Source organism: Eleutherodactylus coqui, chromosome 4 (genome assembly GCF_035609145.1).
Source record: "Eleutherodactylus coqui strain aEleCoq1 chromosome 4, aEleCoq1.hap1, whole genome shotgun sequence".
NCBI lineage: Eukaryota > Metazoa > Chordata > Amphibia > Anura > Eleutherodactylidae > Eleutherodactylus > Eleutherodactylus coqui.
In genome coordinates, this window is record NC_089840.1 from 74,158,600 (window position 1) to 74,284,432 (window position 125,833).

A 125,833-nucleotide genomic window follows, 5' to 3' on the forward strand; every position below is an offset into this window, starting at 1 on the left:
ACAATAAATTTATGGGGGGTGCAGACCTGTCTGACCAGGAGCTTCGGCCATACCTGGTTAAGTAAAACACCAGGGCCTGGTACAAAAAGGTAGCAATCAACTTTATTTAGATCACTGCCTATACTATCTAAGTAGTATACAAAAAGTTGAAGGGAACACTCACTTTCCTGCAGTTCCAGAAGCAAGTTGTTGAGCGCCTTCCATGTGAGACCATCCATGGTCCATTGTTGACACTGACACTTAACGTCATCTGACTACAGGGGGGTGTATTTTTAGATTCTTCCTAAAACACCCCCTTCAAAAGTAAGTGTTTTTTTTGTGGTGAACCTTATCTTACATCGGTATTTATTTACTTGGATGTCTCCAGGACAGAGTGTCTCCCATATTACTCCTCGTTGTGTTGCTAGCCTGGACCCAAGGCGTGGCAGCCAACCCATTTCTAGGTTGAGCCGCACATGCCAGGTGAGTCATTCCTTATTTGCATTTATCTAATAAGAGATCTCATATCAACTTTCGAGGTGTACACTGTACCAGAACTGTACCAGGTGATCACCAGCTTCATTTCTTTCACCAAGCCCAAATCTTCCTGTGATGGTTGCTTCTGGCTGGCTGACGACTTTGGAATGAAGTCGCCCATAATGTAAATAATGTCCTTCTTTGGCACTCCGTTTGGAGTTTTCTGGACATTGGAATGAAAATCTTCAATGGTAACATCGGCATCTGTCGTTGGGACATAGACCTGTAAGATTGAGATGTTCGCTGGCTTACCACGTATCCGGATAGCAATGATACGGTCACTGATAGTTCTAAAACGTTCTACTGCCTTTGAAGTCTGCATGTTTGTAATAAAGGCTACTCCATTCCTCTTGATCTCCTAAAGCGCTGTGCTCCTTTGGCTATTTTCTCTGCCTGCCGGCTCCTCTCGGCAGCTGAAGATGGATGATTGATACTCCAGCTTCCAAAAAAACTGCGCACTGTTTTGCTGCATTAGTGTATGAACACTCACAGCGCGCATGCACAGTCTCGGCAATAGCTCAGCACTCCCTGCTAGGTAGTGAGTGCTACATCACCAGTGACGTAACCTACACTGACCTGCAGAGAATGGACACTACATAACAGAAAGAAGAGGATCCGGATGGCATGATGTGAGGTGAAACGGGGACTGGAGGAGCCAGGAGAAGATCGGCGAGGGAAAGATGCGGTAAGCAGACTGACGGGGAAGGAATAGTTAAGCATTGATTTTTTTTTCTAATCACAGAACCCCTTTAATTGTAAAGAGGAGAAAAGGATGGACTGCGGGCGCAACCCTTGTATTGTGAAGTGCATAATAACATACATAGTAACATAGTATGTTAGGCTTAATGAAGACAGTGTCCATCTAGTTCAGCCTGTTTCAACCCCTAGTTGATCCAGAGGAAGGCAAAAACCCCAAGAGGCAGAAGTCAATTGGCCCATTTGGGGGAAAATTCCTTCCCGACTCCGTAATGGCAATCAGAATAATCCCTGGATCAACCTCTGATAGTTCCTACCTAAATATAAGACCCGAAACTACAAACCCGCTGGTCACCTAATGTCTATATCCTGTAATATCGTAGCGCTCTAGAAAGACATCTGGTCCCCTCTTAAACTCCTCTATGGATTTTGCCATCACCACGTCCTCAGGCAGAGAGTCCCACAGTCTCACTGCTCTTACAGTAAAGAACCCCCTCTGTGTTGGTGCTGAAACCCGCTTTCTTCTAGACGTAGCGGATGCCTTCTTGTTACCGACGCAGTCCTTGGTATCAACAGATCATGGGAGAGATCCTTGTATTGTCCGCTTATGTATTTATACATAGTCATTTGGTCGCCCCTTAGTCATCTTTTTTCCAGGGTGAATAATCCTAATTTTGATAGCCTCTCTGGGTATTCCAGTCCCCTCATTCCATTTATTAATTTAGTTGCCCTTCTTTGAACTCTCTTTGCATAAAAGCAAAGGGATTAACCCAATTTCTTCTTTATTAATTAATTAATAGCCAGCATAAATAATGCATTTTGGGGACGCAGCCCCTTCTTCAGAAATGCCCAGAAAGAATACAGGGATGTTACTGTATATTCACGTCCTGTACTCCCAGCAAAGAAGGAATGGCGGCACTGCCATCCCCAAAATGCATTATTTGTGCTGGCTATCATTTATAGCCATTTATTAATAAAGAAGAAATTAATCCCTTTGCTTTTATGCACTTTACATTACAAGGGTTGCGCCCCTCAGCTCATCATTTTTTCAATTAAGCATTTCTAAGCCCCGTTACCTATGGCAACGGTAACTGGACTGGCAGCGCCCTAGTAACTACTCTACAAAAACCTATTCTGGATTTGAGGATCACACAAGTAATAGGAGTCGCCCCCCCCCCCTCCCCTTCTCACTTTTCCAGCATCCTCCCTACTTTTTCCACACTTCTACATCTCCCAAATGCGCAACGCCCCTGATGCGTCCGCCACTGAAGCGTCCACCCCTGATTTGTCTGTCCTGATGCATCCGTCCCTGAAGCGTTGGCCCCTGAAGCGTTCGCCTCGATTTGTCTGTCCTGATGCATCCGTCCCTGAAGCGTCCGCCCCGATTTGTCTGTCCTGATGCATCTGTTCCTGAAGCGTTGGCCCCTGATCGTCCGCCCCTGAAGCATCCGTCTCTGATTTGTCCGCCCCTGAAGCATCCGTCCCTGAAGCATCCGCCTCTGATGCGTCTGTCCCGATGCGTCCTCCCCTGAAGCGTCCGCCCCTGGTTTGCCTGTCCCGATGTGCCCGCCCCTGGTTTGCCTGTCCCGATGCGCCCGCCCCTAATGCATCCGCCCCTGGTTTGCCTGTCCCGATGTGCCCGCCCCTGATGCCTCCGCCCCTGGTCTGCCTGTCCCGATGCGTCCTCCCCTGAAGCGTCCGCCCCTGGTTTGCCTGTCCTGATGTGCCTGCCCCTGAAGCATCGGCCCCTGATGAATCCTCCCCTGATGCATCCGACCCTGGTTTGCCTGTCCCGATGTGCCCGTCCCTGGTTTGCCTGTCCCGATGCGCCCGCCCCTGATGCATCCGACCCTGGTTTGCCTGTCCCGATGCGCCCGCCCCTGATGCATCCGCCCCTGGTTTGCCTGTCCCGATGCGCCCGCCCCTGATGCATCCGACCCTGGTTTGCCTGTCCCGATGCGCCCGCCCCTGATGCATCCGCCCCTGGTTTGCCTGTCCCGATGCGCCCGCCCCTGATGCATCCGACCCTGGTTTGCCTGTCCCGATGCGCCCGCCCCTGATGCATCCGCCCCTGGTTTGCCTGTCCCGATGCGCCCGCCCCTGATGCATCTGACCCTGGTTTGCCTGTCCCGATGCGCCCGCCCCTGATGCATCCGCCCCTGGTTTGCCTGTCCCGATGCGCCCGCCCCTGGTTTCCATTGACTGCAATATTTAAAAAAGAACATGTTTCTTTAGGCCATCGGCACACAACAGGATTTGGATAGTGGAATCTGCAATCATCACCCGCATGGAAGATACGCGGCATCCCACATCCATTAGCAAAAATAGAGCATTCGCATGTCCGCGATGATTCTGATTTCCACTCGCGGCCTGCAGCCCTTTACATTGCGGAATCCGCGTCATCACCTAGCGACGGCACAGGAAAAATAAGCATTTTTTTAAAACTCTGTAGTGCGCATGACCGTGGGCGGCTCGACGCAGCCATCCGCAGTACAAAGAAGAAAAGTGCCGGGTGCGCTGCGTTCTCCGGCCCGTTCGTGTGCAGCGGCCTTACTACTTGCGTGGGACAGAAAATCCCACCAATAAAAAAACGTACCGAAATGTATTCTTGATACATGTAGACGAATGTGCGCATCATTTCACTGCGTTTAACCCCTTATAGCCTATGGGGCCGTTAAACACTATATTCACATCCATTTTTTTGGTGGGAGAGTAAAAACGTTTGTGCTTCACATTTGACCCCATGGCAGTGTGTTGGGTCATTCTATGTAATAATACTATTATTATGCTGTTGTCCTGCACTGGTGCCCGTATAACCAGGCCATAGTGTGTGACTACAGCACAGCCATCGCACGTCCCCTCCCGCCCTATCATCCTCTCAGTTTCTCCTCATCCCTCAGCAACCAGCTAGAAGCTCCTGGCCCCGCCCCCTCTGCTTCCCTTATAAGGGCGGCCACAGTCTAACCACGCCCCAGTCTTGGCTGACGCAGGAAGCTGCCGACCACGCCCTCTCCTGCCGCGCCTGCTGCTGTTGCTAGGGAGCCGTTGCTATAGTGTTGAGCGATTGTCCGCGTGCGCAGGCGGAAGTTCCCGGATCAAGGAGCCGCCATCTTTCCCGGGCTCAGCTAGAGAGAGACAGAAGCGCTGGGAGACGGAGAGAGATACAATCGGCTTCCATCCGCCCAGTAGAGCACCTGTAACCCCCGCTAGCTACAGCCATGGAAGAGCGAGAGGATCTAGTGTACCAGGCTAAGCTGGCCGAGCAGGCTGAACGATATGACGGTAAGCGGAATGTGCGGCTCTTCTTTTCCTCCCTCATAGGTCGGCGGGCGGAGAGAATGGAGGCGAGACAAAATGGCGGCTGGGCTGGAGAAGGGAGGATGGGACAAAGGAGCAGCGCCGGGAGGTCGGGGAGCGGCGCGGGGACGGCGGCGGCTCGGCTGGCTGAGGGTAGTAGGGGGGAGGCCGGCCGGGCGGGTGAGGTAGGCGACGGGAGGGCGGCGGGCAGGAAGAGAGACGGCTGCAAAATGGCGTCCGCCGAGCAGGGCGAGCCCCGGGGTGACACCGGCTATGGGCGGCGGCGGGACCCTCCCCTCATTCATTGCCGGCCGGGCCCGCACGTCTCACTGCGCCAGTGCCGCTGCCGGCAGGCTCGGCCCCCATGGCGGCTGCAGGGCGCGGCGTCCTTTGTTGGGTGGAGGCGCCGCTCACACCGGAGCCCCTCCATGATGGGGGCGCTGCTGGATGCCCCGAGGAGGAGGCAACATGGCGCCCTTAAAGGGGCCGCATCCTTCTCGTCCACTGGCATCTATTGTTCCCTGTTATCAGCCATTTCTGACCAGGGAGAGGTCAGTGACAGGAAGTGGGAGTGCACCCCGCCTGATGGCTGCTGGCCGTGCCTGCCGATGCTCCTACAGGGGTGGTTTACACGGATGGGGTCGGGGCGCAGTTTCTGAGCATTCAGTTAAAAAAATCTGACCGGCTTCATTTACACGAACACATTTTTCGCTTGCGGCGTCTTATTTACGGGCGACTGTTCAGCCATCGGCCATGGTAGCCAAAAAAATAATTAACGCTTTACTTGTACATAAACAAACAGGATTTCTGCGCGCTGCGGTTTCGCTCCGGGAGCGCGGTGCCGTCTGATCACAATGAATGGCGGTTGCTGGGGGGGGGGGGCGACAATCTTTGAGGAATTACAAAAGATAAAAAGCAGCAATTTTTTTTATTTTCTGGCTTGGGGTCTGAGGTGTCGCTGGTGTGAATCGCCCCCTTAGATCGGGTTCTTCTCCCGTGAGTTCTGTCCATCTCGCAGTTACAGCTCGTACAGGAGGATGGCCTGTGTGCACGGATCCTTAAAGGGATTGTCCAGACGGATACTATCGCTGCGCTACAGGATCCCCCGCTGATCCAGTATCTGCTGACCATGACGCTATAGAGCACAGAGAGGAAGCAAATAGCGCTGACCATTGTGTAGTGGCCAGGAGTGGTAACTGCAGGCACGCCTGTATTACCCTGCAGGCTCCTGATTGCTACATCCCAGCCGATCAACTATTCTATGCCCAGGGTGGGGTCTGCCCACTGGGACCCCCATAAAGCACTGCCCTGGGATGAATGGAGCAGCGGTTACATACGTGATCGCTCCGTTGGCGGCAGACTGCTGCCATCTCTGGCACTGAAACCAATGTGGCTGCTGTCCTGATCCTTTCTGTGGGCACGGACCCTGTTCTTGTGGGGGGTCCCAGCTTATTGCTTAGCCTGAGTATGTGGGGTTCATGGGATAACAAAGGGATTGCCGCAGCATGAAGCACACTATCTGGGTGTATCGCCCCTCACAGGGATGGCAAAGCACCGCAGTCTGGTCAGTGCCCTGAGAGGAGTGGGGCAGTAGTGCACGAGGGCGGCTGTGGGACCCATTCATCTTGGCCCATGTGATAATGGCTCTGCCCTACATCACAGGGGTGCCCCACCTCTGGGGATGGCCGTCCATGTACTAGGGATCAGCTGCTCCCTGACCATCCAGAGGAACAAGCGGGGTGATGGCTGTCCAGCTCTTGGGGCTCCCCTCAGGCCTAGTTATACAGGGGGCTTACAGCTGGTTAGTACACGGCACGCCCAGCATTCAGGAGCCGGACCCTCGTGGGGGTTGTGCTGTGTAGCTTCTGGACTTTTCTTTAGGGCGGCTTCAGGCTTTACTACAAAAAAAATCTTTTTTTTCTTTCTTCTAAAACCAGAATTGGGTTCAAAAGGCACGGGGCTGTTAGGGGGAGGCTTCTGGATTGGGCCTTCTACTACGGCCTGAACAGTGGGCCTCCACTTATTACATGTAGTGATTATAACGAACCCTATTACGGCTCCCTTCACACAGCGCAGGTCGTCATGAGAATTGCAGCAATTATCACACATTATTTTCTTCTGAAAATGCTCCAATCGCGGTCGCCTGTGACCTCACACAATGAACAGGTGTTGCTGATGTTAATGCACTAGATCGCAAGTTCATATGTTGTGATGCAATAAATCAGAGGCTCCATAGGGAAAGAGGGCAGATCTGGCAACATGGCAGGTGGGGTTAAAGCCGTCTGTCTGCAGACTCCCATCGTTCTAAAATCGCCCCATTTTCTCGCCCGTGTCAAGAACTTGCTGTCTTTAAAAATCTATAGTTAAACAAAGAAATCTTAACATCCTGCAGTTTTCCCACTGACCACTAAGCCGGATAGTCTGAAGGCCCTCTTACACGGGCCAACAGGCATTTAAACAACTGCAGGAGTGCTGACGTCACTGCTAAGGTCATCAGCGTGTGTGCAGGGCATTACGGAACGACAAGCCCGCGAGCCAGCGCTTATGCTGACAAAGCGATAACAAGTAAACGAATAGTCCCCCCCGTCCCCCTCCCCCCTGCATTTATAATGAGCGATTATCACTCATATCCCTCGACGAATTTTGAGCATTAATCATTACATGTAAATGGGCCTTAACTTCCTCTTCTGTAGATACGTTTTCTGCAGTCCTTATCACAGGTATGATTACATAAAGGCGACACCCAAATAGGCGCTGTCCCTGCAGCCCAGGCCCAGCCAGGTGACTGTTGTGCTGCAGCCCAGGCCCAGCCAGGTGAATGTTGTGCTGCAGTTCACCTCACAGGCTGTGGGCATCACTGTGCAGGGGATACTGTCTGCCCAACTCATTCATTCTCAGAATTGGTGGGATTCCAAGAAATCCTTCCCCTCCCTCATGGTCATAGGGTGAGGCCATATTCCAGCAATTTGCAACCAATATAATGTGGGCATACTTTTTTTTTTGCAAATAAAGACCCCTAATGAAAATACTTTAAATGCCGCTTGCTCCAACCAATTGCTTAAAGGAGATGTCCCGCGCCGAAACGGTTTTTTTTTTTTTTTAACCCCCCCCCCCCCCCCGTTCGGCGCGAGACAACCCCGATGCAGGGGTTAAAAAAACCACCCGCACAGCGCTTACCTGAATCCCGGCGGTCCGGCGTCTTCATACTCACCTGCTGAAGATGGCCGCCGGGATCTTCTACCTTCGTGGACCGCAGCTCTTCTGTGCGGTCCACTGCCGATTCCAGCCTCCTGATTGGCTGGAATCGGCACGTGACGGGGCGGAGCTACACGGAGCCGCTCTCTGGCACGAGCGGCTCCATAGAAGACTGCTGAAGACCCGGACTGCGCAAGCGCGGCTAATTTGGCCATCGGAGGCCAAAAATTAGTCGGCTCCATGGAGACGAGGACGCCAGCAACGGAGCAGGTAAGTATAAAACTTTTTATAACTTCTGTATGGCTCATAATTAATGCACAATGTACATTACAAAGTGCATTATTATGGCCATGCAGAAGTGTATAGACCCACTTGCTGCCTCGGGACAACCCCTTTAACTTGCCTCTGTTCATAGCCCAAGTGTTGGAACTATCATGGATCAGCCCACTGTTATATACATCTAGCACATTTTTAGGTGTTGGCCACCTAGCTGCAGGGGCTTGGCTAGTTAGATGCAGCCTAAGGCCTCATGTCCATGGGGAAAATCAGGCCCGCTACGGATTCTACATGGAGAATCTGCAGCGGGTCCCTCCTGCCCCGCGGACATGAGCGCTGAAAATAGGAATTTAAAAGAATTTACTCATCCGGAGCGGGCGGGGAAAGTCTTCTCTTCCTCACGGCCGGATCTTCTTTTTCGGCTGGCAGATGAACTCGTCACGCCGGCAGCACGTCGCCGACGTGCCGCGCGCATGCGCCGGGCACATCTGCCGAGCCGAAGCAAGAAAGATCCGGCCGTGAGGAAGAGAAGACCTTCCCCGCCCGCTCCGGATGAGTAAATTCTTTTAAATTCCTATTTTAGGTCTCCCGCGGATCCGGACGGCTTCAATAGAAGCCCGCGGGAGCCGTCCCCGCGGGAGACCCGCACGAAAATGGAGCATGGTCCAGATTTTTTCATGCTCCATTTTTTTTAAAATCACTTTTATTGACCATCCGCGGGTATTTTTCTACCCGCGGGTGGTCAATGCATCCCTATGGGGTGCGGATCCGCGCGCGGGAGAAGAGTTAAAATCCGCTGCGGATTTTAATTCTTCTTTTGCCCGTGGACATGAGCCCTTAAGCTTTGTGACGGCTCCATTCACCTGCATAGACCAAACTCCATCTTCATTACACTTGGCCGTAGCCAGACCCGGGAATTGTTGCAGCCCTAAGGATGTTCATGTAGACAGCAGATCCTGCTACATTGCTGGTTCAGATCTTGGTGATGATCAGTAAGTGTATATGGGCCTCCAAGTCGTCTCGTCTAGAAACGGACTGATGAGCTGTCGAATCTGCAGTACTTCTGGCTTTGTGTTAAATACTGGTATTACAGATGTAGGGATGTCAGCTGGCGGCCAGTTGAGCCCCCATCTACACGCAAAGATGATCACTCAAAATTAATTCAAGACATAAACTACTAATGGGCACTAATGCCCATTAGCTTAATTTGCATGCAAATTAGGCTCCCTTCGCTGTATGCAGATAACAGCAGGTGGTCTGTTATGTGCATACAGCTCCACTGTTCTCCCACGGGACAGCAGCTGAAAACAATGTTATCAGCGCTCCCACGGAGAAACCCAGTGTGCACTCCCTGCTATTAGATAACCAGCTGAATGATGGATTCTGTTAAACTAAAAAAATCATTGTTCGAAAAGCAAACCATGGTAGCATTTACATGCAAATACTGTCAATCAAGATCTGGTTTGAATGAATTTTGAGCAATAATTGTTGCGTGTAAGTAGGCCTTAAGAGGCACATATATCACAATTTACATTAAAGATTCCTTTTGTTTTCTAGTCAGTGCTAATGAACACTTGTCCATCATTCCATGTGATGTGTGAGTTACATGCAGAGCCTGACGGCACCTGTGATGTCAGCTATTGGCTCCACCCCATATTGCATGACGGTGACATAATCACAGGTCCTTTATCCTCGTGCAGCAAATGGGGGATTATGGGTGGACTACTTCGCCCTACAAACCCCTGTGGCCTCAGTTGCTATAGATAGAGCAGTACTCAGTCTAGAAGCTTTTAGCTGGTTGTGAGACAGCTGGACACCTGGGTGGAAACTCCAATAAATGTCCACATACATGGCTCGTGTGCTGACAGGACCTGCAATGCCACCATCAGGTGATCAGTCACATGGTCTCTGATCTGAATGAGGGATTATGGGCAGACTACAAACGCCTGTGGCCTCAGTTGCCATGGATACAGCAGTACTCGGTCTGGAAGCTTGCAGCTGGTTGAGACTGCTGCACACCTGTGTGAAGACTCCAATAAATGACACCACAAATGTCCACATACATAGCTGGCAGTGCATATTGACCAACAGTGAAGCATAGTCCTTCACCACTATCTTCACATCTCCTGAACGTGATATCATGTCATCTCCAGTGCTAATGCCGCCAACACCAGTCCAGCCTTCATCTAATCGGCAATCGTTGTCCAGTGTTGAAACAAGCTGTCATGCAAACATGTCACCAGAGGGGGCGCCGCCATGCAGCGTGCATGATACAGCAACAAGCCACGATTTCACCTCAGCCCCAGCTGAAGGCTGTACATCTCATGCAGCTCATATGTTGGCTCGTACCTTTTGCATGTCTCCTCAGCAAGCTGCTGAAGTTCATAAGTCACATGCAGCTTATATGTGAAAGCAACGTAGCAGAGCAGTGCATTGCACCACCAGACATGTTGGTACGATTATTTCCTAATTACTAGTATCTTCTAATGAGCGCAATGTTTGCAAACACTTCAGATCTTGTTGGTTCCACAAAAGGCTGATGGTCACTCCTGACTGAAATACTAAACAGCTGATATCCAGTGTAAGCTTCCCATAGCACCATTCTGTGTGCTCAATCGGACGTGGAAATACACATATGATGGGAGAGAAAAATCTGGTAATTCCTGGGACCCGCATGATGATCGGAGGGAGAAATCACCTACATGGCTGTATCAAGCTGAAGCCGCTGTAATAGTGGGGGACCCAATGCATATGTCCTGGTCATAGGGTCAGCTGTGTATACGAGCCCTTGTACAGGTAACTCTTGTAGAGAACACCAGTGTCTGAGGCGCTGCCAACCATTATCACTTGTGCAATACTATGGAAATCTGCCCTGTTTGGGGGTCATGAGGACTGGACTTTAGGGGAAACCCTGGTTTAGATGGCTGACACCCCCTCCCCATCCCATCCATCACATAATAAAGTGACCCTGGACGTTCACCTGTGGTTTGTCGCTGTGGATGAGGTCACAGATGCTGTTCTTACATGCAGCCTCCTGGAGCCTGGGTCGTCTTATAAATGGCTTTCCAGTTATTCCAGTAACTGAACTCAACAACTGGGAAAAAGGAACAGAAATCTACCGTCAGCTGGCATCTGAACTGGCCCTCGCAGCCTTCTGTAGACACTGAAGTTGGTAACAGCAGTGATTCTAGAGGGAGACTTTCAGTGTGTAGCATTCATTCCTCTGCAGTAAAGGTGTTTCCCATGAAGTTATTCCCTGTCCACAGAGGAAAGGATCTGCGGTCCCGTTGCTGGAATCCCTGCTGATCGTGTGAAGGCCTCAAAGGTCCCCGACTGAATGGGGGCAATGGTTGTAAATGCGCACAGTTGATCCATTCATTTCAATGGCACTGTTGGGGACGGCCTAGTTCAAGCATTTGGCCATCTCCGACAGTCCTGTTGGAACAGTGATGTGCATACATCATCACTGCATTAATTCAGGGACCCTTTAGACTCAAGTTCTTGTGTTTAGGGGAGGACACTAATGCTAGTAAAACACAGCCTTACATTCGTGCAGAGATGGAGCCTGACAGTTATTTTAGGGCTATGGAATATGGCTCCTTGGTAAGCAGATCAACACCCCCTCCCTCTTCCCCACCAGACTAAGTAATAAAATTAAGGCCCTGTTCAAATGTGCATCGAGATTCCCATTAATGACCAAAGCCATGGTGCTGTCAATACTAACTGGACTGCCTTTTTTTTTTTCCCTACATGGCACAGCATGCTGCGCTACTCTTGCCGGCAAATGGGACAATGGTTTGTGGCTCAGTTTACACAGGGCATAGATCTCGCGGAATGTCCGCAGCAGGACTGCATGGAAGATCCACGAGATTTCCGCAGCTGAAGTCCTGTAGGTTTAGAAAGTGGCTTGTTCCGCTGCGCCAATCTCTCCCCCTTAGGGAGGAAAGCCAGCAGCAGAAAGGGCGACAAAATTGACATGCTGCGCTCTTGAAATTTTGTGCGGCATGTCTGTTTCAATGCGGCCTGGCCGCAGCAGACTGTCTGCAGCGTGTGGACGAGATTTTTGCAAATCTCCTCCACTTTGCTGCTTAAACTCAGGCGTAAGATTGCAGGCAACACTTCTGTGCAGAGAGCCTGCACGGCAATTCCGCCCCGTGCGAACACAGCCTAAGGCTTCCAATAGCCTAGTTTGAGAGAGATTATGTTCACGCTGCCTTTGGGGCTCCATATAGCCTACTGCAGCTCCATCACTTCTCAGCAAAAAGCAGTACAGCGCTGTTCTTGGCATCACAATAACTGAGGGACAGCAGGACTCGGCATTGTGTTGGGGCGTTGGTTACGAGCACAGTCCACAACAAGGATGTGAATGGTCTTGAGTATGCAATGACTGAGGTGCAGTGCTACACCCAACTTTTGGGAAGGGCTATGTTCAGTGATGGTGCTCAGATTGTACAGTCATTATGCCGGGCCCTACAACAAATTTAATGTGTCAAAATGCACAATAGTCTTGTGCAGGCTAAAGGGGTTGTCTGGTTACTGCACAAACCCTTTTCATTAGGACCCCCTGGGGTAAAATAAGATACTTGCCCCCTTGTGGGTGACTGCAGCAAACTCCGCCCATAGCGTGGAATGCAAAAGGGATTCTTCATGCGCACGAATAGAAACTAATTGCAGTTTCTGCTCGTGGATGAAACATCGCAGCATGCTCCATTTTCCTGTGGATACAGCATGGACTGCCTCTATTGAAGTCAATGGAAGCCATCTGACCTGCAGCAATTGCATGCAGGATGTGGATTCCGCAGGGAAAGCAGGAGCTTGGAAAAAACCCAACTGTACTGCGCATGTCTGACGGCGAGCAGAAAGAAGTGAGAGCAGATAGGCGCGGGCACCGCTGCTGCCAGGGAATCCGACCTGCCCGTGTGCATGCGGCCAGATTGTAGGGAGTTGCAGCACTAGATCCCAGCGGCTGCAGAGTGGTAAGCATGTCTATTTTGCGCCCAGGGGGTCTGACTGAAAAGGGGTTGTCCTGTAATTGTATAACCCCTTTTAAGGAAGGGTAAAGGGATGGGATAACTGGTGATGTGAAGCAAGTGGTTTCCTGGTCTGATCGTATCTCAGGGTCTGTCACATCAATAGTTTAGCAAAAATGTATGCGTAAAAACCTAGACCACCATTAATGGCCAGTTTTGTGTCTAAATAGTCATTTTTGTGACTGGGGTTTATTAATGTTAAAGTGACCATGAATAAAAACCAGAAACTTTCCCTCTTTTTATTTTTTATTTTTTTTTTAACCTAATCGGATTGTAGAATAAAAAAATAAAATAAAAAATTCTGTCTATACATGACTATGGGGGCTGCCATCTTGACTGAGCTGCATTTTAGGAGGTTTTGCAGTAGCCTCATGGGCCAGTCACACAATGGACAAGATGGAGACTGTTGGCATGTTCTGTGACCTGTGCAGGGAGCGGAGGCAGAGTCACCACAGCTTATTACCTATAGGAGAACCTGTTCTCTATAGATGGGTGAGGCTCACTCACATGGGTGTATGGGGGATTCATATTAAAGGCATATTTCTCATGCATTTAATATGTAGTTCTTAAAGCAGATTGATCTGCATTGGGCTATTCAGGCATGTGGTTTTGTTTTTTATATTTTTTGTCATGGGAAAAAGGCTATAGGGGTTTAAAATACACGTATTTAACGGTGTACTGCCTTTTTGATGCATGTGAAGAGAACCGTTTGCACCGGAGTGAGCCCTTACCTTTCAGTGCTGTGATGGTGAGATGACTCCTGCAAAGACTTCTCTACAGATCAGGAAGTATCTGCCTATTGGGCTCTGAAAATGGAAGATTTGTGGACTTTTAAGAATGTAGATTGATCAACTGGAAAAAAAAATCACCAAGAATTCCTAAATGTTTAACACACAAATGTGACTTATGGGTAATCTGCTGACACTCCTCTAAACTATGTTCCTACTGCTGCTTCTTTGCATCACCGTGCAGGGCGAGCTGCAGAATGCTGTTCAGTCAGATCCATCAGGCTTTCTCCTGAAAGATCTTCGCCAATTTAGGATCAGGTCAAAGTTCTGTCTTCGGCCAAAACTGATGCATTTTGGTGTTAAAAATGCCCCCAAAGGTGTTTATAGACTTTAAAAGAAGTTTAGGCAAAGCTTTCTTTTTTTTGAGGGGAATTTCTAAGTAAAGATTCAGTCTAATAACAGCTATTCTTGCTTTTCACTTGGCACATCCAAGACGTGAAGCTTCTGTAAGGCTGATGGCAAGGTCATTCTGCATGTTTGTCTGTTCAGTTATTGCAGTACAGTAAATTGGCTTTTCACATCCTGTTGCAGCACATGGTGGCTCGGCCTGGCTTTTGATAACTGGAAGTATTCATGTGCAGGAAGCACTGAAGAAACCTGTTCATCCTGAGTATTGGTAGGAGTGTAGGCCGTTGTACCCCACTATCAGTGGGATGACTTGTCCTTGGGTCAAGTATCCCATCACAGCCGGAGTAGATGATTCAGTGTTGTAAATGAATACTTGGCTTGCTTGAGGGGGGGGGAGTTTGCTGTTGGGGCTGAGACCTGTGCATTAATCAATAATAAAGCAGAAATATTGGCTACATCTCAAACACCCTGCAAAAGGAAAATCTAAATTTTTAGATGTTCTCAAGATCCTTGTTCTTACTAAGTAAACTCTTCACTACACAGAAAAGATGTCCGTTGTGTTAGGAATGTAAGTTACTCATCTACCCAGGGAATGCTATAGCTATGAGCTAATGATTGACAGCAGCCCAGTCTGTCGGCCAGTGGCTGCAGAAATGTGGCTGCTTGCTGCATTTTTCAGTTGAGACGACTCTCCAATATATCCTATAGTGTACTTGTAATGCGACTGAATAGAGGCTTCCAAACTGTATTCTCTTGAGCTATGCCAAAGTTCTAGTGTAAAAGGAATCTGTTATGACCCTTCAATCCCATAAACTGTTATGGGGCTCAAAGGTGAGTGAAAGGAAGTCTGGAGCGGTCTCATACTTACTGGGCACCCCCTTTCCAGCACCTCACACAGATGGTGCATGCACACCGTGATTATCATAGATGGGGAGATGCACATGCAGTAAGGGTCACTCTGCATGTGTCAACTTTGGCCCTGAAATTTTGAGAAAATACTTACTCTTCTCCCTACTTAGAATTGTAGATGGCTGAAATCTCATTCAGCTGATGGGATGCTCACTGTCTAATGTTTGGTCAGTGCTAAAGAATAAAATTCTTGTGGGACCTTTGCGCGGTACCTGGTAGTTTGAGGGTGAAGCTGCATACAGCTCCTAAGCTGCGTTACGGGCACAGAATGGTTTGGTGTTGGCACCACCTGCTGTTCACGAGGTTCCAAGTGTGTGGGGTCTACAAGGGTAGCTGGTGTCTGAAAATCACATGAGGTAATAGAACTGCTGCCATCATAGACTAATTGTTTGCCTCTCGATGCACTTTTCACAGAACGATTATTAAAAAAATTGGATTGAATGATAATTTGTTTATCCATTTTATGCAAGCATAAAACATTGGTTTGCTCGCCAATCATTTGGTTTAAAAGCTGATCATTCAGTCATTCTTTCACTGATATAATCTGAATGATCCGGCTTTCAAAAAAAAAACTGTTTAAACTGGCCCCCTAAAGCAAACTGTCATTATTGCTTGCCTGCTGCATATAAAACCCTTTAAAGGCTTTACACGCAAAGACAGTCTTTTGAAAGATTGACAGTTTTGATGATGATTTTGCATAGTGTTAATGAACACTAATATCCATTAACACTATTAGCTTCGTTTGTAAAAGGGCCTCTGGGAGCGGTTTGCAGAGCACGGCAGATGGTCTGGGATCTGCACACAGCTCCTAGTCTCACATGGACTGTCAGCAGACTACAATGTAATCTGATTCCCGTGCAGAACACAGCATGCGGTCCCCGTTATCTTCTCACTGGCTGAACGATTCACTTTAAGCTCACTTTGAAATCCTCATTCAGCCGAAAAGTAAACGATGGCGATTGTTTACACGCAACAATCGCTAATATGCCGTTGTTTGAATGACTTTTGAGCGAATGTGTGTAAATGGGTTTATATCGGTGATTCCAGGACTTCTGATTCTTCATAGCTTTTTCTGCTGCTGACCATCTCTACCTTGTATTATGCCCGGCAGTTCTAAGGCCTCATGTCCACGGGGAAAATCAGATCCGCTGCAGATTCTCCATGTAGAATCTGCAGCGGGTCCCTCCTGCCCCGTGGACATGAGCGCTGAAAATAACAATAAATCAGAATAAACTCACCTCCCATCCGCTCCGTTTCTTCTCTGCGTTGCGGCCGGATCTTCTTTCTTCGGCCGGCGGATGAATTCGTCACGCCGGCGGCACGTCGCCGGCGTGCCGCGCGCATGCGCCGGGCACATCCGCCGAGCTGAAGCAAGGGAGATGCGGCCGTAAGGAAGAGAAGACCTTCCCGGCCCGCTGCGGGTGAGTAAATGCTTTTAAATTCCTATTTTAGGTCTCCCGCGGATTCGGACGGCTTCCATAGGCTTCAATAGAAGCCCGCGGGAGCCGTCCGCGCGGGAGCCCCGCATGAAAATGGAGCATGGTCCAGATTTTTTCATGCTCCCTTTTTTTTTTTAAATCACTTTTATTGACGATCCGCGGGTATTTATCTACCCGCGGGTGGTCAATGCATCCCTATGGGGTGCGGATCCGCGCGCGGGAGAAGAGTTAAAATCCGCTGCGGATTTTAATTCTTATTTTCCCCGTGGACATGAGGCCTTAGGATATACAGTGAACTTGGAAAGTCCTCAGACCCTGTTTGGGTGGGTTTGTTTTGTTGTTCAAAAGTATTCAAACACCGCTAACGCCCACAGCCGGATTTCTGCGACGTTACACAGCAGCTATTAGGTCCTTTTGAACCTAATGACTCAATGTTCACGCTTCAGAATTCTGCAGCGTGAAATAAGCCGCTGCATGTTCTACTTGCTGCGGGAATACGTGTGGCTGGTTGCCATTGTAGTCAATGGAAGCCGGCCGTCTCGCTATACGTCATGACACTGACTGTGCGTCATGCGCTGTACTGCGCATGTGCGCTGGAGCTTCATGTGGGACTTGCACAGCAGATCCGAAGGGGAGTATGGGGTCTTTGGGGGGGGTGGGCACCGTGACTGATTCCGCTTGCGGGGCCAGTCACAGCCGTGGGCATGAGTCCTTAGTTAAAGCATTTTTGGAGTCTCCAGTCTACTTGCGTGTGAAGGTTCACACACCTGGATTTGGGGATTTTCTTCCATTCTCTGCAGATCCCCTTGAGCTCTCAGGTTGAATGTGGGCCATCTGTGGACAGCCATCTTCAGGTCTCTCCATAGATGTTCAGTTGGAGACCAGCTGAGGCACTGAAGGACATTGAGTGATCCCTCAGCTACTCCTGTCTTGTCATACCTGTGTGCTTGAGGGTGATTTTCTTGTTGGAAGGTATATATTCTGCCCAGCCTTGATCTCTGGGTCACGTTTTCATTAAAAATCTTTGCCTCATTCAGCTTTCCATTAACCCTGACCAGTCTTCCTGTCATTGCTGCTGAACACCCCCCAGTGTGATGCTGCCACCACCATGCTTCACTGTAGGCATAGATCGAGCAGTGCTTGGGTTTCCCCCAGACATAACTCTTAGGCCTCCTGCACACTGGCAAGAGCGGGCCGTGATCGACTGCCCGATGCCACTCTCGCAATCCTTCTGAAAAGCCCTGGATGCAAAGCAATTTCACAGGGAAACAGCCTCGCATGCTTCAGGGTACAAATCTTGCCACCATGTGCTAAGAAGTCTTAAATTAGTCCTTTTTTATAAAGTTTTAGTCCATTATGGAATTCCATGTGCTCGCTGTCCTAACAATTTTCTATGTATTAAAAGGCATCGTTGCTGGCATGTAATGTCAATGTATGCATTTGTAAGAGAATTGAGATAAAAGGTGTCCTTATTGCCCCTACTAATTGGTCACTACACACATTTGGGGTACGTCCACACTGGGTGGGTTTGTCTTAGGAATTCCAACCAGATCTTCTGGAAGTATCACAGCTGCAAATCTGTACTGCAGATTAGAATTAGAAAGTATACTTGTTCTCCCTGGCCTCCCACCGCTCTCTTCTGGTCGCCTCCTGTGATGTCCCAACCAATGTCACTACTGTTGTGTCTACACAAGACATAATTGCTGGAGGTCTGGATTAGACTGGCGGAACACCAGGCAGATTCGGCATGTCAGCACAGAGGTGAGGAACTTTCTGCTGTAAAGGCTCATTTAGACACAATTATCGCTCAAAAGATGTCTTTGAGCAATAATTGTTGTCATTTACATCGCAGGATGAGCACTCAAACAATCACCTTGCGCTCCGGAGGATGCAGAAGACAAGTGGGGGGTGCTTGTTCTCTGCATCCAGCTGTTCCCTGCTGTGAGCGCCCGGCTGTCAGCCAAGTGCTCCAAGCGGAGGATTTAGAAGACAAGCGGGGTGTCCCCGCTTGTCTTCTGCATCCAGCTGTTCTCTGCACGGAGTGCCCGGCTGTTATACAGCCGAGCGCTCCGAGTGGGTTATAGAGAACAGAGCTGGATTGCTGTTCTTCATACCCAGCCTGTCATCAGGCAGCTAGATACAGCTGAAACAATATATCAGCTGTATCCCACTGTGAATCCCTGATAATGCTCATCATTGTCTTTCAGCACGCTGAAAGACAGCAGTGAGCGACGGGGTAACGAAAACTGCACAATGTCAGTGTAGTTACGATTATCGCTTAAAAGACGGCACAGAGTGAATTTTGTGTCTAGATGGGCCTTATCTTACTGCAGATCTGTGGGTAATCGGCTGCAACATTTGTAGCAAGTGGAATTTAATGTGGATTTTGTTTCTCTAACCCTTCTTCCCCTGGGAAGTTCACAACATTAGGACCCTCTTCCATAATTCTGTCTCACACTATCGGTGCAAGAGGAAAAATGCCTGTGTAAACTAACCCACTGCAAACACTTGGTTAATGCACTGCATGCATTCTGTGCATAGCAAAAACTCCACTTGGGTATTTATCAGGTGTGTAAATATGGCCTCACTGTAATATGCTACATATTCTCTGCATGTAAACCTGTGGCAAGAAATACATGTCTTGTGAACATGCCCTGAATCTATCATTTGCCTTTCACAAAATGTAAGCCAAGAGCCCTGTCTACCTTTTTGAACTCATTTTACTATGTAAATATAATTCATTACTAGTCTTGAGCCAGGCTATGCAAATTAGTGGAATAATCCTCAATGGCATCATCATAGGGTGGATATTTGGCTCATAGGGTAGCTAACAGGCCGTACAACACGACTTAGGAACGTGAGCCATAGTACCTGTGTACATACAGCTGGTTTGGGGTTCTTGACCCTCATCCGTGCACAGTAGGGTTCTGGTTGGGCTCCTTTAAACTCCTAGTTAAGACTTGTATCTGCAGTTTTGCTGGCTGCTTATGAAAAGCTTTTCTGTTTCCATCAGAATGTCGGCCATAGAGGCCTTTACCCAGCTTGTCACAATCTGCATTGTAATGGGACTTGCATGGTCAATCACAGGCCTCCTGCTCTGGCTGTATCGCATGGGGAGCCCTAGAATAGCTGCTTTGCACAAGTGTTGGATAGCGAGGCACTAATTCTATTTTTCTTGCCATCACACGGTTTGGCCAGCGACCTAGTGCATGGCAGCCATACCAGTGACTTTACTGAAGAGTTTGGGGGTCTCTTGTTTATACACTAAATGTTCAGGGTCTGTAGTCAGTAAACGGCAGCAATCGCAGTATGTGTGCTTGACAAGACGTCACCACTGCCTGCACTAATGGACTTGTAGAGAGCTGGGACTTGCATACCTCCTGTCCTGTAACCCAGGGGATTAAGATGTAGTTTGTGGAATTAATTGAGCTAAATATGCATGTTTCCAGCACCATATGCAAGCTGTAATGTAGGCATAACTAGGGATTAAAATGATCATGACATTAGATTGTCTTGGAATAGGCTGAACTGATGTAGGTAGTGATCATAGGGAGGGTGTATACATAACCTGGGATGGTGGTGTACATAATATGTAAATTCAATGTCAGTATTGATGACAGGCATGCACATCTTTGTAGTCGTACCCCACCTCGACCACCAAACTAATACGGGTTTTCAATGCTGGCTAATGTTCCTGCAGTTCCTCAGCAGGCGTACTGTTGGCCATCCTTCATATAGTGTGCTGTTGATCAGCGTCCGCAGCAGGCCTGAATGTGTGCTAGTGTAATCTGTATATATCGGCAAGTGCTTGTTACCTTTATTTAATCAGTTTCAGCTGTGATGCGTGCTGCTCGGTGCTTCCAGCTTGCTTTTTTTTTTTTTTTTTTTTTTTGTGCGTGTGAATGATTCAATGTTTACTCTGGCAAGAATTCTAAAGCCAGACATTCAGCATTTGTACTACATGTGTAGTAGCTTCATTTCTAGATAAACTGCTTCCAAATGGGAAAGGGAAAACTTAAAGGAGTCATCTGTCCATTTTCATCTTTTGCTTCTCCCCCACCCACTCTGGATAGATCAATAGTTGGACATGGGTCTGCTGCTCAGGACCCCCATCCATCAGCTGATCATCTGGCCTACAGTTCAATATAGCCAGATAGACCTTTTCATAAGTGGACAGGGTGAAACGCATCTAGTCTTCCTGGTCAAGAGCCATAGCAGTGCAGCTGTCCTATTGATTTCAATAGGAGTGAAGCCGACACTTCTACACTTGTGACAATGTCCGTCCTGCTGCACTGGACAGTGGGCTGGGCAATCGGTTGATGGACATGGGTCCTGAGTGGTAAACCCCAGCTAACTACTGATGATCTAACCAGAGGATGGGTCATCAGTAAAGAAATGGGCAGACAATGCCTTAAAGTGACTGTCCAGTTAGAAGCTAAAAAAACAGAAGTACTTATAGGGGATGATTACCTGCTATCTATTTCCCTGTTAGGGTGAGGTCACAAAAAACAAAAACCCATGTGACTGGGACTTCACCCTAGCCACAGCAGCCAATAGAAACCTAATCTTGCCAATGATGGTTGGCAAGATTGTGCTGTTCTTGCCACAGTTTTTGTATGAATGCACCTTTTATTGCTGAATTTTATCTATGGTCTATTGGGACTGAACTGTGATTTGTGAATACTGGTTGTTTATAGTGTCATAGTCTGATTCAGACCTTGTCTCCTCATTGGTTCAGGCTGCTGCTCTCTGCCTCTGATTGGCTGCTGCTCTGTGCTCTTCACCTTTCTCCTATCTCCTAGTCTATCATGTGACCACCAGGAAGTCTCTGTGTATGGCAAACTATAATTCTACCTTTGCAGTATTAGAAATCAAAAGTACAGGTTGCTAAAGATGATTGTTGGATAATTTCTGGACATGGACAGAGAATGAGGCTTTGTAATGGGAGCTTGGAGTGTTTGCAGATGGCTAGCTGAGTTGTCCATGTAAGGCCATGTGCTGCTGGTTTTAATGAAATGTTTAACACATGTCTTTCGTGCTTTTCTAGAAATGGTTGAGTCGATGAAGAAAGTGGCTGGCATGGATGTGGAATTGACAGTAGAAGAAAGGAACTTGCTGTCTGTCGCATACAAGAATGTGATTGGCGCTAGAAGAGCGTCCTGGAGGATAATCAGCAGTATTGAACAGAAGGAGGAGAACAAAGGCGGAGAAGACAAACTTAAAATGATCAAGGATTATCGGACAACGGTGAGACGGCTGTTTTGTTTTCTCCCGCTCCCTAGATGTTTGAAAAGGGAACATATGATAAATGAGCCAGTCTTTTTTGCTGTAACTTTGTCAAGTTATATTGGCAAGAAGTGTGCTGCTCTTCAAACAGTGCATGTGGCTTCTTGCTGCAAAATCAATGGCAGCTGTGATTGTTACTCTTCTGGCGCATGAACAGGCAAGATGCAATAAATCTTAAGAAGCAATCACAACCTACTCAGGACACGTTAGATTAATACTGGTGTGTGAAATGCCAGTCTTAATCCCCCAATACTGTTTTTATTGGGTTCTCTACTGTCACTTTAGTGTCTCTGTTAAAATAGGAGCTGATTTATGCCGATCTGTTACACAAATTTCCATTAATCAGTGGGGCTTGCAGAAATCCATAGTCTTTAGAAACCACCCAATTCAGAGCTGTGGAATAGACTATCAGGTTTGTGCAACCAATATGTGACTATAGCCATGGTGGTATATAAAGGGCCACTTCCAGTCCACTTGTACATTGCCTAATAGTGAAAAGGTGTGTTGTCCATAGAAATGTTAAACGGTTAATTCCTTTGTGCATGATGTAAAAGGTCAACTAGACTGACGTGCTATGTGCAGACTCTTCCTTAATGAGGCTCGTTATGCACTTTTACAGAGCAGTGAGTTTCCATTCTGGACTTGGTGCTCTAAACGAAGTTCCCTGTTACACACAACAAATGCATGGCCTCTAGCTACATAACTATAGCCTATGTACAAATAAAGTACCTGCTTATGAACATGCCTAGCTGGCTGCAGTTCTCGTTCTTGGTCCTGCTGTATGCTACTGTTTCTGGGAGGGGGTGTGCCATATGACTAAGCATGGAAGGAATGGGGTACTGAAAAGGGAGCAGTCTTAAAGGAAATTAATGACAGATGTGCCTATACTCTTACACACAATACATAATTCAGCAGTAACTCGTCACTATATTTAGTAGAGCTACCTTAAATCGCCTGTGATTCTACAAGAGACACCCCTTGTATAAGATGTCAACTGACACTTCGTGATGACTTTGTATTGTAGGTTGAGACTGAACTGAAATGTATCTGTAGTGACATTCTGGATGTACTGGACAAGCACCTCATTCCATCTGCAAACAGCGGAGAGTCTAAGGTTTTTTACTATAAAATGTAAGTAATTGCAATGGCAGCAGGTATAAGGGCCTGCTCATACAGAGCTTTTCTGGAGGACATTACAGGATTTCTTTGCTAGAACCTTGAATTGTCTAGGAATGAAAGAAAAATACAGTTTGTATGTTGGGGAACTAAAATGGTCTGGGTCCTTAAAAGCACAATGGTTGAATATGTGAACTTTTTTTTGCATATAATGTGACATTCCTTCTTGTTCCTTTAGGAAAGGAGACTACCACCGATATCTGGCAGAGTTTGCCATAGGCAATGACCGAAAGGAGGCTGCAGAGAACAGTTTGGTAGCCTATAAAGCTGCAAGTGATATTGCAATGACAGAACTTCCTCCAACACATCCCATTCGTTTAGGTCTCGCACTCAATTTCTCCGTGTTCTATTATGAAATTCTTAATTCCCCTGACCGTGCATGCAGGTTGGTTTTTATATTTGTTTTAGTAGCTTTTACTTTAATCTGCTGAAATTGGGACCTGCATATCCATCTAATGAGCTTAGTGCTGGTGGACATGCAATGGCTTTCTACCTTGCTTATCAGGAAGGATCAGAGCCTCTGCAGAAGTCTTCCCAGTTACTGTTACTGCAAAGGGGCTGACTTGTCAGCTGCCAGGTGGGGAAGGAGACTGATTCTGTCCAGCAGCACAAATTGGCAGTATTAAAGGGAACAGAAAGCAAAAATGATTTTACAAAAAAGTGATTAGTTGATTAAAGTGATGTTTCTAGCATAAATTAACAGCCTTTCTGACCTTATGATGCTAATGATTGGTCAGACAACCCCATTATGTTAATGAGTCTCTACCTCCATAAGTTTCATTATCTTTATGTTCCAATGTGAACTGAGTTTTATGTATGAAAATGAGCATTGTCCTAGTGAGTCAACTGGCGTGCACGCTCCTGTATAGACTACACTTGAATGAGTTTGAACAAATTGCTTTGTTGCTAGTTTATAGGAACTGTTAGACACAACTAAAGAATTGTTTGCCAGTAGCAGACTTCAAATCACACTGGCTCTGGGGACTTGTCTTGTCCTGGTTAAAGACACTCCAAAAACAAAGTCCCTCCTAAAGTATAGTAGTGCCCATATTTGTGGCTTTTTTTCCCCCCAAGAAACATGTTTATAGTAGAGTTCCTATGCAACAGTTTCAGCTATTCTCAATAGTAGATAGAAATGGCATATAAAGGTGTTACACCAATAACTGGCTGTAAATGACACTTGTGAGGCAGACCTCTTAATCTTCTCGGCTAATGGTGGTCTATTTATTTAAGGTTGGCAAAAGCAGCTTTTGATGATGCTATTGCAGAACTGGATACACTGAGCGAAGAAAGTTACAAGGACTCCACGCTTATCATGCAATTGTTACGTGATAATCTGACACTATGGACTTCAGATATGCAAGGTGATGGTAAGTAGAAACCTGATTTACAAGTATATTGCCCTCTGCCATATTAATGGTAAACTCAAGTGAAATAATTACCTGCAAGCCCCAGTAGTCTTAGCACTTGGATGTGCCAACCTTTCCAGCACAGACCAAGTTTGCTGATCTGGCTGGTACTATAGTTGGCAGTAGAACCAGGACTGTCAGTCGCTCCCATACTGTGTAGTTAAAGTGAATTTTAACACAAAATTATTGCAACATAAGATTAAATAAAACTTATAAGGACAATTTATCATACAGTCTTCAATTTGACTTGAGCATAGTCTCTGTCATCGCTTAGCTAAGTCCTCCCCCTCATGCTTTACCATCACTGTCACTACATGATCCTGTTCTTCCATTTCTTATGTAGATTCCTAAAGGAAACCCACGTGTCCCTTTCCTAAATATTCTTTGTAAGTTGCTGTCTTGGTTTCCTGACAAAGCAGGCTTGAGTCTTCTGTTTTGTCTTAACTCATTTGTTTGTTCTGTGTGACCGGTTTTGTTTTTTAAGCTTGTGTGGAACCCAAAGTATTAGTTCTGGTTTTTACTGAATGTGTTAGCTTATTTCTAATGTGTTTTTAGTCTTCATGCTCACGGCCGGCTCAGATTCTGACTGCAAAATATCGCATCGGAATCATACCCGGTGTCCCCCCAGAGACCCTATAATCACCTCTCCAGATCCACCGCAAGTGTCTTGCCCGGCACCCATGCACAGTGCAGCGCATGATGCGCTGGGCTGTGACAGATTCTCACAGTACTTCCCCAGTTCTCACTCAAGAAGCATCACAGAACAGATGACTTCCATTGACCACAATGGAAGACATCCATGTGTTTGTTTTTTTTCTTTAGCTTTTGTTTTGTTTCGCTCTTTTTTTCCATCCTGCACAGACTAAGGCCGCCTGCAGACGGCCGGGTCGGATCCAGCAGCGAGAATTCTCACTGCGGGACCCAACCCGAGCGCCTGCAGAGAGCAGCGCGTACTCGCCCACGCCCCGCAGCTCTGAATCTTTCATGTGCCCTCAGCCGACGCATGCGCAGACAGGAGTCGGCGGCGGGTGAGTGACGTTTCTGTGCAGGGCTCTGCGAGTCCCCCACAGAAATAGAACATGCCGCAGTTTGTTTGCCTTAGTTTTATATTGCACTTGGGGTCCAAGAACTGCTTAAAGGTAGCTATACTGTAAGTTAAGGTGGCTATATACCTGTAAGTTAAGGTGGCTATACATGCATAACTTGTGACAGTACTTGGTTGTAGTCCTGCGTTTGTGGTGTGGATTGGCTTGTGTGATCTTCATTTTCAGATGTAGTTTTTACTAACCTTTTTAATGGGGTTTACAACTTTAGAAAGCCGTGACCAGATTGTTTTTGATTTACTCTTTTGTTTGCTAACAATTAACATGGGTTTTGTCTACTAAATGCATGTTAAACAGACGTGGTTGCGTTTGACAAATTGATGATTGTAGAAGTTTCTCGTGGTTTGTGTAGTTTTTGTGAATTACATGGTTAATGTGTTAAAGCTTTTATCTGAAGGTCGGTCATCTGGATCTAGTTAAATATTTCACATAATCAAAATGAGTGCTCAAGTGTGTAAGGGTGAACATACAGGGCAGAGAATTGTTTCCAGTGATACCAGATAGAGATTAGTAGTTTAAGGCCTCCTGTCCACAGGTGGGTCAGATTCTGTGTGGGGAATCCCACATGGAATCCAGCCCTGCCCCTGCAGCCAGTGACTTGTGCTTACCTGTATTTTCCCAGCGGTATCCACCTGGGTCTCTCCACTTCCGGGTTTTCTGTACTGCGCATGGTCCTCACGGCTCTGTCTGACATGCGCAGTAGTTCTGTTTTTTTGTCTTGTGTCCTTTTTTTTTTTTTTGTCTTCTTCTGCTTTCCCACAGGACCCACGCAAGGCCGCAGTTTCCGCTGCGTGTGACGCGGATCTGATGGCTTCTATTGACTTCAATGGCAGCCGTCCGTGTGGGATCCACACGAAGGAAGCATGCTGCGTTTCCTTTTCTGGACCAAAAGGTCCGCAAAAATCCGTATGCTTAAATTTGCGGACGCCCATGCTTTCCAATGGACAGCTTGATTTGTGGATCTACCGCACGGGTTCCGCAAATCAAACCTGCCTGTGGACATGAGGCCTAAGTGGAGCCATAAGTCTACCAGGAGAACCTAGTGAATGGCTTAAAATCACTGAGGGTTAGTGCTGCCTTTACCAATACAAGGTTCCGTTTAAAGGGACTGCCACAAAAAATTAAAACCAGATAAATTTAAGCAGATTAGAAAATGTAATTAGGTTTACTGACTGCAGAATTTGTCTATACATGACACTGTGGTGGGCTGCCATCTTGCCTGAGCTGCATTTAGAGCACCTAGAAAATATGCTTTACAGCAGCCTCATGGGCCATTCACACAATGGACAAGCGGGGACCCATTGACTTGTATGAGACTGTACTAGACATGTTCTGTGATCTGTGCAGGGAGGGGGGGGAGTAGATGGTCACAGCTTAGATCTAAGGTAACATCTATATGTGATAACACAGGATCCACCAATCAGTGTAATCCTACCTGTGATAGTGAGACAACTGCTGCAAAGCTCTTTTCTACAGATCAGAAAGTGACAAACTAGTTTTGGGCTTGGATAAGCAGTGCAAAATACTGGTGAACAGCTACTCGCAGTCCTAAGGGGACTGGCTACCTAATATTACATTCCACAGATGAGGCTGCTATAAGGTTGTATGTAGTGCCCCATGCTGTCTAGTAGTGTTGGTAACGCCCATACTATTAAATCAGGCTGCCTGTCCTTTTTAAAGGTACATTTTACACAAGCTGACACTCGCCTGAATAATTAATGAAATGAGTGACTTGGCCTGTATACACTGAGCGAGAAGTCACCCAGCAGTTTAGTTTTAGCTCACTGAACAGAACGACTTATGAGCGGCTTCTTCTGGCTCCATGTAAACGGAGGATGTTCAATCGCTGAACATCTCTTGTTACTGTGAATGGAGGGGGAAGAGATCTGAAGTGCGCAGGAACGATAGTTGCTGGGACAGCTGTCAGGCACTTGTGTGCCCAGCAGTCGTCCCATGTTAGTATCTGTGGACTTAAGTTGTATTGACAGCTTTGTTTAGCAAAAAATCCCTAAGCTGGATATCAGCCGGTGGACTTTCAAATAGTCGTTATGGCCAAATGGTCCCTATTGTCTTAAGTCCTCTACACACAAATCAAATGTGAAAATAAACCCATTTTTCACTGGCTGCACTGACTCTGGCTTGCATGAATTTCACTGTAAATTTTATTCTTGCTTCCTCGGGCCTGGGCATTAGTGCAACTCCCTCAAGCAGTGTCCAACCCTTTCAGAAGTTAAAGCATCATTTCAAGGATTCCTGTATGCTTCAAGTCCATGTAGTGGCTCAGAGTATTTTCTTCAACACTGCTTGCGACCTATCACACTGACTTGATGAAATGCAAATCAGAGATTCTGGTTAACCTTGACCCAACTTGTGTAACTTTTTTTTTTTGCAGTCTTGATTATCAGGCAAGAATGTTCACATAGGCATTCCTTTGCCCAGTAAAAACAAAATTCACTCTGTGGGGATGAGCGATCATAGTAGTGATTGTCACTTAATATCTGTGTGCATATAAAGCCCTGGTAGTGTGGATCTCGTTGTTTGTCGCTTGCCTACTTGGGAAATCATTGTTTTCTATAAGGCTTCTTAGGGGTATGAAGGTGGTAAACAGTGTTCTGGTAATTTTACAGAAACTACAGCATAGCTGTGGAACTCAATAGGTGGCTAATTAGATAAGGAGTTTTCTGCTTTCTCGCTTCACCTGTTATAAAGTCTCTCTGCCCTCTTATTTGTAGTTGTACCAAGAAGTACTGGGGAAAAATCACAAGCCGTAGAACTGTCTGGAATGTCTTGAACAATTAACTATATTAGCATCTATGTAATAAACTGCAGCAACTATGATTTAGTTGCCATGAGGCAGGTGAAGCTCTGCTCAAGGCATTTCCCAGTCAGTACAAGTTAACTCTTGACTTTAAAACTTGGTTTGTATGAAATGTTTTCTAATCGGTGCCTTTCAATCTCTACAGGTGAAGAACAGAATAAAGAAGCACTGCAGGATGTGGAAGATGAAAATCAGTGAGACCTTAAAAAAAAGCCAAGAAGAGACCCTCTCTAACCAACTGCCCCTTCCCTCCAAATATCCCGTCTCACTCTGAGGACCATCAAAATTTGACTTTTACACTGGTTCTCAGGATTTAGGTTCCTGCCCAATTGGGTGTATCATTTTTACACAGTTTAAGAATTCTTAAAGGCAAGAGTGAATGACTGTGGATTTTGCTGCTGCCAGCCATCTTAGGTTCTTTAAGACACTAACAGGACTGCATAGAGGCTTTTTCAGCATTAGATTGTCTCCGTGCCATCCAGCACTATAACCTCTTAGAAACACATAGAATGAGCAAAAGACGATACTCCTTAGGGCAGACCAGAGTCTATCGCACTGTAGAATTTGTGTGGTGGCTTTTTTCTTTATTTTTTTTCTTATTTTATAAATGTTTGAAACTGAATTTAATTCTATTGTTTAAAATGTGGTTAGAGCTTGACGTCGCAGACTGCTTCAGAATGTCCTTGTAGTGGTTTTGCTGTAAAAGTGTTTTCAAACTGTGCAAAAATGTTGCTGAAAACTCTGGTGCTGGTATCACGTCAACAATCCGTGTTTATTCATTCTTGCCTCCTTTTTACTTTCCCTCCTCAGAGCAGGTTAGCATTGGAGCTGGTGTTGAATAGCCTGCATGCGTGTTTAAAAAATTTTCGTTTTTCTATCTTCTCCCTTCTCCACCCTTCTTTCTCTTGCTCAACCTATCTTTCGTTCAGTATGTGTAACTTGAAGCTAATTTGTACTACTGGATATCTGACTGGAGCCACAGATACAGAATCTGTCATTGTTCTTACTGAAACACAGCATGGAATTAACATTAAACTTAAATAAACAAAACCTAAATTAAAAATGCCAAATATTACTTACTTGACCTCTTCTTGTCTGTGTAAGGGTATTCTATTAGTCAAAGTAGCCTTTAAGGACCAGCTCTCTCTCCTAGAACTTTTACCTAAGGATTCATATTGTCACACAGAATGCCATTAATTTGGACCAGTTGCCTGATTACATGGTGGAGGGCAGCAATTTTATAGGTGACACCATGGCTCAGCATGACATGGTGACTTCAGTGAGGCTGAAACGGTGCATTGACGTCACTAGTACTTTTTGCACAAGATTGCAGTGTTATAATGGTCCATACTCCACTATGTGCAGGAGCTGGATCTGTCGGTACCGTTAAAACTAGTCTTGTGTGTGGCTGTGTTATTGGCTAGACATAAACTGGAGGTACATACTCTGCTTGCTATATGGGTATTTAAATTTTCATGAGGATTTGCCAAAACCTGTAATTTTATTGAAGTTTTGAGTTTGTTGGAATGGGGTACTATTGATTGATATAGTAACGGTTTAGCTTTTAGTCTCAATGGTGTGTTAAATTTTTTTTTGTCTATTTTTGTTCCAAGATAAAATGTTGCCCAAGTGTAATTGGCTTCATTAAAATAAAGGCATCCATATAAAGTGACCTTTTTTACCTTTATTTTGTCAGAACAGATATGACTTGGATAATACACTGTAATGCCACTGAACACCACACTGATATCTGTCAGAAGCTTACACTAGAGCTTTGCCTACATAATGTGCCGAGTTGCCTGGACACCTAGTTTTCTTTCCCCACTGGCTGAATAGATTGGTTGATGGGGAAATCTTGACAACCACCCACCTCTTTGACCCAGCAACTCTCCCGAAGGCAGGCACTAATGTGCATGTGTCACATGTGGGTGGGCCCAACATGGTATACTGGCACCTTAAGATCTACCTGGGGTGCTGTTCAAAGGTCAAGAGATCAAGGGAAGACTACCTGTGGAATTGAGTTTCTTTGACCCATGGCTGTCTCTGGGTCTGGCAGACCCCATGCATGACTGGTCCTATTCAAAATAAAACGTGCCACTACATGAAGTTTTTTTTTTTGCACAGGAGGCTGAGTCTTACATTTTTAAGCCATATTTAACTCTTAGTTGTCTGGTTCTTCTGATTCTCAATCAGTCCTGTTGCCTCTGCTAATCCTGTAAGGCTACACAATGATATTTCGCCTTTGGAAAAACTTGTATACTTTACTTTTTAAAATCAAATTTCACTGCCACCTGCACACTCCCCAGCTCATATTTATTTTGGGTGGGAAAGCACTTTTTGAATCATTCCAAGGAATTCACAAACACCCAAAATGAAATCATGATTTTATTAGCAATATTTTTGTTTCATTTTCAATTCGGTCTCAGTCCTTGTCCAACATTAAGATTTCCCTGCATAACTCCAATGCCAGTTGAGGTTGACGCATGTTTCTAACAGCATGCAGGATGGCTCTCCAATGCTAAAGGCTATTCTGTATACTGTCCTACATAAGTATGCGACAGTGCTCCATTGCTGTGCTGTATACTGTAGCATACATATGCAGAACAGCCTCCAACATCGGAGAGTCGCATATTGTTAACTTGTTGGCCTTCATCTGACAGCTTTGCAGAGAAATCTTAACCCTTTCCGATGGCAGTCCTCGATAAACACTAAGTGCAATTTTTCTTCTTTCCCTCGCAGGAACTTGTTCTTTGCATTAACCTTTCTGTCTCATGAATTTAGAAATCCTCATTCGATTTGTAGGCTCTCGTACATTCAATTTCTTGCTCAGGGTCATTCCCAGCACTGATCAGCTAGTATCAAGGTGCACAAGCTCCGCCCCCCCCCCTTTTTTTTTTTTCTCCAGAGGATGTCACATAACCACTATATCGCATGGCTGAGTAGCTGCTGGTTGTTCCTCCTTGCTGCTAAGAGTAGAAAACTAATCCGTGAATTACAGTCCTCTGTAACAGTAGCTTTCTCTGCTCTGTCCTTCTGATCTTCTCCACTATTCCCTGGCATACAGCCCTCTATAATAGCTCAGTGGAAGGCAGTAAATGCATGCTTACAACAGCGGACCAGGTTAGAGGGGGAGCTCCCTGTTTACTGACAATTTAAGACTTCAGTCCTCCAGTTTGCATTGCTTTGGAAAACGCAAGCATGAAAATCAAGTCTTCACTTCCAAAAACAGTTTACATAGCTTCAAAGAGTTGTCACTTACAGAATAAGACATTTCTGAACAGTGGTACAGTCTAGGCTTACGCTGGGGTTAAGTCTAAATTGCCTTGCCAAATACCTGTAACCATTGAGTGACGTTCTTGATATCCAAAGCAAGTTGGTTACCTATCTTTTCTTCACTGTTTTTTCTGATGCCAAGGACTCATCCTTTTATATATACTGGGATACATTCTTCAAGTCTGTCGAAATGATAGAACTGCAAGATCATGTAATACTCCAGAATAGCTTGGCAAGAGCAATAAGAGACAGGCGTCCCTAGAGTCCCATGTCTGGATACAATATACTAAACAGCCTTTTTAAAGGTTTGTTAATGTTGCATCCTTCAAACTTCCAGCTGAGTGATGAGAAGTCTGCAGACTCCACCCATTGTCTTTCAGTGTCCGTTTCACTCGTATCTTCTGTGCTGCTCAAAGACGAGAAAAAAGTCAGTATGCTGGGGCAAGAGTAGAAGATTGAAGTATGAGAAATCTTTGTAGAACTGTCAGGAACAATGGCCCACTTTTATTCAGCTTAATTTCTGTAAGCTGCACTTTTTGACATCAATTTTAATAAAGATTTTGGTAAAAACTTAGACCCAGGAAGATCTGTCTATATAGGCCTGTGATAATCAGCTTACAGTGCTATGGCTTCAAATATCTCCAGTTGTATCAAAAAGCTATACCCTACTCTGACAAAGCTAAAGCCGAAGGTGCGGTTGGTTGTACATGCAGTGAATCCTTTCAGATGTTACATTTCGGTGTACAACAGTGCAAGGAAAAAAAGCAAGCAGCCTTTTGAAAGGCCAGTACAGGTATGTATAGTGCATGGCAAACTATCCACCTCCCTATATGATTACCGTCTATCTCCTATTCCTGATTTTTCAGCCTTATATCGCCACTTTTTTAACCCGTAAAAGCAAAGACAAACATTGTACTTTAACATAATTCAAGTGAGTCACAATGAACTACATTGCAGTCTTTTCTTAGCTTCGAAGAGTAACTAATGCGGCTGGGGCTAGTGCTGGTTTTAATCAGAGCATGCAACTTCTAACAGTAATTTACACATTTTGAGGCACAGACAAAGTGTATTGGTCGATTATACTTGGCATCAACCCAGGAGCAGGAAGCAGTCTACCAGAAAGCAGAATATGTGAGAAGTCTGATTCACTAACCCCTGCGACTGAGTCCACTAGTACTTACACCAATCTATTTTGAGATGCTGACCAATTATTTGATTATGGAGAACAGGTCAAGTTTCCTGACAAACTTATGTCCAACAACATTCTATCAAGAAGCAACTTTGAGCACTAGTTTAATATTCGATATATCGATCTGTGGATCTAGTTTACAACTCAATGGGGGTAATTCTGGAAGGACAAATTTGAAAAGGGCATCTTGTGGCAATGCCACCATGAAAAACCTAAGTGAGCTCTCTGACCTTTCAAATGTGTCTTAGTACACTAAGCTGCAGACAACATCTGTATTTGAGCAGTCAGTGCAGTGACTGGCACAGGGCAGAGGTGTCCGAATAGTGGCTGGACAGGAAGATGAGCCTGGCTGCTGCCTTCAGGATGGATCAGAGGGTGTAGAGTCTGGAACAGGGGAGGCAGATTAGCAGTGAGTTGCAATAATCGAGCCTTGAGTGGATGAGGGCAACAGTGAGCGGGTTTAATGTGTCTACAGTGAGAAAAGGGAGTATTCTTGCAATGTTCTTGAGGGGAAGGTGACATGGTTGGGCCAGAGATTGGATGTAAGAGGTAAAGGAAAGATCAGAGTTGACTATAACACTAAGGCAGCGGTCGTGCTGTCTGGGAGATATGGTGGTGCCACACACTGAGATGGAGAGGTCAGGATGAGCTGTGTTAGTAGAGGGCAGAAACACAGAGGTCAGCTTTAGGTAAAGGGAGGACATAATGTTGGAGACAGCGGACAGTCAGTGGCATTCTGGAGGAATGGTGCTGTGATATCACGGTAGGAGGTGTATAACTACGTGTCGTCAACATAGCGATTGAACTGAAAGACAAATCTGATGGTTTGCCTAATAGGGGCCATGTATATAGGAGGCCGAGGACCAAGCCCTGGAGGACCCTAACAGCAAGAGGAGAGGAGGTAGATCCAGCAAAGGAGACACTAATGGAGCCATTGGATGCGTAGGAGGAGAACCAGGAGTGAGCAGTGTCCTTTAGTCCAATGGAGCAAAGCATACTGAGGAGGAGTTTGTGGTCAACGGTGTCAAACGCTGCAGAGAGCTCGAGGAGGATCAGTAGGGAGTAGTCAACCCTCGATTTAGCCTTCAGAAGGTTGTTTGACACTTGTAAGGCCAATTTCTGTCGAGTTTAGGGGGCGGAAGCCAGACTGTAGGGGGTCAAGAAGTGTGCTGTCTGAGAGAGGGCTTATAAGGCGGGAGTAAACCAGGCATTCTAATAGACTTTGGAGATAAAGGGCAGACTTAAGATGGGTCAGTAGTTGGAAGCATGGGTCGGCGTCATGAGTCGGTTTCTTTAGCAGTGGGGCCATGTTTGAATGAGGAGGGGAAAATGCCAGAGGGACGGAAGAAAAAGCGCTGCGTGCAGCACTTTTTCTTGAAGTATTTGCAGCTGGATCTGCGAGAGAGCTGTCATCCGGATGTTCTGACGCAGATGTGAAACCCGCCTTACAATGTGAAAACTGACAGTGCTCTGATTCCACGACTTAGAAGTACTTACACAAGTCGTGAATAAAACATACGTTCCGACAATGCACATACAGAGAAGAAAAGCTTGGCTTCGAACACTTCATCCCCTTCATTAATTAAAGCCATGAGGTCTTCCATAAGTCCGGGATCAATCTCGTGGAAGTAGACCTCATTTAAAGCGATTTCTATTTCCTAAAATCAAAAATAATTTTAAATGTGCATGATGAGTATAATTATTCGCAAAACAATTAATGTACTTAAATTATTTTTCTAACCATTCAACAAAAACATTCAGTACAAATACATCTCAATGGGATATAGATAACCACACAAACTCTTGTCAAAACATAATGTGTGGTTGTCATAGCCCCAAAAAGTTTACTAGGATCACAAAAAGTACAAAAGAACAGCATCACTAAATTCAAAAATGATATAATTTAAAGGGGTTTTCTGAGATACATATTTTGAGGCTGCCTGTGCCAAAAGATAACGGGAGAACAGAGGGGCGGCGCTGGAGTTGCTCTTTTTTTAAAATTTTTGGACACAGGCAACTTACAGAACATAAAACATAAAAATTTAGCCCGGAAAACCCTTGTAAAGGGAAGATTCAAGGTAGGTTGAGGGTGCCTTTACACAGGCTGGAGACTATGGGGAATTTCCACAGCACTTACAGTACAAGCCATGTGGAGGAGATGTTAATCTTCACATGGTGCAGAAATTTTTTCCGAGTCAGCAGCGGTTTTGAAAAACGCTGCCGATTCTAAATACAAGGGTTAAATCTTGCAGCAGATCCACGGTTAAAAACACGGACAAATACACACCATTGAGGCGTGGATTTGGGGCATATTTACCACAGTCAGTCATCACATGTCTCAGATGACTGCTCGTGCTTTGGGAGGTAAGCCGCAGCCAGACAGCTTTGGCGCTGGCTTATCTCCTGGGGGACAAAAGGATCAGGCATTGAAATTCAGTGTCCACAATCCTCCTTTACCCCTACATCAGTTGCGAGGGAAAGCTCAGCCGCCCCATACACATCAGAGTGTCATCCAGCTCTGCTGTTATCGGTAAGTTCGGACAGAAAAAGTCTAATGTGTATGGTGACCATAATTAATTTGTTCGTCATTGATTGCATCATTTATGTGGACACAAAAATAATGGTTTACTTGTATAAATACATCTATTTGCAACATGTCAGCACCCGGTTCGCAGAGACAAGCGATCGCCAACATGAAAAATACAAATGAGTAATGTAACATACATACATGTGTTGCAAGTCTACATGACTTATTGTAGTGATCAGCACATGCTATAGGCAACATTTAAAAGGACACATAGCCTTTAAGCCCCTCATGGCCAAAGGTATATTGTTACGTCCTAGATGTGCAGAGATTGTATGGCGGAAGATCCTGCTCCAGTCAGGGCGGGTGCGGCTGTGTGTGACAGCTGACAACCGGACACACTAGTCACAATCACCTCTCCCACTGACTGTTAGCCCATTAAATGCCACAGTCAATTTTGACAGATACTCTTAAATACCCCGATTGGTGTTTGGGGGGCCTGCATGCACCCCAAATCCCCCCCCCTTCCCTACGGCGATGGGATTGCAAGGTGCCATTCAGTTGACATAACAGTCTAAGCGTGCATTCCCACGAATGTATATCGGCTCGGTTTTCACGCCGAGCTGATATACGTTGTCCTCGTGTGCAGGGGGGGAGGATGGAAGAGCCAGGAGCAGGAACTGAGCTCCCGCCTCCTCTCTGCCTCCTCTCTGCCCTGCTACACTATTTGCAATGGGGAGAGGCGGGGTGGGGCTAATTCTCGGAACTTAGCCCCGCCCCAGTCCCGCCACCTTCCATTGCAAGTAGTGCAGGGGGGCGTAGAGGAGGCAGAGAGGGGGTGGGAGCTCAGTTCCTGCTCCTGGCTCTTCCATCCTCTCCCTCCCCCCTGCACACGAGGACAATGTATTTCAGCTCGGCGTGAAAACCGAGCCGATATACGTTCGTGGGAATGCACCCTAAGACCGTCTGATGGCCACAAGGCTGCCATGACTGATTGCCTATCAAGATGTGCCTGTGGCATGTCTTCATAGACTGCTTGGCAAACTGCAGAATAATGCAATACTATGGTATTGTATTATAATGTTTTAGCACAAGTTCATGTCCCCTATGAAGACTAAGAAAAAAATATATAAAACTGAGTTTAAAAAAAATCGCATTACCGTATTATAAAAATAAAGTAAAGTTTTTTGTTTTTTTTTTAAAAACCCTTTTCCCAAATTTATAATAAAAAAAAAAAAATCAAAGCAATCAGAACAAATCTATTGTCCAATCTATCAAAGTAAGGCTGCCTTCGCAAGGGCGGGTTGGACCCAGCATGTGGGATTCCTGCAGTTGAGTTCGACCCGGTAACCCCTGTGTACCTGTCCGGTGGCTTCTGTACAACGCTGCAGATGTATCCTGCAGAAAATCACAGCATGCTGGGATTTCTCACCCGTGAGCGGAAAATCGCAATCTATTCCTGCTCGTGGGCAGGAATCGTAGATGGGCATAGCATGCTATGGGCTGGATTTCGCAATTCAAATCCACCCGTGGGAAGGAGGCCTAACTGTTCTTTATCTTGCATGGCTAGCATCGTCAGAAAAAAAAAGTCAGGACTGTGTTTGTTTTTTTTTGTTTTTTTTTTTAAGTCAGTCCAGGATAAAATGTAATAGAAAGCAACCAAAAAATCATGTGAACTCCAAAAGGGTGCCAGCAGAAACTACAGGATGTCTCGCAAAAATCAAGTCCTAACACAACTATATTGATGTGCAAATTATGTTTCTTCCTAAAAGTTTCGCAGTACATTACATGGTACCAATGAAAACTACAACTCGTCCCACTAAAGACAAGCTGTCAAGACAGCTACGTCAATGTAAAACTAAAAGTGTTATTTTGAAACTGAGGAGGCAAAAACAAAGAAGGCAAAAAAAAAAAAAAAAGGCTGCGACCGTAAGGGGTTAAAGGGGTATTCCCAGTTTGATTTTTATGGCATATCTGCGGAATTCAGAGGAGTGCTGAGGCATATCACGGATTCCCCTTGAGCATAGTCTGGCCTGGCATTTAAGTCCCGACTAGTTTGCTAAGGCAAACTACTCGAGTGAGTAGTGCCTTATGCAAGTACCTGCCCGCTCGTCTCTAAAGATTCGGGTGTCGGCGAGGGAGAGCGGGGAGGAATGGGGGGGGGGGGGGGGAGATCTCTCTCCCCCCCCCCCCCCCCCCCCGCTCCTCTCTGCTCACTCTCGCAACTCACTGTCTTAGCAAATACGCTCGCTTATCTCTAGTCCCGACACTAAACTCAGATGTGAGAAATGCAAAGAAGAACAAAGCCTTATAGTTGTCTATTGCCTTCTAAATCTTTTTGTACTCACCAGCTGGAACATGGTGATGCCTACCATTCATCATAATGCCTACAATGTCACAATGTTTAACAATTATTTCAGATTGTCTTACAATTTGTCTCCTAAACCAAGCATAATATTAAAATAAGAATAAAAGGAGTCGGTTGTGTTGCAAAGCAGAGCCTGGTACAACCAGAGAACGGCTTGTGCATCATATAATCACCCAGCTACACAACTAGTGGACATTGCACCAGTGAGGCCCATCTCACAGTTTCAGAAATACCCGTGTATGCCATCAATTACATAACGTATGAATTACGTTGGGTAATGCATCATAAAAAAAAATCAAATATCGTGTTTTTCAAGCATATTAGATTAAAACCAAAATGCTGCTTAGTGTTGATGCCTATATTCAGGGGTGTAACTATAGGGGATGCAGGGGATGCGGTTGCACCCGGGCCCAGGAGCCTTAGGGGGCCCATAAGGCCTCTCTTCTCCGTATAGAGAGCCCAGTACTATGAATAAAGCATTACAGTTGGAGGCTCTGTTACAGGTTTTCATTGGGGCCCAGAAGCTTCAAGTTACGCCTCTGGCTATATTCATAAGTCTGGTAAATACTTTTCTATCATTTTTGTGTCCCTGGTTTCAGACTTTCATTCCTTGTGATTTTCTTATGTGTAATTCTGAGCTATTTTAGGACACTACTTCTATTTTTATCCATTACTCAGTTCTTCGTGTGTATTTTCACACTGCTTGCATTCAGACTAATAGTCTTTACTCTTAGCTGACCTGCTTTATTTTACAACCTATTTCTCTACATGTATAACTATTACATCATTTGAAAATAATTAATCCACAGCTATAACAAAAGGAACATTTTGCTGACATACACAGTGGTCTTTCTTTAACTATAGTATGTTATAATATTATAGGGGATATGTCAACATGACTTCGCAAAAAAAAAAGAATAAAAAATCAGAATTTCCCAAGAACATAGCTGCATGCCATGCACGTGGTTACATTGGGCACCCAATCAATCAATCAATCGGAATGAAGCCTTCTATGACACTTTTAGCTTTCACTTCCGAAGCAGACATCTGGCTCAGCTGTACTGACAGCAGCTGGAGGATCAGCTGATCGACGGGGATCCCGAGTTGTGGATCCCCATGATCAACTACTGACGACCTATCCTGAGGTCTGACTCTTTTCCGGTTTCCCTATAGACTTGTATAGGAGAGTGCATGCATGAGACTTGGAAAAAAAAACTCAGATTTTCGTGCGGCACGAATCTGCGCTTCCAAAAAAAATGGACAGCGAGTGCCGATTTGCCTGTCAGCTCTGTGGTGCTTTTCATAGGCTCCTATGGGAGCCGTAGAAGCAGGCTGCCTGCACTATGGACGTGTAATGGGCTGCTACGCAGAGCTAGGGGCAGTCTGTTCACGCGCATAATCCCTGCATGTCAGCAGCGTGGTTTACATGTTGCTTAGCAGCGTGTAAACCACACTTGTCAGACTGAACTCTAAATGACAAGAACAGCAACAGTATGCTAATTAAAGGAGCACTAAACCTACAACTAAATAATAAAAGTAAACTGGAGATAGAGCATCATCTGCATACTCCTGAAACAGCCTTATACAAATCCTACAGAAAACACATATTCTGCTAATTTTCAGCTACTAAACAACTGAGTGGCAGGGTGCACCCAAGGGGAGTACTTAAAGGGGTTGTCCAGTTGTAAAATATTGATGAGATATCCTCAGGAAAGCCATCAATAGTAAGTCAGTGGTGGCCTACTGTCTGGAATCCCCACTGATCAATTGTTTGCCAGGCTGCTGTGGTTGTGCACTGAGCTTTTGTTCTGCAGAGAACAGACAGCTTTGTTCCCAGTGTAGTGGCCAGGCTTGGTATTGCAGTCCATGTTCCAATTCATTTCAATAAAAATTTTGCCTGTTATACCACACCTGGACACTACAGTTGGAATGGAGCTGTCTGCTTCCTGCAGAAAGTAGCACAGTGCATGAGCACACTGACCTGGCAAACAGCTGATTGACAGAGATTCCGGGTGGCGGGCTGCTGCTGACCTTCTATTGATGGCTTCTCCTCAGGATAGGCTGTCAATATGTATATAGCGATGTATAATATTTTTTCTGTATGATCCACTGTCTGAATTCTAAGAAAAAATGACAAAATCAAGTGAAAGAAAGAACCATGACTAATTTAGAAGATTAGTAATCCCTGTATGTAGTAAACAGGTTATGTCACACGATGATACTACGGTGGCCAACAAACCCCATTCACTTATACTGTGGTCCCACCGGGTTCTGTCGTCCCTGTAGCACTGGTTTTCCTATCAAATCTGACAGAATCTTTAACAAAGGAGAAGACAACTATTCATTATTTCTCTTACTAACCTCCACTTTTCTCTTTTTAGAAAACTACAACATTTCTTGCTTGATTGCTTGGCTGGAATACTTTGACATCTAGCTATTTGCTGAATGTAATATAAATAGACGTCTATGTTGGAGCAGAATACTGAAATCTTTGAGACCGGCTTTAAATAAACCTAACAGTATCCTTAAATATCCCAGATGTACTTCTCCTCTCATGGGAAAGTGCCCAGTAGGCCAGATGCTTTTCTCATGGAAAGCATTTTAAGGCCAGTTTCACACACAAAAGAACATTTTTGTTGTATTTTCACACAAAAAATCAACACCAAAATCTTCACTCAGATCCACACGTGATTTGTTGTGGATCTGGTACAGATCTAGCTGCGGGATTTCACTCATTACATTGTAATCAATTAAATCCACAGTAACTTTTCCACAATATTCAGGTCAGGCTGCGGATTGGAAAATCCATAGGATGACTTGTACCTACAGCGGAATTTCTCTGCTGTAAGTGAATAGGGTTTGTTATTATCCCATTCACTAACACCATGCTAAATAATAATGATGACATTTTTGTGCATAAAAGTAAAGTTTAGTTGATATAGTTGTGCTGCTGTGTTCCTCTCATGGCAGCTTTCAGGAGGCATTTTCCAGCAGGATAATGCTCAGCCGCACACAGCAAGGATGTCACAGGAATGTCTCCACAGCATTGTCACACTTCCGTGGCCTGCTGGTCGTCAGGTTTATCGCCAATAGTACATGTATGGGACCATCTGGGATGCCAACTTTGACAGCCTATGAGTTTGGACGATGTAAAGGTTCAATTACAGCAAATGTGGGCCGATGTGCTGCAGAACACTGAAAGGAACCTGTATGCCTCCATGCCTGTCTATATCACATCTTGTATCCAAGCTAGAGGCAGTACAACAGGATACTAGAGCCTCCATGCTCGCCCGTATCACATCTCGTATCCAAGCTAGAGGCGGCCCAACAGGATACTAGAGCCTCCATGCACCCGTATCACATCTTGTATCCAAGCTAAAGTATATACAACAGGGTACTAGAGCCTCCATGCTTGCCCGTATCACGTCTTGTATCCAAGCTAGAGGCGCTACAACAGGATACTATATCTTCCATGCCTGTCCGTATCACATCTTGTATCCAAGCTAGAGGCGGTACAACTGGATACTAGAGCCTCCATGCCTGTCTATATCACATCTTGTATCCAAGCTAGAGGCGGTACAGCATCGTACTAGAGCCTCCATGCTCGCCCGTATCACATCTTGTATCCAAACTAGTGGCAGCCCAACAGGATACTAGAGCCTCCATGCCCACCAGTATCACATCTGGTATCCAAGCTAGAGGCAGTACAACAGGGTACTAGAGCCTCCGTGCACCCGTATCACATCTTGTATCCAAGCTAAAGTATATATAACAGGGAACTAGAGCCTCCATGCCTGCCTGTATCACATCTTGTATCCAAGCTAGAGGCGGCCCAACAGGATACTAGTGCCTCCATGCCTGCCCATATAACATCTTGTATCCAAGCTAGAGGAGGTACAACAGGGTACTAAAGCTTCCATGCTCGCCCGTATCACATCTTGTATCCAAGCTAGAGGCGGCCCAACAGGATACTAGAGCCTCCATGCCCGCCCATATAACATCTTGTATCCAAGCTGGAGTATGTACAACAGGGTACTAAAGCTTCCATGCTCGCCCGTATCACATCTTGTATCCAAGCTAGAGGTGGCCCAACAGGATACTAGTGCCTCCATGCCCGCCTGTATCACATCTTGTATCCAAGCTAGAGTATGTACAACAGGGTACTAGAGCCTCCATACTCGCCTGTATCACATCTTCTATCCAAGCTAGAGGCGCTACAATAGGGTACTATATCTTCCATGCCTGTCCGTATTACATTTTGTATCCAAGCTAGAGGGCGGACAACAGTACGATTACAACAATGCCAAAATTTATATATTTTTTTATTTTATACTATTGAAAAATATAGCTTTCTGTCAACATTTTTTGACCCTCATAACTTTACTTTTCCATCGATAGGGCCGTGTGATGGCTTGTTTTTGCAGGGTGAGTTGTAGTTTTTACTGGTACCCTTTGGGGGTACATATGAATTTTTATGGGTAATCTCTCTTTATTGAAATTTTAGGGTACAACAAAAAGACATAAGTCTCACATGTCTAAGAAATCAACAAATTCAAGATGCCTGAGCTTTAAAGCACAGAAGACATAGGGCCTCACTACAGCGGACCCAAACAATAGTATAACAGAACATAACCAATTGAAAGTAGGATAAATAGACGTCGGGCAATCTTAACTATCCCATACCCACATTACAGCTCTAGGCACTTTTCTCCGCAGTTTAACTGAGAGTTATGGCTCAAAAAGATAAGAAACAACAACAAGAAAGAGTAAAGAAAAAGAAAAAAATGAGAGGGGAGGGGGAAACGGAAATCAGAAAAAGGGAAATGCGAGAAGGGATGTGCTTCCTTAGCTCATAGGAAGGCTGGGGCCCACCAGGAAAGCACAATACTTTAGCTGCTTGATGAGTCACTAAGTAGCTCAAAAAACTCAGAAGAATCTAGGACGGTCAGCCAGGGGCTCCAAATAGCTATTTATTCATCTGAGTGATCTATCAGCTATCAACCCCTCTATTTGCATGATATAGCACAGCTCTGGGCCCTAATCACAGAGTCAGGGGACCACTATTTATCGCCAATGTTGTGGGATCACCAGTCTAGCGGCTTAAAGATGTCTCAAAATGCCTTTTTAGATTAAGCAAAGGAGCCTGGAATCCAGTAGCATTACCTGTGGGGAATTCTTTATTTGTTTACTGGAATATACCATATTTACCATATGTGCCTAATATGCGTTCCCCAAAAAGTTTCATGTTTTGGCAGCCCCACAATATATATAGTATCATACCTTTCTCTCAGTCATATCACCAGCATGTATCTGAAATGTTTGGGAACCTATAATGGATATCTATCTCAAGGCTCCACACACAAACATGGCCATTTTCATTGCCCAAACTAAACCTAGATTCGTTGCTGAAGACAACCCGATTCCACTCAGCAGCAGTCCAACTTTGTCATTCATGACATTATTTCAAACAGAGGTGATGGTGGGTGGATGTCAAAGGCAATAGAAGAAATGGACGCCGTGAGACTAGATGTCCTTCAGCCAAGGCCCCAGGCAGCGATGACATCTGGACAGCACCCTCATGATCTTACCCCGGCAGGGCCATTTGGGATATTTAAATCCTAATCAATTGGGTCATTTAAATACCAATGTCAGAACTAACAGCAACTTTTGAAGGGCTAATAGCCCCAATCTGAGTTATCTCTGGTGGGTGTTGGCTGATACCCACCATGTGTCGAACGAGCTCACCTCCCAAGCCTGCAAAATACACAGCATATGCTGTGGATATCTACATATATCCTTACTCTATAGAGCATATGCTGTGTACGTCTACATATGTCCTTACTCTATAGAGCATATGCAGTTAGGACGTATATAGTTGTATGGCTGTTGGTAAGAGTTAGAACTACAATTATTGTACATACCAGAATAGAAAGTAGACCATCTTTATCTTTATCAAATTTATCAAAGAATTTCTTATAGTATATCTGTCTCCGCTTGCATACCCAGCAGTAACTTCTGAGATATTCATGGATGGTCATAGCTAAAAGAAGGGAAAATATGCAATAAAATATAACAAACTAAACTCTTCAGCAGAAACTACTAGAAATGTTTTATTAAAAGCCATTTAGTTAAAGGCATTGACTGGTTAGAAAATTAACTTTGACAGAGCTGAACCCCCTGACAGACAGAGGGCGAGCCACAGCTGAACCCCCTTTGACAGATAGAGGGTGAGCCACAGCTGAGCGGCTCCTACTCTGGCAGATAGAGGGGGAGCCACAGCTGAGCGGCTCCTACTCTGGCAGATAGAGGGGGAGCCACAGCTGAACCCCTTTTGACAGACAGAGGGCGAGCCACAGCAGAAGCCCCTCCTGCTCTGATAGACAGAGGGCGAGCCACAGCTGAAGCCCCTCCTGCTCTGATAGACAGAGGGCGAGCCACAGCTGAAGCCTTTCCTACTCTGGCAAACAGAGCGAGAGCCGCAGCTGAACCCCTTTTGACAGACAGAGGTCGAGCCACAGCTGAAGCCCCTCCTGCTCTGACAGACAGAAGGTGAGCCACAGCTGAAACCCCTCCTGCTCTGACAGACAGAAGGTGAGCCACAGCTGAAGCCCCTCCTACTCTGGCAGATAGAAGGTGAGCCACAGCTGAACCCCCTTTGACAGACAGAGGGCGAGCCACAGCTGAAGCCCCTCCTGCTCTGACAGACAGAGGGAAAGCCACAGTGAAGCCCCTCCTACTCTGGCAGATAGAAGGTGAGCCACAGCTGAACCCCCTTTGACAGACAGAGGTCGAGCAGCAGCTGGACCCCCTCCTGCTCTGACAGACAGAGGGTGAGCCACAGCTGAAACCCTTTTGACAGACAGAGGTCGAGCAGCAGTTGGCCCCCCTCCTGCTCTGACAGACAGAGGGTGAGCCACAGCTGAAGCCCCTCCTACTCTGGCAGACAGAAGGTGAGCCACAGCTGAACCCCCTTTGTTTGACAGCGGTCGAGCAGCAGCTGGACCCCCTCCTGCTCTGACAGACAGAGGGTGAGCCACAGCTGAAACCCTTTCTACTCTGGCAAACAAAGGGCGAGCCGCAGCTGAACCCCCTTTAACAGACAGAGGGCGTGCCACAGCTGAAGCCCCTCCTACTCTGGCAGTTTGTTCTTGTTAGACTCTGTCCCACTGACAGTTCTGTCTCTCCCTAAATTGTCAATCCATCCTAGTTATATTGTAAGATGGGTTTCTCACAGGCTGCAAAGGCAGCCCTTTTTCATTCCCTAGTCTACCCCTTTAAATTAAAACACCAAAGCTGGAACTCCTACCAAGAAATAAAGGAGCTTTTTAATTTATCTATCACCACTCAGTAAGAACTGCAAAATATGCTTTTTGCTTGTCTACACATTTCACCTCTCTGGAACCATTGAATAGATTGCTATGTGAAGCTCTGCCACTTTTTCTAACCACAGATCATAAATAAATATTTCTTGCTAATGACTAACTTTACATTATTTCCACTTCAACTTACTCTCAAGCTGTTTGATGTCCATTGGTATTTCAAATCGGCTAATGTGATTGGAAACGCCCATCCTGACTATTCCTTGTTGGGTCACCTGTAGGGCGTGATATAGGGTTTATTACTTATTAATTAATTACTTATCCTATTGCATTTCTTAGATAGAAACTTTTTGGCAGGGCATTACTACCAACATCTCAAATTATCACTATTTATCTGATGAAAATCACTATGCGATGTTTCCCTGAAAATAAGACATACCCTGAAAATAAGACATAGCATGATTTTCCAGAATTTTTGAGGATGCAAAATGATTTTTCAGGCTTTTTGATGATGCTTGAAATATAAGCCCTACTCCAAAATTAAGCCCTGCTAACAGTTATTTAAAAAAGTCAATTTAAATAGTGTCCAGGCAGCTATACATGTAAAAAAGTTAAACCTTTTTGAGCAAAAATTTATATAAGACACTGTCTTAATTTCGGGGAAACACTGTATTTATATTGACTTGTCAACTGGAGTTTAAAGAATACAGCTTGGGCCTATAGACGTATATATTTTGAAAAACAACTTGGAACATGTATGAAAGTGAATGTGACATCATAAAATGACTTCTTATATAAATCCCATTTTTGTGTTAAACATATTTAAGAATTTTAGATTTTTTTTAAAAAAATTTCAATTACAATCTATATATATGTATTTTTTTAATCATAAAATCTTGCATTTCTCATACTGACCACAGAGCCTAATACTAGTTCATCTCTTCCTGATCAGTAGAGAAAGCTTTGCAGCAGCCATCTCATATCATAACAGGCAGGATTACACTGAAAGGTAAATGGCTATATATAGATAGCACAGAATCTGCTATTCACAATTGGTATAACTTGTGACTATCTACTTCTCTCCCTGTAAAATGACCTCTGCACAGGTCACAGAACATGTCTAGTACAGTCTCCAATACAAGTTAATGGGTCAGCTCTTGTCCATTGTGTGAATGGCCCATGAAGCTGCTGTAATGCATATCTCTAAATGCTGTTAAGTGTAGCTCAGGAAAGATGGCGGTCCCCATAGTTATGTACAGACAGCAGAATTAAAATTCTACAATCAGAAAATAAAAACGATTAGAAAAATTGAAAATATTTCACTATTTGGTTATAATTAATTCAAAAAAATGCTGTGATATAGTCCCTTTAAGCCTTCAACATATTGCTCTCCTGGTCAGCCATAGACCTCTATTGTAAGGACATACGAGAAAGTTGCTATATGCAATCAAGTGTAACTGTAATGAGCACAACTCTAAAGACAATGCTTTGCAGCATTAATGGAGCTCAGGTGCCTGTTGCATGTATACTTGGCCCTGAGCTAAAAGTTCCATTGCATGTCTACTAATCTGCTCAGGACAAGTTGCTTTTCCAAAACTTTTTTTTCCCAAAGCAATGAAATACAGCAAGTGACTATTATAATAAAGAATTTACAGACTTGCATAATACAAGAAGACTATACATTTTGCAGGGTCTGAGTCTTTATACAGAAACTTAAAGGGGTTTTGTCACTTTTTACTATTGATGACCTATCCTCAAGATAATATCAATAGTTGATAAGCTGTTGGTCCGCCACTCATGATCCCTGCTGATCAGCTGATCCTTCGGCCCACTGTCAGTGCAGTGGAGCCGGACGTCTACATCATAAGATCAATGGTAGCAAAGCTGTCTATTAGGGCTTATTCCACGAGCGTATATCAGCCGCCGTTTTCACGGCCAGCCAATATATGCTACCATCTGATACATTGGATTGCAATACATCAGATCACACGGGCATATTCCCGCTACGTAAAAGCGCCCGGCTGGGCAATATAGCGCTAGGCGCTTTTACGCCGGGAAGCAAAGATAGTCCTGGAATTATCTTTCTGCCCGGAATACGTCAGCCGCTGCATAGACTCCTATGGGAGCCAATGACAGCGGCTGGAGAAATGAGGTGGGAGGGAGTTTAGCATTGTGACTGCTAAACTCCCTCCCCTTTCTCTCTTCTTCTCTCCTCCCCTCTGGCTGTTTGCAATGGGAGGGGACCGGAGAAGAGCTAAGCTTCACCCCCTCGCATTGCTGGCTGCGGACAAGGGGTGGGGAGGGGGCGGGAGCTTAGCCCCGCCCCCTCCCATTTCAACCAGCTGGAGGAGAGGAGAGAGGAGGTGAGCTGGAGAGGGAGAGGGAAAGGGGAGACAACTTAGCAGAGCTAAGCTGTCTCTCCCCACCCGATGGCATTGCGGCCTCGGCATATATGCACTGGGCCTGGGCCGTCTGAAGGGGCGCACAAACGTTAGATTTGTGCACCTGTTCTTGTGTTTTTACGGTGTCGGCGGGCACACAAAAAAATGCCTACGGCCAGGGAAAAGGGCCCTTACACTTCCGACCCTGACCACTGATTGAGCACTGACATTGCTTTTTAACTGCAGGTCCAGTAGTGTGGGACAATAATGGCAGGCTTCATCTTAATCAAACAGCAGGGGGTTATCTCCATTTATTTGTAATCACCAATCCAGCATTGGCTTGAATTAAATGAATGAGATGTCAGCCTACATTACAGGCATCACTTGATATTACTTATCAGTTTCCTCTACATTCAGAGACCTGACAGGGCATCTACTCAGGATTTTTAAGGAACTGTTTACACAAAACTGTCAGAGTTGTAAAATGTGAGAGAAATGATATAAGAATTTAATGGTATCTGACCTACAGTAAAATCTAAACGTCTGCATTTCAACACATTCTAGAACAGCAAACAACTACAACTCAGGTTTGGTTTGTTACAAAGTGGTTTTTATGATTTGCAAACTAAAATCTAAACTGTAGTGAATGTGTAAAAATGAAGATCACATTACTTCTTACAGTCATGTGCCATACACACATCAGGGGCAGATTGCAAATTTAACGTGGCCCTAGGAAAAAATCTGAGTAGCCTCATCCTGTAGGTGGGTCCAACTGGTAGTAAGCAGGGCCAAGACAAGTAGAGGAGGTCATAAACTGTTAGCCATAGCCCCCTTACCTTAACAGCCCCCCACCCCTGCACAGTAATAGTGCCCCCTTACAGCCTCACACAAAATAATAAAACCCCCTACACAGTAATATTGCCCTTTAAGCGTCACCTACACAGTAATACTGCACTATTAGTGTCCGTGCACAGTATTACTTTCCATTTTGAGCTCCTTACACAGTCTTAAAGTCCCTTTTTAGCCAGCATTAGTGCCCCCCTTTGGAATCCACTCACACAGCATTAATCTATCCTATTGAGCCACCACTAAACAATAATAGCAGCTCCTTAATGTCTCCTACATACCGTGTTTCCCCGAAAATAAGGCACCCCTCGAAATTTGCAGAAGTCCCAAATATAAGGCACCCCCCCGATAGTAAGGCATAGTAAAGTGTGCAGGCAAGTCAAGAGGCCTGTACCCTGCTGCCATCCCCGTTGTCTCCTACCTCCAGATGTATAGGTAGATCTGCAGACAGTCTGCTGTTATCCTGTCCCTGCTGTGCTGTACGAGTGTGCTGTTGTGAGCTCCCCTTGCTGGTTGGAAAAGTCCATACCGTACGTTCTGTTCCTGCTGTACATGTCTGCTGTGATGAGCTCCCCCTGGTGGCCGGAAGCTGCAATACCATCCCTGCTTACAAGTGGTACAGGAACTTCTGTCTGCAGACAGGTACGTTACTTTACAGCCCTTATTTTTTTATGGCTCTGTGTGTGAGTCAGGCAATCTGTGTGTGATTCTTAAGGCTGGGTTCTCACAGAACGTATTTCCAGCGGAAATCTTGCAGTTTGGCCACAGCGATAAACGGCGAGATTTCCGCCGGGAAAGTACTGCATCAAAACCCACGGCACTCAGCCGCTTGTTTTGAAGCGACCTGGCTGCACGCTTTTCCATTTCTGTGGCCGGTGAATCCGCTCCACAACACCGGCTTCTCCCAGCTTTGCCGTGACAGATTTGCTGTCCCATGTGGACGAGATTTCTGAGAAATTTCGTCCACAAAGCCGGCCAATTGAGGGATTAGCGGCCACAGATGGATTTGCCGCGGCGAAATAAGACACCCCCTGAAAATAAGACATAGCGCATATTTGGGAGCAAAAATTAATATAAGACGTGTCTTATTTTCGGGGAAACAGGGTAGTAATGATGTCCTCTAACCAGGGGTGTAGCTAAAGGCTCATGGGCCTGGGTGCAAAAGTTTATCTTGGGGGGCCCCCCATCTTCTCTTAATTCCTAAACGCAGAGGCATAACTTGAAGGTCCTGGGCCCCAATGCAAAACCTGTAACAGGGCCCTAAACTATAATGCTTTATTCATAGTACTGGGCTCCCTATATGCAGAAGTGAGGCCTTATGGGCCCCCTATAGTTACGCCAGTGCCTCTAACGGTCATGCCACACAGTATTAGTGGCTTTTTAGTGACGCCCCCTCATGGTATTAATGCTCCTTTTGGTAGTGGTGAAAGAGGCTACCCTAAAGGGTTAAATTGTTAGCATGACAATAGACTATGAATTGTGCTAAAATATGCACTAAAACAATCGTGTGTGCCAAATTATAGGACAGGAGAACTGAGCATGCTCAAAGGAAGCTGCTTGATTGGCTAAGGGTTCACCCCTGTTGATGCGGCTTCTTTCTTTGGTCCCTCCAATGTAACTGTGGTATAGAAGCTTTCCCACCCACCAGCAATATATCCTTTCTAGAATTTCTGTTCCTATTAACAACAGACCATGTATTATATAGGTATATAAATGTGATGCAGCTTCTCTGTCCTGCGCTCAACTGTAAAATGGCCACTGGTTACACTATACCTATGTTATATATGGCTAGGTCATGTGATGCAAGCATCCAATGAAACTGTCTGTATGCAAGCTAGAGGACACATTTGGTGACATCAGTAAGGTGCCCTGGCTGCTGATTGGCTGCATGCTGACCTTTACAGCAGGCATTACGGGTAAATTCTATTTCCCTGCGATTTTCGGCAAAAATCGGTTTGGACTAACCCGTTTCAATTTTGCAAAATTTTATCGCCTGGTTGATCAGGATGAGCAACACTACTACTCAGCACCATCTTCATCTAGCTCTGAAGTGTTGTCAGCTCTCATCTGAGCCGTACTATATGCTTCTATCCTCAGTCATCCTTTTCTGATGCTCTCCTGCTTTCAGTCTTCTCCACTCCTAACATTTCCTCTCTTCTTCCTACTACCGCTGTGTCCAGGCTCCACCCCTTCCTGTCCTGTCTCCTCCCTCCTCCTTTTTCTCTCTCCCAGTGCTGAGCTGCCAACAGTCTCCCGGCTCCACAGTGATATTCAAATGTATCTAGGTTTTGCTCATACAGATTCAATTGGAAGTGGTGTCTGCTCAGGTCACTGCACCAAGTGGTCCGGCCTCCTAATACTGCAGGCCCCATAGGAGCCGCTATGTCTGCTATGCCAACCTCATGATTAGAATAGTCTACTAGGATTTCTCCGAATAGATCTGATTTCTATTGCAGGTAGAAATACATCTCGTCACAATATTTGTGTACATTCATACTTCAAAAGAAATTTGTTTTTTAACTTAGCACGTCGAATAATTATTTATATAATTTTTTTTACTTACGTTGGTTTCATATTCTTGGAAATCACTTATCTTATAGGATTCTGGCTGTTTTGCATATTTCTGCATTAGTTCTCGCAGACTTATCTAAGAATGGATAAATGCCACATAAAGGATATAAGATGCCAGAAGATGTAACTTTGTATACTGCTTTAAATAAAAAAAAAGAAATCATAAATAAATTGTTTAATTTAGACTATTTGTATTGTTGTGTAAATAACAAAAGTCTAAGGCCTCATGTTCACTTGAAAAATACAATCCGCGCAGAATCTGCTGCGGATTTCCGCGGCGGATTTCGCGCGGATTTGCTTTAAATGGTATTTTTTTTGCATGCAGATATCCGCACACATTGCTATCAATGTGATAGCAATGTTGCCGATCCGCGCGGAATCCACGGCAGAATGGAGCATGCCGCGTTTTTTCTCCCGCGCGTGAAAAACGCAATTCTTTTAAAATGCCATCTGCGGGTTCAAAAATCAATTAAATGGAACGCGGATGGCCAATGATTCCCTATGGGCGGAATCCGCAATTCCATTTAGCTAGTGGACATGAGGCCTTAACTGTTTGCTGCAACTAATGTGGGCACGCATGCAGCTGGACGTCAAGGTTTCGTCAAATCAGATGAGGCTCAATTTGATCAATTGTTGGTTATAGATGAAAATGCAATTTGTTTAGGAGGGTTCAAGATTCAAATAGCAGTCTACATTGGTGGTGGACAGGGCCAAATAATAAGGAGGCACATTCCTTGTGGACCTCCACTAATATCTTCCCAGATGATCATTTTGTGATTCTATTCAGGCAAGAAGAAGTGGCTATGCATGAAGCTGAAAGAAGTCACTGACTTAACTCCCATAAATTTCATGTTGAAGCACATCAGCTATGACATAAAAGTAGGTTCAGGCTAACGTCATGACGTCAGCCTGGCCAATGTGACCGTGGTGTTGGCACATGTTCCCTGTTATTCGGCGGCAATGTGTTAACGTCTTTGAGGTTGTAGGCCCTGACCAGTCAGCAGAGAGGTTGTTTTCCCAGCCAGCTAATCAGCCATTACCGTGGTATATAATTTCCAGCCTCTCCTTTCAGACGGTATCAGTTATTCCTCTGAATGGTGGAGTTGTGGTCCGGTCCATGGTGTCCATACTTATTTTCCTGATGAAACATATGCTTCCTTCTTGTTATTTTCATTGTTATTGACAATGGCATCTCCTTTTACATCTGGAGCCATTTTAGATAGCCCCCAGGTTCCGAACGTGGGGCCACCCTTGCCAGGATGATGGCCTGCTTTTAGGCAGAGATTTCCTGTGTTAGTTAGACAGGTTGAAATTTCGCTTTCCTTATTGTTTTGTTTGATTATTGCCAGTGTTGTTCTCCAAGTTTTAACATAATGTGTATATCCATCCTTTTGGACAACCATAAAACTACTAACAACCACTTGACAGTGAGTATGTGAGTGCTTCTGATTCTCTGGATCAGGTCTTAGAGGTGGGATACAGATCCCCAAATAACCTTAACTTGACCCTGGTGGTAGACAGCTATTCAAGTCTTACTTCAGAATGATCTCATGCAACATTATGAGAAAAGCAACAATTACCCTCAAAAGTCATGTGGTTTTCCTTCATTACCTCTGGATCGTAGACTAGAGGACTATAGCAGCGTAATGGTTCAGGCTCTGTGACTTTTTTCCCATGAGCACTTTTCTTGAACTTTTTTTTCTTTTTGCTATCTGTTCCTGATTTTTTTAGTTCTGGTCCACTGTAAAAATAACATAGAAGATTACAATTTAGCAAGAAAACGATGTGTGTTTGTCTCATTTCTAGGTCGCCTGTTCAGGTCTGTTTTGTCTGTTTGATCCTGTACCTGTACTTATTTATTTTGAATGTTTTTGTCTTATGCTTTAGCCTGTGTGCATCTGTCCAGTCTGTGCCTTGTTCCTGTTTTTGTGGTAGTTAGTCCTGTTCTGTGCTTTATGTACACTGTTCCTGTTTCCTGCCAGGGATAGTCAGTCTAAAGTTCCAACGTTAGTCCGTTCTTATCAGGACACCTACCCTGCTTATAGGCAGGAGTCTTTCCATCTTCCTGCTTTGCTATGGTCAAGATACCCATCTGAGTTTTCCCTCCTTCGGTACCTCTGACCACTGGGGTCGGCTGCCAGCTATACCAGGTCCGGTCCAAAAGCCAGGATTGGTTGGTTAGCACAGTGGGTCCACACCCAGAGCCCTAACATGTGGTTCCCATTGTGAAGCATGGTAGTGGTGTGGGGGTGTTTCGCTGGTGACACTGTTGGTCATTTATTCAAAACTGAAGGCACACTTAACCAACATTGCTATAGCAGCATTTTGCAGCAACATGGTTTGCATTTAGTGGAGCCATTATTTGTTTCTCAACAGGACAATGATCCCAAGCACACCTCCAGGCTATGTAAGGGCTAACCCCCTGCTCGGTGCAGGATTCACTAAATCATCCCAGGCAGATATTTGACCAGCCTTTGTTTGAACACTTCCATTGAAGGAGAACTCACCACCTGCAGTGGTAACCTGTTCCACTCATTGCTCACCCTCACTGTCAGAAAGTTTTTTCTAATATCTAATTTGTGCCTCCTCCCTTTCAGTTTCATACCATTGCTTCTAGTCTTTCCTTGTTCAAATAAGAATAGGGCTGATCCCTCTGCAGTGTGATAGCCCTTCAGATATTTGTAGTCAGCCATTAAGTCTCCTCTCAGCCTTCTTTTCCGCAAGCTAAGCGTTCCCAGATCCTCTAACCGTTCCTCATAGGACATGATTTGTAGACCGCTCACCATCTTGGTAACTCTTCCCTGAACTTGCTCCAGTTTGTCTATGTCTTTTTTAAAGGTGTCACCAGACTGCTATTCATTTATTACAACAAACCTGTATTGCGCTCTTATATACACGATGATCTGCTCAGCATTTGTTGTACAGCTATTTTTGAAAAATAAAGTTATAGTACTATATTAGGCCTCATGCCCACGGCCGGGTCAGATTTTGACTGTGAAATCTCGCAGCGGAATCCAACCCTGTGCCCCGGCGGTGAGCCCTGCGTACCTGGTGCTCCGGCCTCTCTGCTGCACATGTGCCGGCCAGCGCTCCGGCGTGCATGTGCAGTAGGCACTGGGCTATGACCCGTATTCCCGCGATACTTCTGCAGTGCTCAATGTGGAAGTGCCGCGGGACGGACAGCTTCTAGGCGGAAATCCGCACACAATAGAGCATGCTGCGATTTTCCTCCCGCGAGTGGAAAATTACTGTTACTTTCCGCTCGTGGGCAGGAAAAAGCAATTTTTCATAGCATGCTATGCGCACTATTTCCTGCAGGATCAGGAGGCGGACGCCCGCTACGGATCCTGCAGTGCAAATATGGCAATGGGCATTCGGCCTTAACGTCTGTCCAGGAACATGTAGTATTGCAGAGTTAATTAATTAAAAAACAAACAAACTGTGATACTATCCTTAAGCTATGTTCACACAGAGTGGACTTTCTGTGGTGGATTGTCTCTGCAACATAGGGCTGAGAATTTTTGAAATCTCATCCACATTGTCTGTACTGTAAAATGCTGTAGATTTTCCTCATTCGCTTCTGCTGTGGAAAATCCACAGCATTTCCCTTAAAGGGATTGTTCACTTTGTACCAGCTTTATCTAATAGAAGAGTCTAAGCATTAGCCGATTACATTCCAGTGTACAGATGTAATTTGTAGGGGAACCCTGACAACATGAGTTCAGTTCTCCTACTGCACTACCATTAAGTATTAATCAGATTCGATTGAAATGAATGGGCTGTTTATGAAATGCATGGAAGTGCCAGGTCCTCCATAGAGATAGTGAGGCTCTTTGCAGCCAATCTCTGCTATGGTTGATAGAGGGGGTCCTAAATATTAAGATCCTTTTCTAATCCAGGATGTTTTTGTAAACCAGATGACCTCGTAATGTTTTATTTGCTCTTTTTTCATATTTACCACTTGATTTTATCAATGAAATTGAGTAGGGGGATTAGTTAGTCCATAAGCAAGTTGGCAGTACATTTGAAAGAATATTAGAGAAGATGAAGTCCTGCAACCAGAAGGTTGGATATGGTTAAAACTATAATAAAACGGACATTTATTAAGCAACTTTAAAATTTTCACACCGAGGAAGGATTAACTTTCCTCATGCGTTTTAGGTATGATCCTTAGCCACAGCTATAACTGAGGATCTTATCTGAGACGCCTAAGAAAGTTTATTCTGCTATGACTAAGCAGGATCTTATCTGAAACACCTGAGCAAACGTTATCCCGTATTATAAGGCTTTGTTTCATGAAAATCCATTTGGTACCTTCAAGGTGATAATGATATTTATATTCAAGGGCAGCCCAAAATCCATATCATGACATGAGTTACCTGGGATGCAAAGCCACTTTCGTTCATCAATTATTGCACTGTTTCATATTACACATGTATCGTCACTAATGTTCACCTATGAGGAGCGCATGAGATCACGTGTTCATGGGCGCTCACAATTTTAAGTGCACTATAGCCTGGGCTCCATGATGATAACACCGTGTGACTACATGTGCCATACTGTCATCATGAAGTCTGGGCTGCAAAATACCACAATGATAGGAATTTTTAGAGGTGAAGAAATCACAGGTATGTGAAAAAGCACATATCCATCTATCCATACCGCCCAATCTTCCAACAATGAAAATAGAGACAAGCCCAGTGGTGCACGTTTGCATTAAGCTATGGCCTTTGTGTACCCTGATGCCCATTAGTGACCCCTTCACAATGCTGATGCCTCTGATACCTCCCATATGTAGCACCATCCTGGACTTTTCACGCAACTTTTGGCCAGGCTGCAGCAGGAGAGGATACAGATAATATAAGATAAGGTAAGATAATACAAGGAAAGATAAGATGCGGTAATATAATGTAAGATAAGGCAAAGTACGGTAAAATAAGGTAAGGTAAACTAAAGTATGCTAAAGAAGGAAAAGTTAAAGTACAATAAGGTAAGGCAAGGGCCAAGTATCTCAAGATTCTCGTTTGCCGGTGCTCATTCGCGCTCGTGCAGCCTGTTTAAACTGCACGATTTTCAACGAGAATTCTCCCTAGTTGTTCAGTTTGACTGGTTTGAACAACCTTCTGAAGGATACAGAACAAGCAGAATACAGGACATGCTCAAATAGATAAAGTATTCCGGTTACACTCCAAATTGTGCCGAAATAAGAATAGCACACGGTTTAAATGTTACATTTCTCTTCCCATCTGGCCCTCCAGGGTGACTCCTTAGGGTGTCTACCCACTAGTGATATTTTTTCTTGCAATGTGAGAGCGATGATTATGAAACCGATGATTTTCAATGGTTTCATACTCATTTGCGTTCTTTTTTCTTAAGTCTCGCAGCACAGAGAAAAAAAATCCGCAATATCGGGGACCGCAGGGATGAAGGAATCCTCTACCACAGCTGTCACAGCTGTGGCAGAAGTCTGTGATGCTATCCCATTGCTTTCAATGGGGTCGGCACTGCTGTGGCCCCATTGAAAGCAGTGGATTGCAGGCAACCCTTGCAGCAATGATTTTCGGGGAAGGGCTTGAACAATAAGCCATTCCCTGAAAATCAGCCATAGCTGTAAAAAGTAGTTTTAAATAATTATACTCACCTAGAAGACCCATCCGGCTTTACTCTCCGGCCCCGTCAGTCTTCTTCTGTGTTCTGGAGGCTGGGGAGTGAAAAATCCCCGCCCCCAGAAAGCGCTGGTCTCATTGGCTGAGCGCTCAGCCAATCACAGGCAGCGCTCAGCCACTGAATAACAACTGAGCGCTGCCTGTGATTGGTCACAGCACCCAGCCAATCACAGGCAGTGCTCAGCCATTCATCAAACGTTCGGCCCTTTAGGGTACTTTTAGACGAGCCCATTTATCGTTTGAATGACGTCAGAGTTAGCTCATTCGCTTGTGCAGCCTATTTAGACAGGCAGATACATGCTCATGGTCAAGCTCTAAAAGTAGTCTTTATCGCATTGGCATGTACATGCGAGTGCAACGCGATTTAAAAAAAAAATTTTTTTTTCTTTCTCACCCATCGTCAACAATGGATGAGAATTCTGCGGACTCACATAAAAAGAATTGTAGCATGTTCTATCACACAGCATCACTACAGGAGAAAACAATGGGGTCTTTCAATGGGAGTTTTGTGCATCACGCACTGCATGAAACTCACTCACCTTAACATGAAAATCAGGCTGCTTTCACATGGGCTACAAAATCGTTCCATTTTGTAGCAATGCGACAGCGTTATAAAACTAATGTATGAGAAGCCCATGCTTTAAATGAGTTCTTCCACACGAGCGATATTCTGTAGCCTGTGACATTGCTAGAATACAAAATCGTGGCATGCTCTATACAGCCCTAAAATAAGCCCTAGCTGCATCAACCCCCCCCAAACAAATACATCACCTAAGAGGCACTGTCCAGCGCATGTCTTCTCTGCAGCTCCGGCACATAACTTCAATCTTCAGGCAAGGCTACCCTGCCTTCAACAAGCGCTGCCTCAGATTGGCTGAGCCACGGTGCTCGAGAACCAACTGGAGCCAGTGCTTGATGAACCAATCACAGCCATTCATTGAATTAACAGAACGGCGATGCAATATCGCTGCGTTTTTCTCATGGCGATATCCCTGTCACTAGGGATGAGCGAGTATACTCGCTAAGGCACACTACTCGCTCGAGTAATGTGCCCTAGCCGAGTATCTCCCTGCTCGTCCCTAAAGATTCGGGAGCCGCCGCAGCTGACAGGTGAGTTGTGGCGGGGAGCAGCGGAGAGCGGGCGGGAGAGAGGGAGAGAGAGATCTCCCCTCCGTTCCTCCCCGCTCTCCCCCGCATCTCCCCGCCGGCCCCCGAATCTTCAGGGACGAGCAGGGAGATACTCGTCTAAAGCACATTACTCGAACGAGTAGTGCTTTAGCGAGTATACTCGCTCATCCCTACCTGTCACCCATGTGAAAGAGGCCTTAGTCTTCCTACACAGCTCACTTTTTCTCTTTTGCAAAGGCAATGATTGAACCATCAATCGCCCATTATAGTGCACCGCTATTGAAAGGGATGATCCATTTAGAGTCAATGTTGCATACAATTTTTCAATACCTTTTAGACAGGGCACTACCTGTGAAGGTCTTCACTTTCTTTCCAGGAGGCATTTTACAACCTAAAACATGAAAACTTCAGTTAATGAAAATTTTATCTACAGGGTTGTAATAATGAAAAATAACATAGAATTTATACAAGGATGCAACATGTCAAATAAGCATATGTTCCCTGACCAAAACCATGATTAGATCCCTACTAGAGATGAGCGAACGTACTCGTCCGAGCTTGATATTCGCGCGAATATTAGGGTGTTCGGGATGCTCGTTACTCGTAACGAGCACCACGCGGTGTTCCGGTTACTTTCAGTTTCCTCTCTGAGACGTTAGCGCGCTTTTCTGGCCAATTGAAAGACAGGGAAGGCATTACAACTTCCCCCTGTGACGTTCAAGCCCTATACCACCCCCCTGCTGTGAGTGGCTGGGGCGATCAGATGTCACCCGAGTATAAAAATCGGCCCCTCCCGCGGCTCGCCACACATGCCTTGTGACTTAGCTGAGGGAAAGTGCTGCTGCTGGTGCTGCTGTAGGGAGAGCGTTAGGAGTCAGTGTAGGCTTCAAGAACCCCAACGGCCCTTCTCAGGGCCACATCTACTAGTGTGCAGTACTGTGTTAGCACAGTATTTTTTTTTTTTTTTGTCCAAAATTGGATCTGCAGAGCATTGCGCCCTGCAATAGGGACAGAAGTGGGGGTTAGGCAGGGAGAGTGTTAGGAGTTAGTGTAGGCTTCAAGAACCCCAACGGCCCTTCTCAGGGCCACATCTACTAGTGTGCAGTACTGTGTTAGCACAGTATTTTTTTTTTTGTCCAAAATTGGATCTGCAGAGCATTGCGCCCAGCAATAGGGACAGAAGTGGGGGTTAGGCAGGGAGAGTGTTAGGAGTTAGTGTAGGCTTCAAGAACCCCAACGGTCCTTTCTAGGGCCACTTCTATCTGTGTGCAGTACTGTCCAGGCTGCTGTTAGCAGTGTTGCATATTTTTTTTTTTTCTCAAAACCGGCTGTGCAGAGCATTGCACCCGGCATTAATACTACAGGGATAGAATTGTGTAGGCAGGGCCAGAAGACATTTATTATTCATTGAATACACGCAGTGGGGTCTTCCCTTTGCTAAAAAGGAAAAAAATTATATTTGGCCTGCCTGTGTCAGTCCTAAGGTCTGCGTGTACGTGTGTGCTGCGTGTACAACGTACAAAAATCTGACGCAACCAGCTACGCTTTACTGCAGCCTAGCGCCATTGTGTATCCTGACTGGCAAATACCTGCTCTGCTAGAGTTAATAACTCTGCTACACTATACTTGTGTGACACTTTTTGAGGGCCACACCACAGATATTAAACTTCTTGTTCATTGAATATACGCAGTGGGGTCTTCCCTAAGCTAAAAAGGAAAAGAAATTATATTTGGCCTGCCTGTGTCAGTCCTAAGGTCTGCGTGTACGTGTGTGCTGCGTGTACAACGTACAAAAATCTGACGCAACCAGCTACGCTTTACTGCAGCCTAGCGCCATTGTGTATCCTGACTGGCAAATACCTGCTCTGCTAGAGTTAATAACTCTGCTACACTATACTTGTGTGACACTTTTTGAGGGCCACACCACAGATATTAAACTTCTTGTTCATTGAATACACGCAGTGGGGTCTTCCGTTTGCAAAAAAGCGAAAACATGATATTTGGCCTGCAGGCTTGCGCCAATTTATTTCCTGCCTGGGAAATCAAATCACTGGTAATACAGCATGCTGAGGGGTAGGGGTAAGCCTAGAGGACGTGGACGTGGATGTGGCCGAGGACGCGGAGGGCCAAGTGAGGGTGTGGGCACAGGCCGAGCTCCTGATCCAGGTGTGTCGCAGCCGACTGCTGCGCGATTAGGAGAGAGGCACGTTTCTGGCGTCCCCACATTCATCGCCCAATTAATGGGTCCACGCGGGAGACCTTTATTAGAAAATGAGCAGTGTGAGCAGGTCCTGTCCTGGATGGCAGAAAGTGCTTAGAGCAAGCTATCATCCACCCACAGTTCTGCGCCGTCCAGTGCTGCAAATCCGAATCCTCTGTCTGCTGCTCCTCCTTCCTCCCAGCCTCCTCACTCCACTACAATGACACCTGCTCAGGAGCGGGAACACTCCCAGGAACTGTTCTCGGGCCCCTGCTTAGATTGGGCAGCAGCGGTTCCTCTCCCACCAGAGGAGTTTATCGTCACTGATGCCCAACCATTCGAAAGTTCCCGGGGTCCGGGGGAAGAGGCTGGGGACTTACGCCAACTGTCTCAAGAAGTTTCTGTGGGTGAGGAGGACGATGACGATGAGACACAGTTGTCTTACAGTGAGGTTGTAGTAAGGGCAGTAAGTCCGAGGGAGGAGCGCACAGAGGATTCGGAGGAAGAGCAGCAGGACGATGAGGTGACTGACCCCACCTGGTGTGCAACGCCTACTCAGGACAGGTCTTCAGAGGGGGAGGCAAGGGCATCAGCAGGGCAGGTTGCAAGAGGCAGTGCGGTGGCCAGGGGTAGAGGCAGGGCCAGACCGAATAATCCACCAAGCGTTTCCCAAAGCACACCCTCGCGCCATGCCACCCTGCAGAGGCCGAGGTGCTCTAAGGTCTGGCAGTTTTTCACAGAGACGCCTGACGACCGACGAACAGTGGTGTGCAACCTTTGTCGCGCCAAGATCAGCCGGGGAGCCACCACCAACAGCCTCACCACCACCAGCATGCGCAGACATATGATGGCCAAGCACCTCACAAGGTGGGACGAAGGCCGTTCACCGCCTCCGGTTTGCACCGCTGCCTCTCCCCCTGTGCCCCAACCTGCCACTGAGATACAACCTCCCTCTCAGGACACAGACACAACCGTCTCATGGCCTGCACCCACACCCTCACCTCCGCTGTCCTCGGCCCCATCCACCAATGTCTCGCACCGCACAGTCCAGCCGTCGCTAGCGCAACTGTTGGAGCGCAAGCGCAAGTACGCCGCCACGCACCCGCACGCTCAATCGTTAACCGTCCACATAGCCAAATTTATCAGCCTTGAGATGCTGCCGTATAGGGTTGTGGAAACGGAGTCCTTCAAAGCTATGATGGCGGCGGCGGCCCCGCGCTACTCAGTTCCCAGTCGCCATTACTTTTCCCGATGTGCCGTCCCAGCCCTGCACGACCACGTCTCCCGCAACATTGTACGCGCCCTCACCAATGCGGTTAGTGGCAAGGTCCACTTAACTACGGACACGTGGACAAGCACAGGCGGGCAGGGCCACTACATCTCCCTGACGGCACATTGGGTGAATTTAGTGGAGGCTGGGACAGAGTCAGAGCCCGGGACCGCTCACGTCCTACCCACCCCCAGAATTGCGGGCCCCAGCTCGGTGGTGGTATCTGCGGCGGTGTATGCCTCGTCCACTAAACCACCCTCCTCCTCCTCCTCCTCCTCAACCTCTGTCTCGCAATCTAGATGTGTCAGCAGCAGCAGGACGTCGCCAGCAGTCGGTGTCGCGCGGCGTGGCAGCACAGCGGTGGGCAAGCGTCAGCAGGCCGTGCTGAAACTACTCAGCTTAGGAGATAGGAGGCACACGGCCCACGAACTGCTGCAGGGTCTGACAGAGCAGACCGACCGTTGGCTTGCGCCGCTGAGCCTCCAACCGGGCATGGTCGTGTGTGACAACGGCCATAACCTGGTGGCGGCTCTGCAGCTCGGCAGCCTCACGCACGTGCCATGCCTGGCCCACGTCTTTAATTTGGTGGTTCAGCGCTTTCTGAAAAGCTACCCACGCTTGTCAGACCTGCTCGTAAAGGTGCGCCGGCTCTGCGCACATTTCCGCAAGTCCCACACGGACGCTGCCACCCTGCGCACCCTGCAACATCGCTTTAATCTGCCAGTGCACCGACTGCTGTGCGACGTGCCCACACGGTGGAACTCTACGCTCCACATGTTGGCTAGGCTCTATGAGCAGCGTAGAGCTATAGTGGAATACCAACTCCAACATGGGCGGCGCAGTGGGAGTCAGCCTCCTCAATTCTTTTCAGAAGAGTGGGCCTGGTTGGCAGACATCTGTCAGGTCCTTCGAAACTTTGATCAGTCTACCCAGGTGGTGAGCGGCGCCATTCCTCTGCTATGCATCTTGAGAAGTTCCCTGCAAACCATAAAGGCAGCCGCTTTGCGCTCGGAAACAGAGCTGGGGGAAGACAGTATGTCGCTGGATAGTCAGAGCACCCTCCTGTCTATATCTCAGCGCATTCAGGAGGAGGAGGAGGAGGATGAGGAGGATGAGGAGGAGGGGGAAGAGACAGCTTGGCCCACTGCTGACGGTACCCATGCTGGTTGCCTGTCATCATTTCAGCGTGTATGGCCTGAGGAGGAGGAGGAGGAGGAGGAGGAGGAGGAGGATCCTGAAAGTGATCTTCCTAGTGCGGACAGCCATGTGTTGCATACAGGTACCCTGGCACACATGGCTGACTTCATGTTAGGATGCCTTTCTCGTGACCCTCGCATTCAACGCATTCTGGCCACTACGGATTACTGGGTGTACACACTGCTCGACCCACGCTATAAGGAGAACCTTCCCAGTCTCATTCCCGAAGAGGAAAGGGGTTCGAGAGTGTTGCTATACCACAGGACCCTGGCGGACAAGCTGATGGTAAAATTCCCATCCGACAGCGCTAGTGGCAGAAGGCGCAGTTCCGAGGGCCATGTAGCAGGGGAGGTGCGTAGATCGAGCAGCATGTACAGCCCAGACAGTGCAACAGTCTTTAAGGGCCTGGCCAGCTTTATGGCTCCCCAGCAAGACTGTGTCACCGCTCCCCAGTCAAGGCTGAGTCGGCGGGAGCACTGTAAAAGGATGGTGAGGGAGTACGTAGCCGATCGCACGACCATCCTCGGTGACGCCTCTGCCCCCTACAACTACTGGGTGTCGAAGCTGGACACGTGGCCTGAACTAGCGCTGTATGCCCTGGAGGTGCTTGCTTGTCCTGCGGCTAGCGTCTTGTCGGAGAGGGTGTTTAGTGCGGCTGGGGGAATCATCACAGATAAGCGTACCCGCCTGTCAACCGACAGTGCCGACAGGCTTACACTCATCAAGATGAACAAAGCCTGGATTTCGCCAGACTTCTCTTCTCCACCAGCGGACAGCAGCGATACGTAAGCAATACGTAGGCTGCACCCGCGGATGGAAGCTACGTTCTCTCTCACCATCCAAAACGGGGACATTTCTGCTTCATCAATCTGTGTCTAATATTCCTCCTCCTCCTCCTGCTCCTCCTCCTGAAACCTCACGTAATCACGCTGAACGGGCAATTTTTCTTAGGGCCACAAGGCTCACTCATAATTTTTCTAAACAATTTTTAGATGTTTCAATGCTCTGAAAAGCGTTGGAACTTTAACTTGAACCAATTTTTCGTTAAACTGGGCTGCCTCCAGGCCTAGTTACCACTTAAGCCACATTACATTAACCAAAGCGATTAATGGGTTTCACCTGCCCTCTTGGTTGGCCATGGCCAATTTTTTTCAGGTACATTAGTACTGTTGATACAGCAATTTTTGTGGGCCCTCGCCTACAGTGTAATCAAATAAATTTTTAGCCCACCTGCATTAAGCACGACATTACTACCTCAGCTGTGTTGGGCAATGCAATGGGATATTTCTATGTACCGCCGGTGGCTTCCTGGCACCCACCCCTGCTGTGGGTCCACAGGGAATTATAAATGCATCTGTTTCCACTTGTAAAGAACCCCAGTCAGACTGGGGCATGCAGTGTGGGCCGAAGCCCACCTGCATTAAGCACGACATTACTACCTCAGCTGTGTTGGGCAATGCAATGGGATATTTCTATGTACCGCCGGTGGGTTCCAGGGAGCCACCCATGCTGTAGGTGCACACGGAGTTTTTACTACATCTGTCCACTTGTAAAGAACCCCAGTCAGACTGGGGCATGCAGTGTGGGCCGAAGCCCACCTGCATTAAGCACGACATTACTACCTCAGCTGTGTTGGGCAATGCAATGGGATATTTCTATGTACCGCCGGTGGGTTCCAGGGAGCCACCCATGCTGTAGGTGCACACGGAGTTTTTACTACATCTGTCCACTTGTAAAGAACCCCAGTCAGACTGGGGCATGCAGTGTGGGCCGAAGCCCACCTGCATTAAGCACGACATTACTACCTCAGCTGTGTTGGGCAATGCAATGGGATATTTCTATGTACCGCCGGTGGGTTCCAGGGAGCCACCCATGCTGTAGGTGCACACGGAGTTTTTACTACATCTGTCCACTTGTAAAGAACCCCAGTCAGACTGGGGCATGCAGTGTGGGCCGAAGCCCACCTGCATTAAGCACGACATTACTACCTCAGCTGTGTTGGGCAATGCAATGGGATATTTCTATGTACCGCCGGAGGGTTCCAGGGAGCCACCCATGCTGTAGGTGCACACAGAGTTTTTACTACATCTGTCCACTTGTAAAGAACCCCAGTCAGACTGGGGCATGCATTGTGGGCCGAAGCCCACCTGCATTAAGCACGACATTACTACCTCAGCTGTGTTGGGCAATGCAATGGGATATTTCTATGTACCGCCGGTGGCTTCCTGGCACCCACCCCTGCTGTGGGTCCACAGGGAATTATAAATGCATCTGTTTCCACTTGTAAAGAACCCCAGTCTGACTGGGGCATGCAGTGTGGGCCGAAGCTCACCTGCATTAAGCACGACATTAATACCTCAGCTGTGTTGGGCACTGCAATGGGATATTTTTATGTACCGCCGGTGGGTTCCAGGAAGCCACCCATGCTGTCGGTCGACAGGGACTTCACAATAGGGAGTTGTACCTGCCTGTGTCTATGAATTAAAAAGCCCGGTCTGACTGGGGCATGCAGAGACACCTTGACAGAATGAATAGTGTGTGACACATAGGTTCCCCATTGCTATGCCCACGTGTGCAGCTCCTGATGGCGGTGGCACAGGATTCTATTTCTCATTGCTTCTGTACAGCATTGTGGGCTATCGCCCCGCCACTTTTAAAGAGGGTCGCTGCCTAGCCGTGCCAACCTCTGCAGTGTGTGCCTGCGGTTCCTCCTCATGGCAGACGCACTTCTAAATAGACATGAGGGTGGTGAGGCATTAGGGCAGCTGAAGGCTGCGCAGGGGCACTTTGGTGTGCGCTGTGGGGGGGAGGGGGGGCGGTTGGGCAGCATGTAACCCAGGAGAAGTGGCAGTGGAGTGTCATGCAGGCAGTGATTGTGCTTTGTTGGAGGTAGTGTGGTGCTTAGCTAAGGTATGCCATGCTAATGAGGGCTTTTCAGAAGTAAAAGTTTTTGGGAGGGGGGGGCCCCACTCTTGCCGCTATTGTGGCTTAATAGTGGGATCTGTGAACTTGAGATGCAGCCCAACATGTAGCCCCTTGCCTGCCCTATCCGTTGCTGTGTCGTTCCCATCACTTTCTTGAATTGCCCAGATTTTCACACAAGGAAACCTTAGCGAGCATCGGCGAAATACAAAAATACTCGGGTCGCCCATTGACTTCAATGGGGTTCGTTACTCGAAACGAACCCTCGAGCATCGCGAAAAGTTCGTCCCGAATAACGAGCACCCGAGCATTTTGGTGCTCGCTCATCTCTAATCCCTACAGAAGGAAGAATAGAAAGTACCTGAGACAAGACATTATCCGTGAAATCCCGTAGACCTTCCGATGCTGCTACATTAGAACCCCATATGTCCAGTTTACGGCATGTCACCAGGCCAGAAGACCCAGTCATGTCATGTTATAGCAACACAGCGAGTCCATTGCTAATATATCATTTTGGGCAAGGGGCTCAAAATTGTCTAAAAAAATCAAGTCGGACCACCATTTTAATGATCAGGCAATTTTTGGGGGGGTTTCTTCATTGTGTTCCAAGAACTATAATATTTTTATCGCTTTTTGTCAATATAGCTGTACAAGGGCTTTTTTTGTGCATGCGTTGAATTCTTAAACCCTTAGTGATTAAGCCTGTTTGTGCCTTAATGACCAGGCCAAATTTTGGAAATCTGACATTTGTCACTTTAATATAGAATAACTCCATAAAGGTTTTGCATTTCCAAGTAATTCTGCCATTCTTTTTGTATTTCATTTAGGTGGTAAAAATAGTCCAATAGAATTTGTGTATATTTATTAAAAGCTCCAAAATTGGAAAAAATATTGAAAAAAATGTAATTGTTTCACATTTTCAACAGCAATATCTCAAATATGTGCAAACATACTGTACAAATTTTTGACAAGATATATATTTCCATCTGTTTACTTTATTCAGGAAGCACATTTCAGAAACTTTAGTGTTTTTTAACTATTTAGGAGATTTACAAATTTAACATTATTAAAATTTTGAGAAGTATTTTGTTTTCCTGCACCAAGCCAAGATTGCAAAGGCTCATAGATAACAAAATGATAGAGACTCCCACAAATGACCCCATTTTAAAAAAGACACCCCTTAAATACACGCCTTAATATATTTACTGAGGGGTGTCATGAATATTTTGATCCCACAGTTTTTTTCAGGAGTTAATGCAGTTTAGAAGAGAAAAATCTAAATTTCATACTAAATGTCATTTTAAGGCCAGGATTTTTTCTGTAGTGCACATGAAAATGAGGATTTGCACCCCAAAATTGCTACCCCTGTCTGTCCTGTGTTCAGAAACATACCCGTTATGGTCCTAATAGTATGTCCATATGCACAACGGAGCCAAAACCGAAAGGAGCAGCCTGTGGCTTTCAGAACAGAAATTATGCTTGAAGGTGACTTAAGCCCCATTGTACACTTGTAGAGCTTTTGAGCAGCTAAAACGATAGAGAACCCCCCAAAATAACCCCATTTTGAAAACTAGACTGCTTAATGAATTCATCTAGGGGTGTACTGTATATTTTGACCCCACATTTTTTGAATGACTCTGAGCAAAGCAGAAGGAAAAAAAATACATTTTTCATTTTTTTGGCATTTGTGTCATTTTAAAAAGGTTTTTTTGTACAGTGTACATAGGAATGAAAATTTACACCCCAAAATAGATACCCCTATTTGTTCTGTGCTCAGAAACAAATCTGTTGCGGCACTAATCTGTTTACTGGACACATGGCTAGGCCTATAATTGAGAAAAACCCTTTGGCTTGCAGAGCACAACTGAATAAATTCCAGGCCCCATCGCTTACTTGTAGAGCCATCAAGCTGCCAAAACAAAAGAACGCCCACCACAAGTTACCCCATTTTGAAACCTAGACCCCTTAGCCCATTTATCTAGGTGTGTACTGGACATTCTGGCCGCACAGTTTTTTGCTTAAGTAATTTATAAAGTATGTGAAAAATAAATTCAATTCAATTTTTTTCATAAATGTCACTTTCATGATGCACACCCAAATGTTATAGCACTAGTTCTTCTGTGATCAGCAATACCCGCATTGTGGCCCCAATCTACTTATAGGACACATGGCTAGGCCTATAATGGAGGGAACACCCATTGACTTTCAGGGCACAACTGAATAAATTGCGGGCCCCATTGCACACTTAAAGTAATGGGGCCTGGAATTTAAAAGTAATAATGCAAACTGTGTGGTATGTCTGAAAGCAGGGATAATTACAGAGGCCCAGTTGGGATGGGCACATGGGCCAATAAAACTGGGTATCCCTCCTCCCATGTTTGCTGCAAACCCAACAGTTTTTGTGTTTTTTTTTTTGGGGGGGGGGGGTATTTTTGACCTCAGCGGCAGGGATGGGGTGTAAAAAGTGGGGCTCTGTGAGGTTTCGTAAACTTGCTGCACTGCGGTGGTCTCACACAGAAGGCGCTCAACAAGCTGCTCCTAGAACTGCAGGAAGGCGAGCGTTCCCGGGGCTTCTTGTAAATTACATATTACAGGTAGCAATCTGAATAATGCCGGGCTCACACGGCCATATGGGGAATCCGCTTGCGGAGGCCCTTCAGCATGTAGGGTCTTAAGGTACCTTTACACAGGGCAATTATCGCTAAAACAGCGAATTTGGGCAAAAATTGTTCCCAGTACCCATGGCCTCCGGCAGCTCATTGAGCAAGAAACCACTCACCTGGTTACTTGGTTTTTAGCAGAACTAAAAACTAAGCAACTGAGGGGCCATGTAAAAGCCCAATGTTTTACAACTCCGGTTTACTATGAATGGAGGAAGGCAGCCGGAAAGATCCCAGGGCGCTCCATCTCCATTCACAGAAAGACTATTGCTCCTGTGTAAAAGGAGTGACAGTCGTCCCATATAAAGGTACCCGGAGACTACTAATGCACAACGTGCAGGTCTTTGTTTGTCCTGGCCGGAAGGTTGCTTTAAAGGGGTTGTCTAAGAAGGACAAGTAGCTTTCCGAATGGCAAGGGAGGCATCTGAGACCTACACATTTTCTCTGCAGGAATACATCATCCATTGAAATCAATGCGTGACAATGTACTCCATTGTTACTCCAAGGGCTAATCTTTGCAGTGGCTCTCTGCTCTGACAAATAGGGCATTTCTCATCAGAATAGTATGGCTGTTGTGAATTATTTATCTGCACTGGATGAGTAAGTCACATTGGAGATACTGCTACCCATCTCGCACATACACAACATCTGTCATGTGAGTAGAGGGGCATAAAGCAATGTATATTGTGTATGATGATAGGATATCTGTATTTATTCTAGAGGTGATCAGCATAGTCCTGGCAATAGATTTATTCTGGTGTCTAATCTGATTTTTTTCCCCCCTTTAGACAGAAGAGTAAAGTAAAGGAGTATGGTGGAGAAAGAAACTAAAAGTGTGAAAAAGCTGGTTTAGATTAAGGAAATGTGATGCATTTAAAGCGCAGCTCCACCTCTAACCACATCTCATAGTTTAGGATGCTTTCAGATGAGCTGAATATTTCCGCAAGACGAACTGAAAAATGCGGAAAATTCTGCACCAAAATCCTCATTTTTCAGTGCGTCTTGCAGAAAATTCTGCTCATCTGAAAGCACCATTACAGTTACATAAAAAATGGAATAACTTTGTTTTACTAATGTACTGATTTGTGTTATTTGATCGCTCATCTTTTCATTAATCTTTTGTATTCTTAAGTGGTGAGTTGAGGGGGTGGAAATGTAAGGCTAGGTTCACACAGGGTGGATTTGCAGCGGTTTTGCCGCAGCAGATCCGCCCGCGGCAAAACCGCCCGCGGCCGCTAATCTCGGGATTAGCCAGCCATGTGGACGAGGTTTCTCAGAAACCTCGTCCACACGGGACGGCTAATCTGCAGCGGTAAATCTGGCTGAAACCGCGGCTGCGGTGGCCGCAGCCGCGGTTATAAAAGAAGCAGCATGTCTGTTTACTTTCATTTTTTTGTTTATTTATGTCACGGCCGCGCTCCTCTATGGGAGAGCCGGCCGCAACGGAAAAGCATGCAGCTGGGCCGCTTCAAAGCCGCCGCGGCTTAAACCGCGGCGGTTCTCCCGGCGGAAATCTCGCGGTTTTTGCTGCGGCCAAACCGCGAGATTTCCGACGGGAATCCGCCCTGTGTGAACCCTGCCTATGGGTGTGAAGCTAGAGGGCGCTGGAGAGTGACATAAAGCAGAGTTGAAAAGGTCCCTGACCACACTCTTCACTAGACAACTCCAGCAAGGAGAGCTGTTCATGCCCTGCAGGTGAACCAAGTCCAGTTGGACACAGACAGGTGATCTGTCCCGAGGACTGGCATCCAGAATTGCTATATGTGTCCTGCAGGGGGAAGGTGAAACAAAGACAAGCTGGAGACAGATGGGTGGTCTGCCTAAAGAAGACTGGCATCCAGAAAGGACTAGATTGAGCTCAGTGACAGCCAGAGTGTTGAGGAAGGACCTCAGTTTGTGACATTGACCCTTAGTGGTTAGTTAGAGTTCAAGAAGTGAGATGGTGCCCTAAATGTGGGCTAGGCTGTTTGTTGTTTTTATAGTTAAATTTGAAAGCTGAATAAAGCCATTTCTGTGGGTTTGCCATTAGCATCTAAGTGGGGGGGAGGGGTTGGCACTCGGCACCACAGAACACCTCTGTAGAGTTCAGGAAGTGGCTACCTTGGATGCCAAATAACCCCCAAGTATCACAATTCATATATAGCTACTTTAAAAAAATTCTGTTATTTGCCGTTGGAAACAGATGCCTGTTCCCGATGTTATGTTAGACACGTGATCTGACAAATGATATCTAGACGAGAATATTCTATTCCTTATTCATTGGAATTACAGTTTCTGCAGAGTTATTCCCAATCATGTTTGATGTATTTCAGGTGCAGCAGCTCAACCGCCCTGATAAGTGTGCTAAACGCCCGTTAGGGCAGGGGAAAGTGAAGAGTGAAGACAGAGCCATGCACTAGATTCAGGCGCACAGCAGTATATTCTGGCACATGCAAGTGCCAGAAATGTACAGTGTTTGTCAACATTGAAGAGTTAAGTCCCATCCTCCTAGAGAACAAGCCTGAACATTCTCAGTACGACAGGTGCCCCATCAAATAAAAGAGTGCTGCGGAGAGAGAGGGAGAGGGAGAGCACAAAGAGGACTGAGAGGCAGCAGGAGAGCACAAGGATGGCCAGAGGAGAGAGGGACAAGTTCTGGCTGTGCTGGAAGGGTGGCCCAGAGGATTGTTATCGGCACTGCTAGAATAGAGGCGAAGAGGGAACCCCACTGGACAGACAAAGTACTTGTCAGTAGCATGAAGAAGTGTAAAGTGACTCTCTCGACTCTGCACCACTCTGCCTGGCCTGCATTGGAGTATTAACCCTAAAAAGGGGAATCTATGCATTATATTCAGTGACCTGTATTTTCGTGAAACTGTCCATTATTAGCGAAGTGTTATTGTCATTGTTCACCGAGTATTGCTGTTGTCACAGATTGTTCACATCGTCTTACTGATCCTAGGTTTTAGTTAGCAATAGATAGCGTTTAGGTACTCGAAGGTGAAAGTTCAATTATTTAACAGTTATTATACTCTTCACTTATATTTCTGTATTCTTAAATAAATATGATACATTTTGGGTACTCCACCCACGGCATCGTATCCTGAATCCTGCATCGCTACACTTCCACCCGCGACAATATCAGGATTGATGGCTAACATTGCATAAACAGACTTTGAGGATAAGATTTATGATGAAAAATATATTAAATGTGGTGGATCTTCAACCAACCATCCCCCAGCACGCATTTTGTTTGCTGCATGACTCACACTGATGAAAGGGTTCCAGTACTGGAATGTGTAATCTGTCAATAAAGGTCACTCAGCTGGTAACAATGGATAACTTTCTACAACAGTAAAGGATTGTCAACTGATCGCATAATCAGATATTCAATATCGCAGTATTTTCCCATAGAAGACAATAAATTCTAGATATTCTCCTCTACAAGCAATGTGTACAGCATCCCCCCCACCCCGTATTCCTTCATATAAAACCATAAGCATAGGAGGTGCAGTCAAGGTTTCATGCATCTCTATGGAAGCCCTATTACTGCTCGGTACACAACTAAGCCCTAATACAGCCATTTGCATGGGCTGTAAAACAGTGGGTGCCCTACAACTGCAACCTTCTTGTTGCTTATCACTGCTCCACTTTTACAAATATATTCATAGTGCCCCCTCCCAAGCATTATGGACAAAGCAGATAGAGAAAGCTCTTCCCATCTACTGTGACCAATGAGACCGCCAATGATAGTCCAAGATATCTCTGGTGCTCCTATTGAAATGAATGGGGCTGCACATGAGCGACAGATACCCCCTTCACTTGGGGACTTTTGGGAATCTATTCTCATGATCAGTGGGGGTCGTAGTAGTCTGTATCTAGGGAATTACTTCTACTCTTAACACAACTTCTTTAAGCGGATAGCATAGCTGCACAATATGTCATAAATGTGTTATTAGTATGGGTTCCCCCTTTGGGGCCTGAAGCAAGAATGGGGGTCACCTGTCCCACCTGGTAAGGTGGCCTCTAGCACGGTATCCAGGCAGAGAATGAACGGAGAAGTGGCTGCTCAAATGCGTTTTCTCTTTATTCACTACTATGGGAGTTACAGAAATAGTCAGGCTAACTTCACACAGGCGAGCGCGGTAGAAACAAGAAACTCACGGTGATACTGCATATTTGCTCATGCAATGTTTGAGCATTGGCGATGCTATTTAGTTTTGGTTTTTATGGAAAATGTACACCAGTATTATTTTGTGGAAAATATTCTTTAATCCCCATGCAGAGGACCGATTATCAATTGGCCTGAAGTACTATAGATTTTACTATAGCATTATATCTGTAAAAATACAATACTGGGAGGGGCCAACAAAAGGAGTATAACAAGGATCCATATCAATTCCCTAATGTTTGTATACTAAATGTCGAGAGTTGGTTTCTGGTGGGGTGGTTAGGTAGAACATAAATTATAGCGTAGTCCTAGAACCTCTAAATGGTCAATCTGGGACTGCCATGTATTTAGGAAATTGGGTAGAGTTTGTTCTGATAGCATGGATCCTTTTGTAGAGCATGATTGTGGAAATTCTATTGGTCACCTCAGGAAACGACAGGCTTTGGGTTTTCCATTTTCAAGCAGCATGAATCCTTGCGCCCATACAAATGACCTGAATAAGCCGATGGGCTCTGAATTTAAGATTCGGTGGTTGGTTCCCTAGAAGGAAAACTGTGGGAGATTTAGATATCGGGCCCACAAACAGTTGATTTATTAAATTATGGACTTGCTTCCACAACCTCCGGGCAAGACCACCAAGTGTGGAGCATATTCCCAACCTCCCAGCACCCTGGAAAACAAAGCTGGGAGGAAGATGGGTATGCATGGTGGATTCTAAGTGGAACTAATTATGTTCTATGAAGAATTTTAACCAACGTATCCATAAGAGAAACCTGCTGGCTACCTTTAGAAATCATGGAATGGCAGTGCTGCTATCTTTCCAAAGTCAACTCCACCCCCAGGTCCTCCTCCCACCTTTTCATAAACTGAAGTTTTTCCCGGGCTACAGGTTGGCTCAGCATGATATATATATATAAGAGTTGCTCTCCAAGAAGGGTCGCTAGCACAAAGGTTTTCAAACGGGGTGAGGTTGGGGAGAACAGAGGGCTGAGGTAGGGATTGGAAAAAATGGACCACCTGGAAGGTCCGATGGTATTCTTGTGTGGGTGGCTTAAATGTGGCCATGAATTGCTGTTTGGTACTACATTTTGATCTATAGTAGAAAAGGCATAATATAGTTATGCAATTGGATCTCCACCATACGAAGCAAGCTAGGTCCAGACTTGGTGGGAATTGCGGTTTAGGGATTATCAGTAGCATCGGTGAGGGCTTAGAGAACAGGTTATATTTAAATTGGGTACTTCTTCACAGCAGAAGGGAATAGTAAGAGAAGGGGCTCATTTTCAGCAATCTTGAGGAAAGAGGGTTCGTGGACCAAGTTAAGGATGGTATCAGGGGCGGATTTATGAGTCTTTTCTTAATGTCCATCCAGAGCGAGTTATTTGTGCTACCTAAACATATAGCCCATTGGGCTCATCGCGCAGATTTGCAATACTTAACTAGGTTGGGCACCGAGAGGCCTCCCAGTCATCGGTGGTAATACATTATAGTATGTTTGATCCTCGAACGTTTGTTGGCCCATATGAACTGAAGTACGGTATGTTGGAAACTACTGAGGGTGGGCAGAGAGATAGGTATCGGTAAGTATCTAAAGAGATAGAGTATTCTTGGCAAAGTTACCATTTTAATTGCGTTAATCCTACCCACCCATGACAAGTAGGGCTTATCCCATTTCAGCAGGTCCGATGCAAGTTTTTTTAAGTAGAGGGGGGTGTTAATTCCATTCATTCAGAGAATGTATTGAAGTAGTGATATTAACACCCATGTATGTAATATAATGTTGTTTTTGTTGAAATTACAAGTTGAGGTCGACCAGTTTCTTAACATGTTCTGGGGTATTGATATAAGATGCTTCTGATTTGTCTATATTTACTCGGAGGGCTGAGGGAGCCCCCAGGTGTCTAGAATAGACATTAAGTTCGGCAGAGTCAATAAGGGTTGGGATAAGGTTAGCAGGAGGTCATCCGCAAATAGGCTTAATTTATATTCATGACCATCAAACTTCACCCCCTTAACATTAGGGTTATTGCAAATGGCCTCTGCATCCTTGTCTGGTTCCTCTGTTAATTTGTATAGGAGTAACTCTTGTGGAGGGTAGTTTAAGAAGTGTGGAAGGTATGGGCTAGATGGCCAAGAGTGCAGAGAGGAAGGGCCCTTGGATTCCAATGCACTGTAGAACCCAAAATAAATAATTCCTCCATATTGTATCAAAGGCCTTTTCTAAGTCTAATGCTAATAAGGTCGTCTGGGCTTTTGTATTGGAAACATGGTCCATGATATTTAACACTTGACGAATATTATCCGGGGCTTGTCTGACAGGTATAAACCCCACCTGATGTCAGCGATGCTTTTTCCTGGAAAATAATCTCTCATCGCATGGCTGCAGACTGCAATTTTCTCACGCATTTTTTTTGCGTGAAAGACTGCAACAAGAGTTGCTGATATTAAAAACGCAGTACCTCGCAAATCCGTGCGTTGTGATGCGATAAATCGGAGGCTCGATAGGGAAACATGGGCGAGAAAAAATAGCAAAGTGCAGAAAGATAAGGGCACGCAGCGATTTACTTGCAACATCACATGGCAGGAAACATCGCACATGGGAATGAAGACATTGAAAATTATGGCTTTTGTAATTCTGCATTTTTTCGCGCTCTCGAATCGCTCAACAATCGCGCAGTCCCGTGTGAAAGCGGCCTCAGGCTTGTGTGCATACATTTTTAGGCAAACGCTTAAACAACAATGGGATTTGGCTGATAACGAAGCCCAATGTGAAATTATGCATAGGGTTATTGTTCTTACAGCTAATATATAGCTACTATGTTGCAACCTTTCTATAATATTATGCATCAAACCACATTGATACTAAACATTAGCTATCCAGATGAGATCTAGAGAGCTGCCCCCCCCCCCCCCCCCCCCCCGATTACTTGTACTAATAGCAAATAACTAGTAGGAGATCCCATATACAATGATTCTTATAAGGACCAACAATTATTTTTGTTCTTACCTGATTCTTTCAGCAGGCGCAAACTATGGCAATTTCTATAAAAAACAGTGAAAACTGTCACAATGTAAGCAGCGCTCTCCTTAGTACTCTGCCTAAACAAGTGCAATGATGAGTTTCCCCACAAGGTGGCTCACTCCAACTATAAACACAGTCGTCTTAGCAACAGGGATAGATAAACGAGAGAAGAATTAGAATAATAATCTTTATATAGCGCCAACGTATTCCGCAGCGCAAGTCAGAGGGAACATGGACAAAAGACATAGAGTATTAAACCAGTATACAATGTGAATAATAGGGGTGAGGGCCCTGCTCACAAGAGCTTATAAACTAAGAAATATGGCTGACACAAGAGATACAAGTGCTTGTTCTCTACAATGCTCCAGCCGTCTTCTATACATAAAACTATATGAGCCGGTCACCAGCTGGTATCGGTGTATGCACAGATATGAAGTCAATGGAGTGTATGGGGGATACAGTGGGATGAAGAGTGTCAGATTTCCAAGAGAATATATAGAAGTGGGGTAAATGGAAAAAAGAGTTACATTAGGGAATATGGTAGGTCTCCCCAAAGAGATGTATTTTTAGGGAATGCTTGAAGTTGTGGACGTTGGTGAGTAGCCTGATTGGTTGTCTGGGTAGCGCATTATAGAAAACTAGTGCAGCTCAGGAAAAATCTTGGAGACAGGAGTGGGAGGTTCGGTTTATGAGGAACTTAGTTTAAGGGCCTTGGTAGAGTGGAGAGCACAGGTAAGGTGGTAGACAGAAGTGAAGGGGAAAGCTATAGGGCGGTGCAACATTTTGGAGAGCTTTATGGATGAGACTGAAGAATTTAAATTATATTCTATGTTGAATGAAAAACAAGTGCTGTGACTGGCACAGGGCGGAGGCGTCCGTGCAGTGATCGGCCCAGGGTGGAGGCGTCCGTGCAGTGACCGGCCCAGGGTGGAGGCGTCCGTGCAGGGATCGCCCCAGGGTGGAGGCGTCCGTGCAGGGATCGGCACAGGGTGGAGGCGTCCGTGCAGGGACCGGCGCAGGGTGGAGGCGTCCGTGCAGGGACCGGCGCAGGGTGGAGGCGTCCGTGCAGGGATCGGCACAGGGTGGAGGCGTCCGTGCAGGGACCGGCGCAGGGTGGAGGCGTCCGTGCAGGGATCGGCACAGAGTGGAGGCGTCCGTGCAGGGACCGGCCCAGGGTGGAGGCGTCCGTGCAGGGACCGGCCCAGGGTGGAGGCGTCCGTGCAGGGACCGGCGCAGGGTGGAGGCGTCCGTGCAGGGACCGGCCCAGGGTGGAGGCGTCCGTGCAGGGACCGGCTCAGGGTGGAGGCGTCCGTGCAGGGACCGGCTCAGGGTGGAGGCGTCCGTGCAGGGACCGGCACAGGGTGGAGGCGTCCGTGCAGGGACCGGCACAGGGTGGAGGCGTCCGTGCAGGGACCGGCACAGGGTGGAGGCGTCCGTGCAGGGACCGGCACAGGGTGGAGGCGTCCGTGCAGGGACCGGCACAGGGTGGAGGCGTCCGTGCAGGGACCGGCACAGGGTGGAGGCGTCCGTGCAGGGACCGGCACAGGGTGGAGGCGTCCGTGCAGGGACGGGCGCAGGGTGGATGCGTCCGTGCAGGGACCGGCCCAGGGTGGAGACGTCCATGCAGGGACAGGCCCAGGGTGGAGGCGTCAGTGTAGTGACCAGCAGAGTGTGGAGGAGTCAGTGTAGTGGCTGGACAAAGAGAGAAGTATGGCTGCTGCATTCAGGATAGATTAGAGAGGGGAAAACTGATCAGTAGTGAGTTGCAGTGGTCAAGCTGAGAATGAATAAGGGCGAGAATAAAAGTTTTTGATGCCTCTACAATAAGAAAAGGGCAGATTCGGGAGATATTTTTGAAGTGCAGGTGACATAAGCGTGTAAGTAATTGAATATAAGTAGTTAAGGAAACCGAGTCAAATATGACTCCAAGAGAGCAGCTGCGGCCTAGTAGACGGAATGGGAAATATCAGCTTTAGGATGATGAGATCTAGAATGCTTGGGTCACGTGTGACATCATTATTGACATCATATTGTGGACTTCACACATCAGATGTAGCAGTTTGATTTATGAAGAAGAGGATAGCGCCTTGAATATCCTCTGGAGACGACTCCGTTGTAGGCAAAATCCTAATATATTGTATATTAGAAGCGCTGCATATAGTCTAGTGGGGCAGATTTTCGGATACTCAATTCAATTGAGTTAAGTTGAATAAGGAATTGAATGCTGAGGGATGAGTAGCAATAGAGTACCTAAGTGATGAAGGATTACTACCATAACTTATAGATCCCTCTCATCCTGAGAAAAAAAAATACAAATGAAATAGAGGTGTAGATAAACCTGGTGTCCATCATAGGTTTACTTCGCTACCCACTATTCTATACGGCTACTCATATTTGAGGAATTGTACACACTACTGCCCACAACCCCAACGGGACTCCACTGAGATAGGGCAACTCCTTTAAGGAATATTACCTACGGTTCCATCCAAGGCCAGGGTAGCCAATTTCCTATTTTATGTTTACATGGTGTGTTTAGCAGATACTCTGTCACAAGTAGGCATTGTTGACGCAGTCTTCGCGTAATTACATGAACTAAAATTACATTTTATGTGATTCAATAAGTTGCATGCAGCATTCACTATGTAGGATACTACAGTGTTCCCCTAAAATAAGACCTACCCCGATTTTCAAATAAGCCCCCCCCCCCCCAAAAAAAAAATAAGCCCTAGCTACACTACTTTAAAAAAAAAAAACCAAAAAAAAAAACCCAATACGCATCTAGCAGTCGCCGTTCGGGTCCCTCAGTCTTCCATGTAGTCCTTAGCGCTGTGAGAGCATTCCCTTCCTGGTAACAGGGCTTGAATACCTTACCTCCAGCAAGAGATTGTTGTGATTGGTTCAGGAACACAGCCTCAGCCAATCAGAGCCAGCACTCGATGAACCAATCACTGAGTGGGACCCGAACGGCACACATTGAATGTACACTTTTTTAAGGCAGAGACCTGAAAGTCTTCTTTTAATTAGTATGTATGCTTTATAATTGTCATCAAATAAAAAGACGGCATAAAAAATAAGGTGCAAAAGGAGCAGAGTTCATAAACGTTACCATACCAATGAATAAGGGAGATAGAACGTTAACTTTATGTAATAGGATAAATGCTAAAGTTGGTGAAGTTTATTCCACTGCAAATTGTTATGGTAGAACTGCTAAGGTTTAGTACGTGAAGGTGTAGTAAGGTTTATGTAACCGGCGTTGTTGTGGCATGCGTAGACATTGCGTGTTGTCTCGTTCTCAGTCTGGTGGCCATTGTGTTTCCTTAACTAGTAACCTTCTGTCCGATGAATGGTAGGGTATGCCTCACCCTGCAGGGTGGTACCAGCTGTTTAGTTAAAAAAAAAAAAAAAAACAGGGCAGATTGGGGCATGTAAGATGGAGTTGCTACCATGTTGGTTAAGTATGCCAGCAAGTACGAGATCTTTGCAAGACTGGGTGAGGGCAGCCTGAATTATGAGCTGCAAGAGAAGCCCTAAAGCCTGCCAAAAACACTAGGCTATGTGAAAGACTTGGAACCCCGTGTTTAGAGAAGAATCTAGGCAACACTTGTGGCACTATAACCTGCTTCAAATTAGTTTATAACCTGCTATATTGCTGAGGGAGTAAAATCTTACACCCTAGAGGCGCTGAGAGTGCAAACCATTGTGACCTGTTGAATATGTCCCATCCAGAGCTACACCAAGTCTGTTAAATAGTAAGAGAGACTGTGACTTGATCCCACATGGGCTAAGAATCAAAAAAAGTATTGCAATTGTGTGCCAATTCAGACATTCTGTACCACTGAATCAGCTAAGTAAAGACTGCTGCTACTTGCTACATCATGTGCTCTGCCTTAGTCTACCTGTCTCATGGGGTCACCAACACAATTTGGTGTAGTTGGCAGAATCAGAGCATGAAGGGAAAAGCACTAGCGAGCCATTCCTTTACTGTTGGAGCCGTGGGAAGTTGCCGAATGATATTGAGTGGGTAGCCACACTAACGGCTGAGCACGCAGGAGCGGAGAGAAATGCCACGTTGGAAGCCAATGGTTTGGGATAATAAGCAGAATGCAGTTGAGCTAGCTGCTGGTGTGTTAATAATCTTTATTTAATAGCACCAGCATATTCCACAGCGCTTACAATACAGGGGAAATAAAACAAGACAACGGTTACATGAAGTAATCAATTGATGGAAACAATAGGGTGAGGGTCCTGCTCCAACAAGCTCACATACTACAGATAATGGGGTGATACAGAAGGTAAAGGGGCTGGAGATGTGCCCGGTATGGAGAGTTGGAGAGTGAGGGATGCTATACACATAGACAATGGTCAGGCCATATAGTGGCGCAATCAGGATGACTGCAGGTGCTGGTTGATTACGGCCATCAATGGATTGCAGTCTGTGGAGACAGGGAGCATGTTATCAGGTGCGTACAGAGTGTTTGGTTTAGGGGATTTGTATGCCTCCCTGATGAGGTGCATTTTTAAAGAATGTCTGAACTTTAGCGTGTCAGTGATTGCCCGGATATTTTTTGGTAGTGCGTTCCAGAAGACAGCTGCTGATCTTGAGAGTCTTGGAGGTGGGAATGAGAGGTTCGAATTAAAGAGGCACTCAGTCTGATTTCATTAGCAGATCGGAGGGAGCGGGCTTGGTGGTGAATTTTAGATGTTAAGAGATTCCCCCTTCTGCACCATTAGGGGCCCAGATTCCTGCTCCTGTACTATGTTGCAGATGTGTCCTGCTGGTTTTGTGGACTGACACTCCTGATGTGTCCCATGTACAGTGGCAAAGGATATTTTTCCAGCAGGCGAGAATCGATACTGGCACTAACTGAGCCAGTCTGCAGTTGCAAAATGGTTCCTCCCTCCCTAACAAATCAAGTGGCACTGGCGCAGCAGTGTAGAACAATGACACCCCAAAGAAATACTGCAGTAGCCTGAATAATGAACCCAAGAGAGGTTCATCCCAAATCGAACTAAACAAGAACTTTGCTCTTGCAAAGAAAAAAAAGACAAGGGGGGGGGGGGGGGGTGGGGGGGGGGGGGGGGGGGGGGGGGGGGGGGGGGAGGGAACAAAACTTTTTTTGGTCTCAGCTATTCTGTTTCACTAATCACTGTGACAGTAGGGTTCTTTTTGTACTTGATTACTAACACTGGGAGAGTCCACTATTTAATTTTAAGCATAAAATATAACTTTTATTCACTCTGTTAAAAATTGAGCCCACTGACAAACATACACAAATATATATCGATCTATATAATCAATTTTGATCCGTAAAGTATCAACTATATAGTGCCCAACATTGATGGATTATCTTGGTGGATAAAAAAAAAAAAAAAAATTATGCACGACCAACTTGTTCTTATATATCGTGCAGAGATTGATTTATTCTCCCAAAATCGACGCGTTTCTTCAGTCACCTCCAACCCGTGACTGATTCATCAGGATGGGGAGATAGTATGCTACACAATTGGGTCCACTTTGATGATAGATATTAAAGATCTATTGATCACTTGTAAACCTCCCTTTTCTTTCCTTTGGGGGTTTTTTGTGTTGACCACTTGTACACTTCCCTTCTTTCTCTGGGGGGTTTTTTTTCACATAAAATGGGAAATTTACTTTCCCCCAAACTAGATGAAACTTATATTAAATGGTCTGTGTTATGATATTGATTGGTTTCAGTTCAGTACTTGAAGTATACACCCCAGATTGATTAAGCCTAGTCGTGGTTAATGGATGCCATTCAAACTAATTCTTAACCACGTTGATGATATCACTCAGGACTCCTAAGGTTATGATGATAAATTAAAGATGTTACACAGGCTAGTGTCAATCAGATACATGTATCTCTGCTGTCTACCAGACTTAGGCATTAGTATGATCTATTCCATGAATTACTAGCTCACTGGGGTACTTCTATGTGGCTGTCCCTGATATTTATTCATAAACTATCAGTAGCTGACAGATGTTATGTAGCTACTTTAAATTCTTAAAGTGCGGTCAAAACACACAGTTGAGCCTACATATTATAGGCCCATTGATAGACTGTGTTATCCTTACTGTCCTTTTTGTCAGACTTAAGGTTAGTCTAAATCAAAAGAGCTAGATACCTTGGCTCAATTGTAGTAACCAAACACTAAAGCTGACCTAGTTTGCTACCCGGATCACTAAAAGGAGCTTTGACATGGTGCTGGAATAGGATGTAATCTCTGATAGCGCTCTTTATCCATTCCCACACACCACAGTAATTTGCAACCGCCGGGATCAATGTCCCACAGTAAACTGACAGACCTCTGGTTTGTCAGGGTTTAGGTATACCAAACTCTCCCCCCTCATTGGGGGCTCGTCTTCGTCTGTACCAATCACGGAATGTGCAGCCTTGAAGGGGGCGTTCCCATCTGCTGCGATCATGTGACCGCACTTTAAGAATTTAAAGTAGCTACATAACATCTGTCAGCTACTGATAGTTTATGAATAAATATCAGGGACAGCCACATAGAAGTACCCCAGTGAGCTAGTAATTCATGGAATAGATCATACTAATGCCTACGTCTGGTAGCCAGCAGAGATACACGTATCTGATTGACACTAGCCTGTGTAACATCTTTAAGTTATCATCATAACCATGGGATTCCTGAGTGATATCATCAACGTGGTTAAGAATTAGTTTGAATGGCATCCATTAACCACGACTAGGCTTAATCAATCTGGGGTGTATACTTCAAGTACTGAACTGAAACCAATCAATATCATAACTCAGACCATTTAATATAAGTTTCATCTAGTTTGGGGGAAAGTAAATTTCCCATTTTATGTGAAAAAAAACCCCCAGAGAAAGAAGGGAAGTGTACAAGTGGTCAACACAAAAAACCCCCAAAGGAAAGAAAAGGGAGGTTTACAAGTGATCAATACATCTTTAATATCTATCATCAAAGTGGACCCAATTGTGTAGCATACTATCTCCCCATCCTGATGAATCAGTCACGGGTTGGAGGGGACTGAAGAAACGCGTCGATTTTGGGAGAATAAATCAATCTCTGCACGATATACAAGAACAAGTTGGTCGTGCATAATTTATTTTTTTTTTGTCCACCAAGATAATCCATCAATGTTGGCACTATATAGTTGATACTTTACTGATCAAAATTGATTATATAGATCGATATATATTTGTGTATGTGTCAGTGGGCTCAATTTTTAACAGAATCAACTATTCCGTTTAAACTTAATATTGCTTGCCAGCAGAGTTTGCAGAGGATGGCAAAGTTTAAAAAGGGGGATAAAAAAAGATAACTATGTAGTATGGCAAATGCTAAAGTTGTTGATGCTTATTGTACAATTGCAAATAGTTACAATATAACTGCTAATGTTTACTATGTAAATGTGCAGTCTGGTTTATTTAACGGACACAGTTGAAGCCCCTATGGACATGGTTTACATGGTCTCGTTCTCAATTTGATGACCATTTTAAAAGGGGTATTCCGGGATATTCAGCTATCCACCAATCAGCTGGATTCTCAGGGTCACTGTTACTGCGGTCAGCTCAGGAAGCACTGAACACAGAGCAGCCCAGGTTGCTATAGTAGATGCAGCTCCCATTGAATTCAATGGGATCTGTGGTGCAGCACCAACCAAGACACTGCTGTGGTTAGTGCCTTCTGCTCAGCTGCTCCTGCTTTATTAACATGTTGCCTACAGAGTGTTCAATGTGAGAAGTTCTGTTTAAAGATTTTACAGTTGGATCAGTTTGTAGAACCTGATAAAGTGTTTGCAAAATCCCTCTCATCTCATTCCATCTGGCGTTGTTAAACTACAGCACTTATTCATATTTTGTGAGGATCTCTTTAGTTTACTCATCAGAAGATTTTCCATCAGGAGGTTCTTGCTCGTTTGCTGCTTCTCCTTATACAATCGATTACTACTAGAGATGAGCGAGTATACTCACTAAGGCACATTACTCAATCGAGTAGTGCCTTAGCCGAGTATCTCCCCGCTCGTCTCTAAAGATTCGGGGGGCCGGCAGAGGAGAGCGAGGAGGAATGGAGGGGAGATCTCTCTCTCCCTCTCGCTCCCTGCCGCAACTCACCTGTCACCCGCGAAGGCCCCCGAATCTTTAGAGACGAGCACTTAGCTCAGACCAGCAGTGTAACTAGAAAAGCTTGGGCCCCGTAGCAAACTATTCACTGTTATTATTTGTATTCCTCAAGATCAGGTTATCTAATTTATAAAGTTGAACGGTTTATTGGGATTCAGACCAGTATACTTCTCAGCAAAGTGTTTGATGGAGGTCACACAGACAGCATACAGACCTCATAGACTGTGAGGCTATTCACACAGACTGATGGTCCACGTAGAAAAGGTAAAAAAAAAATAATAATCTCAGCCTCCACTATTGTGATTCGATTTCTCAGATGAGACTAGCCCAGTCAATATAAACAGATCCGTGAAATACAAACAAACACACAGTGTCAATGTGCCATCTGCTTTTTGCGGATGCAAGATAGATCTTGTTCATGTAAATAAGCCTTTAAGAAAATTTTGAAAAGCAAACCGTTGATTTTTATACATCTACTAGTAATTACTAGGAAATTATAGGAACAGTGATTTTAGTGGCACAATGTGCCACACAGCTGTGCTACACCGTACATCCATGAGGATTCCCGCACATCACACACACACAGCTCTACTACATCCCTTTTGATTCCCACACATCACATCCAGCTCTACTATATTATCTTGATTCCCACACATTACACACACAGCACATACAGCTCTACTAGATCCATCTTGATTCCCACGCATTACACACACAGCACATCACACAGCTCTACTACAGCCATCTTGATTCCCACACAGCTTTACTACATCCATCTTGTTTCCCATACATTACACACAGTTCTACAACATCCATCTGGATTCCCACACGAACAGCTCTGCTACATGGTATATCCATTATGATCATCACACACACAGTTCTGTTACAATCGATCTGGTTTCCCACACAAGACAAACACAGCTTGTCCCCTCCCACAGCAGTGACATCACCGCAGGTCCTTTAGCTCACCAGATCTCTGTTGTGGTGGTAGGTTGGTGTCTTCTGTCAGAACCGCAGAGTTGTGTCTGAGATAATAACGGCTTAGTTGTGTTCTCATTTTGCTATTTTTGTCCTCCCCTTCCAAGAGCCCTAACGGTGTTATTCTTCTGTCGGTCAGGCTCTGTGTTTTATATATCCTATAGGACCTGTGATGACGTCACCAAGGGACAGAGAATGAGAAGAACCCACATACAGTACTTTCTACCAAACTGCAGAATGGCTCCTCCCAATACAGTGATGTCACCACAGGTCCTTCAACCCACTGGATCTCTGTGGTCGGAGTAGGTCAGTGTCTTCTGTCAGAACTGCTGAGTTGTGTGAGATAATAACTGCTTAGATGTATTCTCATTTTGTTATTTTTGTCCTTCCCTTCCAAGAACCCTCACTTTGTTGTTCTTCTGTCAATCAGGCTCTGTGTTTTATATATGTTGTAGGACCTTTGATGACGTCACCAGCGGAAGGGAAGCAATGATGTCACCAGGGGGCGGAGCATGAGAAGCACTCACATACATACTCACTGACAAGTGGTCAAGTAGTTTAAAATCCATTTACATGTAGTAGTCAAAGAGAAGCTAAAGTATGCACTATCAATAACTTTGTGATGGAAAAGGCTTTCCGAAATAAAGTGCTATCCACTCCCATCCTTGGCTCTAAAGAGCTGAAGCCATAATCTGGTCCTGTGCAAAAGCATTAAAAGGAAACTTGTCATCAACTCTATGTGCCATAAACAAAGTAATGTTGCTTATAGCTTCGGTGACATGGAGTCTCATACTCACCCGGTCCCCCATTTCTGCGGTGTATCCCAGCAAAGTCAGCATGCATATAGACAGCTTGACTCTTTTCAAAAGGTTGAGATGGATGGGAATGCGTGTGCACTCCCTTCTGAAAAGGGTCAAGCTGGCTGTACGCGTGCTGATTTTGCCGAAGGACGCCCCAAGAATGGGGTACAGGAGTATGAGACACTGCTCTCTTTCCTCCCCATCACCATCACTTAGTTTATTGTGCTTATAGTGGACCACAAGTTCCCATTAAGACAAATCAAATTAATAGGGGCATCTCAGTCTGCACACATTATCAATGTCATCAGAATTTTGTATTGACAGAGTGAATATAGGTGGCCAATAAAATTAGAGCAATGCAGCTGCCCTTGATCCATGCTTGAGAAATGGCATTTACTTAAAACCTTAACTTGAGAAAGATTGAGAACAAAAAAAAACCAAAACAGTGGCTGATAGTAAAGGGGCCCCCGAATCCAGGGGTATGGTACAACGGGCAAAGCAAGTGCTGCATTTTTTTCCCCTTCCATCTTGGATGATCAGCGAGCATGCGGAGGCTCTTTTCGATCTACTGAAATTGCATCTGGTAAATGGTGAGCCCATCATCCTTTCGACATCTCTGTTCATTTTTATCTAACTGGTCAATGAAGGTTCAGCCTATAATAGACTGTTGTAGTGGTATCCCTACAAGATAATGCTTCCCCCTGTAACTGTTTTGTTGAACCTTGCATTAAAAAAAATAAATAAAAATAAAAAAAATAAATCACTGAAGAAACAATATATTTTATATTAGGAAGCATTAGATCCATAAAAAACCTAGAACCAGCAGAGTATGGAGACAGATATATTAGAGGAGATGACGCATTGTTGTTTTTTTTTAACTGCAGATTTATTGGTAGAAAGGCACAAATGCAAATCACTGTTAAAGCATTGTTTCTTACACCTATTCAGAAGAAAGCAGAATAGTTTGGTGGTAACCATTCAACTCAAAGCATATCCGTCGCCTGCACATCTGAGGAAGCAGTTCTGTTGACTGAATAGGAAGCGATCCTCCAATTCACTAGCCATTACAGAAATCCGCTTCACATCTAAAGGGCGCTCATATATACTGCAGATCATTAATCATTACTGAGCCATAGCAATCCAGCAATAAGAGGTGATCCACATGCAGTTACCGCGGGACATCCACAGCGTCTACAGGCGCCCTTAAAGATGAAGCAAGTTATATCTGAAGATGTTCAGCATTTAAGCATGGAGCTCACCGCTGTACAGCTGAAGGATATACTTTAAGTCTCAGTATCTGAAGTGTGACGATAAAAAGTCGGCACCACCAATCTGTAGTGTGTCAACATTCTGTTAAAAAGCAATATATGAGTAACGAGTTAAAACAAAAAGAACTGCATAATTAAAATGTCTTTATAGCATTGCAATGTTCTGAAGTCGTGGTTCTCTTTCCATGGATATGGCAGTGTACTGTATGAACTTTGGTTCACAAGCTTAATAACATTTCCTCATCTTAAGAGGCTAAACAAAATATACAAGGAATACCAAAGCGAAAAAAAGTCCTGTTGGTCAAAGCATCAGTGGTGAAGAGTGACTACTTATGGAGAGCTTTTGTGCAACTACATTTAGACAAATGTTAATGGTTGGTCTATTCATGGAGGTCATACATTTAAAGAAACCAATACGCATACTATATAGGCCACTGATAAACTCTTAAGACCTGGAGTTCTGTTAGCACCAGCTAGTAATGAACTTTTTTTTATTTCTCATGCAATGAATCTAAAGCATTTTTTCTTAGCATTCTGCATTGGGTGGTTCCTCTGTTACTTCTCCTGGAAGGGTATGAATAAATTGACAACAGAGCATTACCACTAAACATGTGATTAGTGCGTATCCTTATGAAGTCTAATGAATGCTGACAATCAGACTGAGGAAGGGAACGTCCTATTGACACAGAGAATGGTAACAGTTGACAATTTCATACATTTCCAGGAAGAATAACAGAGGAACAGCACAATGCAGAATTATAAGAAAATACCCTTGAGATTGTAATGTCATGAGGAATACAAGAATTTACTAACACACACACACGTCAGAAAGATGGACAGGTCCTTTTAAAGAGGTCTATGCATAGTTTGTGCGGTAGCACATAGGCTCTCTCCTGAAACCAACTGCACTCATTGCACTTTCCTCTTCCATGATGTGAAATTATATATATCTCCTGCACACAATTCTACTACTTGCCATTAAACATACAGATCCTCATGTATGGGAAGAAGGATTTCTCCACTGTGCATCGATGAACCCTATGAACTGCATGCGACATGTTAACACACAGACCCCTCTAATAGACAGTAGATGAAACTATGTAGCGACTTCATCTGAAGCCATGAATGTGAATTGCAGATATGAAAAAAGACAAATTGGTGAAAGAGAAACAAGTGTGAGCAAATTAGGATTCCTCTTTGTAATACAAATGTTAGTTAAGGTGCCCTACACAAGATATATATATATATATTGCACATTTTAGTATTTCTTACATTTGAAAAACATGAACTCTTGCAATGGACATTTCTGATAAAAGACGAGTGACCAGGGTTTATTTGTTCACGTCCTACAAAGTCCACTCATTTACATATGGCTTTGGGTTGCTCTGGGTCACACACCACCACAATGACGTCTGTAAGGCTGAGAAACATTGTACAATAAATCTTTAAGTAGAATAAAAGCTATAAAATCTGCTTCTTACACCCTAACGTTTCTTCTGAGATTAAGATTGCATAAATAAAAGTTTCTTTTCATTGAGTACAGACAAAATATTGAACTTTATGAAACCTGTACTGCAAACCAATCCATATGCAGGTAGGTCTGCCAAGTGGAAAAGGCCTCTCCGGAATTCGAGTAAGAGCCTAATAGCGTTCTACCCTCCTCTTACTCAGAGCCTACCACCTTAGTGAAGAAATACCCTTATGCCTACCGCAGAAAATGCACGAAAGATGCCGGAGGAGGCGGGAGGGGCGCAATTGTGCAAAAGCAAGTTAAAAAATAAAATAATAATATTTGACTTTCACAAATATATAAAATGATTTCTTGTCTTATTTTAAGCAGCGCAGGTCTTTGGTAACTATAAAATATAAAAGCAGGTAATTGTTCAACAAGTGGGGGAAATGGGTGGATGTGAAAATGTCAGTTTGGTTGTAGTCCAGATTCCTATTGAATTGCAAATTTTCATCATCGGGAATTCAGCCGTGGGGCAACCTTTAAAATAAAGACACAACACTTATATTGGGAAATGTACTGAAATGCTCTTGTTATTAGATGTATATTGTACAGATGCATGGCACACACCCTGCTGTTTGTATTGCTTAAGCTGCAGCAATGTCCCTTTAGGCCCTTTTGGCGGGACGATTATCGTTTAGACGAGCAAAAGTGAATGATAATCATTCAGTCTAAAGGCCATGTAAATGACCAAAAGACAATCATTCACTTTTCATGGAGGCATAAAAATAATTGTTGGCTCGTTCACTTATGGTTCAGTTTAAATAGTGCTCGTTCAGTCGCTCTCAATCACTTCTATATAGAATGAATGAATGAATAAATGAAGGATTTCTCGTTTCTGCAGGTAGATACATCATTGGCTTGTTCAAACAGGCTGCACAAGCGAATGAGCCAACTTTGACGTCATTTGCTCTTCAAGCGATAATCGTTTGGCATAAAACGACCCTTAGGCAACTTGTAGGACTCAATTACATTGGATAGGTTAAAGCGCAACTGGTTTCGGTAAAGTTAGGACATCAGAGGACATCATAAATAAGATTGCGGATCCCACAGAAAACAGCAGGGAACATTGGCCAAAAAGACTATTGCCAGTATTATTTTAAATTGGCAGATGCAGGTTGTATTAAGAATAGTAGTAAAAGTGAAATGCATGCTCTAAAAGCCATTCAAGAAATCTTACACATGTCCCTCTGCTGAGACCCCTGCTGATCACTAGGATGAGGGGTTGCAGAATCCACCTCTTAGGTTATCTTGGCTGCTTTTCTTCTCTTCCTGGCAGCTTAATACAGTCATATAAAAGGTCTGTAGAAGCTTTCTATAGACCTCTATGCGTCAGTCTTCAGCTGCCAGGAGAAGCCGAAAAGCATCGAAGACAGGAGAAGGGGCATGGTACTTGGGTGAATGCTGCAGCCCCCTCATTCTAGCGATCAGCGGAGTACTCAGCAGTGGGACACACTGATCAAGAAAAGAATTGCTGACATGTCAAAAGTTTCTAAAGAGTGCAGTTACTCTAAGTGCACAGCTATATGAGGCGTAAAATCTGCAGATTTTCTGCATGCAACATCCACAGTATTTACACAATCTGCAGTGTTATTGACCTGCGGTCCGACTTTTAAATCCGCAACATGTGACTTTATGCTGCAAACTCTCGGGGCGGATTTCACCTTTTGCAATGCAAGTGTGAAATCTGTGGCAAATCGGGAGCATTCCCATGCCATTTGGTGTGGATTTTGCCACTGCAGATTGGATGCTGATTTTTATCCCAGCGGATCTACTTTATGTGGCTGCACCCTAAAAAGACAACAGTCAGATCAGAACACGAAGAGTCCTTACCACAGACAAGTGCCCATTTTTGGCTTTCGCTATCAGCAGTTCTGAGCCTGGAGTGAAGTCGATGATGCCTTCTTTACCCTGACCCACAGTAAACTTGATGCTGGGGAAAACAGTAAGATTATAATGAGAAAACAGAGTATGGCCTATAAAAGAATAGATAAAGAACAGGTCCCCTCACTGTGTAACTGGCTGTACACTCCTGTGACAAGTCGTCTTGGACAAAGACGCTTGTGTTCCAGGAGACCAAAATGGGATAAAGGAACAGTGACATTCACAAAACAAAGACCCAAGTTATCAGTAGTGCAGCACTTGTCAGAGAGGACGCCTGACGTGTCTGAGCGGAAAACTGAATTCCCCATAAAATAATAATTCTGTAGCATTTTTTCTTCTAAGGTCGCTTTCACAGAGCCAAGAGAGAATCATGTGAGATGTGTGCGTTACGAGACAGACATATTTCGCACGAATATGAACCTCATTCTTTTGAATGCGGTCATATAAGAGTGTTTTTTTCCTGCATTCCAATGCGGGGAAAAAATTGCAGCAAGTCCTATGTTTGGGTGTTCCCTCAAAACGCCTCGCCCATGGTTTTCAATGGGGCCGGCAACATCGTATAGTGTGCGAGGCAAGTGTGAGGCAAGGTTTCCCATTGAAAACAGGAGACATTTGCCAATCCTCTGGCGCTGGAGGATCGCTACTTTCCTGAAGCGATGGGAAGTGGTTTGGGCACAAAAATGCCTTGCATCTATGAGTTTCACAGCCTGATATCATGCTTGCTTGTGTGAAGTTAGCCTAAGGCCTCCTGCACACAAGCGGGTCAGACCCTGGATGCAGGATTCCCGCAGTGGAGTTCGACCCGGTGCCAGGCCAGCTTACATGTCCTGCGTCTTCTCCTGCGCTGTCAATATGCTGGGCAGCACATGTGCAGTACAGGGGACGATGCGGCCTCCTGAGCTGTGAATGTGACGGCTGGCACATGCTCAGTTGAGAGGACGCGGTGCCGTCGCTATAGTGACGACACAGACAGCTTTCACTGACTTCATTGGAAGCCGGGCGTGCACATCCCGCGGCAAATCATAGCATGCTCCGATTTCTTTACCGCGAACGGAAAATCGCAATCGATTTCCGCTCGTGGACAGGAAATCATGTTTTTCCCTAGCATTCTTAGGGCTGGATTTGCTGCGAAATCCTGCTCCGGATTTCGCAATGCCAATCGGCCCGTGTGCCTAACTCAGCATTGTCTCTTTCTGGAGCCAAGAGTATTTTTCATGTCAGTGCAGGCAGGTTCTGTTGTAAAGACTGCCATTTGTAAACAGTAATCTTCTACTTGTACGTATAGGAGTAGTTGAAATCACAATTTCAGACTCTAATATTACAAAGAGCTAAAAGTGAGAAAATTGAGCGTCTGAAAAAAAAAATTTTTTTTTTAAATTTGTGTGAAAACCCAGATTTAGTAAATGCAACGACTGAAAAACCACCCTAAACATACAAGTCGCCTCTGCAATAAAATCTTCAGACTTAACCCCATAAAATATTATATTCAGCACGCAGCAATACGCGGATACGTCTGCTCTGAATACAAGTCACACACTTACCTGCCCTGATTAATGTTGATATTGTTGAATTTCTCAGCTACTATGGCAAGTTTCGTCAGCGTCTCAATCACGTGATCGCTCTGCAGCACCACATCTCCCTGGAAACAAAAATACTAATTATAAAAAGTACTTCACACACAATTAGTAGGCCTGCTTCAGATTTCTAAAAGCATTGAACAGAAACATGGATCATTCTTATGTGTTTAGCAAAGCAAAGGCTGAAGAGATCTCTGGGGGCTTCACAGTCGGAAAGAGTAATGCTCCTTTAACACTGATTCTCCTCGGCACAAGCGGGTGACGTCATCACCAGTTCAGTCGCGCAGCCCATTTAGACTGGCAGATCGTCTAAGAATCATTCACTTCTTGTTCCACATTCCTATGTGAAGCACTGAACCACTACTGTTTAAACTGGACAAGTCAAGGAGCCAATGATGATTTTTAGACCTGCAGAATCTGAACTAATGAACGAGAGCGATTTTGTTTGTGGTTCTGTCTTTGGCTCGCGTTTAGACTGGGCGAATATAGTTCACTTTCACTCATCTGAGTGTTTTTTTTCTTTTTTTTTTAACGTTAATCATTTTGTCTAAATGCACATTAGCTGCACTTTTCATAAAAATTGACGTGTCAGAGCGACACGTGAAAAGAATTGATCAATGGAGGTCTTGCTGCCGCCGATCGCTGAAACAAAGGGTCTGTAGCGCTCGCCCTAGCATTGTGCCCCTTCGGCTGTCTTCACTGCCTGTTAGCTCCTCTCAGCAGCTGGAGACAGAAACCTAGACACCTGCAGCCATTTTTAGCTGCTACAAGGAGTCGACAGGCAGCGTAGACAGACAAAGGGGCACAATGCTTGGGTGAGAGCTACAGCCCCTTTGTTTCAGTGATCAGTGAAGGTCTCGGCAGGGGAACCCCCACTGATCAATATTTTGACATATCATCCTGATGTGTCAAAAGTTAAAAAAAAAAAAAAAAAAAAAGGCAATTACACTTTAAGCATGCAATTGGAACGTTAGGTCTATAGATAACTCATTAAGGACCAAGCACTGTAAATTTATAAAAATATGGCGGGGGATTAAAGCCTCTGCTTTAATCCCCCGCCATAGAGCAAGACGGGTTGTCAGCTGTTCGTTACAGCTGAGAACCCGAAGGAGCGCAATGACCGCTATGTACGAAAAAGTGGAAGTGTTTCTTCTATTATGCGAGACGGTGGTCATGTGACCACCGGGATTCTCTGGCACAGCAGAGCTACAGGGTCCCAGCAGACCCTGATCAGCTCTGCCATTGACTATTGTCACTACAGGGGATGTTTTCCCATGTAATTGGGGCGCCTATGGATGCTACAGCTACAGTGGGGAAAAAAAGTGTTGAATAAAAAAAAAACAAAAAAAAAAACAAACAAGTGAATGTCCCCTAGAGGTCTTGTATGATGTCATGGCAACATGGATAGTATAAAAAATAAAATTCCATAAATAAGTAAAACGAAATTACAGAAGAAAATAAAAATATATATACATAAAAGCAGAAAATCACCCGAAGTAGACATCAACCAAAACCATACATATTATACATCAAAACATCCAACACAAAAAGGAGGAACCCATTCCCAAACTTTATTTAGGCATAAATATACTAATTTACTAAAAAAATTATACATATATAAAATGTAAAAAATTTTTTTTTTTTTTTACCTTTTTACCACCAATAAAACTAAATAACTGAAAAAAGGCAGTGAAAAAGATATTTTAAAAATAGCCCTCATGTCATGGAGAAAAAAAAAACATGCAGCAAAAATAATTTTGGTAGCTGAAGGAAAAAAAGTTTAACCGCCACATGGGTAAAATATGGGTAAAAAAAAAGGTCTGGTCCTTAAAGTACAAAACAGGCTGGCCCTTAATGGATTAAAATGCAATATGTGTTACATCATACAGTATCATTTTGTTCTTTCAAGTCCCTAAAAAGTGAATTCCCCATGTTTATTCAGTTTTTTAGAGATCTTTACTAACAAATGATAACATATTTCATTAAGGTCAAACCTCTCAAGTTATGAGACTGTTCAAAAACTAGGTGAAAAAAAACACTACAACTTTGTAGTGAATTGCATTTTCAAATTCATCTAGTATCCCAATTACTTTATCAGCAGAAGCATTTCTGGGGTTTGGTTTAAGCACTTCTGTCGCTAACCGCCGACGCTTTCTGCACAGAGTACAGCAGAACAGTCTGACCCCGGTGTTAGGAAAAGGTTTATTGGATAATTGGCCATATTGCGATCCTCTGATGTATTTTAGGCTCTGTTCACATCTGGGTTGCAGTGTCCACTATGAAGAGAAACCACAAAGCAGTACCAGATCGCATGACGGATACTGGCTACAACTGACTTCTAATGGGTTCCATCAGTGGTTCCATTACCACCACGGTGCCATCTGTTTTTACAGGGGAAAAAAGTGCACAAGGAGAACTAGCTGAATACAATGTAATCTGTGACATGGGCTCCTAACAAGAGTCTACACTGCAAACGTGAACATAACCCAAGTAGTCACTATTTCAATGTGACGTTCTGAGCCATAGTATTAATCTTTATGTATACAAATATCCACTATAGGATCCCAATGCACAGGAAGTATAAAGGATGATGCAGTATAAATACACAGTAAACACAATGCTCTACTACCTTTTGCTTGTTGTCTTCACATTTTACATGGATAACAAAGAGGTTGTCGCTCAGACTGCTGACAGAGATTCCTGGAATACAAACATACAGATATGAATGAACATGTCATCCTACCGCAATAATGGCATATATGAGTCACGCTGCAGAGTGCTACAGTCAGCGAACATTTACTGCATCTTCCTTCATGTAGCAACAGCCAAAGCTTGGAAAAGGTTTTCTCTACAATGTTGCAAAACTCAGTAGAAGTCTAGGGAAAAAGAGCGGGCTATTAAAATATTATGGTATATATCCCTTGGTTATAGTCCCACTGGCTCGTGTGACGCCGCCCTTAGATTAGGGAAATGTGACGCATTTAAAGGGGTTGTCCCGCGCCGAAACAGGTATTTTTTCTTCTTCAACCCCCCCCCCCCCCCCCCCCCCGTTCGGAGCGAGACAACCCCGATGCAGGGGTTAAAAAAGATCACCGGACAGCGCTTACCTGAATCCCCGCGCTCCGGTGACTTCTTACTTACCCGGTGAAGATGGCCGCCGGCATCTTCTCCCTCCGTGGACCGCAGGGCTTCTGTGCGGTCCATTGCCGATTCCAGCCTCCCGATTGGCTGGAATCAGCACGTGACGGGGCGGAGCTACACGGAGCCCCATTGAGAAGATAAGAAGACCCGGACTGCGCAAGCGCGTCTAATTTGGCCATTAGACGGCGGAAATTAGACGGCAACCATGGAGACGAGGACGCCAGCAACGGAGCAGGTAAGTGAAAAACTTTTTATAACTTCTGTATGGCTCATAATTAATGCACAATGTACATTACAAAGTGCATTAATATGGCCATACAGAAGTGTATAGACCCACTTGCTGCCGCGGGACAACCCCTTTAATGGGTCGCTCCAGCTCTAACATCTTCTCACAGTTTAGGGCACTTTCAGATGAGATGAATTGTTCTGCAAGATGTGATGAAACACGAGGAAAGTTCTGCACCAAAATCCGCACGCAGATATGGAGTGGCATTCCGTATCTGCAGGTTAACTCGCATCTTTCAGGGAGTTTGGGGGAGATATTTCACTTGTCTGAAAGCCCCCTTGGGGCTTTTACCCACTAGCGCTTTTTTTTTTTAATGTTACGATATCGCTGCGTTTTTTTCAATGGGACTTTCTAATGTTAAAATCGCATCGCACAGAAATCGCAAGTTTGTGCTTTTGCGAATTTTGTGTGATGCAATTTTAACATTAGAAAGTCCCATTGAAAGAAAACGCAATGATATCGCAGCTTAAAAAATAAAATGCTGGTGTGTTTTTTATGTGCCCTTACAGTTACATAAAAAAATGGAATAACTTCATTTTAAGGTGCTTTTACATGGAATGATTCTTGCGATCCAACAACGATTACCCTGCAGTGTAAATGCATGCACCAACTGAACGATGAATGAGAAGAGTTTAATTTCTTGTTTGTCGTTCAGTTACTGCATGCAGAAAACCGAACAACGTATTGTTGCGTGTAAACAGGCAGCGATTCCTTTATGAACGGCTGCCCGCTTACTGTAAATGATGGTGGGTGAGCCGGAATAATCCCCAGGCTGCTCTGCCTTCATTCAGTCAGCAATGCTCGTATCTGTGTAAAAGCATAGGAACAATCATTGCTGGGACGACCTGTTGGGCATTTGTTGTCAGAACGGGCATGACACTGAGACGGGACTTGGGTCCTTTTACACATGCCAATGATCGTGAATAAACATTCACCTGATCATTGCCCGAAGTAAACAGGGCAGTGATCAATCAACAAACGAGCAAACTCCCATTTGTCAGATGATCAGATCTCTTGTAATCCAATTTTGGATTCAGGGTTTCCTAGGGGGTTTTCTCTTTCTGCCATTATATAATAGAGACATCTGCTGGCTAGAGCTAGTACTGCGGTATGGGACATGCTGGAGAGGCCCCCCGACAACAGAGCAGCCAGTAATTTAGAGTAATACCACCCTTCCGGACGTCTTCCGACATCAGAAGCTGTACAGCCTTCAATCAGAACGTCAGTGGATTGGAAAGGGTTAACAATGATTCATACCCCATACAGTTGCAGCAGCCTGTATGATGGCCATTTAAATGAGTGCTGATCTCGTCAATTGGCGCTAGTCACCCGGCTCAGATCAAAGCCATGTAAACAGTACCTTTATACTGACTGCCCGGATATACCTATGAGATTACAGGGCAGGAAGTAGAATAGAGGGCAGGAAGTAGAAGAGTCTAGGGTACATATTGATATAATAATATAGGTTGAGTAGGAGAGAACGCTTAGCTATATATGTAGATTCCTGAATTATGTGAAATTTATGGCTGGAGCTGGCTTTAAAACTAATGTAAACATTTTTTTTAAAAATGGCCACAAACATTTTACATATAGGTCAAATGTACGTTAATGGAGGTTCTCAGGACTAGAGATAATGGGGCAGATTTACCAATATTATCCAATACACAGTGTAAACCTTAGCCCTAAAATGTGCCAGATTCATCACAGTGACTCATGCAGTATGATAAAATTTGGTGCATCTTTAGATAATTCAGACTAACTTTATACCTACCGCCTATTGTTTGACAGTTTACGAGTGAATGACGTTCATACAGGCAGATAAAGCATTGGCTCTTCCATACAACAAATCGTTGAGTCGTACATTGTATAAGTGAATGAGAACGACTGAACAATCCGTATTTAAACCAAACGATCAGTGAACGAGCTAACAATGTTTTTTTACGCCTACATGAACGGTTTATCGGTCGATCGTTGACTGTGTCTACACAGAATGATTTTTTGTTCAAAAATAGTTTAAATCATTTTTTTTTTTTTATGATAAATCGTTTCATGTAAAAGGGCCTTTAGCCCGAAAAAGGATTTTTTTAACCTTTGGTGTGTCTCTTTAACCATAAAAAATATAACAGATATAATAAACCTCTATAATGCAATCTTTAGGGACTCGGTAGACCTCACACCGGAAGCGGCACTACTTTCTATACACCCTAGCTCCATAGCTAAAAACAAAAAAAGCCCATTTAGATTCTTCCTAATAGCTATGAGACAAATAATTCCGAGGCTCTGGAAATCTCCCTCGAGAATCCAATGGCTGGAAGCTGTAGACCATATAGCCCAAATGGAGGAAATAACGGCTCACGACGAGAACAAAAGGGAGAGGTACTATTCAACCTGGTCAGCATGGATACTATTCCGCAACTCCAAAGCGCTGAAGATCTGGCTCCAATCGGGAGCTGTCCCAACCTGACTCCACTATTCCCACGGTTCATTCTGCTCAAATACAAGATACCCTGGTGAGACCACTAGTACTCCCCACCCCGTCCCACCGACCCCCTCTATCTGCTCTCTATTCTATCCTCAACTCTCTACCTTTTGCTCTCTCTTATCTCTACTAATCGTCACTAAGTTAACTCTATTATTTCCTTCCGTACATTCTTTCTCTTTTGAATGACATCTTATGACAGAATGCTCAAGAACATATGAAGCGATATATATGTCAAGTTATTATATTCTTGAAACCCAATAAAAATATTTTGAACATAAAAAATATAACAGTCACTGTTTTAGATGTAGTGCGCAGCAGAAGTCTGCAAAGAAGTAGATGGTCTTCTCAAAAGACCACACTATCAATAAAAAGACCAACGTAGATACGAATGGTGAAAGCACCAGTACAACAAAAAGAGATAAGTATATCAAACAGTACTTGAGGATTTCATACAAAGAGGATCCACCCAGGAACTGAGCACCACAACTTAGTGGATGCATTTTGTATCACGTCCACAAGTACTGTTTGGTATAGTTGTCATCTGCGTCCTTTTGTTGTGCCAGTGTTTTCAATGTTGAGCGCAGCTGCATAATTTTTGTCGTTTTAAACTCAACAGCTGCAAAACAATTGTTCATTGCTATAGTAACCACAAACAATAGATTTCCGCAGTGTTGCTACTACTAGTTACAACAGGATAACAATGTGAGCGTTTTAGAGAAGACTACTGCAAATACATTTTGCAACAATTACAGGTTGGAGATATGCAAATAAGGGACATGGAATAAATCCTCCACAGTGCCACCTATTGGAAGGCAGCATTCCTTCAAGTCAAAGTCAGACTTTTCACACAAGCCTTGTTACAATGACTGGGAATTAAAAGCAAAGCCAGACCCCATGTACCGACAGCTGTTTCTGGGTTATTGCCCTTCATCAGTGTACAGTAGGAGTCTGGCTTTTGCTAGTGAGGGGTCTGGCTTTTGCTAGTGAGGGGTCTGGCTTTGCTTTTAATTCCCAGTCATTGTAACAAGGCTTGTGTGAAAAGTCTGACTTTGACTTGAAGGAATGCTGCCCTTCAATAGGTGGCACTGTGGAGGATTTATTCCATCTCCCTTATTTGCATATTACCCAAAGGAGCGAGCATGGCCATTTGAGTCTCCTCACTTAGTTTATAGTATATAGTTGCTCTCCCTAAGGAGAAAAGAGCGTTTCTGACCCAGGTTGGAGATAAAAACTATAAAAAGTAGATTTTGCAATGCCAGACGTAAATCTACAGGAGGTAACCAAATGGTCATAAATTCCAACTAATTTACTCTGTGGTAGTCTTGGAGCTAAGGGCTCCTTCACACGAGTGTATGCGTTTTTACAGTCACACGTCTACGCTGTAAATTCGCACGAATGGACGATTTTCCACAATCAACTCCCGAGCTTAATTAGCATTTTCTCATCCATTCATATGACCGGGTGCAATGTTTTTAGTGAAAAAATACATCGCACCTAAGAAAACTCTCGCTCTGCATAAATCCTCAAAATGACCACAAGAGCCTAACTAGAGGCACTGGTAAGCTTTTCCCCGCGTTGGACACTGATAAACTGCCTCCCCTCCATTTTTTCCCCCATGTCCAATAGGAGTCTGCCTCCCCTCCCTTTCCCCCCCCCCATGTCCAATAGGAGTCTGCCTCCCCTCCCTTTTTCCCCCCCATGTCCAATAGGAGTCTATGGGACCCGCCGACGCAAATCAGTCAAAATATAGAACCAGAACTATCTTTTTACCCAGCGTATAATCGCCGCGCACATTTTGGTCGCACACGTTGCCCTTTTTATGCTCCATAAATACGCCCGTGTGAACGACTGCATTGGAAACCGATGCCTCAGATAGTCGCATATATCGGCCGGCCGTGAAAATGGGGATGATATATACGCTCGTGTCAGTAATGCTGAACACACCAAGCCCTCGTAGGTGGGAACAGCAACTGCTTCGGTGGCTATAAGCTAACAATAGGACCGCTTAGTCTCACGAAAACCCTTCACCTTTGAAGATGCCAAATACTCCATGTTTCGTGAGAGGAAACAATTGCAACCGGCTCATTAGGATAATTAATACAGAAGAATATTTTGTTCCAGATTTTGAGATGAGACACATTTATACTGCAGTGCTTCATAATATGTCAACTAATGATCCAAACCTCCCAGACATCAGAGGTGGGCCAATTCCAATTAACAAAGTACAATTAACTAGATCAGCAATGAGCAACCAGGGAATAGCACAAGCATTGTTTCTAATGAACATTACACAACCAAATTGAGCATTGTCAACCTGCGTTATGAGAGATTAAAGGGAATCCGTCAGCGGCTGTAAACCCCATAAACCAAAAACTTAATGGCTCCCAGGAGCTAAAACGCTGAATCTAGGAATGTCCATACTACAAATGAAAAAAGGGTAAGTATGATACATGGGGTGGTAACAAATAGTCTTCCTAACTTGAAACCCTCTAACACACATTAAATGACACTTCGATACATAAATTTGATATAAATGGAAACTCAAAAATTTATATTTAGCAAAACGGTCTAAAAGACAGACTAGACTGCCCTTGTTGCCCATTGCAACCAATCACATCATAGCTTTCACTTCCCAAGCTGCTAATGCATAATGAAAGCTGTGCTGTGGTTGGTTGCAACAAGGACAGACCTACTGACAGACAGTTTTTCTAAATGAGGCTCAAAACGTTCTATTCTGCTCTAGTTATTGTGCGGTAAATATAAAAAACAATATCCGCCAACAAAACCGGAAGAGTGTTTTAGTTCCTTGATTTTCACGCCTGCCAGTCTGTTATTGGTGTGCAATGTTATTTTTGAAGAACGTTTGGTGAAGATCCACCCAGTAGGCACACAATTCATAAGTGGTGCTCCCAATTTTAAGGAAAATGGTTGCAACTGTAAGAGAAAATCATCTGGCCGTCCACCATTAATTGTGGAAAAAGTGTAACCGCGCGTCCATGTGGGGTTCACAGGGGGTCCTCAGAAATCCACCATCAAAGCAAGCAGAGAATCAGACATCCCTCAGACGACTGTTGGCTATGTTATCCCTACCGACTGCAATTGGCCCTAAAACAAGACGAGAAAGAGGCGACGAGCTTTTTGCGGGAGTACGCAAACTCCAATAGAATGCGATGGTTTCATGGTATCTTTAGTGTTTAGTGATGAAGCCGCGAAAAGCAGTGAATGTGTTTTGCGCTATAACCTGTAGGAAAGCAGTCGGCCCCTTCTTGCTCCATGAGGAAACAATCCCTGGGATTTCATACATGGACATGCTACATATAAGGCTTCTGCTGCAGCAGGAACAGAAAATCCCAGGTTTCATCTTCCAACAGGACGAACACCCCTTCATTTTCACAATAAAGTTAGTAGTGAGCTCAGTAGGTGACCACCAAACAGATGGATTGGCCGTGCAGATGGGGACAATAGTGAACTTCTTCCTTGGTCTCCATGTTCCTCGGACCTTACACCTTGTGATTTTGTTCTCTGAGGGAATGTTAAAGATAGAGTCTACATGCCCCCCTTACCGCCCACCATGCATGATCTGCGAGTACCCATCACAGAAGACATTGCGTCAGTCAATCGTGATACGCTAAGACGTCTATGGCAGGAACTAGACTACAGGCTCCATGTGTGTCCAGTGACAAAGGTGGCCCCATTGAACACCTATGATGTGGAAAACATTTTTGCTGTTGTACATCAAAAACTGTTCATTTTTCTATGTATGTATCAGAGTGTCATTAAACGTGAACTATGAGTGTTTCAAATCAGGAAGATCATTTGTAATAACCTGGTAGATCCTTAATTTTAGTGTTTTAACTCCTATGTGCCCAAAGGTTTTCAGTTCATGGGGCTTACAAATTCTCTTCAAAGTGACACTCCAGTTTCAGGATAAAATTCTGTCATGGGACCTGGACCTGACAATCGGAGGGACAGCAAAGAACCACTGCAGGTAATATACCCTCTCCAGTCCTAAGATAGAATTTGTCCAAAAACAGGAGTGTTGACTTAACATTGCAGAGGTGGTGCAAGCCAAGCACAGACTTCAGGATTTTCCATATAGGACATCCACACCGAAAACCCACAATAAAGCACACCATAGCACATGTGAATAAAATTTAGGAAACCTCATCCACGTGCAGCAGGAAAAGAAAAAGTGAGAATTTGGAGGAATGCTGCCTATTTTAAAATCCACATGTTCTAATCTGTCGCACATTTCTCCAATGGCACATATATTAGCACACCCTTTTGGACGGTGGAACACTTTATTAACAGAATTGGACGCTATTGCTGCCATAAATATGTTTGAAGGAGTATCGGCCAACGCTGCACTCATACGACCAAACAGCATCTGATGGCAAATTTCCACTAATATCATTATCCGGCTTATCTCTATGCTGTTTAGCGGAGTGTGCAGGTTTAATTAATTAGGGAGAGAAGGCTAAAAATAAATTACAGGAGTTTTCAGACATTAAACCAGACAGTCTGATATTATAACAATAATTCCTCGGGGCTAGCATTCCCAGTCACCGCTGTCCAGGTTCCCTGCCACTTTCCTGTGAACTTGCATGCATAGCTATATGCGGTGCACAGGGATGACACATCCTATGAGCAAGGTGGTTAACCAAGAGCTGCCATTTGTGTGTTATTCCTACTAGACGACAAGTAATTAATGTTGGCAAGCGCACAAGAGCGATGTATGCCCTGTTTAGCCACAGCAGAGAAACCGTACATAATCATAAAGGTAAGGAAAAGAGAAGTGAGAGAAGTGTATTAACCCTTTCCAATCCACTGACGTCTAAAGACATTCTGATTGAAGGCTGTATAATGCCGATGTCAGAAGACGTCCAGCAGGGTATTCTTACTGTAGATTACTGGCCACTCTGTTGTCGGAAGTCTCTCCAGCATGTCCCATACCGCAGTACTGGCTCTAGCCAGCAGATGGCGCCATTGTATAACGGCAGAAAGAGAAAGCCCCCTAGGAAACCCTGATTGCAAAGGGTTAAGTTTTTTGACTGCCCACTATATATATATTTATATATATATAAAAAATATATATTAAAAGTTATCTGCAAGCAGAGATCTTGAAAAAGGTAAGGGATTTAAAAAAAAAAACACTAACATGAAATAAGAAAACCTCTTTAAAAAGTAATATTTAATAAAAATACAAAAAAGTAGTGATCACAAAAAAATTGAGAAGATTCAAACCTGTCAAGTTGGCATAGTCGATCCTCTGCTTTAGTTTGGCTTCTTCCACAAGGTAAGCAGCATTCTGAGCGAGCAGAAGTTGTCGTCTCCGTGGCTTGTATCCCTTTCGGTCATACTTGACTACAGGCACCGCATACTGTAAAAGATGTATGTTCTGGTTAATACTATGAAGGGGCAGATACGAACCATCAAAGGGCAAAATGGGCATAAAGATGACCAGTTAGCTCTCCTGACATACCTGTGTTAGTAAGTCCTAGCATTCCTAATAAAACATATTATTGAATATCTGCCTCGCGCCATTCCAATAACTCTTGAAAATATGTATGACTAAGTTGACAACTGGGCATTACCATTGCCCTTGGCGAGATACTAAATGGCCTGACATTGTCTAACCGATGATTACACATACTGTGTTGGAACACACACTGACTAGAAAAGTGATGCCAAGCTGTCAATTTATTCACACATTTCCAGGAGGAATAACAAAGGAACGAAGAGTTCTGAGAAAAAGGTACTCTAGAGTTTATGCTAATATGTACTACCAAAGATGGCAGAGCTGACATGTTCTCTAAGTCCTCTAGCTGGGATATACTCCCAAATATCTATACAGATGTAAGAATGAAATAAATCACCCAAAAATACTAATGCATACAGTAAATGGCCACCTGATTAGACACTCATGTAGTAACATATTAGACCTACTTTGGTCTACAGAACAGCAATTCATCATGGTATAGATTTCACTTTGTGTTAAAACGGTTTTGCAGGAATATTGGCCCATGTGCATAAGTAGCCTTCTTGCAGTTGTGACAGATGAGATGGAAGTACTGACCAGAAGGGCTCATTGATTCATGCTACTTGCCCTGAATCTTAACCCTCCCATCAGCATGGTGCAACAGAAATCTAGGTTTATCTTACCAGGCAGTATTTTTGCAGTGCCAAGTCATCCAATTTTTGCTCTTTTATAACATCCGACTGTCTGCTGTTATAACCCAGCCATACTAAAGAATAAGCATGTATGGGCTATAATAATAAGTTAGCTGGAGCTCCAGAGTTGTATTAGTCTACAATTTGCTGGACCATGCAATGCCTGTTTGTCAGAAAGATTCTTGATATCCTCCTTTGACCCCTTTCGTCAAAGAGTTGCTTAAATCCATATTATATATTTATCACACACACACACACACACACACACACACACACACACACACACACACACACACACACACACACACACACACACCTATCTACCTACCCATCTATATCTATCGTCTGGAGGTTTTTCATTGGTCACACCTTTCTTGGTATACTAAACATCACTGCATAAGAAAAACCTCACAAAGTTTTTGATACTCTGACCCTGGCTAGTCTAGTAGTGATGACCAAGCCTCAAAGACACTTATCACCTTATTTTCCTATTCTAATGTAGGTTCATACTGAAACTGATTTGTGTAAGACTTGGTCACTTTATTTGATGCTGCACTCCGGGGTCATGTATCTAAACTTGGGAAGCTCCAATCGTGAAAGGGTTGGGGTCTTTAATAAAGAGGCCATTCATTGTATAGTAGCCATTTAATGATCACATGTTTATACACTGAACCCACAACATGAATAATTTAGTAGAAGAGCACTACAAAGATGTGGGTTAAACAGACACAGTCAAGAAAGCACACATTTCATAGTTTGATGATGTGCACATCTGCAGTGAGTTTGCATGCACTCCCCGTGTCTATGTGGGATTCCTCTATGTAATAATGTTACCTCCCACACTCCAGGAACCTACTATAGACTGTCTTGCAAAAAGAATGCAGACGGCAGTGGTAGCACTGAGTGTATCGCTCCGTCGTTTGTGGTTGGGAGATAAGCTGTGGCGAACTTCACTGGTGACGATCACATGATCATCTCTGTTGGACAGAGGGGAAGCGAGGAGAGGACAACTGACTAATACACCAACCACAAATGGTAGAGTCCTGCTCAGTGCCACCATTATCAGCTGCATTTTCCTTGTGAGAAGGCCCTAATAGGTGAACTGGCTTCCTAGTAAATTGATCATAGTGTGTGTGTGTTTTTGCGAAATGTGATGGGGACACTATTTACCAAATGTTCTTGCTCTATAAGTAATTGGGAATACATTGAAAAAAATGGAATGTATCAATTCAATGCTTTTTTGAAAATAAAAAAACAATTTGTCAATCTAGAATGCTATAAATACCGTTAGCGCCTGGTTTTCTAATTGTTGAAGTATCTTAGTATTGATCTCATCAGTGCCTAGAAAGAAAAATAAAATGGGACTTTAGAGCGTTAGAATGATGTGGGTAGCAATAATGATAGCTGGTCATTTCTCATCCTTTAGGGAGTAGCCCCCCGGCTAGTTGCTTTCTTCATCACCCTGTACAAATGTGCAGAGAATATTGCTAACAGTAATCCTATTAATATTTTGGTTCCAATATACCCATTGCGTTTCACTTAGCACTGAAGATCCCATTCTGATGGGTTCCAAAAAGACTGAACGATCTTATAGAGACGAAGAGTATAAAAGGAAAGACTTATTACAGGAGTCTAAAAGTGAAGCGGTCAAATCTCAACTGCACCATAAACTAAGTTATGGTACTGTTATGGGACGTGACAGGTAGCTGGGGGAGCTATTTTATATATTCACCTACTCCCTGGATCCTGCGGTGCCCACCAAGGATCGCATTGGCCCTGTAAATCCGATTCTAATCACAGTGCTCGGCACAAAATCTCCCATAAAAGCCTATGGGAGAGGCATAAAAGCCACTGCCAAAACAGGCAGATTTGCAATGAAGACACAATCTTTAGTGGCTGGCACTGCAGGATCATGGGAGCCGGCGAGTATAACTAATAGCTCACCAGGCTCCCTGTCACGTAACGTACCATAGGTAAGGCTGAAAAAGACATGTCCATCTAGTTCAGCCCATTATCCTCCATTGTTGACCAAGAGGAAGGCAACACCCACCCCTTCCCCCTCCATTCATGAAATAGAAGCCACTTTTCCTAATTTTAGGGGGAAAAAATTACTTCCCGACTCCAATCTGGCAATCAGAATCATCTCTGGATCACCGACCCTTGTAAAGTAATTAGTGACTATAACACTTAATATTGTTACTCTCAAGAAATACGTCCAGGCCCCTCTTATGCTTTTAGTGAATTAGCCATCACCACATCCTCAAGCAGAGTTCCATAGTCTCACTGCTCTTACAGTAAAGAACCTCGTCCTCTATCGTGTAGAATCATTCCTTCCTCTAGATGTAGAGGGCGCCCCCTTGTTACAGTCACAGTCCTGGGTATAAACAGATGATGGGAGAGATCTCTGTATTGTCCCCTGTGGACATATTACAATCACGAGGACTATGACGTCTACTCCAGGATGAACCAAAAAGCCCGGAACTTATGGGGAAAATGAGCAAGACATGTTCGAAATATACCATCCATAAAGAACACAGCAGATATAATGCTCATGTAAGAGCATAGCAGAGATTAGCGACTAATATGATGAAACTCTTTTGCAATGCAAGTGCAACAATAAGCGAAACATCCAGAGGCGCAGGAGCTGGCACCGTGCTTGATGATCTTTATCTACACGTATAAATCACTCACCAAGTCGAGTGTTTATAAAAAGCCTTGGAACGCTCTGCGGATAATTGTCTTTTTTGTCCTTGAATATTTCACTTGCGACAACTTTCTGTTCAAGCTGTAAAAACAATATACATATCAAAAAGCACACATTTATCTAGAAAGATGAATATGAAAACGTGGGTTGTGAGGATCATTTCTGAAGAATACACTATTAGGTTATCCTTCAATAAAAGAACGACTGCCTCTGAAGCGGAGACTTATTCTGCTGCTATGTCCGGGATTTAGAACGCGAGAAGCAAACTGTGGGCGTCAATGCAATAAAATTCTTGCCTGTTTGCATATTCTGTGTGGGTCATCCTTATATTGAGAAATGACTGCATGCAGTGTATATTCACAGGCACATAATGTATTGTCTCAAGATGGTGTAGGTGCTGTAAGTTCACCAGCAGATTTGGGAATGGGGAAATGGGGGCAATGGGGACACTCTGAGCCCCCTCCACCCAACAAATAAGTGTTTGCTTGCTGGTTGTCTAATCATTGGCAACTTCACACGGGGCAATGACAGGGCGAATGAATGGTCAGAAGAAAATTTGTAAAGTTAAAAAGCTATAACATAACTATACATCACAACTAGAGATGAGCGAGCACGCTCGGTTAAGGCTGATGCTCGAGCATCAGTCTTCGAGTATCTGCATACTTGGCCGAGCAATTGCGGGGGGTGGGAGGAGAGAGAGAGATCTATCACTCTCCCCCCCCCTCCCCCCCTCCCCGTTTGCTCGGACGAGTACGCAGATACTCAAGAAGAGCGATGCTCGCTCATCTCTAATCACAACCTATTTTCATGCAATTTTACCTGCTGTTTCCATTCAGGGCTGATCCGTCTGCAATACTTCCACACCATGTTCTTCATGCACATCTCTCTCAAGAGCTCAGAAGCCTAGAGTGTTCAATATGGTGTATTATATTACATTTGGTCACAATAGACCTCTTAACAGTTGCAAAGATAGGTATAGTCAACATATTGGCATCACAATTTGCTCTAAAATGGCATAGCAAGAATATGAAAGCATCCTAAAATGTATGATCTAAAAGTAAAAAAAGGCTGTCAGAATAGTTGATTTTTGCAGTCTGATATTCTTATTAAAATATGAAATTTCCTTTACATTAAATAACTGACCCCCCCCCCCCCCCCTCCTATGAAATCATTGATGAATAAGCAGTGGTTTGAAAAGTTCTTCAATTGGTGATCCTTGTTACTTTTTTCTTGTTCACTGTATGCTGTTTATCTTTGACCTGTGCAATATATCAGGTTTTATTGTACATTTATCATATATACTGTCTAATCTGAAAATGTGATCTATATATCTGTATTGTTAAGATTTAAAACTTCAAAAAATAAATAAATTACTTTTGCATTGTGTTACAGAGAAAACTCTCAAAAACCATTACAACGGAAATGTTCTTTGAGGGGTTTGATGGGCATTTCCATTCATGATAATCCTTGCTGGCGATTCATTTGGCATTTAAGTAAATGTAATTACAACCTAAATTCTGAAGACAGACCTTCAATCATCAGATATTTACGGCATATGCTGTGAATATGTCAAAAATACTCAAGATGAGAATACCCACTGACACTATATAAGCTCACCTTTTAATACTTAAAGTAAGAGGTAAGCAGAATTTGATCACGTGAATTTAAAAAAAAAGTGTGAAAAATTCAACTTCTCTAGAGACAATCGTTGGCCATATGTATACTGGGTCATCATACAGTTATGCATTGGCGTTATTACCCAAACAAGTTTCTATTACAAATCGATCACAATGTAACAAAATATCTGTGGGCATATTTCATTTTAGAGCCCACCACTAAATCTGAATAGCTTAGTAAGGAGATTACCATCTACATAAAGATTGCACATATGATTACTCTAGATAGATGGACACATCACTACCTTCTAGAAGACCTTTTTTTTTACGATATTAAAAGCAGACAAGCCAGCAGGTCACTCTAGATCACTTATCTCTCCATCTGCTTACCTCTCGAAGGGATGGAGGTGGCACAGGCCAAGACTTGTCTAACACACTTTTTGGCATGTTGCGATAAAGGGTCATCAGGAATGAGTAACGGATGTAATCCAGGAAATATTCATTCTCCGGGCAACGAGGTTGATTGCGGTAAATAAAGCCTTTGATGAATCTACACACAGACAAAACATAAAACCTTATTATACAGTTCTCACAATAGAAGTTAACCAATTCAACAATTATCTGTGACTTTCTCAGGCTACAATATTTATTCCCAATTTAAAGTGTCATCTTCTTCCCAAGACGACCCCTTTAAAGGACTCAAAATGCTTTTCTTCAGGACTGCTCAATAAGATGCACAAATACAGTAAATGATTGGGTCTCTGAAGAATACTTTCAATACAGGCATTTCCATCTGCAAAGCGGAGAAATCAGGGATGTTGTATTATTTCCTGCACTGTACTATACGGATAGCTTGTCCGCTATAGTTGGCATTACATATGAAAAACATCATTCATCAATTCACCATGGCAGTAGACAGCTGGTAGTTTAACTATGAAGGTGAACATTATTTACAGACATTGTGTTCGCAGAGATTAAAGGCCCATTTAGACAACAATTATCGCTCAAAATTCGATCAAAAGCCATCTTTTGGGCGATAACCGTTGTGTTTAAACGCCTACCGATCATGCATTTTTCGTGCACTGTTCGTTCATCGCTCATTTCTAGTTTTTTTTAGAAATGAGCGATGACTTAGCAGCAGGGCAGGCTGATATTTCAGCCGGCAGCGCTGATAAGATTCCCTCAGCTGGTATCCCACTGGCAGTTCTCAGCGGGACACCAGCTGAAAGCACTGAGAACAATACAGCTGTTTGCATATGCAAGACAGCTGCATAGTTCTCCTAGTGATCGCGGCAGTATCCCGCTCCACCTGCAATAACTCTTTAGTAGCTAATTAGCTACTTAGAGTTATGCAAAGAAGATCACTCAAGGCTGCTTTCACACCTGATTACTAACCCTACACCCCCTTCATTTCAATGTGGTTTCCAAAAAAAGCATAAAGTAAAAACAGAAAGGCGTCAGCTTGGTGCCATTCTGTTAGATTTCCATTTTTTGGACAGAAAAATAGCGCATTCTGCAGCAAAATTTCTCCATTTAAAAAAAATGGAAACCTGATTGAATGGAAGTCTGTTTGCTTTTCATTATTTTATTTTTTTTAAACCCCATTGAAATCAATGGGGAAAAAAAAATCTGTTTGATTTCCGTTTCTCTCCTCCAAAAAAATGCAGCAGAGACACAAAACCGTTAACGGAGGCCTAACGCAGGTGTGAAAGCAGCCCAAGGTCTTCCCATATGGTCTTGAAGCATTAAGTACCAAGTTAAAATGATTCGTTTTGGAGAGCATAAAACAGGGGGCATTTCCTTTCATAGGAAGTTCAGGTATTTTTAGCTTTTCTAAATATAAAGCAAATAAAGGCCTTCCAACTGTTTCTATCACCATTGCGATTTCCTGTCCATCTCCTGTTGATTCATTTCAACACATTCCAGCAAATGGAAATTAAAACAAACTTCTAAATTATGGAAATGCCATGCTGTGCCGATGTGAGGGAACAAGTCAGAGATTTTAATAAAAAGCTCTATTACGTGCGCACATCCAGGCTCCAATACAACACAGTATACACATGTCCATTATTGATACACCTTAAAGAGCGTTCCCACCTTGGCCAAATCAACAGTACCGAGTTAAGAAAATAGCCTAGGTGTTAGACTCCAACCCCTTCGCCTTCCAGTCTAGAAATGCATTAAACCCATCCTAGTTACATTATAGGATGGGTTTCTCAGGCTGTATACCTTTGTACGGAATAACATAGTCTACAATGCTATTTCACGCTGCAGAGAAAACTTATACAGACTCAGAGGCCGAAAGGAACTCCCTTGATTTAGATTGGGTAAGTTGAGTCCTATGGATGCCTCTGGAGCATGCATCACATGTAGGCTCCAAATGTAATGTGAACAGGACCTGATTATTCCAAGGAAAGTGGTATAAAACAGATCAAGCAATCTTCATATTGTCAGTTAGAATGCAATACTTTGCTTCCATTATGGCAAATGTATGACTACATGGTTTCACCCACTGGGCGGCTTCAGTATCCACTATACACCATAGAGTGTCAGTGTGCAACAAGCTTATTGTTGGGATTCTTGACCACACAGCAATAAAAAAAAACAACTAACATTTCATATCAAAAGTCATAATGTATGCAAGTATGTAGAATCATAATGATAACTGCCCAGCAAGAGTCCCCATTAGTAACTGTATTGGTTCATGTAAGACGTCACATTTAGCAACTTTTTTTATTAATACATATACCCATCTAGTATGATTGTTGCTAGAGTAGGCAACAATGACCCTACCCAGCAGAACCCCAAATTGGTTTCTAAACTACATTTGTCCTGATTGACATGTGCATTAGATACTAATCATATAACATCCAGGATAAAATTAGAAAAAAAGGCTGAAATATACAGTTGTCAATAATATTAAAAATGGCATGAGGTGCCTATTAATGGAAAAACGTAACCTAGGAAGTGAATGGACTTGACCAATGAGGTTATGTAGGGACAATTTCTACAGTAATATACTGTATTTTCAGATTACTGAGTGCTATCCACAGACTAATTATATCCCACTGTCCAGGTCAGTGGGTCTTAACGCTGTTCTTATGATGTCCAGGTCAGACCCCAGAGATAATCAGTTAATCTGCCTCCATTACATCATACATGTGCACACTGTATAATCTATCTGAAAGACGCACGCCTGTCATTAGTCACGTATGAAAAAAAAAATAAGTCAGTCATTAGTGTCTTATCACCAGATGGAAATTGAGTAATTTTTTTTTTTTAAAGTAGCCTTATACGGGCTGAACAAAGGCAGACAGTCACCATCTGAAAATCAGTCGCCGCACTTGAATATTTCGTTCAATAGTTGGTAGAAAGAGCCTTCATTTTTCATAAATGATCTTTTGTTCACAAATTACCTACCTTTAAATAGAACATTCTCAGAAAAATCAATCAGTCGCTCATTGCTTGGGGTCAATGAAGACATAGGACTGGTTTGAAGAACGTTTAACAGCCAAAATGGACTAAAGTTTATATGGCAGAGTCTGTGGAACCAGCAGACTGTTTGTTCAATGGCTGTTCAACCCTCAACCTATTTCTATTTAATATGTATGGCGGGTTTAAAGGGTTTGTCCCACTAGAATAGCTGGGAATGGCATTTAAAAACAAGATGACAAACTTGCCTCTTCAGCCTCCCAGGAAACAGCTGAGTGGCTCTGGCCATTCTCCCCGGTATGTGCATCCAGCAGAAGTCAAGTAACTGCTGCAGCCAATCAGAAGCTAAAAAGTCACCACCCATTGTCCTGGCATCAGCGCTCACATCCTGGGCACCACGATGGCAGGAGTTTGGAACGGTGACATTGCAGCCTCTATTTGGCTTCAGCGGTCACCAGACTTCCACTAGATGTATATACTGGGAGAATCGCCGGAGCCCGTTTTCCGAGAGGCTGAAAAAAGGAGAGTATTGCTTCTTGTTTTTTCATGCCTTCTAAGGCCAGTCAAACTATGTAAGTAACAATTCTTACTTCTTGGTAAAATATTTACTTGGCAATTTAGAGCGAATTGCTGGCCTGAATTTGCAAGTCCAGGTGAAGCACAGCAATTGGCTCTAAGGCCGCCTGCACACGGGCGGAAATCCCGCGGCGGGATTTCCGCCACTAAAAGCCTGCATAGGAGTGCATTACAATACGCACTCCTATGCAGACGGCCGCGGTTTGGCCGCGCGAAATCTCGCGCGGCAAACAAACCGCGGCATGTCCTATTTTTGTGCGGGGCTCGCACTCACCCGGCCGCTGGCTCCGGTCTGCGCATGCGCCGGCTGCCCGGCAGCCAGCACATGAAAGAGCCGAGGCCACCGGGCGCGGGTGAGTACGCGCTCGTCTCTGCAGGCGGTCGGGTCGGGTCCCGCGGTGAGAATTCTCGCCGCCGGATCCGACCCGCTCGTCTGCAGGCGGCCAAAATTCGTAGCATAATAGCATCCTTTAGGCTACATTCACATGAGCGTGAAACTCGTGAGTGTCTTGTACACTATGAGATGCACAAATCTCACGCAAATATGAACTCCATTATTTTGAATGGAGTCATACCCATGAGCAAGGGTTTCTCTCACAGCGATACACACTAAATGGGTTACAGCTATGGAAAGTGATATGGAAAAAGACCTGGGGGTACTAGTGGACTGAAGATTTAACTGGAGCAACCAATACCAGTCAGCTGCTGCAAAAGCAAATAAAGTCTTGGGGTGCATTAAAAGAGGTATAGAGGCGAAGGACAAGAACATTATCCTCCCACTATATAAGGTACTTGTCAGGCCCCACATGGAATACTGTGTACAGTTCTGGACACCGGTGCTCAGGAAAGATGTTGCAGTGCTGGAGGGGGTTCAAAGAAGGGCAACTAAACTAATAAACGGAATGAGAGGAGTGGAATACCCAGAGAGGCTATCAAAATTGGGATTATTCACCCTGGAAAAAAGATGGCTAAGGGGCGATCAAATAACTATGTATAAATACATTAGGGGACAATACAAGGATCTCTCCCATGATCTGTTTATACCCAGGACTGCCTCAGTAACAAGAGGGCATCCTCTACATCTAGAAGAAAGCAGGTTTCATCACCAACAGAAGGGGGTTCTTTACTGTAAGAGCAGTGAGACTGTGGAACGCTCTGCCTGAAGATGTGGTGATGGCAAAATCGATAGAGGAGTTTAATAAGGGACTAGAGGTCTTTTAAGAGCACTATGATATTACAGGATATAAACATTAGGTGACCAGCGGGTTGTTTATCTCAAATGTTGATCCAGCGATTACTCTGGCTGCCATTATGGAGTCCGGAAGGAATTTTTTTCCTCCAAATGAGCTAAATGGCTGCTTGGGGTTTTTTTTTTGCCTTCCTCTGGATCAACTAGGGGTTCAAACAGGCTGAATTAGATGGACATTGCCTTAATTGAGCCTAACATACTATGTTACTGCGATACTACAGGGTAAAAAAAAAGCAAAAAAAAAAAACCAAACACATCGTCCATTATTTTCAAGCAAAAACGCCACGCATCAATGGGTAAAACGTCTGTTGACAAGTAGGATATCGGGCCGAGAAACTTAGCCCAATATGGCGCTAGCCCATGTGAATGCAGCCTCGGGCTGATATTAGACAGCAGCGTTTCTGCAAAACACAGGCAGAGCTAGACTGATTGCAGCTGGCACCTGGACTCCCCATAGTTACTGAACTGAAGACTAGTGCCAGTTGCAATCAGTGTAGCCCTGCCTGCATTTTGCAGGGCAGAAACAGTACTGTGTAATAGCAGCCTAAGGGCATGTTCATGAGTGTAATGCTGACACGTATTATGCACATAATTTTTGTGCGCAATACGCAGTGAATTAAAAGGGATCCAATGGGTTTGATCACAAGCGCATTTTTTCACGTAATGTGATCATGTGACACAATATGCGGCATTTCCAATCTTGGTACATATTATGCCTGACAGAAGACCATTGAATTCAATAAGCGTGCATAAATATGTGCAAAATACGCAGGAAACCTGTGTATTTGCTGTGCACTTACACTTCAAAGCAATACGATTTTGTGCCTTCTTTTTGGCATGTGCAAATAGGCAGTTTATTTGCGCATACAAAAACACGCCAGAGTGCGCAAAATATGCAGGCGTAAGATCTCCAGTCGCATAAATATACAGCGTACCCTGACGAATTGCACTTATGCTCTTAGGGCTTATTCACAAGTCCGCATATCGGCCAGGTTTTCACTTACATAGCTACATGAGGGCTTGTTTTTTGCAGGACGAGTTGTGTTTTTCAATAGCATAATTTTATCGTACCATGTAATATGCTGGAAGATTTAAAAAATGACTAAGTGGGGCAAGAAAAACTAGGCAACCGTGCATTTAAAAACAATATTTTTGGGGGGTGGGGGCATGTCTGCTTCTATGACCTCCATGATGCAATAAAAATAACAGGTTATCTTAATTCTCTGGGGCAATAAGTTTACAGAGATAACAAAATTTACATAGTTTTTTTTAATGTACTACCCAAGAAAAATAAAATTGCTTTCTGTCGCCCTTTTTAAACCCTCAAACTTTACAAAACGTTATTTTTTCATCAATCAGGTAGTAAGCTGGCTCGTTATTTTTGCGCGGTAACCTGTATTTCTTTTTTAAACCATTTGGGGAAATATACAAATTTTGGGTTGCTTTTTGTTCAATTTAACCTCGGATACAGGGTTACCAAAAAAAAACTACAATTCTGGCATTGCGCATTTTGTTTCTGATGGCATTCACCATGTGGGATTAATATTGGGATGTTTTAATAATCTGGATTTTTGTAGATGCAGTGATACTTTTTGTTTTTGGCTTATAAGATGACTGGGAAAGGGCTTTTTTTAAACTTTTGCTACGTTTTATTTTTTTCTAGTAATTAATACATTTTTTTTAAACAACTTTTTTCAGTCCCCATAGGGGACATTAACTTGTGATCGTTTGATCGCTCAACCACAGTATTGCATTATACTTCATTCCGACAGGCAGTCCATCACGATGTGCCACAAGCACACTTTAATAGACAACCATTTATGGCAGCCCTGGGGGTCTTCAGTAGGCCCCAGGCTGCCATGAAAACAAAACACCACACCCAATCGCATTCTGGTGGGCAGTTTGGGGCATTTAAAGGGTTTACAGCCAGGACTGCTGTTAGCTGTCAAAGATGGCCAACACCTGCTGTGGAGCTTCTGAGCCCGTTCCATACACAAACATCTGATGTATGTCGTACAAGTAAGCTGCACGTTGGGAAAGGGTTAAACATTCTTTTCGGCAGATGATTTGTCACAATATTATGAACATTCAAACAATTCAGAATAATAAAAGAAAATGTTATTTGCCATTAATAGACTATCTGTAGTGCTGACCTTCGAATAACACTCACAGCCCATTTCCTTTTGGCAGCCTTTCGACGGTCCACTGTTCCACGCCACCAAGACTGGATTTTTATGGCTGTAAAACAGAGGCGCAGTTTTAGGTTTCATCTTTAAAGTAGTCTATAATGCAAAGGTACACTGACATTATCCATGGTTGGGCATTGCAGGAGTATAAAAAAGGAAGAATCCAGCAACCACCAAAATAAGCCTGAACTTACAAAAACACCAAAATAACCATTTCCTGGACTTCGAGTAAAGTGACCAACATCTTTTTATGCTATACGGATGAGAATGTACGTCAAGTACAATTAAATGACAGCAATAACTGCAATTGATTAAAGCTGAGTAATGTTTAAAAAAAAAACCAAGAAACACAAAAAGTAGTCGTCCAACTATGAAAATCCTCTTTCTCTTGGAACCTACCTCAATGGTTGCCAAGTGGGTACTCTCACTGTTTGTACCCTCCGCAAACAACTATTATGGCTGGGGTGAGTTGAAGGTGCATTCAGATTTCATCTAGTGTTATGCCCATGTAATACAAAGCAGTACTAAGTACTCCTAAGCATAATGTGCCTAGGTGTACAGTACACTTGCTAATAGAAGGGGGTCCCAAGTGTAAGCTCCCCCTTCATCACATCCATATGCCCTTAAGCAAGCAGAAAACCCATTTCACCCATTCCTAATAAGATCTGATGATCACTGTTCACCAAATATACAGATTTAACAAATATAACTATGGTCAAAACTGGTTGAGGCCTTAAAATTTATTAAAGCAGAAATGTATTTTAACCCTTTCCAATCCACTGTCTGACGTCTTCCTACATTCTGATTGAAGCTTGTACAGCTCCAATGTCCGAAGACGTCCGACAGGGTATTCTTACAGTCCATTGCCAGCCACTCCGCTGCTGAAGCCTCTCTGGCGCACACACACTGCTTTATCCAGCAGATGGCACCGTTGTATAACAGCAAAAAGAGAAAGCCTTTTAGGAAATTCGGAATCCAAAATTGGATTGGAAAGGGTTAATAGTCTCAGTGAAGTTTCTGAACAAAATGTAGAGAGTCTATAAACTGGTTGGGTTCATAAACAACCGGAGACGACAAGAGATATGCAGTTGTAGCACCTTTATTACACCAATCACTCGGTGTTCTACTTAGAAAAGATATGTATGCCTTTACAAGAAACGTCTTGAACATGCAGCCATGAATGTACAGATGGACAGCTGCCAGTGACATATAGAGGACATACTCACCGGAATGTTTCATATGTAGGAATTTTTGTCGCTGATGATATCCTCTCCACCTCGACTGCAGGAAGGTTGCTGTAATTAAAGATCCAAGGTCATCCTGTGCCATCTCTCTTGTTTTAGTACAATTACAATTGTGTTTCTAGTTAGCAAATGGGGCACTGGGCTTACACCACGATAAGGATGGGAACTACTAAATACACAGAATATGCAGGACACAAACAGACATAGGAGCACACAAGCTACAGACGAAGTAAAATAAAAGTATAGTAAGAAAGCAACAAACCTATGCTCTGCTTCCTCACTTCTAAGGCATCTTCAGTAGCAAAGAGGGTTTTTGGAAAACGGATAAAAATTTTCGTTCTACAGAAAATACAAAAATGATCCAAATCATAAGAAAGAAACAGATTTTTTTTCTTTAAAGGAGATGCATCAGCTATATATTTTTTTGCCAATTAAAACCAGACAGTGATTATTATTTCCCTAATCGATTTTTATTTTCTCATTGCAGATTTTCATTTTATTGTCTGTACAGCAGAACTCATGGGCTAGTCACACAGTGAAAAGTGACCGAGTCATCGAATTCTATGGGAGACTATTCAAGACATGCTCTGTAACCCGTGAGGAGCTGTGATCACCCACTGTGAATGTTGGATCCTGTGTTACATAGAAACAAGGGTCAATTTTCATTGCAATCCTGCCTATGAGGATAATGAGATGATTGCTGAAAAGTTTTCTCTACAGAGCAGGAAGTGTCAGACTATTACGGCTTGCTCACGTTCGTGCACTTGTGCCACATATTTTGCGCACAATTTTTGCCCATGTAACATCCAGTGAATAGAACCGATGGATTTCAATGGGTTTGTTCATAAAAGCCTACTTTTTCACATGAGGTGCGATCGTGAGAAAAAATATGCAGCATGTCCTGTCTTGGTTGGACACTAAAATCAATGGGCGTGCGTAAATACATGCGAAACCTTTATAGTCACCGTGTATTTACACATGAAATCAATGCAATTTCATGCATTCTTTTTGCATGCACAGGCATAAGCGATTTTTGATTGCGTAGTTACGCGGCTGAGAAACATCATGTATTGAATCGGTCATTGACTGGTAACACATTCCCTTAAAGAACATTACGATATATACTTTAGTACAAATCTAAAATCACAAATTAAATATACCTCTAGTAGAAACTTAAATCTGTGGAGGTAATTGGTGTCACCATCTTAAAAATACTCACAAGTCAAACATGACCTGCAATTGGCTTATTTTACATTAAAAAATACGCATGCCAGCAAGTCTCATGCAAATATGTGTTGAAAGACTCTTAGGGTGGTTTCACACAGCACGTTTTAGTAAATCATCCGCTCGGGGGCTTCCAAGACAGCAGTTAAAAACAGCGCTGCGACAGAAAGCCCGTATAGAAAAAAAACAAGCAGTCACAAGGTTTGCATTTGTTTGCATTTATATTTGGAGTACAGAATAACTTTGTGGAATGTGCTATTCTATACGCTACATAATGCAGAAACGAATGGAACCCTTGTAAAATAGGCGTCCGTTTCACAATACAAGTGAATGGTTCCTTCTGTTTCCATTAAGGGATTTCATGGCAACGCTGTTTTCAGCAGCTATCACAGAACCCCCGAATGGAGTCCCACAGCGTGCACAAAAACGTTATTACTTACCTGCCCATTTTATATTCCTCTGGTTTATACCCAAGGCTCTTGACTAGAACTGCCACTCCATCCATTGCTCGTCCATCCCAATTTGGCCAGGTTTCTGGGCAAAGAGATTTGTACCTGCAGAGAATAAGTCAGAATGTGAACTCATACACATTGTTAATAGCAAGGGGGAACATCAATTTTTTTTTTTTAACTTCTAATACCTTTGCAAGAAGAACTCATATTTTCGCCTGTATGCAAACCCAGCACGGCGTACTCGCACATTCTCAATGAGCCCCAAATATTTCACCTGGTGTCTAATGAGAACCTCATCAAAACGAGCTGGAAGAGAATCACAGGTATAAAAGCCATCATTATGAATCACAAACTCAAAAGTACTGTACTAATTTGTGACTATATACTTTAGACACACCCTTTTGAAGGGGTTTTCTACAACTTAGATGCTAAGGGCCTATCCTCGGTGTAGATGAAAATACAGGGAGTGCCGTGTCAAAACAGAATGAAGGAGAGTAAAAGAAATGAAAAAGGAGGGTGGAGCAAGACCCAGTGAGGGTGGTGGAATATTTATGGAGTATTTCGAATGGTGGAGGTGCTGCCAACCAGATGACGCTCCACCGGTGTGGGCGTGAGTGTAGCGAAAAGGATGTAAAAAAAAAACTGGTATGGAGGCGCAACCCCTGAAACTACTAGAAGATGTAGATCAAAGTCCAATGTGTGATGGTGAAAGCACTTTTTTAATTTTTTCACAAATTAAAAACCAGCAATAGAATACGCGTTTCGGGGATGAACCCCTTCGTCAGTTCAGCTGGATAGGCCAACAGGATGCCTGGTGGTGACACGATTCCAAAGGTGTATTGGATGTGTCGGAGGTCCTGTGTGCAGGAGGACAGGGGAGAAAGAAGTGCTTTGGCTATGGTGCCCATGTCATTGGTTATACAGGTACAGCAGCTCATCTGTATCAAAAGCTGTGCCTGGTACTGCTGCTCTGTCCTAAGTGAATAGTTTATGCTGCAGTATCATGAAAAGCCATACTTCGAATCATAGAATGGTAGAGTTGGAAGGGACTTCCAGGGTCATTGGGTCCACCCCTGCTCAGTGCAGGATTCACTAAGTCATCCCAGACAGATATTTGTCCAGCCTTTGTTTTGATAGTTTCCAATGTTTAAGGCTATTTGGCATGCTAATATTTAGGTATGTTCACACAACTCTTGGCCTATTCAGCTATAATATACCCAGATATATGCCTCCAAGGCAGGTTAAGGCTAAGTGATTTAGCGAACCTATTATTATTTGGATTAACACAAGGGGACCTGTAACATGAACGGGTACCTGCTTGTTTGGCATCATTTGGCTTTATGCAGCGCACATAAGAAGGCTCCTTGGACATGAGAATCTCCATCAGTTTTGCCAAGCTGTTTTTGAACTGAGTTGCTGCCTAAAAACACAATAATATTCTGTAAGTTTAATAAATCAGAACACAGTGTAGTTTTATAAAATAGAAACTTGGAGCAGAAGAGCAAAAGCTGGCTCAGACTACCACTTTCAGTATATATAGACCGTGAGAGCAGGCCACATACATGGAAAGCGGTCTTCCAGCCGAGACATTCCTTTTTAGAGGTGCTCTTCTGGCGATCAGCCGTTATCACCGTTAAGCCACTTTCACACCGCCAAGAAAATCGTGTGAGATTTGTGCGTTGTCAGACACACAACTCTTGCACGAATATGAACATGAAGTCATATACAAGAGTCATTTTTTTCTTGCACGGCATCGCAGTATGGGAAAATAAGCCACAGCTTGCTCTGTCTGTGCATGTTCCTCAGAATGCATCGCCCGTTGTTTTCAATGGGACAGGTAAACACACACTGCGATATGCACACACGTGTGATGTGAGGTTTCCCATTTAAAACAACGGGAAATACTTGCCGATCCTCCGATGTGGCTGAAAGCAGCTTCGGAGGATCGAAACCTCTCAAAAGATGCGAGGCCTTTTTGGCAGAAAAAAACCCTCACATTCGCGGGTACATCACACATTCACAAGCGCAATATCGGACCGAGTTTCACGGCCTGATATCGCGCTCGGCTGTGTGTGTAGGTAGCCTTAGGAGCTGCAGTTTCTACAATACATGGTTGCAGGGACTCCGCCTTCTACCGTATCCACGTGCTTAACTTTGTGGAGCAATCGCCTCCATTACAAAAAATAAAAAGGACCACAGTGGAGGGTATTTAACGTGAAGATATCTCTTTTAATTTCTTTCATTTATAGGTCTCTAAATCCCCTGTTAGAGTTAAAGGGATTGGCCAGTAGTTTAAAGGTTTGCTTTAGAGCAGAAGGTGTGATTAAACACACATTCACCTGTTAAATCACCTGGCTCTCCAGAGTCAATGCTAGGACTCTCTGATCATTCTTTGCTGCAGCAATAATGTGACATACCTCCATGTGACAGCTGCAGCCAATCACTTGCATGAGAATACTGAAGCCAATGATTAACATTACAAAGCGGCAGCCAATATATGGAAAGTCAAGACTACAGCTAAATAAATCGATATCACTAGAGCAAATAGAGAAATTACCAGCTAAGTAAAGGTCATTTATTTTAATCATGTTTCCTGCCAGCTGATAGTCTCTCTTTCTTCTTTTTTTAAATCTATGACAATTAATTTAAAAACTAAAATTCTGCCTGCCTACACTAGAGGGAGCTTAGTGGCTTAATGCATGCTGGTATAATACAAAAGTATGGTTATTTTTATGTTTTTTATTAAATCAAGTGCTTGTTTCTGTCTCCGTATAGAAAACTGCATGCAGATGAAGCCCAAAGAGAGACCTGGATGGTACCATAGGGAAGACTATGCAAGACTGTGTCCTCATTGGTCTAAGTCTCGCATAGTTTCCATCCGTGTCAGTCTTATACACTATACAGAAAGGTGACAAGGTCTCCATCTCACAAAAATGTCCCCATGGCACCATTCATGTTCTGTCGCCATGCAACTGTCTGCATGGGCCATACCAGCGCTGGAGTTCAAAATTGCCATATGAAAAGCATCTATTGAGTTCAATGTATAAAAACAGTATGCAGATAAGCTCCTAAGTGCCCTCTAGTGGTGGCTACAGGTAGCAAGAATTGTATCTTTTAACTATGTCTACGTAGGCGATTTGGAGCTCTGAGATTTAAAAATAAGCGTAAAAACCAAAATGTAGCTATGTCACAGTTGAAAACATCGCTCACGTGCACGTATCCAAAAAGACACAGTTGATGGGTATATAAAATGATTACAGATTGGTTAAATGAACACTCCTGTTACTTTCTAGATTGTTGACACTTGTCACTCAGACAACGGTTCATACCGTCTCCGGTCTTTTCTTGTCGGTCAGCTCAGATCGGTCAAAGCACTGATGAACAATTGGATTTCCAGAGTCGCACATAACCTGTGATGAAAGAGAGGAACATGTGTAAGTGTCCAGCAGCTGCTTCCAGAGAACCTTTTGTATTCCAGAACCTCAAACAAGTGTTTGGATCCAAGTTTGAGTATCTATAATACTGATCTGTCTGGTGCATTTTTCTTTTGGTCTAATCACTTACTTCTTTCAGATTTCTAAACAGCAGATCGTTGTTTTTATCCAAAAATCCTAAAGAAAATTGAGAAAATCGTTGAAGAATCTTGCAATTGCACATTTGTTCTTATTCTCTATAGTCTGATATTTAACCCATTAAGGACAAGCACAGTAAATTTACGGCGCTTGGTCCTAGGCTTTAATCCCAGCTGATAGTAAAAATACAGCCTCTGCTTCTGCAATCAATCAGAAGCAGGTCGGGTTGTCAGCTGTTAGATACACCTGATAACCCGGAGGAGGAGCGAGTAGTGTTTTTTAACCCCTTCTGCCTTCTCCTTTCCCTAGTACACAGCGCTTCAGGAGCATGATGGGCAGTTGTTCCCATTCAGATCCCAAATTCAAAAGATTGAAATTAATCCAATCAATCAAAGGAATTTATGCCCATTACCTACTACACTGTAGTTCACTTCACCAGCATAGTGGAGCAGCCGAAACTCATCTCTTCCCAGACACTTTCTAGTTTTCTGGTCTCCAAGTTTGTGTCTAGATAGAAAAAACAAGTGATAAAGAGCAAACAATTAAGTCTAAAGCATTAAACAGAATGGAAAAGTTTATATTCTACTAAAAGCAAGTTAAAAGGGAATCGCTAAACTACTTTGACACCTATAAGCCAAACTTATGGAACTGACATGCCAAGTCCAGGGATGTGAGCATCTCAGCCCCTATTAGCCCATAAGCTTAGCACGTAGGGCTCAAAGTAGTTGACAGACTCCCTTTAATCATAAAGAAAACCCAAGTATGAGGGGCTTCTAAAAATGTTAAAAAACACAAAACAAAAATAACTTGATTGCGGCACTTTGTTTCAGATGATAAAGGAACCACATACCCCCTAAATTACGATTTAATTATAATGATACACTCATAAAACCTCTTCATTGAGCATCAAGTAATAAACGTTTTGAAAATATTTTTTTTTAAATCAGGAGTCTTGCATCAGACATTTGATAGACTGGGCAAATTCATCCCCATTCTATCCCAACTTAATACTAGAAAGGGAATGGGGCGCCCCTTGGAACTTGATATACTAGATAGTCAAAGCTACCCAAAAGGCATAAAAATGTCAACCATACTATGACACAATTAATTCTTGGACGACGGAGCGAAAAAGATTCAAACTCCCCCTCAACATATCAAAGCACATTCTCTTCTGGGGACACCCAGAATTCCTACAAATTAAGGCTGCATTCCCACGAACGTGGCGGGATGGGGGCGAGGCTAAGTTCCGAGAATTAGCCCCGCCCCCGTTCCGCCTCTCCCTATTGCAAATAGTGCAGGGGGGCAGGAGCTATTCATCCTGTTGTGGTATTCTTTTAAGTGTTTTACGTGCAAATTAATCACATCAATGTCTGTGCTTTGACACAATGTCTGAGCCTCGTGTGACGCAGAGTGTAAGCTCTCGCTCACGACCTGAAGGTTGCAAGTTCAAACCCCAAATGGTTCAGGTAGCTCAAGGTCGACTCAGCCTTCCATCCCTTCCGAGGTCGGTAAAATGAACACCCAGCTTGGTGGGGTGGGGGATAAAAATTACCTGAAAGCTCTGTGTAATAAGTTGGCGCTATACAAATAAGATAAGCATGTATATGTGTATATATATATATATATATATATATATATATATATATATATTGATAGGTTCGAAAGCTCGATATAACATCATGTATTTTTGTTAGTCATTAAAAGGTATCATATCTACAAGATTACTTGGTTTCTCTTGCTGGGAACAATCACATGAAGCTCAATGGGCATTGCACTATTTGCCTCAGCAACCAGATGACTTAAAGTGCAGTTGCGACTTTCCAAGCTTGATGTTAAATAGAGGAGTGTACCTGGACAACCTGTGTTAGGGCGGTTTCACACTTGCGCTGAAAATTCTGCTTTCCTGCTCCGTTCACGAGCAGGAAAGGGGAATCCCCGTGGCTAAACAGTTCAATCTCTGGATGAACAGAGCAGCGCTAGGCAGACACATTGACTATAATGGGGTTTGCCCACTTTCCGCCCAACTGCCCGGTTTTGGGACAGAAGAAAAAGCTCTGCATGCAGCACCTTCTCTTCTGGTATTTGCAGTCCGATCTGCAAAGGAACCTTCAGCTGGAGGTTCCGACGCAGATATGAAACTGCCTTATATAATCAAGCTGCTTCAGCGCTCTTGAGATAGAAATAGTCTTCGGGTATTAAAAAGCAAACATGTTAAGAAACGTTATCACCTCTGTGACAGGAAGCCAGAGTTTACACATTGCAATGTGCAAGCATACCCACCCTATGTACACTGGGTAGTTTAGAGTTATTCTAGTTTGCACAAATAATGGTTACTCATTATAAAATAGGAAACGTATGCAGTTTTCCAATGTACTTTGTGAATGACCTCTGATTACCAAGATCTCTGCTTGTAGTCCTTGAATGGGAACCCTTCAATATTTACTTCCAGAGTCTGTCCAGATCATTTCATGATCACAGATGTAGACGACAATGTGTGTGTATTGTACTAGACATGTATAGCTCTGTGATCATGACAGGACCAGCATGGACTTTAATCCTGATGGGGTAAACAATGAATGCCTAATTTAAAGGCTAAGAGCAAAGATTTAAAATAGTTGTATGAAGCTGATAAACTATAATAGCAAAGTGCAGAACTTTTCACCATAGAATAAACATGCTTTAAGTGTTAAACCTAGCATAGCCCATCAAGTACCTAAAAGACAAAGATAAATCTATGTATGATCAATAGGCACATATGGCACACCAATTCTAAAATCTACATCATGTACTTTCTAAAATCCTACAACAAATTACACTGCAAGACTAGTGACATGATGAAGTGTAACCAGATCTCTCCCGTCTCTCACACACTGCCGTTTTCACCGTATGCAAATTAGTTGTGAACATGCATAGGCTGCCTGCACACGGTTGGATTTGCATTGCGGAATCCGGAGTGGGCGTCCGCCTCCGGATTCCGCAGCAAATGCAGCCCATAGCAGCTATAGTAAAACGCTATTTCCTGCCCACGAGCGCGATTCTGTGCGGCTTGCATGCGGGCGGCTTCCATTGAAGTCAATGGAAGCTGTCCACCCTCCTGTGACCCTTCCACAATCATCACTGCGGAAAGGTTGCAGGATCCGCGTCATCGCCTAGCGACGGTGCATTATATAATCTCTACTGCGCATGTGCGCCGGCCGACCCATCCGCAGCACAGATATGAAGACGACGGACAGGTATGCTGGCGTCACCGGCTGTGCACAGGGTTGGATTCCGTGTGCAGGTGGCCTTATGGGCATTCTCCAACCTCTTCCCCTGACCACTGATTGACTCCAGCCCTATGCACCATGCAAATCAATAGGCAAGGTGAGGGGGCAGCACGGCTTTGTTTCAACAGATCTATTCAGACAATAATAAGAGAAGTGTGCCAAAGAATTGTTAAGAGCTGCAACACTTTATAGATTTGCGGTCTATACTCACGTAACAAAGTGTGGGTGATTTTTCACAGTCTCTTCCAACTTTTCAAGGAATGTCATATCAGTAGCATCTCCGGGACGTAGACATTCTTCATCCTACAGAAGAAGGGAACAGAGATGATTAACAGCCATTGATACAGGCCATAAACAAAGCACAACCCCACGCGCTTTGAGAGTATCCTTTTCGCCAAGCAGTAAGCTAGAAAACAATTAAGACTTACCAAGATGGAAATGATGCCTTTGAACTTTTCTTCAACTAGATCACAGATTATTTTGTTATTAAAATATTGCACGGGTTCCCACTGTAAAGTAAAGGGAGAGCAAATCAGAATCTGACAACACAACCCTGCCATACACTACATATAGTGCTTCTTGTAACCACATGTAGGCATACCATTATCTAAATGGCACAGGCAAGCAATTAGCCAAGACAGCCTACAGTTGCAGTGCACTAGGACCGATGTACAGGCTGGATTTACTATAGGACAAGTTGTAACTCTAGTGTAGAAAGCTCCCACAATCTGTAAATCCCCTTGAAAGGAACCAGTCATGTTTATAATTCAGTGCTGTCTGCATGCAGGATATTATAGAGAAGGGAAAGCTTAGCTGATTGCTATATATTTTTGTTGGCAAAGATGCAGTATAAGCTGTCACTTATTAGTCTACATCTCTACTCGTTCTGGACTTAGGAGTCCAGTGGGTGGGGTCACTCGGTGATTGACAGTTATCTTTCCATGCACACTCGTACATCAAAATAGTAGGATCTACTGGATTCCCAAGCTCAGAAAGAGCAACGATTTACACCATTTATTGACAAGTTTGACTCTTCACATTGCATTTTTGCTATCCTGCTCTAGTTTCATCCTGGTTTCCGGCCTCCATGCAGAAAGCCGCATGGGAATAGTAA

At 44.2% G+C, this 125,833-nt stretch overlaps 3 protein-coding genes across 7 annotated transcripts in view; 1 reads left to right on the top strand and 2 right to left on the bottom strand.

Moving 5' to 3' along the window:
• Positions 1–4,267: 4,267 nt before the first annotated feature.
• Positions 4,268–29,958, top strand: YWHAE (tyrosine 3-monooxygenase/tryptophan 5-monooxygenase activation protein epsilon). Of its 2 annotated transcripts, XM_066599660.1 has the most exons (7): positions 4,268–4,494; positions 21,542–21,741; positions 22,805–22,911; positions 23,135–23,341; positions 24,190–24,326; positions 24,709–24,751; positions 28,432–29,958. In XM_066599660.1, exons 1-6 carry the CDS (start codon positions 4,431–4,433, stop codon positions 24,714–24,716), a joined length of 723 nt encoding a protein of 240 aa, XP_066455757.1. In that variant the 5' UTR covers positions 4,268–4,430; the 3' UTR covers positions 24,717–24,751; positions 28,432–29,958. The 2 variants fall into 2 exon arrangements, with proteins under 2 accessions (XP_066455757.1, XP_066455756.1); XM_066599659.1 differs by lacking the exon at positions 24,709–24,751 and having other exon boundaries at positions 4,270–4,494.
• A 1,232-nt stretch (positions 29,959–31,190) lies between these two features.
• Positions 31,191–75,038, bottom strand: LOC136624653 (uncharacterized). The gene is made up of 8 exons (XM_066598610.1): positions 74,958–75,038; positions 57,882–57,942; positions 52,369–52,498; positions 50,750–50,833; positions 45,150–45,234; positions 43,562–43,680; positions 34,246–34,406; positions 31,191–31,965 (listed from the first exon to the last, which is right to left on the bottom strand). The coding sequence occupies exons 2-8, from the start codon at positions 57,932–57,934 to the stop codon at positions 31,818–31,820; spliced, it is 780 nt and encodes a 259-aa protein (XP_066454707.1). The 5' UTR covers positions 57,935–57,942; positions 74,958–75,038; the 3' UTR covers positions 31,191–31,817.
• A 10,702-nt stretch (positions 75,039–85,740) lies between these two features.
• The window catches only part of MYO1C (myosin IC), a 138,974-nt gene continuing 98,881 nt past the window's right edge, over positions 85,741–125,833 (bottom strand). For all 4 annotated transcript variants that reach the window (XM_066599665.1, XM_066599662.1, XM_066599664.1 and 1 more), the window contains exons 13-32: positions 125,148–125,228; positions 124,931–125,022; positions 121,866–121,960; positions 121,446–121,492; positions 121,211–121,291; positions 119,196–119,301; positions 118,070–118,187; positions 117,870–117,983; positions 116,468–116,544; positions 116,188–116,256; positions 114,929–115,013; positions 107,909–108,068; positions 106,722–106,805; positions 105,890–105,983; positions 104,484–104,539; positions 102,272–102,407; positions 93,748–93,818; positions 91,083–91,180; positions 89,491–89,590; positions 85,741–88,137 (exon numbers count right to left, since the gene is read on the bottom strand). In XM_066599665.1, coding sequence (XP_066455762.1) covers positions 88,111–88,137; positions 89,491–89,590; positions 91,083–91,180; positions 93,748–93,818; positions 102,272–102,407; positions 104,484–104,539; positions 105,890–105,983; positions 106,722–106,805; positions 107,909–108,068; positions 114,929–115,013; positions 116,188–116,256; positions 116,468–116,544; positions 117,870–117,983; positions 118,070–118,187; positions 119,196–119,301; positions 121,211–121,291; positions 121,446–121,492; positions 121,866–121,960; positions 124,931–125,022; positions 125,148–125,228 — 1,791 coding nt within the window. In that variant the 3' untranslated portion in view covers positions 85,741–88,110. The remainder of the gene's footprint in view (positions 88,138–89,490; positions 89,591–91,082; positions 91,181–93,747; positions 93,819–102,271; positions 102,408–104,483; positions 104,540–105,889; positions 105,984–106,721; positions 106,806–107,908; positions 108,069–114,928; positions 115,014–116,187; positions 116,257–116,467; positions 116,545–117,869; positions 117,984–118,069; positions 118,188–119,195; positions 119,302–121,210; positions 121,292–121,445; positions 121,493–121,865; positions 121,961–124,930; positions 125,023–125,147; positions 125,229–125,833) is intronic.

What these genes read in the sequence shown, in the direction of transcription:
- YWHAE (XM_066599659.1), top strand. Translation starts at nt 4,431, where the DNA reads ATGGAAGAGCGAGAGGATCTAGTGTACCAGGCTAAGCTGGCCGAGCAG. An exon ending in AAGGTTTTTTACTATAAAAT is followed by an intron (nt 22,912 to 23,134) that starts GTAAGTAATTGC and finishes TTGTTCCTTTAG; the next exon opens with GAAAGGAGACTACCACCGAT. An exon ending in TTCAGATATGCAAGGTGATG is followed by an intron (nt 24,327 to 28,431) that starts GTAAGTAGAAAC and finishes CAATCTCTACAG; the next exon opens with GTGAAGAACAGAATAAAGAA.
- LOC136624653 (XM_066598610.1), bottom strand. Translation starts at nt 57,934, where the DNA reads ATGCCTCCTGGAAAGAAAGTGAAGACCTTCACAGGTAGTGCCCTGTCT. An exon ending in CTCTAGTCTACGATCCAGAG is followed by an intron (nt 50,834 to 52,368) that starts GTAATGAAGGAA and finishes ATCCATTCTTAG; the next exon opens with ATAAGTCTGCGAGAACTAAT. An exon ending in GGACATCAAACAGCTTGAGA is followed by an intron (nt 43,681 to 45,149) that starts GTAAGTTGAAGT and finishes CCCTTCTTTTAG; the next exon opens with CTATGACCATCCATGAATAT.